Source organism: Pipistrellus hanaki (assembly GCF_964339955.1).
Source record: "Pipistrellus hanaki genome assembly, chromosome: 4".
In the NCBI taxonomy this organism is placed as follows: domain Eukaryota; kingdom Metazoa; phylum Chordata; class Mammalia; order Chiroptera; family Vespertilionidae; genus Pipistrellus; species Pipistrellus hanaki.
The window spans coordinates 91138167-91272523 of NC_140506.1; the positions used below are offsets into that span (position 1 = coordinate 91138167).

General features: G+C 57.3%; 4 protein-coding genes across 10 annotated transcripts; 2 read left to right on the top strand and 2 right to left on the bottom strand.

Annotated features, from left to right (window-relative positions):
- Positions 1–6538: 6538 nt before the first annotated feature.
- Positions 6539–53821, top strand: PKD1 (polycystin 1, transient receptor potential channel interacting). Its single transcript, XM_084882226.1, has 46 exons — positions 6539–6955; positions 21184–21255; positions 21374–21445; positions 22184–22353; positions 22596–23267; positions 23388–23571; positions 24340–24560; positions 24838–24953; positions 25583–25709; positions 25920–26161; positions 26727–27479; positions 28287–28418; positions 28574–28749; positions 29004–29137; positions 29656–33272; positions 33481–33630; positions 34577–34720; positions 34819–35098; positions 35180–35393; positions 35472–35643; positions 35995–36147; positions 36746–36890; positions 37061–37681; positions 37822–37978; positions 38235–38487; positions 38562–38757; positions 40184–40354; positions 40432–40575; positions 41356–41566; positions 41666–41792; positions 43195–43311; positions 43402–43451; positions 43901–44085; positions 44188–44281; positions 48100–48218; positions 48427–48629; positions 48702–48896; positions 49283–49422; positions 49810–49922; positions 50177–50324; positions 50433–50558; positions 50789–50963; positions 51323–51613; positions 51692–51826; positions 51907–52209; positions 52304–53821. The coding sequence occupies exons 1-46, from the start codon at positions 6750–6752 to the stop codon at positions 52769–52771; spliced, it is 12894 nt and encodes a 4297-aa protein (XP_084738352.1). The 5' UTR covers positions 6539–6749; the 3' UTR covers positions 52772–53821.
- Positions 53822–53827: 6 nt separating this feature from the next.
- TSC2 (TSC complex subunit 2) lies at positions 53828–91675 on the bottom strand. 6 transcript variants are annotated; one of them, XM_084882249.1, is made up of 41 exons: positions 91566–91675; positions 90868–91031; positions 88109–88195; positions 85140–85250; positions 84110–84254; positions 82948–83065; positions 82253–82301; positions 81767–81892; positions 81347–81420; positions 80107–80233; positions 79219–79362; positions 78259–78396; positions 77600–77703; positions 76770–76851; positions 75565–75720; positions 75017–75133; positions 73693–73815; positions 72715–72821; positions 72365–72515; positions 71019–71141; positions 70430–70564; positions 68458–68647; positions 67499–67592; positions 67251–67353; positions 66846–66940; positions 65531–65659; positions 64036–64200; positions 63659–63811; positions 63432–63544; positions 62715–62927; positions 61342–61545; positions 59435–59559; positions 58140–58633; positions 57842–57917; positions 57496–57582; positions 56345–56531; positions 55895–56034; positions 54646–54724; positions 54482–54573; positions 54300–54398; positions 53828–54164 (listed from the first exon to the last, which is right to left on the bottom strand). In XM_084882249.1, exons 2-41 carry the CDS (start codon positions 91003–91005, stop codon positions 54000–54002), a joined length of 5358 nt encoding a protein of 1785 aa, XP_084738375.1. In that variant the 5' UTR covers positions 91006–91031; positions 91566–91675; the 3' UTR covers positions 53828–53999. The 6 variants fall into 6 exon arrangements, with proteins under 6 accessions (XP_084738375.1, XP_084738376.1, XP_084738374.1 ...); XM_084882250.1 differs by having other exon boundaries at positions 64036–64197; positions 91474–91653; XM_084882248.1 differs by having other exon boundaries at positions 91474–91653.
- Positions 91676–91775: 100 nt separating this feature from the next.
- On the top strand, positions 91776–98022 carry NTHL1 (nth like DNA glycosylase 1). The gene is made up of 6 exons (XM_084882461.1): positions 91776–91920; positions 93056–93285; positions 94151–94321; positions 95265–95424; positions 97604–97709; positions 97818–98022. Exons 1-6 carry the CDS (start codon positions 91782–91784, stop codon positions 97939–97941), a joined length of 930 nt encoding a protein of 309 aa, XP_084738587.1. The 5' UTR covers positions 91776–91781; the 3' UTR covers positions 97942–98022.
- A 1431-nt stretch (positions 98023–99453) lies between these two features.
- Positions 99454–111485, bottom strand: NHERF2 (NHERF family PDZ scaffold protein 2). Of its 2 annotated transcripts, none has more exons than XM_084882458.1 (6): positions 111094–111485; positions 108289–108489; positions 103033–103212; positions 102190–102343; positions 101524–101567; positions 99454–100052 (listed from the first exon to the last, which is right to left on the bottom strand). In XM_084882458.1, the coding sequence occupies exons 1-6, from the start codon at positions 111304–111306 to the stop codon at positions 99927–99929; spliced, it is 918 nt and encodes a 305-aa protein (XP_084738584.1). In that variant the 5' UTR covers positions 111307–111485; the 3' UTR covers positions 99454–99926. The 2 variants fall into 2 exon arrangements, with proteins under 2 accessions (XP_084738584.1, XP_084738583.1); XM_084882457.1 differs by having other exon boundaries at positions 99454–100085; positions 111094–111483.
- Between the last annotated feature and the right edge of the window lie 22872 nt (positions 111486–134357).

Below are 134357 nucleotides of genomic sequence, written 5' to 3' on the forward strand. Positions count from 1 at the left end.
ATCATTTCCCTTGACCTTGAAAACATACTGTTACATAAAATAGAACTTGTTAATTGTGCTGTTCAAATAATCTATTCAGTGATTTTTCAACCAGTGTGCAGGAAGAACTTTTTTTTTTAATATACTTTATTGATTTTTTTACAGAAAGGAAGGGAGAGAGATAGAGAGCTGGAAACGTTGATGAGAGAAACATCGACCAGCTGCCTCTCGCACACCCCCCACCGGGGATGTGCCTGCAACCAATGTACATGCCCCTGACCGGAATCGAACCTGGGACCTTTCAGTCCGCAGACCGACGCTCTACCACTGAGCCAAACCGACTTCGGCAGGAAGAACTTTTAAAACATGCAATACATGACTATTTAGTCAGGGCCACTGACCTCTTTTCCCTGTCAAATAAAAAATGACAACAGCCAATACAATAGATGTCCGGTGAAAGTGAATCAAAATTATACTTTTTTTTTGTCAAATAAGCAAAAAAATAACATATTTTTTGGTGTGCTGCAGAATTTTGGTGAGTAACTTATTTGTGCCATGAGATGAACATCTCATGGACATCTAAAAGGTTAAAAATTGCTGCTCTATGTCTGCACTGACTTTAAAAATTGCTTCAGTCCTAGCTAGTTGGACTCAGTGTATAGAGCACATGTGTCAAACACAAGGCCCGCGGGCCAAATCCAGCCCGCCAGGCCTTGCAATGTGGCCCGCACCGCGCTGTCATCACTGCACTCCACTGTCAGTTTATGACATTGTCAGTTTATGACTGTTCAGTAAACCATTCGGCCCGCGATTTAGGCTGGATTTTAGATTTTGGCCCCTTCTCTGATTGAGTTCGACACCCCTAGTATAGAGTATGGGACCGAAGGATCCGGGGCTTGATTCTGGTCAAGGGCGCATGCTTGGGTTGCAGGCTCCATCCCCAGTAGGGGGTGTGCAAGAGGCAGCTGACTAATGATTCTCTCTCATTATTGATGTTTCTGTCTCTTGCCCTCTCCCTTCCTCTTTGAAATCAATTTTTAAAAATGTGTTGTTTTAAAAGAAAAAAATTACTTCAGCCATGGCCCAGTAGCTCAGTTGGTTAGATCCTTGTCACCAAGGTTGTGGGTTTAATCCCCAGGTGGAGAACATATAAGAATCAACCAATGAATGCATAAATAAATGGAACAACAAATCGATGTATCTCTCTCTCCCCTCTCCCCTTCTCTCTAAAATAAAAACATTTAATTGCTTTATTTTTTATTATTATTATTATTTTTATATTTAAATGATTTTTGTACAGAGTGGAAGGGAGAGAGATAGAGAGTTCGAAACATCAATGAGAGAGAGTCATCGATCAGCTGCCTCTTGCACACCCCCCACTGGGGATATGCCCACAACCAAGGTACATGCCCTTGACCGGAATTGAACCCGGGGCCCTTCAGTCCCCAAGCTGACGCTCTATCCATTGAGCCAAACCGGTCCCAGCTAATTGCTTTATTTTTTAAAATATATTTTATTAATTTTTTACAGAGAAGAAGGTAGAGGGATAGAGAGTTAGAAACATCAATGAGAGAGAGAGACATCGATCAGCTGCCTCCTGCACACCCCTCACTGGGGATGTACCCGCAACCAAGGTACATGCCCTTGACCAGAATCGAACCTGGGACCTTTCAGTCCACAGGCTGATGCTCTATCCACTGAGCCAAACAGGTTTTGGCTAATTGCTTTATTTTTAAAAAAATATTTTTTATTTATTTCAGAGAGGAAGAGAGAGGAGCTAGAAACATCAGTGATGAGAAAGAATTATTGATTGGCTGCCTCCTGCACACCCCACCGAGGCATGTGCCCTAACCAGGAATCAAACCATGACCTCCTGGTTCATATGTTGATGCTCAACCACTGAGCCATGCTGGCCGGGCAAAAAGTTGCTTTACTTTGACACTTCAAAGGAAAGTATAATAAAGTCTCCCATAATGATTTGGTGAATTTCTAATAATTTAGCTTTGCATATTGATATTCTATTTTTGAGAATATAGTGGTTCATTATATATTTTACACAAGATATACCTTTAATTATTGTAAAATGGATTATTTTCCCATTTGTTATCTTTTGGTTTAGGTTCTATTTTTTTTTAATCCTCACCTGAGGATATTCTTTTTAAAAATATATATATTTTATTTTATTTTTAAAATATATTTTATTGATTTTTTACAGAGAGGAAGGGAGAGAAATAGAGAGCTAGAAACGTCAATGAGAGAGGAACATCGACGAGCTGCCTCTTGCACACCCCCTACCGGGGATGTGCCCGCAGCCAACGTACATGCCCCTGACTGGAATCGAACCTGGAACTGTTCAGTCCGCAGACCGATTTTCTACCACTGAGCCAAACCGGTTTCGGCTAAAAATATATATATATATTTTATTAATTTTTATAGAGAGGAAGGGAGAGGGATAGAGAGTTAGAAGCATCAATCAGCCACCTCCTGCAAAACCCCCACTGGGGATGTGCCTGCAACCAAGGTAGATGCCCTTGACTGGGATCAAACCTGGGGCCCTTCAATCCGCAGGCTGAAGCTCTATCCACTGAGCCAAACCAGTTAGGGTGAGAGAGACACATTTACTGTTTGCCTCCTGCATGCCCCTGAACGGGGGCAGGAAGCAAACACAAAACCTAGGCACATGCCCTTGACTGGGAGTGGAACCTGAGACCTTTGAGTGCCCAGGGTAATGTTCTAACCACTTAGCACACCGGCCAGGGCAGGTTCAATTTTTAAAAATATATATTTATTGATTTTTTTTTAAGAGAGGAAGAGAGATAGAAACATTGATGATAGAGAAACATCTGCTCAACTGCCATGGATTAAACTCATAATCTGGACATGGACCCTGTCTGGGAATTGAACCATGACCTCCTGTTTCATGGGCCAGCACTCAATCACTGAGCCACACCAACCCGGCTCAAATTTTTTAAAAAAATTAATATTGCCACATTCTCCTTATTTATGTCTTTACTTTCCTATCTTTTTATTCTCAGCCTCCTGGGTTATTTATCTTAGCTTGTTCCTGTAAACAGCATTTAGTGTGCTTTCTTATGTGAGAATTTTTGTTCTTGAATAGGGAGTTTAACTCATTTACATTTTCATCCATGTGCTTGGTCTTATTTTTGTGTGTTTTGATTAAAATACACTGTTTCATTTTTAGAAATTATTGATTTTAGAGATGGAGGAATGGAGGAAGAAAGAGAAAAAGAGAGAGGAACAACCATTTGTTGTCCCACTTGTTTTTGCATTCATAAGTTGATTCTTGTATGTGCCCTGGTTGAACCTGCAGTCTTGGTAGATTGGGATGACATAACCGACTGCGCTACCCTACCAGGGTTTATTGTTTCATTTTTGTTTTTTTCATTTTTTATTTTATTCATTTTAGAGAGTGAGGAAGGGAGATAGATAGATAGATGTGAGAGAGATACATTGATTGGTTCCCTCTTGGTTTGCTGGGGCCAGGGATCGAACACGCCCTAACAGGGAATTGAACCTGAGATCTTCGTGTGCGCAGGGATAATGCTCCAACCAACTTAGCCATACCGGCCAGGGCTCATTGTCTCTTTTTTATCCTTCCCTGGACCAATCACAGGTTTGGTTTTTTGTTTGTTTGTTTGTTTGTTTCTCCCTTTCCCGGTAGTTTCCCCCTTTAATTTATGCTACTAGTAATAGCTATCATTAACTGCTAATAAAAACCTTAAAATCAATATGTGATCATGAATTAAGCATTTCTCCAATGGCCCCCTCTCAGAATCAAAGATCTTTGGTAAATTTTATTTTCTCTGTTTTATCACAAAGTTGGTTGAACTAATCTGGAGTTTGGATTTGAAATTATTAGTTTCTTTTTTAAACATATCTATTTCCACTCTGGCCAGTGTGGCTCAGTTGGTTGGGCATCAGGCTTTGCACTAAAAGGCTGCTGCTTTGATTCCTGGTCAGGGCACATGCCGTGGTTCCGGGCCCAAACTCTGCGGGGGCGTGCAAATGGCAGCCTATCCATGTTCTGCTTCCAGTGTTTCTCTTTCTCCCTCTGCCTTCTTCTCTCTCTAAAAATCAATAAACTATTAAAGAAAAAATATGTATTTTATTTTTTAAAATATACATTTTTTATATTTTATTGCTGTTTTACAGAGAGGAAGGGAGAGGAATAGAGTTAGAAACATCGATGATGGAGGGTTGAGGACAAATATGTGATACCTTAATAAAGAAATAAAAAAAAGAAAAGAAAGAAACATCGATGAGAAACATCGATTACGGTAGCTGCCTCCTGTACACACCTCCCACCAGGGGTGTGCCTGCAACCAAGGTACATGCCCTTGAAGGAATCAAACCTGGGACCTTTCATTCTCAGGCCGATGCTCTATCCATTGAGCCAAACCTGTTACGGCTGTTTTATTGATTTTTTTACAGAGAGGAAGGGAGAGGGGATAGAGAGTTAGAAACATCAATGAGAAACATTGATCAGCTGCCTCCAGCACACTCCCTATTGGGTATGTGCCCACAACCAACGTACATGCCCTTGACCAGAATCGAACCTGGGACCCTTGAGTCTGAAGGCTGATGCTCTATCCACTGAGCCAAACTGGTTAGGGCAAAATATATATTTTCTATTTCAGAAGTAATTCCAAACAATTGCATTTATTCCCAACCACATTCAACCAATCACTTAGACTCGATTAATCTCTTCCCCTCATTTTTCACTATTGTTTTTCGTGGGGGTATCATCCCTCATCTTGAGTTCTTTGTCATCTGTTTGGATTTAACAGTTTGGGTTTGGAATATAACCCCCGTTTTGGCATTCACCTGCTGTGTGACATGGCAGATTTCTTAACCTCTCTGTGCTTTTAGTTCCATCATTTAATGAAGAGAATAATAAAAGCATCCACATCCTGGAGTCCTGAAGACTCAATGGAATGAGGCAAAGAATGAATGGATGGGGAGATGACGGATGTGGGATTCCTCCCTCCTATCTCTCGGGGGAAACTATCACTAATCGTCCCACTCGCTGTGCCCAATGATGGAACAATTTTTAATTAAATATTTTTATTATTTAATTTTTATTGACTTTTAATGAGGTAGAGGGAAAAAGAGAAACATCTAGGTGAGAAAAAAAACATCAATGGGCTGCCTCCTGCACACCCTCTACCAGGCATTGAGCCCACAACTCGGGCACGTGTCCTGACTGGGAAAGGAACCAGCAACCTTTTGGTGCAGAGGAGGACACCCAACCATTTGAGCCACACTCACAGGGCTGGAACAAGTTTATTATGTCTTCATTATTTAAAAAAATTGATATATAATCCACATACCATCAAACCCACCCTTTTTAAAAATATATATATTTTATTGATTTTTTACAGAGAGGAAGAGAGAGGGATAGAGAGCTAGAAACATCAATGAGAAAGAATCATCGACCAGCTGCCTCCTGCACACCCCCTACCAGGGTTGTGCCCGCAACCAAGGTACATGCCCTAGACGGAATCGAACCTGGGACCTTTCAGTCCGCAGGCCGACGCTCTATCCACTGAACCAAACCGGTTTCGGCCAAACCCACCCTTTTAAGAGCACAATTCAGCGACTTTAAAAGTATATTTACAAGACTGTGCAACCATCATCACCAATTCCATAGTATCGTCATCCCCAAAAGAAACCCCATATCCATTAGCAGTCACTCTCCATCTACCACACCCCCTGGAGCCATGGATCTACTTCTGTCTTTATAGATTTATCTAGTTTGGACATTTCCTGTAAATGGAATCATAATAATAGGTGTCCTCTGTGTGGGACTTGTGGAGTGTTTTCAGGGTGCATGCACGTTGTTAGGCGTGTATTGTTCCCACCGCGGGAGTTAGTTTGTAATTAGATCTCTCACACACAGAGGAACAGATGCCTCCTGTGCAGAGCCGAGTTCGGGGGACTTCGTGGGCAGGCGGCGGCCGGAGAGGGGGACGCGGCGCCCCGAGCAGAGCGCAGTGCTCTGTCTGCCGGCAGGCGGGCGGCGGAGATGCTGACGGCCACGGTCCCAGGCGAGGCCGCTTTGGGCGGGCGTCACCTTCGTGGCTGCGGGGACTCGCGGTCCTGCCTCGGCGGCGCCCTGGCGGGGCTCCGGGAGGGGACGCCGTGTATATTTATTGAGCGTCTACAGTGCGCCAGGTTTTGGGGTACCGCGCAAATCGAAACGGACAGAGGCGCTGAGAGTGGATGAGCAGGCACAGCAGGCGCCCGAGATCTCCCTCCGGAGGTTGTTATTGCTGTTGTTATTGTTATTGTTATTGTTATTGCTGGTGCTTTCCGTGTTGTGACCGTGGAGACTGCGCCGGGCTGAGAGGCACGGACGCGACCGGGAACAGAGGTGAGCGCGCACTATGGAGAGCGCGGAGGGGCGTGGCCTCAGGACGCCCTGCCCCTCGTGCCTCACCCGCGGGCGGCGGCCGCACTGCCAGAGCGAGGGGCGGGGCCTCCAGACGGTGACGTAGGGGACGGAGCCTGTGGACGCCCCGCCCCCGCGCGGGGAGGAGGAGGAGCCGGCGGCGGGCCGCATTGCAGCGCGAACGCGCGAGCGGGTGGCGGTGGACGTTGCGCGTGGCGGGAGCGGGCGTCACGCAGGCAGACAAGCCACGGTCGCCCCTGGATCCCGCCCCGCCATGCTGTCCGCAGGCCCCGCCTGAGTCACGGCCGCCGGCGCCGGGCGGGCTCGGGGTCGGGGCCATGCGCGCGCTGCCCTGACGATGCCGCCCGCCCGCCTAGCGCTCGCCCTGGGCCTGGGCCTGTGGCTTGGGGCGCTGGCGGGGGACCCCGGGCGCGGCTGCGGGCCTTGCGCGCCCCCTTGCCTCTGCGGCCCGGCGCCCGGCGCCGCTTGCCGCGTCAACTGCTCCGGCCGCGGACTGCGGACGCTCGGGCCCGCGCTGCGCATCCCCGCGGATGCCACCGCGCTGTGAGTAACCCGCCGCCCTCCTTGCGGACCGGACAGTTGCCATGGCGCCGGGCGGGCGCGAGGACATGGTTGGGAGGTGGGGGGCCGAGCGGGGAGCGGGACGGGGGGAGGCCGCCGCGCGCCTGCACCCCTTTGGGAGAGGCTGGCCGGGCAGGCCGCCGGCCTGGCGGGCCTCGCAGGGCGTGGGCGCGTCCCCGGCCTCTGGAAGGGGAAACGGAGCGCGGGCCAGGCCTTTCCCAGGGCGAGGCTCCAGCGCAGTGAGGTCGGCCCAACTAAATAAGGAAAACCTGGGACCGCGGCCGGCTGTCAGCCCGCCTGGCGTGAGCCAGAGGGAAACAGAATCATCTCTGTTTCTGTGAAAGCAGAGACATCCCACCCGGTGGAGCTCTGCAAACGCGGGGGGGGGGGGGGGGGGGGGCTGTGGCAAGCGTGCGGGGGCGGGGTGGGGCGGTCTCTGAATGGAGACTTGCAAACACTGAAGCCCTAATTAAGGACTAATAGGATTCGGCCTGCCGGGCGTGGATACCCAGCACCTTAGAGCCCCAAAGGAAGCTAGGAAGGTGGAGAGCTCTGTGTGGGATGGCAGAAGGATCCCCAGTAGTGGTGTCTGGACAGGGATTTGATGGTTGTGTGAGAATTGGCCTGAAACCTAAGGATGGGCAGGAAGGTGGGTCTAGGGCAGGGGTGGGGAAACTTTTTCTTTTTTTTTTTTCTGCCAAGGGCCATTTGGATATTTATAACATCATTCCATCATTCGTGGGGACCATACAAAAATTATCAACCTAAAAATTAGCTTAGCTATATTTGGTGGAACATTTAATTAACTCACCCCTAGTGCCTTGGCAGGGCCAGACCAAATGATTTCACTCTCCGAGGGCTGGATGTTCCCTTCCCCTGGTCTAGAGGAAGGGAGGAGGGAACCATGGATGCAAAGACCTGGAGGCTGGACTTGGTTGTGTGCAGCTGCAGGGAAAGTGTGAGGGGATGGGGGCACCAGGGGCCGGGGTCCTGAAGGGCCTCAGGTGCCCCGTCTTAGGGCTCTGATGTTATTCTGGGAACAGCGGGTGGGTGGGGTTTAAAAACACCAAAGAGTCCTCAGGTTTGCATTTTGGAAGTAGTAATGGGTCGCCTTTATGGAGAGCTTGCCTTGAGTGAGGTGCTGTGTGCCAAGCTCTGGTTGTGGTTGTCATGCTTAACCCTAACCCTCTGAGGTGAGGGTAGAGTGAAGGTCCCCATTTTACGATGAGAAGACGGTGGTGCATCTTGTCCAAGCACAGACACCAAGTAGTAGCCAGTACGTGGCAGAGCTGGGTTTGACTAAGGTGCTCAGCATCCAGAGCTGGAATAAAAGGTTGCAGGGCACCAAGGCTTGCAGACAGTTTTCCCTGGGGTGGGGGAGGCTCAGGGCCTGCTGATCCATGTCCCTGTGGTCCCGTTTGGGTTTCTTGGGCGCTTCCAGGCACCGAAGGCCGGACCTTCTCTCCTCGGACGAAGATTGTTGAATCTGGGGTGGGCGCTGGCATTCCGTTTTGTAAAATTGTTCCCTGGGTGACTGCAGTCACCTTCAATTAGGGGGCCTGATGGTCAGCGTTTGGATGTTGGGGGGCAGGGAGTAGGGGTGTGTGCTGCTCCTGAGCAATCCAGATGTTCTTGGGGCTTTGCCAGGTGGACGTGGGGGTGGGGGAAGGGCAGGTTCTCCAGGGCCAGCCAGGAGCTGTGGGGGCTGCTCTGGGCCTGTTGTCTTGCTTCATGCCCACGAAAGCATTTGCCTTCTCTGCTGTCTCTATGGAGAGGAGCTCCCGCCTGCCACCAGTGCTCACATCGTTGCATCAGACCCACCCTATCCCTTGTTTCTCGATGTTGTGGGTGAGATTACTTTAATCCCTGGTGGGCTGGGAGTTGCTAGGGATCTGGCCCGGCTCCTGCTGGCTAGTCCCAGCTGGCTTCTGGGAAGTATCCAGGGAATAAACAACGCTGGTGGGTCCAAGGCCAGCAGCAGGGCCCTTGCTCAGGAGGCTCTAGGAGACAGTGATGGGGCCCAGGCCTGTTGCCTTGCATGTGTCCCCTTAGGCTCTGCTCCTGGGCGCTGGCGGCCTGGCCCCACCTGACCTGGCAGAATTCCAGGCTTGTTGACCCCTTTGAGTGTATGTGTGACAGGACCCTTGGAGGCAGGTGGATGGGGAAGAGAGGAGACTTCATGCTCTTTACACCCTCAAGCTGCTTCTGGGAGATTTCCAGAAGGCTGAGGGCTAGGACTCAAGGGAAACTGGACCCTTGGGTGCAGATGGTGAGGCCCCGCTGGCTCCCCATCTGCACTCTGGGCTGTCCGTTCTGCCTGTCCAACCTGCAAATCCCCTCCTCAGGGAGAGGGAGATGGATGAGCCTTCTCTTCTCCATGGGAGGTAGGGCCGAACTTGGAGAAGCCAGGAAGCCTCTGGGCGAGCCAGGGTGTGGATGTGCTGGGACCCGGCAGCCCCCTCCGGGAGGTTAGGCTTGGTGCCTCTGTGCCAGTGCCTTGCAGCCACCCCTCTATTTGAGACTCCTTGGCAGGACCTGGGTGAGAGTGTGACCCATGTGGGCTCCCGAAGCTCCAGCTTTTCTTGGGTTAACCAAGCAGCCTGAAAACGGTGACGTCACTCTCTCCTGTAAAGCCTTATCGTGGAGAATTTGAACGTATATAGAGGCAGGCAGAATAGCCTGGTGAACTCAGCGACCCACTGCTCTGGGCCTGATCTGCCCCTCCACACCCCCACTCATTTTTTAAACAAATTCCAGCATCCTATTCTTTGATCTATAAGCATTTTGGAGTGTATGGCAACACCATGATTATATCTGCGACACGTGTCCATTGTGTTCAAATTTTTGGTTGTTTCAGGGTTTTTTTTTGTTTTTTTTTTATGTATATATTACTGATTTCAGAGAGGAAGGGAAAGGGAAAGAGAGAGAGATCGATGATGAAAGAGAATCATCAATCAGCTGCCTTCTGCACACCCCACTACTGGGGATTAAGCCTGCAACCTGGGCACTTCCCCTTGACCAGAATTGAACCCAGGACCTTTCAGTCCACAGGCTGACACTCTATCCACTGAGCCAAACTGGCTAGGACAGCGGTCGTCAACCGGTGGTCTGTGAGGCCCGAAAGGTTGGCGACCGCTGGGCTAGGGTGTCTCAGTTTTTTATAGTAGCTTGAGTTAGGATCCAAATAAGGCCCACACAGTGCAATTAGTTGGTGTCTTTTCTTTTTTTTTTTTTTTTTTTTTAAAAAAAAAGATAAGTCTTTTTTTATTCCAATTTAAAATTTTTTTTATTTTTAATTGATTTTAGAGAGGGAGTGATACATCGATATACCCATCAGTTATCCCCGCTATGAGCCCAGTGTGTGCTCTGACTGGGGATCAAACCTGAGACCTTCCCGTCTATGGATGACACTCTCCAGCCGACAGCCTCACCAGCCAGGGCCGTCGGTGTCTTTTAGCTCTGTTGGTGGATAGGTTCCCTTTCATCTGTTTCTCCTCGTGCACTTCATTGAAGAAACGGGCTTGACAGTCCCTGGGGTTGGATTGTGCCTCTGCGTCAGCTCTATGGCATCATCCAACATACCCCACTGCCCTCTGTGTCCTATAGGTTGATAGTTGGGTCCAGAGCTGCATTATGTGGCGAGTTATATGTCAAGTTCTCTGGAGCCAGGTGGCTACTGTGTTGGAAAGGTCAGCACAAAGGATGTTCGTTGCCACAGAAAGTTCTAGATGTGACAGCTGCTGCTCCAGGTGTGGTCAGTCAGTTAGTTTCAGGTGTGGGTGGTTTTGGCTGACCATGTCTCAGCTATTGTGGCTGCTAATGTTGGCCAGGGGCCCTTCCTGGGTTTTGTGTACTGTCTTGTGCATGTTTTGTGTCTGGGTCTAGGCTAGGGACAGGGACTCAGTGGGTTTGCTGATTGAAATTTTGGGGACCTTAGGATCATCTGTTGGCTGGGAGCACTCAGGGCCTCACCCTTCCCTGCCTGTACCCCTAAATGACAGGAGAGTGTGGGGGAGGCTCAGCCCCTGTTGTCTGCACAGGATGTGTGTGAGGTAAGGTGAGCAACTCCTGGACTTGATCTGGCCTGATGTGTGTGTGTAACATGTCAGACTTCAGGTGCCACATGCGGTGCTGTCTTAAGGGCAGGCTCAGTAACAGAGGGTTCCTTCCATGAGCCCTGGGCATGACTTCTGTGTGCCAGCCCTGTGCTAGGGGTCTTCAGGACCCACCTTTTTGAGGCTCAGTGATGAGGGAGCCATTGTTAAATCATGGACAGATAATGGGGGGGGGCAGTTTGGAGGGTCTGCCTACACGGTCCCCCAGTGTAAGTGACATTGAAGTCTTCACAGAACTCATGTAGGGGCTGGTGAGAGTACCAGCCTGGCAGAGTCTCAGACGGAGGGTGGGATGTGGGGCCTTTATTGAGAGAGCAGGTGGGGGCGGCATTAAAGGATCTAGGAGGAAAGTGGCACGGTCGGCATCTTCTAGAAGGAACACTGGCTGCTGTGTGGGGACAGATGTACTAGGAGGACCTGTGTCCTGCACACTCCGCTGGTCTTACCCTCACATTTCCTGAGCTGCACATGATAGTTGGCACTTGGGAATTCAGACTATAAATGTGTGTGTAATGTTAGTTTCCTGATGAGACATAGAATGCAGATTTGCCAAAACTGGGGACAGGAGGGCACACACCTCCTACACATGGTTCCCTGAATGGCGATCGGGTTGGAGAAAACGTTCATGTCATCTATTTGATGAGGGACTTGTAGCCAGAATATATAAAAAAACCCTTGTAATTCAATGCAAAAAAAGACAAATGACCTGATTGAAACATCCACGGAGATCTCTAACACCAAAAAGACAGACAGTAACAAATATTATGAGGATGTGGAGAAATTGGAAACTTCTTCCACTGCTGGTGGGGATGTAGAATGGGGAAGTCCTTTGGAGAGTAAACATTGAGGTACCACAGGTCCTAGCAGTTTTACTTCCAGGTATCTATTCACAGGGAATGAAACGTACGTCCACACAAAAGCTTGTATGGGAATCGAACCTGAGACCTTCCAGTCTACAGACGAGACCTTCCAGTGTGGCTCAGTTGGGTGGGCGTCGTTCCATGCACCAGTGGTTGCTGTTCAATTCCCTGTCAGGGCACATGACCTGATAGGAGTGTGTAGGAGGCATGGATCAATGTTATGCTCTCACACATGGATGTTTGTCTCTTCTCCCTTCCTCTCTTTCTACAAATCAATAAACTATTCTTTGAAAAAACAAAAAATACGTATATACAAATGTTCATAGCAACATTATCCTTAGTAGCCAAAGGTGGAAACAACCCAACTATCCCATCAGATGAATGAACAGAATGTAGTCTGTTCATACAGTGGAATATTACTCAGCCTTAAAAAGGAATGGAATACTGACACATGCTACAATCATAGAGGAATCTTGAAACCTTGATGCTCAGTGAAAGAAGCCAGGCACAAAAGGTCACATACCGAATAATTCCACTGATATGAAATGTCCAGGGTGGCCAAATCCTTGGAGGCAGAAAGCAGACTAATGTTGTCTACAGCTGGGGTGGGGGATGAGGGTGGGGGGATGATGGTCTCGGAGTGTGGTGATGAAAATGTTCTAGAAGTAGATAGTGGTGATGGTTGCACAGCCTTGAGAATATGCCAATCCACTGAATTTATACTTTAGAAGGGTTAACTTTATAGTATGTGAATTATGTCGAAATTAAAAGAAAAATCTCTGAAGAAAAAACCCACCACTGCCTGGTCCTACCCCTCTAAAGTTGCCAAGTTCTGTATTAGACCCTTTCTGACCTTTTTATCATGGTGTCTTACAGTGCTGTGGGGTGGAACCACTCTTAGTCCCATGTTATAGACCTGGACACTGGTCTCCTGGAGGTTGAATCACTTCCTGGGGTCACGTGACTGGTGTGTTGTGGCAGAGGTGATTTCAAACAAAGCCGTATGTTCCGGGGCATATCCCCACAACTGCGTGCAAAGGCCTGGGTACAGCACCAGCCACCTGGCTTATAAATCACAGAGAGGTAGCAGTGGGGGTGTCCTGAGTGGGACCAAGTGGGCTCTGGACTCAGGCCCTCGCTGCTTGCTTGGCCCTGTCCTTCCCATCAACTCCTCCTCAGACCTCCCTCTGCTGTCCCTGTTCTAGTCCTTTCCACCGACTTCCTATTTGGTTTTAGGAGGGCAGCATGAGAGCCCAGGAGTAGGGAATTCAGGCCCTGGGTCAAACCTGGTTCGTATCCCCGCTCCTATACTTCCGGTGTGACCTTCGCCAAGTCATTCAGTCTCTCTGAGTTTGTTTTCTCTCCTGGGAAATGGGTACCATGAGTGGATACATCTCACGGGCTTGTGGGGCCTCAGAAGTAAAAGTGTATGGCACGACCACAGGAGTCAGTTGCTGGTGGTCCCAGTGATGGAACTGTTGCCAGAGTGGCCTCTTCCATCCGTTCCTCTCCATGTTCGCAGAGCCCATTACTGTGTCCTAAGCACTGGCCACCAGGAGATGGGTCCCTAGGAACTTCCCTGCTGCAAAGCAGGCAGAACTCAAAAGCCTGAGTGGAAGTGCCCCTGAGCTGGTGCATATGTGTCCATGACTTTGTTTCTCAGACCAGAAGCCTCAGCTGACAGGAGAAACACAGATGAGGCTGAACAGGCAGACTCCTATACACTCAGCACTCGGGCTGGGAGACCACATCCAGGAGCTGGTCTGACCCTGGAAGTGCCTTCAGCGCAGAGCCAACAGCTGGGGGGTCCGTCATGCCTAGGCCCCGCACATTCCTCTTGTGTGTTTATCTCGTTCGAAGCCTTTGCTTTTGATGCATTTAGTGGGGATATGTAAAACAGTGACGTTATGAGGCATGGATAGAGTGCTTGAACTCTCTGAGCACCTTGTTCTTGGTGTGGAACCCCACATGCATGGAAGCTGCTCAGTGTTCCCCGGCACGTCGGCTCTGCTGCCACCTCAGCTGTCCATGCTCACCCTGTGCTTTCTCTGGGGGAGCTAGCTTGTTACGCAGCTGCTTTAAGGGAAGGTGCGCCTGGCTGTCCCCCAATCCCAGACTCAGTTTCCTTTTTCCAGTTCTCTGTAGGCTTGGCCTGCAGTCCATGCCTCCACCTCCCTTCCCCAAGGCCAGGGCATCTCCTGGTGGACTTCCTATTAGGACCTCTCTGTCCTCTCTTCAAAAGCCATGCCTGGGGGCCTCCATCATGTGACAGCTGGCTGGGCTAGTTGGTACTGCCAGATGTGGTCCTGTCCTCAGCCCCGCTCAGCTGCCCCTGTGCCGGTGGGGTAGGGAGTGTGGGGAGAGACCCTGGCTGGGTTTGGTTTCCAGTGAGGAAGCCATTTTGGATGGAGATGCACATTTTCCTTTCTGGAACATTGTGTGGTGGCAGTGCCGCAGCGAGAGCCCAGCGGGCCCAGCCTGCCGAGCGCTCTGGAATGAAAACATCCCGTTTCCCCTGCCACTGTCTGGGGTGGTGCGGTGTCTGGGCTCCGGCACACCGGGGCCTGGCCTGCCTGCCGGGCGTCTGCGCCTCCAGCTGGCCAAGGCGGCAGCGGCGCTGCCAAGTGAAAGGCAGCTGGAAAATGCAGCTCATGTCCTTTTTCCCCGGAACACCTCGTTCTTTATGGTTTGGCAGCCATCGCCGTCAAGGGGCCCAGTGATGCCCAGCTGCTGATGTCAGGGAGGAGGCTGCTCTTTCTCTTCCTGAGGAGCCTGTGGGCCCGGGCCTGAAAGAAGGGTAGTGCCCCCAAATTTAGCAGCCCCCATGCCTGGAGGCACGGCTCCCCCTCCTGCATCCTGGGGCCACTCTGGAAAGGGCTTTGTACCAAGGCAGAGCAGAGCCAGTGGAGATGGGGAATGGGCCGGGCTCAGGGCCAGGCTCAGGTCGGGGCTAGGCTAACGGCCCTGGAGGCTCAGGCCCCCGCTGCTCTGTGGCCCTGGCTTCGGGCTGCATCTGCCATTGGCTGTGCCCAGCAGCTGAGCGGGTGGTGGGATTGCCGGCCTGGCTGGACTGATGCTTCTGCCCTGTGCTGGCCCCCGGGCCAGGCTGGGAGAGCCCCGCTGCCTTCTTCAGATTCTGAGGAAATGATGGTGGGTGAGGATGGTGGCTGCCCTGAGCCTCAGCATTCTCATCTGGAAAGGGCTGGTGTGGCCCTGCTCTGGCTGGCTGTGATAGGCGAGCATTAGGGGGACATGCCTGGGGGCACCCACGTGCTGGTTCTTCTCCTCTCCTAACTTGGAAGGGGGATCCCAACTCCCCATGGGGCTGCAGGTGGAAGGTGAGCTGGGCCCCTCCTTTGGGCAGGCCTCCCTCTTTCCCAGCCCCTGGCCCTGACAGTGGCTGATCTCCAAATGCACCTCCTCAGGGCTGGGCCGCGTGGAGGACACCCCACAGCTTCATCTGCCTGTGGTCCCAGGGGGAGTCTAGCCAGTCGGTGTTACTGTTCCAGACCCCCAGGGCTCATCCTGGTGACAGCTTAGTAACAGGACGGCAGAGCTCCTTGAGGGGGCCCCCCAGAACACCCTGTGAAATGGGCACGGCCTGCTGTTCCACGCCCTGGGCTGAGAGCTGTGGCCGGCTCTCACTCTGGTCTTTCCCTCTAGTTTTTAAAGCTGAGATGCCCCCACCCGCCTTGCTGATTGCCCGGGCCCTGGTTTAGAGCCAGGTGGGGGTTTGGGCACAGAGCCCATGTGGGTCTGCCCCTTCCTGCCCCTTCTCCGTGGCAGGCCTGCCTCCTGCCCACCTCCCCAGCTCATCCTCTCTGCATGTTTTTCTTCAAATCGGCTCTCTCTTAAACTTGAATTCATTAAAAGTCATCGTTTCCGGCCCTGGACGCCAGCCTCACTCTCCACAAATAGAAGGGAATGAAAACAAAATGAGGTTATTAGACTCAGACTGCGCAGGACTGGGCTCCTGACTGCCTGTACCCAGTGCTACAGGACACATTAGTGAGCGACAAGGTGGCAGGTGGGAGGCTCAGCCTGGCCTGAGGGCTGAGGTGGGGGCAGGGGTCCCCTGAGGGCCAGGACCAGTACTGTGGCCTTTCTCTCCCCGGCCTTAGCTGGCTTCCAGGGGCTGTGTGTGCGTTCCCCTGTGGGCGGAGCCTGTGGCACCTCCAGGGAGAGGACAGGCTGGCCCAGCAAGATCCTCTGACACTGTATTTCCAGGAGCTCCGAGGGTTCGGGCTGGAGGGAGCCTTGGGCCCGGGAGGGGGAGTAGGGTGCCTTTTCTGCTCCTGCTGTGCTGTCCTGTCCTGCGGAGGGAGGAGGCAGCTGCTGGCTGGGGAGGAGCAGGTTACATAACATGTGCAGGCGGCCTTCTGGAGCCCATTCCCCTCAGCCCTGTATCCAGCACAGCGGCCAGCACTGGGGTGGGGGTGCTGGGCTGGGGCCTGGCACTCACCCCCGCCACTGACCACATGTGTCTGGAATGTGCAGATGTTTCCTTGGGGGCTCTGACTGGCCCCCAGACCTCGCCCGGCATCTGGACCGGGGAGTTCTAGACTGGAGAGCAATCCCCTGGTGGCTGAGGAGAAAACAGGCAGCTCCGGGCTGCGGGGCAGCGCCCAGACCTCTGGGCTGCAGGGCAGCTTCCCAGCTTGCTGGGCGCTATTTCCTCAGCTCCAGGAGGGACTGCCCTTGGAGCCACCCAGGGACACTCCAGCCCTACTTCACAGCAACCTCTCTCCATGGCCTTCACTTCTCCACCCACTTACCTTTACACTCAGAGTCCCTCTCCATCTCTTTCTGCTCTGCTCCTGGGACCCCTCCCCTTCCTTCTCCTCCCCTCCCCTCTCTCCTCCCCCCCACCCACAGCCACCCCTCCACACTGCAAGGCTTGGGGTGAGCAGGGCACAGCCCTGTGTGGGCAGGGCAGGGAAGCTGCCTTTGCCCATTGGATTGGGAGGGCCCTCAGCCCCTCTGCGGGGCACCGCCAGCTTGGTGGTGGAAGCAGGGGTCCCCCCTCCCCTCACCCCACCCTCTCTCTTGCTCGGAGCAGGAAAGATCAGAGCCAGGGGCACAGGGATGTGCTATGGGTGCTCAGACCCTGAAGACAAGGATGTAGGCTCAGAGGAAGCTAGTGGTCTTCCCCTTGAGAAGGTCTGATTTAGAAGGCAGGGGGAGCTGGGACCAGCTCCGTGCTGGGACAGACTGGGCCCCCCAGGGACCGCTGGGGCCCTGTTGGGGGATGAGAAGGAGGGCCAAGATGCAAGGTACACCAGGGATCTTCCCTTCTTCTCCATCACACGTGCCTGTCTCGGAGAGGAGAGGGGACAGCAGAAGGAATGGGCTGGGAGTGAGAGTCCCCATCTCTGTGGGGTTCGTGTTCAGTGCGCAGGAAGTGGGGGCCCCGCCCAGCCCTGTGCCTGGGGAGGTGACACATGTCCTGTGCTGTTGTGGGTGTGTGCCTGTTCCCAGGTCACCCCCTTCTCCCCAAGCTGGCCTGATCTCTCCAGCCTTGGCATCCCTGGAGGCTGCTGGCTTGGGGTTTGCAGGGACCTGGGATGGTCCAGCGAGCGCAGAGGGTGGGCCTGCTTGGCCTAGCGTCTCTCAGGGTCTGGCTCTCCTCCCACGGGTCTGGCTCTGCCGTCTCTGCCCACTGTGTGGGCTCCTGTAGGCAGCTCCGTGGCCTGCTGCGTCCTGTGTTTCCCCCGCTTTCTCAGGACCGTGGGGCGCTGAGTGTGGGACAGGGAGTCAGATTGCGATGACATCACCTGGGGGTGCAGAGGAAGCTGAGGGGCTGGAGAGGGGATGGGGCTGGCCCGACGCCTTGGCGTCCCCCCAGAACAGTGATGGCAAAAGCAGATGGAGATGTGGAAAGCGGCTGTTCGGGGCCTCGGGCTGTGGGGCTGGGTGAGGACTCTACCCATGTCCCCTTCCAGCGATTCTCCTTTTAGTGGCCCTCCCCAGGACCCCTCCAGCCACCTCTGCTCCAGTGTTTTCTCTGCTCCCACCCTTCCCAGCGTCCACTGAGCACAGAAATGGGTAGTGCTGCCCTCTGTGCCCCCTGGAAGAAAGTACATGCCCCTCTATGTCGCCCAGACCCACTTTTAAAATACATATATTTTTATTGACTTCAGAGAGGAAGGGAGAAGAAGAGAGATAGAAACATTAATGATGAGAGAGCATCATTGATCGGCTGCCTCCTGCACGGCCCCTACTGGGGATCAAGCCCACAACCAGGGCATGTGCCCTTGACCGGAATGAACCGGGTCCCTTCAGTCTTCAGGCTGACATTCTACCCACTGAGCCGAACTGGGGAGAGCCAGACCCACTTTTGTGCATGTGCCTCTGCTTACCTGATGGCAGCTGCCAGGCTGAAAGGAAAAGGCCTCCTCCACCCCATGTCCGAGGGCAGAGGGAAGCCGGGATCAGATGGGAGAGCAGAGGTGACCCTGCCGGAGGCCCCATCCCATGTCCCCTAGCCCACAGAGGCTTCTGCCCCTGGAGTTCTTGGAACCCACACTCTGGGCCTGGGTCCCTGTCCACAGACCTGCATGTGTGAGCACACACTCCCCTTCCAGATGGAGGATCTCAGGTCTTCGTGAGAGCGGTGGGCACCGAGCTCAGAGGCAGGGGAGGGTCTGACCCTGAGCCACAGTGCCACTGCGTGGAGCGGAGGAGGCCTGAGTCCTGAACCCCTGGCTGGAGTGGCTTCTGACTACCCTTGCCCACCCTCTCGCCATCTGCTCCCCCATGAAGCCCCCTCACCTGGCCCTGCCACCCCCCATTTCAGGCCCCCTCAGGCAGCCAGTCCACTCTGCACTGAGGCTTCCACATCCTGTTTCTCCTACTTCAAGAGCAGAACGAGAGTGGAAAATCGAGGGTGCCTGCCTGCACCTGTGTTTCTCGCCTTTGTGTGCTGAGGAGGCACCGAGCCACACCGCTGATGGGCTTGGGGCTCTCAGACTAAATCTCCCTGTGTCCCGTGTCACAGGGGAGGGGCAGAGAGCGTTGGGCCTCTCGTGTGTGGCTGCACTGGTTCCCGGAGCAGTCGGGCTCTCAGGGTGCTGGGTGAGTGACTGCATGAGCTGGCACCTGCACGGCTAGTCGACCTTCTTGCTGGAGGAGAGCCTTGCCAAGTTAGGTGTTCTGGCATCCTGCCTGGTCGGGCCACTTGGCCAGAGCAGTGGTGGGGCCGCTGTGGGTCCTCCTGGCGGAAGCCCCGCTCGGTCTGGTCCCCCAGGAGCTCTGGCCCACAGTGCCTCCCCCGCCCTGAGGACCCAGTCCAGTTTTGCAGAGGCTTTACGGCCGGGAGGACCTGCCTGCTTTTCTGCCAGCCTGGCCCATGTGACCGTGTTTGGCGTTCCTCTCACAGCCCCTCTTGCTCTCCGGAGGACCGTGTCCTTGCTCACTTGCTGCCTGTACCCTCTGACTGAGGCTGCGCTGGCCTGCTGCCCACCCCCGCAGGCTGAGGCCATGTCAGTGGGGCTCTTCAGGTCCATGTGCTGCCTGCTCATCCAGACCCTGGATGGCTACTGCACTTTGCAGAGACACAGACAGGCACCCAACGTTAGCTGACTGCATCTATAGTTCAAATCCCCTCACCCCCTTAGTGGAAGCCACAGGGGGATTGGGCCAAGCTCCCTACATTGACCACTCAAAGGCCAGTAGTGCCCCCCAGACCTCCTAGGTAGCCCCCTGGCTATGTTGGGGGCCAGGATAGTGGGAGTAACCTGGCTGAGACCCAGCCTTCAGAGCCTGTCCTTGGTAGGTGGCCAGCATTCAAACATTGGTTGCCATGAGGTTCCGTGTGGCCAGCAGGTCTCCAGGGAGGAGCAGTGGTCAGAGGCTGGGCGGGGGTCACTCCTGAGCCTGGTTCCAGAGGGGGTCCTGGTTGTGGGGAGCTGAGCAGGTAGGCTGTGCCAGGCATCCTAGTCTGCCAAGTCCTGGGACCTTGTCTTCCCCTCACCCCCATGACCTTGGGGCCTGTGTGTGTGGAGGCCCAGAGGCCTGGGCTGGTACTCGCCTCCAGGAGGACCTTGTTTTACACCAGCCTGTTCTTACTGAGCTCCTGTGGTGCTCAGAGCAGGTTGGAGAAAGCAGAGTCTGAGGGTGACTGATAGGAGCTGGGCTTCAGGACACTCTCCCACCCCAGGCTGCATGAGAGCTTGGGTAGGAGGGCCCGTGGTGGCGGGGCCAGGGCCAGGGATGGGGGTAGGATCGGGGAGGCTGTGTGTTGTAGGAGCTGGGTTGGCAGGCCTGGAGGAGGCATTGATGGACCCCAGTCTCTGCGTGGCTGTGTGGTCACTGATGGAAGACGGCGTTGGTGAGAGGTGTTCTGAGACATCAGAGGGCAGAGGCTTATGGGTAGGAGGTCCTTTTAGAGACCATGGTCTGGGGTACACAGACCTGTGGGAGCCTGGGGAGAGGATGAGGAGGATAGGGTGGTTAGGTGACTGGGGGTGTCTAAATGGTCCATGAGTTCCCGTCCCAGGAGATAAAGGGGCAGAGCGACTGTGATCTCCCCCTCTGGGCTGGGAGGGAAAGTGGGATCATTGGCTAAGTCCTTGTGTCAGTCTCGTCTTTCTTTGCACAGATTCTTGTGGGGTCACAGTCTGTTTCAGGAGATTCCCTTGCTCTCATCTGTCAGTTCATCCATTCCTACATAGGTAGCATAGTTTAACATAGGGTCAACTCATGTTTCACCTTTTCCTGGTGGTTCTTGCCCAATTATGCTTGTCATTGAATCTGTTATCTTGACTGTGTGGGTTCATGTTATCGAAGTCATGTTAACCTGAGGTTTAATAGGGGCTGTTACTGTCACGTGGTGCTAGGTCATCCACTAGGGCCCTATCCCTCTTCATCTGGACTTCGTGCCCCACTGTGTCTCAGGGACATTCAGAGGCCTCCCCAGGGGCAGCAGCTGGCTCCTGTGTGGAGGGGCGTGGAGTCTGCCCTCCATGGTGTGGGATGGCCTTGCTGGGCCAACGGGAAGGGGACTGGCAGGTCTTTGGATCTGCAGGGGAGGGGGCAGGGCCTGGATGGAGCTTGAGGGGCCCCAGGCCTCTCCTGCCTTGGTTTCTCCAGCGGAGAGTTCATTCCAATTCTCCATTCTGGCCCTCGGGATAGGGCGCTTGGGAGTGGGGTACCGGGGAGCTTCCAGGATGGCCTCGGGGTGGCCTTGTGTCCTGCCCTGGATCCAGTGCTGACCTCTGGCCGCTTTGTTTCCTAGAGATGTCTCCCACAACCTGCTCCGGGCGCTGGATGTTGAGCTCCTGGCGAATCTCTCCGCGCTGACAGAGTTGTGAGTGTCCGCTTTGGCTCAGCTGTGGAGGTCCCCGGGGGGGCAGGTGGTGGCAACTTGTCACCACTGTGGTTATGGGGCATCCCTCAGAACTTGCCGAATCCCCCCTTTCTTTCAGGGACATAAGCAACAACAAGATTTCTACATTAGAAGAAGGAACGTTTGCTAATTTATTTAATTTAAGTGAAATGTAAGTTGCATTTTAATATATATATTTCTATTGATTACAGAGAGGAAAGGAGAGAGGGAGGGAGAGATAGAAGCACCAGTGATGAGAGAGAATCATTGATTGGCTGCCTCCTGCATGCTCCCCCACTGGGGATCGAGCTTGTAACACAGGCATGTGCTCTTACTGGGAATTGAACTGTGACCTCCTGGTTCATAGGTTGATGCTCAACCCACTGAGCAACACCAGCTGGGCTAAGTTGCATTGTTTTTATTTTCTATTTATTTTTTTGTTAGTTTTCACCCAAGAGTATTTTTCCATTGATTTTTTTAGAGAGAGTGGAAGTGGGGAGGGGGGAAGGGGAAAAAGAGAAAGAAACATTGATTGATTGCCTCCTGCATGAGCCTGGATCAAGCCTGCAATCCAGGTACATGCCCTTGACCGAAATTGAACCTGGGTCCCTTCAGTCCGAAGGCCAACACTCTATCCACTGAGCCAAACCGGCTAGGTCTAAGTTGTATTGTTTTTGATGGGTGTCAGTGGCTTGGCCCATGGCCCCCCAACAACAGCCCTGCCCTCATGACCTGGCCTTCATACTTGCTTCCTAGTTTGAGACCAGACTCTGAGAGGCCGTTTGTTCACTGGTTGGGGGTTGGGGGCTGACCTCCCTGAGATAAGGACAGCCTAGACTCTCCCTCAAGGCCAGGCTGGTCCCTATACCTGCCCCACCACACTGAGTGCCTGGCCCTGCTCCTCCCACAGAAACCTGAGTGGGAACCCGTTGGAGTGTGACTGTGGCCTAGCTTGGCTGCCGCGCTGGGTAGAGGAGCAGCAGGTTCATGTGGTGCAGCCAGAGGCAGCCACTTGTGCGGGGCCTGGCCCCCTGGCTGGCCTACCCCTCCTTCGAGCCCCCTTGTCTGACAGTGGCTGTGGTGAGTGTGGGCAGGGCCAGCTTCGTTTCTGTGGTACAGCCCTTCCAAGTAGGTCTCCGCAGTGCTCGGTCTCCAGCCTGGATGGTAGATGGGGACCCGGGGAGCAGGGCTGAGACAGACTAACCCGGTCAGGAAGGCCCTCGGGCGCAGGGTGTGGGCAGGAAGTGGGAAGACCAGCATGGGGTGGGCGGGGTGATCTGGGATTTGGAGTGGGGGCTGAGGCAGCCATCTGCCCCTTGCAGGTGAGAAGTATGTTGCCTGCCTCCCCAACAACAGCTCGGGTGCCGTTGTGCTGGCGGCCTTCTTGGTTGCTCAGGAGGGTCCACTGGTGCCCGAGGCCTGCAGTGCCTTCTGCTTCTCCGCCGGCCAGGACCTTGCGGCCCTCTCAGAGCAGGGCCACTGCCTGTGCGGGGCTGCCCATCCCCCCAACACCTCCTCCGCCTGCCTGCCCTTCTGCTCCAGCTCCCCACAGCCCCCTGCCCCTGCCTGCGGGGGCCCCACCATCCTCCAGAATGTCTTCCCCGCCTCCCCAGGGGCTGCCTTGGTGGGGCCCCAAGGACCCCTGGCCTCTGGCCAGCCAGCAGCCTTCCACGTCACTGCCTTGCTGCCCGTCAGCTCCACACACTGGGACTTTGGTGACGGCTCCCCTGAGGTGGACGTTGCTGGTCCGGCCAGCGTTCACCACTATGTGCTGCCTGGGCGCTATCACGTGACAGCAGTGCTGGCCCTAGGGGCTGGCTCAGCCCAACTGAGGACAGAGGTGCAGGTGGAGGCGGCTCCCGCTGCCCTAGAGCTCGTGTGTCCGGCCTCGGTGCACACTGATGAGACCCTTGAGCTCAGCATCCGAAATCGTGGGGCCTCAGGCCTTGAAGCTACCTACAGCATCATGGCCCTGGGCGAGGAGCCAGTCCAAGGTGGGTGCCGCCCTGGGCCCGGCTCACCACTCCTGTTTCTCACCCCAGGGTCAGGGGTGGGGGGCGGAGGCCCAGGTGGGCACTCATTAATGCCCCATCTCTCTCCCTGCCGGTCCTCAGTGGTGCATCCGCTCTGTCCATCTGACACTGAGATCTTCCCTGGTAACGGACACTGCTATCGCCTGGTAGCAGAGAAGGCAGCCTGGCTGCAGGCACAGGAGCAGTGCCAGGCCTGGGCTGGGGCCGCCCTGGCCATGGTGGACAGTCCCGCCGTCCAGCACTTCCTGGTTTCCCGGGTCACCAGGTACCTGAACCCAGCCCTGAGGCTAGGAAGTTGAGGTGGCGAGGCTGAACACTGGTGGGGACAGAGCCTGAGACAGTCAGGAGGACAGGTGGGAGTGGCTGGAGAGGCTCAGTACCAGCCAAGGCTGGCACTGGGGCCAGATCCCCACCTCCTGGGTTCCCTGAGGGAAGAGCCTAGTTAGACAGTGAAATCACATCCTGGACATTCTGTGTACAGAAGGGGAAATCAGTTGAGGGCCAGAGTGGTCAGAACCATGCCCAAGATCATTGGTTAATATGCTTAGCTCCAGTCCCTGGCTCTGACCACAGCTCCTCATTTCTCTCTCTGTCTATCCCTGTCCCTCTGCTTGTTGTGTGCCTGTCCCTATCCCTCTGCCTGTTTCTGTGTCCATCCCTAGCTATGTGTCTATAATTCTTTCCTCCAAGAGAGTCTTCCTACCTTGACAGAGCTATGGAGAATATCCTTTGGAAACTGATATGTGGGTGTTATGGTCCCCAAATGCCGTACCCTGAGCTTCCCCACAGGACGTAGTGCTGGTCTGGTTGAGGCAAACTCCTTTGGCTGGGCCCTTAGCCCCATGGTGAGGGCGGCTGGATGGGAATTACTAAGGGCCTCGCTTTCCAGGTCTGAGCCTCGGTTTCCCCATCTGGATAGTAGGGCAGGCCCACCTGAGGGGCTGCTGTGAGAAGCCTGCTCCTAGAGGGGATGAAAGGAGTGGCACTTGTCTTGGGAATCCCCCTGAGTCCCCGCCCTCCCCATCCTCTGCAGGGGCCTGGACGTGTGGATCGGCTTCTCGGCTGTGGAGAGCGCTGAGGCAGGCCCCCTGTCTCGGGGCGAAGCCTTCAGCCTGGAGAGCTGCCAGAACTGGCTGCCTGGGGAGCCCCATCCCGCTACTGCAGAGCGCTGTGTGCGGCTTGGGCCCGCTGGGCAGTGCAACACAGACCTGTGCTCGGCACCGCACAGCTACGTCTGTGAGCTGCGGCCTGGAGGTGTGCTGGGCTGCTAGGGGGTTGGGGAGTGCCTTCTGCCCTGGGCCAGGACAATGTCCCCCCCGCCCCCCAGCTCCTTTCTTAGCCAGTCAGTGTTCAGTAGGTGTTTGCTGAGCACCTGCTGTCGTCCTGGGCTGGGTGTGCACTGGAGGAAACAAAGATAGAGGAAGCTGGGTCGGGGAGGGGTTCTGCTGCCAGGTGGCTCAGTCCTGCCCTGGCCCCTTTCACTCTCCTCTTTGGCCTGGACCAGTACTTCATTGCACACTTGCCACCCTAGGCCCCGTGTGGGATGCGGAGAACTTCCTCCTGGGAGCGCCCAGCGGAGACCTGCAGGGACCTCTGAGCCCCCTGGCACAGCAAGAGGCCCTCTCTGCCCCCCGGGAGCCCATCGAGGTAGGCCAGCCAAGATCCTGCTCCCGGACACAGATCACCCTCATTGTGTCTCTTTAAAAAACAAGCTGCTTTTTTTTTTTTTTTTTAAATATACTTTATTGATTTTTTACAGAGAGGAAGAGAGAACGATAAGAAACATCGATGAGAGAGAGTCATCGATCAGCTGCCTCTTGCACACCCGCCACAGGGGATGTGCCCACAACCAATGTACATGCCCTTGACCGGAATTGAACCTGGGACCTTTCAGTCCGCAGACCAATGCTCTATCCACTGAGCCAAACCGGTTTCGGCCAAGCTGCTTTTTTAAGGGTCCTTTTTAATTTCCTATGTGCCCAGTATAGATGGTTTAGAACCGAGGTCGCCAACCCTTCGGACCTCGTGGACCATCAGTTGGCGACTGCTGGTTTAGAAAACCCGCTGTTGAGCAGGGAGAAGCCCCTGGCCTGGTGTCCAGGAGAGTTCTGAGCTCCTGTGCCTTTTCTCTCTGTGTCTGTGGATTAAAAACCCACCACGGTGGGGTCCTGCTCTCACAGGTGCTTATGAGGCCCACTTTTCCTCCCGAGCGACGCATGTGGGGCCCTCAGAAAGCCCGTGTCGTGGCTCCTCCTCATCCCTTTCCACTTCACCAGGTGATGGTGTTCCCTGGCCTGGGCCCGAGCCGTGAAGCCTTCCTCACCGCTGCCGAGTTTGGAACCCAAGAGCTCGGCCGGCCTGCCCAGCTGAGGCTGCAGGTGTACCGGCCCATGGGAGGAGCAGGTGGGACCCTGTCCGGGTGGTGGGAGTTGGGGGGCTTGGGTAGCCTCTGTGCGTTGTCACGTCTGCTGATCTCTTGACCACTGGACTGGTCTCCAGCCTCAAGGTGGACAGAATGGTGTCCACAGGGACCTCTCGTGCTGGGCTCCCAAGGACAGATTGGGTAGGGCTTGCCCGTAAAGCAGGACCTGTGATACCTTCTTTTCCTCACAGGGGGCCCAGCAAACAGCAGCGAGCCTGAGGGAAGGTCCCCGGAGAACAGGACTGAGCTGGCTCCTGACTGTACACCAGAAGGTGTCTGGTGCCCCAGAGCCAACATCTGCCTGCCACTGGACACCCCCTGCTACCCTCAGGCCAACGGGTCCACGGCAGAGCCCGGGCTCCCAGGGGCCTCCTACACACTGTGGAGGGAGTTCCTCTTCTCCGTGCCTGCGGGGCCCCCTGCCCAGTACTCGGTGTGTGTCCCCGGCCTGGGTGCCATCTGCCTCCCCTCAGCCACCTGGGTCTGGTCTCCCCATGAAACATAGACAATATGCAGATTGTTCCAGAGTCCATGGGCCCCCTGCCCACCCCCGTACCCACCCCCGGCGTGTCAGAGCCCTTGTTCATCTCCCAGCACAAGGGGCTCCCGCCCAGGACCGTTACCCTCTGTGCCCTCTAAGGAGACTCCAAACCTCTTGGCTTGGCCTTTTCCTCCCCTTCTTCAAGTCTCGGCTGCAGTGTCTCTCAGAGGTCTCTCCCCGTCTGGGAAGCCCCACTCTGCCTGCACTCTCTATCTTGCCTTGTGCATGTTCTGTTTGTCTGAGGCCGTCCCTCTGTCCCCACCACGAGTGCCTGGGGCCCCGTGAAGCCTGGGAGAGTGTGAGTGACTGATGGGTGTCGGGATCCATGGGGAGGAGTGACTCCAGGTTACCTGTGAAGGCCCTACCTCCCTGTTGGAGCCCTGGCCCAGTGTTCTCCGCAGGCCCTGACCATGGCCCGCTGTGAGGCCCTGACACAGCCCACCTCCCTCTCCTGTAGGTTGCCTTCCGTGGCCAGGATGGCCCCCTGCTCCCTGGTGACCTCATAGGCTTCCAGCATGATGCCGGCCCGGGCGCCCTCCTGCGCTGTACCCCAGCACTCAGCCAGCCTGGCCCCAAGGTTCCTTACTTGTCTACCAATGCCTCGGCCTGGCTAGGCTGCCTGCCTACCCAGCTAGAGGCCAGCCAGGCCGGCCAGGCCTGTGCCCTGCGGCTGCTCACTGCCACGGAACGGCTCACCCCCCTGCTGGGCCTCACGCCTAACCCGGGGCTGAGGCGGCCGGGGCGCTATGAGGTCCGGGCCTCAGTGGGCAACAGCGTGTCTAGGTGGAACCTATCCTGCAGCTTCGACGTGCTCTCCTCAGTGGCCGGGCTCCGGGTGGTCCACCCCGCCCCCTATGACGGCCTCCTCTACGTGTCCACCAATGGCTCGGCCTTGGTGCTCCAGGTGGACTCCGGCGCCAATGCCACCGCCACGGTGCGCTGGCCCGGGGGCAACATCAGTGCGCCCTTCGAGGCCACCTGCCCTGACTCAGTGGCCGCCCTGGTGCCAAGCTGTGCGCAGGCCAACAACACCCTGTTCTCAGTGTTGGCACTGCCGGGACTCAGTGAGGGCGAGCATGCAGTGGAGGTTGTGGTGGAGAACAGCGCCAGCCGTGCCAACCTCAGCCTGCGGGTGAAGGTGGAGGAGCCCATCTGCGGCCTCCGAGCCGTGCCCAGCCCCGAGGCCCGCGTGTTGCAGGGCGTCCTGGTGGTGAGTGTTGCCAGCAGGTCTGTACGACCGCCCTGAGCTAAGGTGCCCGGGCAGAGTGGCCTCCCCCCGATGATGAAAAAGCTGGCTAATGGGCAGGTCCTGTCAGGTGGCCGTTATTCCTAAATTACTGAGAAGTCACTTCTCTGTGCTGCTGCAACAGGGGCTCTCAAAACGTTTTTTCCACCCTCACGTTTCAAGAAACAAATTGTGAAACTCTTCACACCCTTCTGACCTCATTAACCCTGGGTGTGTTTTCAGGCCCCAAGCACTTTCTGAGGAGGGTCTGATGCCACCTGGCCACGTCAGGGCCTCTCTGGGAAGGGGCTGTCCCTGGGCCTGGGGTGCCACCTGAACAAGGCAGCCACCAGCTCTTCCCTCTGCACAGAGCTTGGGAAGGGCGGTTTCTGACAGTCTTGCCCTGTATAGTTGTCCCCCAGCCTGCCCAGTCACACCTGTTCTGTCAGGTGACGCAGGTAAACAGGCATGAGACGCATTGAGACTCACGTGCCTTCCCAAAGGGCACTGTGCTGTTCAACCAGGGGGCTGGACCAGGAGCTCTGGAAGGCTGTGCAGGTTCAGGGATGGCAGGTGGGGAACTGAGGTGCAGAGAGGTCAAGGAGTGACTAAACCCAAGCTCAGCCCCAGACCATGTGGCTCCTTAGTCGAGGGTGAGCCCTGAGCCCTCCTCCCCCACTGTGTCTTCAGGTCCTGCCCCAGGAAGCCCCACAGGGAGGAGTGTCTGGGACGGTAGACGTGGGCTGGGGGCAGAGTTGGTCACCGTGGGCTGACGCTGTGCCCTTTCCTCAGAGGTACAGCCCGGTGGTGGAGGCCGGCTCGGACGTGGTCTTCCGCTGGACCATCGATGACAAGCAGTCGCTGACTTTTCACAACGTGGTCTTCAACGTCATCTACCAGAGCGCTGCGGTCTTCAAGCTCTCGGTGCGTGAAGGCGCGGGAAAGGCTGCGGGTGGGCGGACGACTAGTGCTCGCCCTTGCCTCTGTTTCTGCTCCGCGCTGCTCCTGACCACCCTGGGGGAGCCGGGGGTGAGTGCAGAGTTCTGCTGGCTCCCTGAACACCACCACCGTCTCCACAGCTCACAGCTACCAACCACGTGAGCAATGTCACTGTGAACTACAACGTCACCGTGGAGCGGATGCATAAGATGCGGGGCCTGCGGGTGTTGGCGGTGCCCCCTGTGCTGACCCCCAATGCCACGTTGCTGCTGTCGGCTGAGGTGCTCGTGGACTCGGCCGTGGAGGTGGCCTTTCTGTGAGTGCACTGGGCCCAGCAGGTGGCAGGGGTGGCAAGTTCTCGCAGCACCCCTTCCCCAGTCCCCTCACCTGTCCGGAGGTGATGGGTACGTAGGATCTAGGAGGGGGCAGGGGCTGCAGCAGGGCTGGGTGGTACCCTGAACGAAGGTACAAGAACAGTGACTGTAGCCAGCAAGGATGCCCCCTATGGGAGCGGCCAGCCTGTCCCACTCATTGTCCCAGATGCTCACTGCCTGCCTGCTGCCCCGGCAGGTGGACCTTCGGGGATGGGGAGCAGGTGATCGGCCAGTTCAAGCCTCCATACGACGAGTCCTTCCAGGTCCCCGACCCCACTGTGGCCCAGGTGCTGGTGGAGCACAACACCACTCACACCTACACCGTCCCAGGTGAGGCGGGCCCACAGCCTTGCTGGCCCCCTTGGGCAAGCCCTGCTTCACTGGTTGCTTGGGGTGATGGCCCAGGGCCTTACTAGGGTGAAAAAGGGGTGCCTGGGGGTGAGGGGTGGACTAGGTCACTGAACCCTGAGAATTGAATTTGCTGAAAGGAAACTAGATCTTCCTATGTCCTTCCCTGAGCCTTCTTTGGTAGAGAAGGGGTAGAGGGTTACTGTTTAGTTACTTTCCAAATTCCAGATCCTCATACACAGAACGCAGAGTAAATAGCAGGGTTCCCACAGTTCTTGCTTTGCACTGGCTCACTCTCTTACCTCAGTGAAGTCTTCCTTAGAGAGTCTGTTCCTCATTCAAGCTCTGCTGTAGCGCTGTGTCTTGCTCTGTGTTGATGGCACCCTATTCACACCTTCTAAGAGGTTCCGGCGCACAGCAGCCCTCGGGGTTGGGGAGGGTGGTGCTAACAGGCGACAGAGTGGCCACAGCGCCATTCCCACTCCGGGCCTGTCCCCCAGGTGAGTACAATTTGACCCTGCTCGTGTCCAACGCCTTCGAGAACTTGACGCAGCTGGTGCCTGTGAGTGTGCGTGCCCTTCTGCCTGTCGTGGCCGTGGCTGTGGGCAGCCCTGTCCTGGTGGCTGGCCGGCCCATCACCTTCTCCCCTCACCCACTGCCCTCGCCTGGGAGCATCCTGTACACGTGGGACTTTGGGGATGGCTCCCCAGCCACGGCACATCACCAGCCAATGGTCAACCACACGTACACCTCGAGGGGCACGTACCACGTCTGCCTGGAGGCCAACAACACCGTGAGCAGCACGGCGGCGTGCACTGATGTCCGCGTCTTTGAGGAGCTCCGTGGCCTGAGCGTGAGCCTGAGCTCGGCCGTGGAGCAGGGCACGCCGGTGGTGGTCAGCGCCGCCCTGGAGTCGGGCGACAACGTCACGTGGACTTTTGACATGGGGGATGGCACGGTGCTCACGGGCCCGGAGGCCGCGGCGGAGCATGTGTACTTGCAGGCTCGGAACTACACAGTGGCCGTGGGCGTGTCCAGCCCAGCCGGCCACCTGGCCCAGAGCCTGCCCGTGCGGGTCTTTGTCCTGGAAGTGCTGTGGATCGACCCTGTGGCCTGCATACCGGTGCAGCCGCAGGCCCGGCTCATGGCCCACGTCACGGGGAACCCTGCCCACTATGTCTTCGACTGGACCTTTGGGGATGGCTCCTCCAACACGACCATCTGGGGGGACCCGACTGTGACGCACAACTTCACTCGGAGCGGCACGTTCCCCCTGGTGCTCATCCTGTCCAGCCGCGTGAACAAGGCGCACTACTTCACCAGCGTGTGCGTGGAGCCCGAGGTGGGCAACGTCACCCTGCTGCCCGAGCGGCAGTGTGTGCGGCTCGGGGACAAGGCCCCGCTGGTGGCCCACGCCTGGCCCCCGTTCGCCTACCGCTACACCTGGGACTTCGGCACTGAGGACGCGCCCTGCGCCGGGGCCCCCGAGGCCACGTTCACCTACTGGGATGCCGGCTCCTACCTGGTGACGGTCACCGTGTCCAACAACATCTCGGCTGCCAACGACTCTGCGCTCGTGGAGGTGCAGGAGCCCGTGGAGCTCACGGGCATCAGGGTCAACGGGTCCCGGGTGCTGGAGCTGCAGCAGCCTTACCTGTTCTCCACCGTGGGCCACGGGCGCCCCGCCACCTACCGGTGGGAGCTGGGGGACGGCGCCCGGCTGGAGGGCCCTTCGGTCACTCACAGCTACACCAGCACAGGCCACTTCACCATCAGGGTGGCCGGCTGGAACGAGGTGAGCCGCGGGGAGGCCCAGCTGAACGTCTCAGTGCAGCGGCGCGTGCAGGGGCTCAGTGTCAATGCCAGCCGCACGGTGGTGCCCCTGAACGGCAGCGTGAGCTTCAGCACCTCGCTGGAGGCGGGCAGTGACGTGCGCTACTCTTGGGTGCTCTGTGACCGCTGCACACCCATTCCCGGGGGCCCCACCATCTCCTACACCTTCCGCTCTGTGGGCACCTTCAGCATCATCGTCACCGCTGAGAACGAGGTGGGCGCTGCCCAAGACAGCATCTTCGTCTACGTCCTGCAGCGCATCGAAGGGCTGCAGGTGGCTGGCGGCGGCGGCGGCTGCTGCTTCCCCACCAACAGCACCCTTCAGCTACAGGCCGTGGTCAGGGACGGCACCAACATCTCCTACGGCTGGACTGCCCAGCGGGACGGCGGCACAGCCCTGGTGGGCAGCGGCAAAACCTTCTCGCTCACTGTGCTCGAGGCTGGCACCTACCACGTCCAGCTGCGGGCCACAAACATGCTGGGCAGCGCCTCGACCAACCGCACCGTGGAGTTTGTGGAGCCCGTAGGGTGGCTGGCTGTGGCTGCCTCCCCGAGCCCGGCCCCTGTCAACGTGAGTGTCACCTTCTGCGCCGAACTGGCTGGTGGCAGTGATGTCATTTACACCTGGTCCCTGGAGGAAGGACTGAGCTGGGAGACCCCAGAGCCATCCACGACCCACACCTTCCCCACTCCCGGCCTATACCTGGTCACCGTCACGGCCAAGAACCTGCTGGGCTCGGCCAACACCACCATTGAGCTGGCCGTGCAAGTGCCTGTGAGTGGCCTCAGCATCAGGGCCAGCGAGCCGGACGGAAGCTTTGTGACGACTGGCTCCACTGTGCCCTTCTGGGGGCAGTTGGCTTCTGGCACCAACGTCAGCTGGTGCTGGGCTGTGCCAGGCGGCAGCAGACACGGCCAGCACGTCACCGTGGTCTTCCCTGATGCCGGCACCTTCTCTGTGCAGCTCAACGCCTCCAACGCAGTCAGCTGGGTCTCCGCCACACACGGCCTCGTGGTGGAGGAGCCTGTTGTGGGGCTGGTGCTGTGGGCCAGCAGCAAGGTGGTGGAGCCGGGGCAGCCGGTCCACTTCCAGGTCCTGCTGGCCTCGGGCTCGGCCGTCAGCCTCCACTTGCAGGTTGCGGGGGCCGGCCCCGAGGCGCTCCCCGGGCCTCGCTTTTCCCGCAGCTTCCCCCGGGTCGGGGACTACACGGTGAGCGTCCAGGCCGAGAACCACGTGAGCCGGGCGCAGGCGCAGACCCGCGTCCTGGTCCTGGAGGCCGTGGGCGGGCTGCAGGTGCCCAACTGCTGCGAAGCGGGCATCGCCACCGGCACCGAGAGGAACTTCACGGCCCGGGTGCAGCGCGGCTCTCGCGTGGCCTACGCCTGGTACTTCTCCCTCCAGAAGGTCCAGGGGGACTCGCTGGTCATCCTGTCGGGCCGCGAGGTCACCTACACCCCCGTGGCCGCGGGGCTGCTGGAGATCCACGTGCGTGCCTTCAACGAGCTGGGCGGCGTCAACCAGACCCTCGTGGTCGAGGTCCAGGACGTCATCCAGCACGTGGCGCTGCGCAGCAGCCGCTGCTTCACCAACCGCTCGGCCCGGTTCGAGGCCGCCACGAGCCCCAGCCCCCGGCGCGTGGCCTACCGCTGGGACTTCGGGGACGGGGCCCCGGCGGAGGACACGGAGGATCCCTGGGCGGACCACTCCTACCTGCAGCCCGGGGACTACCACGTGGAGGTGAATGCCTCCAACCTGGTGAGCTTCTTCGTGGCGCAGGCCACGGTGACTGTCCACGTGCTGGCCTGCAGGGAGCCCAAGGTGGACGTGGCCCTGCCCCCTCAGGTGCTGATGCGGCGCTCCCAGCGCAACTACCTGGAGGCCCACATTGACCTGCGCGGCTGTGTCAGCTACCAGACGGAGTACCGCTGGGAGGTGTACCGCGCCGCCAGCTGCCAGCGGCCGGGGCGCACGGCCCGCGTGGCCCTGCCCGGCGTGGACGTGAGCCGGCCCCAGCTGGTGGTGCCCCGCCTGGTGCTGCCCGTGGGCCACTACTGCTTCGTGTTTGTGGTGTCGTTTGGGGACACGCCCCTGTCGCAGAGCATCCAGGCCAACGTGACAGTAGCCCCCGAGCGCCTGGTGCCCATTGTGGAGGGCGGCTCCTACCGAGTGTGGTCAGACGTGCAGGACCTCGTGCTGGATGGGAGCAAGTCCTACGACCCCAACCTGGAGGACGGCGACCAGACCCCGCTCAGCTTCCACTGGGCCTGCGTGGCCTCCACGCAGGTCAGGCTCTCGGCAGGCAGGGCAGAGGAAGGGCGCCTTCCGGTCCCCTCGGGTTTGCACCAGTGAGCCCAGCACGGGAGAGGGTTCATCTGCTGGCAGGGTCCTGGTGGGTTTGGTCCCAGCAGGGGGAGGGGGCCCCCTGCTGTCCTCCGGGTCAGGCTCTGCTTTGAGGGGGGCCAGGTCTCACCGCCCCTGTTCTTGGCCACAGAGCGAGACTGGCGGGTGTGTGCTGAACTTCGGGCCCCGCGGAAACGGCATTGTCACCATCCCTCGGGAGCGGCTGCAGGCTGGCGTGGAGTACACCTTCAGCCTGACGGTGTGGAAGGCTGGCCGGAAGGAGGAGGCCACCAACCAGACGGTGGGTGCCGCCTGCCCTTGGCCTGCATTGGGGGGGGGGGGGTGCCTCCTGCAGAGAGCACCGAACGCCCTTCCAAGGTTTTCTCTGTTTGAGTACTTCCAGAGGCTGGCTGTTCTCCTCTAAGTCACTACTTTTGATACAAACATCTAACAATACACTCTGCTTCAGCAGTATTTCCTCCCGAGCCTTAGAGGAGCCATACAGCTCCTGTGATTTGTGAAAAGTAAACTGTCCCAACAGCACAAAGGCAGCAGTGAGGAAACACACTCTCCGCAGAGTGGCTGTCCTGGTTTCCGAACAGGGAGGCCTGCTCTTCCTCCGAGGGCATTGCTCTGCTCCCTCCCCTGGACTGACCGGGCCGTCAGGACCCTGTGCAGTGACCCATGTCAGCCACTCCAGCTGCTGCGGGGCAGGGCCTGCTGATGGGAGCCGGTGTGCCAGGCTTTGCTGGTGCCTGGGTTAGGTTGTCTGTCCCCAATGCCAGGCCTCTCCCGATGGCCTGCCTGGGGTGTCTGGGCAGGTAGGAGCTCCGCGCAGGGACCAGCCCAGCTGGGCTGTGTGAGGTGGACCGGCCCCCAGGACAGCAGCCCCTCCGGAGGGGCTGTAGACTCAGCTGTCCCCCCCTTCCTGTGTGCGTTCCTATGGGGCACTTACCAGGCGCCACCTGTGGGACGGGCCCAGGATAGGCACTGGAGGCTGCAGTGTGGTCTCTGCCCCTTTGGATGATCCCTGCCCCCAAATGGAAGATCCAAAACCCGATGAATGCCCGGGGTGAGGGCCCAGCTCACTGTCCTTTGGGAGCTTGGACTTGCGGCCTAGAGGGAGCTTCCCCATCTGGGGCAACAGCACGTGCAGAGGAAGAGGCCTTCTGGGCCCACACCCACCGACCTGGGCAGCAGAGGCCTCGCCTCAGGGCTGGCCTCCTGTAACGCCGCCCCGTCTCCAGGTGCTGATCCGCAGTGGCCGGGTGCCCATCGTGTCCTTGGAGTGCGTGTCCTGCAAGGCGCAGGGCGTGTATGCCGTGAGCCGCAGCTCCTACGTGTACTTGGAGGGCCACTGTGACAACTGCAGCGAGGGCTCCAAGCGAGGGGTGAGCTGGGTAGAGTCGGGGCTTAGGTGGGGACGTGTCCCAGCCTCGAGGGCTCAGCAGCCCCCGTCCTGCCCCTGAGTGCCCATCTGCACCCACAGCTCTGGGCCGCTCGCACCTTCAGCAACAAGACGCTGGTGCTGGACGAGACGAGCACCTCCACGGGCAGCACGGGCATGCGGCTGGTGGTGCGGCGCGGCGTGCTGCGGGACGGCGAGGGCTACACGTTCACGCTCAGGGTGCTGGGCCGCTCCGGCGAGGAGGAGGGCTGCGCTTCCATCCGCCTCGCCGCCAACCGCCCTCCGCTGGGGGGCGCCTGCCGCCTCTTCCCGCCGGACGCCGTGCGCGCGCTCACCACCAAGGTGCACTTCGAGTGCACGGGTGAGTGCGCTGGGCGGAGGCGGGAGGCCACGTGGCGCCACGGGCCTGCGTGAGCGGCTGAGGTGACCCTTGTGCCCGCAGGCTGGCGGGATGCGGAGGATGCGGGCGCCCCCCTGGTGTACGCCCTGCAGCTGCGGCGCTGTCGCCAGGGCCACTGTGAGGAGTTCTGTGTGTACAAGGGCAGTCTCTCCACCTACGGGGCTGTCCTGCCACCCGGTTTTGCACCCCACTTTGAGGTGGGCCTGGCCGTGGTGGTGCAGGACCAGCTGGGTGCTGCCGTGGTCGCCCTCAACAGGTGAGCAGGGCCCCTGGGAGCAGGGCCTCGGGGATGGGAGCAGGGGCTGCTGCCTGTTCACCTATGACCTCTGCACAGGTCTCTGGCCATCACCCTGCCAGAGCCCCCAGGCGACGCCCTGGGTGGCCCCCCAGAGCTCACCCCGTGGCTGCACAGCCTCACGGAGAGTATGCTGCCCAAGCTGCTGAGACAGGCTGACCCCCAACATGTCATCGAGTACTCACTGGCCCTCATCACTGTGCTCAACGAGGTCAGTCCCGGGGCGCTGGGGGCTGGGGCGTTTGCCCTCAGCGGTTGGGTGCTGGCCCAGAGCAGTACTTCCGACTAGACCCTCGATTCTTGCCAAAGGCTTGTCCCTGGCTCCCGACAAAATCCCTAACCTCCTTGAAATGGCCTCTCCTCTCAGCAGACCCTCCTGGGACCCTCCCCAGTGTTAGACCCCCTGCCTTGCTTCTCCGTGCACCCCAGAACCTCAGGAGGGCCCTTGAAGAAACAGGGTTGAGTCACTGCCCACATTCTGCAGCACCGGAGATGTCTGCACTGTGCCCACAACATGGCTGCCTGTTGTCCACTGATGGCTGCCTTGTGCCCTTCCCCACAGCACGAGCAGACCCTGGCCGTGGAGGCGGAGCCAGACTTAAGGTGGCAGCTGCAGGCTGAGATACGCAAGAACATCACCGAGACCCTGGTCTCCCTGCGGGTCAACACCGTGGACGACATCCAGCAGATCGCAGCCGTGCTGGCCCAGTGCATGGTAGGATGGGACCCAGGCTCCTGGCAGCGCTGGGCCTCCCTGCCGAGAGTCCGGCTGGCCCTGTGCCCTTCCTGGGGGAGCCCAGCCTGAGCCGTAGGCGCCCCCAGGGTGACCCTGCAGGACGGCCCAGGGCAGAAGGAGGGCCCCGCTATGGAGAGGGCTGACAGGGTTTCTCCAGCCCCGAGGCTGCCGCCACCTCACCGAGGAGCGGGGAGCTGCTGGGCCGGGCCACGTCGCGATGGGGGTGGGGGCACTGTCCTGGGGTGCCAGGGCATTGCCCAGAGGCCTCGGCAGAGGAGCAGAGCGCCTTCTGGGAGTCTCCCTGTCTGCCATGTGGCATTTGTGGCGACTTGTGTGGCGGGGGGCCCGGAGGGCCATAGTACCTGGATTCGTTGCGGGGAGGGAGGAGCCCCAGAGGGGCTGTCAGCGTGGGGGGAGCTGTGTTTGGGGTGGTTGGAGGCACCCGATGGGAACAGGCAGGCTGTGGCCACGGAGGGCACCCCAGAATCACAGCGAATGGGATGGCGTTAAGCTGGGCCAGGAGCTTAAGGGAGCTACCAGACTGGAGTGAGGCTGGACACGGCCCGGGTTCCCTCAGGTGTCCAGCAGAGAGCCTGTGTGCCTCTCGTGCCAGAAGAAGACATTGCTCAAGCTGGAGGCCATGATGCGCGTCCTGCAGGCCGAGACCACTGCGGGCACGGGGACACCCACCGCCATTGCCGACAGCATCCTCAACATCACAGGTGTGGGCTGCGGCCGGGACCGTGGTACTCCCCAGCCCACCATCCGTCTGCCCTGCCGCTGCTCCACCTCTCTCCCCCAGCCTCTCTTCCTTGTCACAGTTCTCCCGCCAAGCTCTCCCCCAACCCTCCCACCGCTCCTGCCAACCTCGCCCCTGTCTCCCCATCCACAGGCGACCTCATCCACCTGTCCAACTCCAACGCGCGGGACCTGCAGCCCTCAGAGCCGGGGGCCGAGCTGCTGCCACTAGTGGTGGCATCCACGGCCTATCGCCTGTCGTCATCCCTCATGTGCATCCTCATGCGCTCCCGTGTGCTCAACGAGGAGCCCCTGACCCTGGCGGGCGAGGAGATCGTGGCCCAGGGCAAGCGCTCCGACCCCCTGAGCCTGCTGTGCCAGGGCAACGCCTCGGGCCCCGGCTGCCACTTCTCCATCCCCACTGCCTTCAGCGGGGCTCTGTCCAACCTCAGCGACGTGGTGCAGCTCATCTTCCTCGTTGACTCCAACCCCTTTCCCTTTGGCTACATCAGCAACTATACTGTCTCCACCAAGGTGGCGTCGATGGCCTTCCAGACGCAAGCCGGCGCCCAGATCCCCATCGGGCAGCTGGCCTCGGAGCGTGCCATCACCGTGAAGGTGCCCAACAGCCCTGACCAGGCTGCCCGGGTCCACCGCATCCCTGCTGGTTCCGCCACCGTCCCGCCCCGGGCCTCGGTCAGCGCTGTGGTCACCCCCAACCACACCAAACCTGAGGCCGGGCTGCACCTGCAGCTCACCTACACGGTGCTGAACGGTGGGTGCCGTGGGCCGGGCAGCGGGCTGAGGGGAGCCGGGGAGGAGCAGGAGCTGTTCCCAGCATGAGGCTCCCGCAGCCCTGCGGGAGGGCGGGTTCACAGGCGGGTGGTCGTCTGACCCTTTACATGCCGCCCCCAGAGCACTACCTGTCTGAGGAGCCCGAGCCCTACCTGGCCGTCTACCTGCACTCGGCGCCCTGGCCCAACGAGCACAACTGCTCAGCCAGCAGGAAGATCGGCCTGGAGGCGCTGGCGGGCGAGGACCACAGGCCCTACACCTTCTTCATCGCCCCGGGGTGAGGACGGAGTGGCCTCCAGGCTGGGCACCGGGTCTGACACACCAGACCAGGACTGGTGGGCATGGGTGGGCCAGTCTGAGGGCGAGCTGGACGTGATTAGGCTCCCGGTGGCAGCACGTGTGCAGCAGAGTGACTGGGCGTGGCCAGGCTGGCCTCGCACGGTGAGCGTGGCTGTGGCTGAGAAGACTGCCTGGCCCGAGCCGAGGGGCTGGCAGGCAGGTCGTGGCTGTGACATTCCCCCTGCTCCTAACAGGACCAGAGACCTGGGCGGGAGCTACTACCTGAACCTGACCAGCCACTTCCGCTGGTCCGCTCTGGAGGTGTCTGTGGGCCTGTACACGTCCCTGTGCCAGTACTTCAGTGAGAAGGAGATGATGTGGCGCACGGAGGGGCTCGTGCCCCTGGAGGAGACCTCGCCCAGCCAGGCTGTGTGCCTCACCCGCCACCTCACGGCCTTCGGAGCCAGCCTCTTCGTGCCGCCCAGCCACGTCCACTTCATCTTCCCTGTGAGTGCGGCCCGGCTCCATCCTGAGCCTGAGGCAGGCCGTGCTTCCTGGGCCTGACGGCTCTGTCTCCCCAGGAGCCGGCCTCGGCCACGAACTACGTCGTCCTGCTGACGTGCGCCGTGTGCCTGGTGACCTACGCGGTGATGGCCGTGATCCTGCGCAAGCTGGACCAGCTCGACGTCAGCCGGGTCCGCGCCATCCCTTTCTGCGGGAAGGGCGGCCGCTTCAAGTACGAGATCCTGGTCAAGACCGGCTGGGGCCGTGGCTCAGGTGAGGGGCCCCTCCCTTGGCTCCGGCCACTCTCCCTAACCGTGATCGTAGACAGCACAGGACAAGGGCTCATTGCCCAGACGCTGTGTGACTGTGGACAGGCTGTCACCTCCTGAGGATGAGAGCAGTCTGGGCAGCAGGTGCCGTCAGCCTGGGTGACCGTCTCTGTACGGCCATACGGGACCTCCCAGTGTGCGCAGGCCCTGGAAAGCCAGCTTAGTGAGCAGAAGGGGAAATTATTTTGTTATTTTTTTGTTAATCCTTATCTGAGGATATTTTTCCATTGACTTTTTTTTAGAGAGGGAGGTAGGGATGGGGAGAGAGAAACAAATCAATTGGTTGACTCCTGCTTGCACCCTGACTAGGGCTAGAGAATGAACCTGCAACCCAGGTCCATTCCCTTGACCAGAAATTGAACCCGTGACCCTATGGTCTGCAGGCTGATGCTCCAACCACTGAGCAACACCAGCCAGGGTGGAAAATGATTATTAAATGATAACAAATCATTGTAAAAATAAATAAAATAAAGATTATTTCCAAGATGGTAAAAGTCATTAGTTTAAACAGTATAGTGTAACTTGAAACATTTAGTTAGTACAGCTTACTTAAAACAGACACACTGGGAATTAAAGTGTTTTATTTCTTTGTGAAAAACTTACCAAGAATAGTTTGTGTTCTCTCATGTAACTCACCATGTGGAGTGAACATCTTACTGTGCCCTGGCGAATTGCCAGATTCCAGCATTTCTTGTTTGCCCTCTCCATATCATGAAATACCTTGGAGAGTTCTTTTAATATGAAACTCTCGCCCCCGTATTTGTTCTGTAACCTCGTTGTCTGTTTTGTCACGGCCACTGTCCTTACTTATGCGGGAAGTTTGTCACTGACTGCTTTCTGGAGTCTCTGGCAGGGTCTGCACTCCCATGGCTGCTGCCTCAGTGGTTCATTTACCTTTGGTTCAGAATCCATGTCCAGCATCATTACCGTTTTTCACGTATTCGCTGTGCTTTCCTCTTTGCCGGCCAGTGCCCCGCTCTGATGGCCATTCTTGTAAAGCCCGGGGGACGGGAGGCAGCACGCTGGGTGGTCTGTGGGAACTGAAGGATGCACCATGGCCGCTCAGCGGCTTTGGAAGAGGTGGGCGATTGGCTGCTGGTCAGGCTGTGCATCCTTATTTACACAGTGGACTGAGAGTGAGCAGCCACGTTTATGTTTCACACAGTTACAGTTAACGTACCGTCATAACTAATACATGAATCATGTCATTGGGGGCTGTGTTTAACAAGTTAGGTGACTGAGATTTGTGTTCATACGAGCTGAGCAGAGTGAGGACCGCCTGTACGTGAATGCAGACAGGAAGGAAAAGGCTGGTCCCATGGCTGGTGGGCAGCAAACCTAGAGCCATACGGCCTCCTTCCGTCCCCCAGGCACCACGGCACACGTGGGCATCATGCTGTACGGGGCGGACAGCCGGAGCGGCCACCGGCACCTGGACGGGGACAGAGCCTTTCACCGCAACAGTCTGGACATCTTCCAGATCGCCACCCCGCACAGCCTGGGCAGCGTGTGGAAGATCCGCGTGTGGCACGACAACAAAGGTCAGCGCGGCACCTGCCCCCCCTTTCCTTCCTGCCGGCACTCTGCGCCCTGACCGCTCCCGCCCGCCCCCCTGCAGGGCTCAGTCCCGCCTGGTTCCTGCAGCACGTCATCGTCCGGGACCTGCAGACCGCCCGCAGCACCTTCTTCCTGGTCAACGACTGGCTGTCCGTGGAGACGGAGGCCAACGGGGGGCTGGTGGAGAAGGAGGTGCTGGCAGCGAGTAAGGCCCGCTGCCCCTCCCACCCCGCACCCCGCACCCGGCACCCCGCACCCGGCACCCTGCACCCCGCACCCGGCACCCGGCACCCCGCACCCGGCACCCCGCACCCCGCACCCAGCACCCCGCACCCGGCACCCTGCACCCCGCACCCGGCACCCCGCACCCGGCACCTCGCACCCCGCACCCGGCACCCCGCACCCGGCACCCCGCACCCCGCACCCGGCACCCCGCACCCCGCACCCGGCACCCCGCACCCGGCACCCCGCACCCGGCACCCCGCACCCCGCACCCGGCACCCCGCATCCCGCACCCGGCACCCCGCACCCCGCACCCCGCACCCCGCACCCGGCACCCCGCACCCGGCACCCCGCACCCCGCACCCGGCACCCCGCACCCCGCACCCGGCACCCCGCACCCCGCACCCGGCACCCCGCACCCGGCACCCCGCACCCCGCACCCGGCACCCCGCACCCGGCACCCCGCACCCGGCACCCCGCACCCCGCACCCCGCACCCGGCACCCCGCACCCCGCACCCCGCACCCGGCACCCCGCACCCCGCACCCGGCACCCCGCACCCCGCACCCCGCACCCGGCACCCCGCACCCCGCACCCGGCACCCCGCACCCCGCACCCCGCACCCGGCACCCCGCATCCCGCACCCGGCACCCCGCACCCCGCACCCGGCACCCCGCACCCCGCACCCCGCACCCCGCACCGGAGGCCGGAGGAGCAGCCGCGCCGCTGGCCTCCCGGACCCACGGTGCCCTCTCTCTCTCCAGGTGACGCGGCCCTGCGGCGGTTCCGGCGCCTCCTGGTGGCGGAGCTCCAGCGGGGCTTTTTTGACAAGCACATCTGGCTCTCCATATGGGACCGGCCGCCGCGCAGCCGCTTCACTCGAGTCCAGCGGGCCACCTGCTGCGTTCTCCTCATCTGCCTGTTCCTGGGCGCCAATGCTGTGTGGTATGGGGTCGTGGGAGACGCTGCCTACAGGTGGGTGCCTGTGAGGGTTCGGGTGTACTCCCCATGCCCAGCCCCTCCTGTGCCCCTCCCGGCCTAACCTAGCCAGGTCTCTCCTCTCTTGTCACGTAGCTCGGGGCCCGTGTCCGGGCTGATTCCGCTGAGTGTTGACACGATCGCCGTTGGCCTGGTGTCCAGTGTGGTTGTCTACCCCATCTACCTGGTTATCCTGTTCCTCTTCCGGATGTCCCGGAGCAAGGTGGGCTGGGCCTCGGACTCTGGAGAGCAGAGCCTCGTTCCTGTGCAGAGGGCTGTGCTGTCCGGTATGGCAGCTAAAGAGGGACAGTCAGCAAGGCCTTTAGCTGAGAAAGGGAGAAATACAGCTGTTGAAACGATGAATGAACGAGGCAATGTCACTACCCACAGCACAGACATTAACAGGACTGGTAACTCAGAAGAAACAAGTTCCTAGAAAGACAAACTACCAAAACCGCCTCACGGAGAAACAGAAAACCTGAGCGCACATGTAGCAAGTATAGGGTTGAATTTAAAACCTCCGTGAAGGGAAGCCAGGTGGCCGCACTGGTGATTATTCCAAACAGTTACAGAAGCAGCAGTTCTTCCCAGACTCACAAACAGGAGGGCGAAAATAAATACATTAAAAAAAAAAAAAAATCCAGGAGGGCACACTTCCTAACTCACCCCACAGCCAGACGGGCACCACAAGACGAACCACCGACCCCTCTCCTTAGGAATATGCAGGCAGAAACCCTCAACAAAATAGCAAATCACATCCAGCAGCTCATAAGAGAGGACATGACCAAGAGGGATGTACCCCAGGAGTCCAGTACGTGATAGGAGCATGTGCAGCTGCTTACATTCAAACAGGATCAGCACCTCGGTCCTCAGCTGCTCCAGCTACAGTTGAAGTGCTCCCTAATGTCAAAGGCCAACACGGGCCAAATAAGGTTTAAGTTTATGTGGGCCACAAAAAAAACAAAAGCTTCAATTTTTATAGAAACGTAGGTTTATTTCGATAGAGACATGCTGAATACAAAGGGCTGAAATAAATGAGTCATCATTAACATAAAACAATAGAACATCTTAATAAAAATACTTTTTCTTAAACATTAACTTACCAGACACTGAACAACTACACAAATTAAGTGTAATGCAAATAAACCTATTTTTCTTGTTCTCTGATAGCGAAATATTTCCTGTTGAGCACACCAAACAAGTCAGTACAAGACTAATGACATGGCAATTGGCTGCTAAAATATTCGCTGCTAGTATTAGTGGAGAGAAATGGTGCGCCTGTGTGTAAGGGAAATGAATGCAACACAATCAGTCATTAGCGGATGTTGTAGTTTGTTATTAATTATGTATAACAGGATATTGTAAAGATTAAGTTATGAAATTGTTATTAAGACGTTTCTCATATACAGTTATACTGGCTGGGCCACAAAAATCTTCGAAGGTTGGTGGGCTGCGAGTTTGAGGTGCTTGGGCTGTGGTGACAGTGCAGGTATCGAATGTGTGCATCATTCTAGAACATTCTCTAGGAAAATCTAGTCCAGACTCCACATTCTCAGGAGGTTGCATGTCTCCCTGGAATAGGAGCTAGAGCTGCTCCTGCTGACCACCTACCTCTCTCCCTGCAGGTGGCTGGGGCCCCAAACCCTACACCCACAGGGCAGCAGGTCCTGGACATGGACAGCTACCTGGACTCCTCTGTGCTGGACAGCTCCTTCCTCGCCTTCCCTGGGCTCCGGGCCGAGGTGAGGGCTCCCAGGGCCCTGCCTGGTGGGGTGGGTCCCACTGCCTCCGGGCAGCTCAGAGTCAGAGGCTCTATCTGTACTTTTCACCAGGCCTTCGCTGGACAAATGAAAAGCGACTTATTTCTGGATGATTCCAAAAGGTGGGGGCCCCTAAAGAAAATGTGAACCTTGTTGAAGGTCAGCTGCGTGTGCCATGTCATGGTTACCTGGGCTGCATGTGTGGCGTGTCATGGTTACCTGGGCTGCGTGTGTGCCATGTCATGGTTTCCTGGGATGAGTGTGTGCCATGTCATGGTTACCCTGGCTATGTGTGTGCCATGTCATGGTTACCTGGGCTGCGTGTGTGCCATGTCATGGGTGCCTGGGCTGGGTGTGTGCCATGTCATGGTTACCTGGGCTGGGTGTGTGCCATGTCATGGGTGCCTGGGCTGTATGTGCTGTCGCGTGTTCTTGTCCAGTATTTGTTGGCCCTTTGTGTTGTTACACATGTTCCAGGGAGGTGTTTGCTCAGAAGCCCCATGTATCCGTGTGTGACTGGATGTGCAGACGTGTTTCCCTGGGCTCCCCCTGCTGACCCGTGTCTCCACAGCCTGGTGTGCTGGCCATCCAGCGAAGGCACGCTCAGTTGGCCAGACTTGCTGAGTGACCCATCCATCATGGGCAGCACCCTGCAGCGGCTGGCACGGGGTCGGATGGGCCACATTCTGGGGACTGAGGAGGACAGTCTCTCCCTGGTCAGCCCCTCCTCACCCGCCAAATACTTCTCCGCTTCAGGTGAGCAGGGAGGGGGCATCCGTAAGTTCTCCCCGAGAGGGTTCTGAGACTCAGGGTGGGAGGAGCCCAGGCCTCCCTGACGGCACATCCTGCTTTCTTTAGATGAAGACCTGATCCGGCAGATCCTGGCCGAAGGGGTCAGCAGCCTGGCCCCCACCCAGGACACTCAAGTAGAAACGGATCTACTGACTGGCCTGTGAGTGCCCAGCTCCTGGGGGTGGAGGCCAAGAAGCCCTGCTTCCTCCATGGGACTCAGTTGTCCAGCCCCGAGCCCCAGTGTGGAGCTGGGGTAACATTTGACCTCTGAGTCCCTCACTGGTTGGAAGGACTTCCTGGGGTCAGCCACAGCCCAGGAATGTTCCCGTTATATAGCAGCAGGAGGGACATTTGAGGAGCAGAAAGGGTGGCTGTGACGAAGAGTCATTGTCAGGTTTTTAAATATCCCATTTCTTTATTTTGAGACTACGTGTTTCCAATTTAGTAACAAGATTCATTAGGAACTCCCTTCTATTCTTTGTTGTTGTGAACCCTTACCCAAGGATTTTTTTTTCCATTGCTTTTTAGAGAGAGTGGAAGGAAAGATGGGAGGGAAGGAGTGAGGAAGGGAGAGAAACATTGATGTGAGAGAGACACATCGATTGGTTACCTCCAGCAAACGCTGCGACCAGGGTTGGGGATCAAACCTGCAAACCAGATACTCTCCCTTCACTGGGAATCAAACCTGGGATCCTTGGGTGTGCAGGCTGATGCTCTAACCCAGGGGTCTTCAAACTACAGCCCGCGGGCCACATGCGGCCCACAGAGGAGTCTGATCCGGCCCGCCAGGTTTTTTGGGCAGTGAGCGCAGCCGAGGTGTTACAGTAGGAATTAGTAGTTCATATAGTCCGGCCCTCCAGCTCTCTGAGGGACCGTGATCTGGCCCCCACTTTAAAAAGTTTGAGGACCCCTGCAACCACTGAGAAACACCGGCCAGGCACTTTCTGCTTCTTGTATTTAATATCTGTATTTCTATTCCTTTAACTCTTCTAATTTTCAAGCAACCAAAAATGACTGAGATGCATAAATTGTCCCAGACACAGGGGAAAAGGGAAAATTTTTCCAATCATTTTATGAAGACATAACCATGACATGATGGCATTTTTATGAAGAAATTGTCAGTTGATTAAACACTGTAACATAGGGAGATTCTGGGGTAGTAATTATAAGCTGACCACCCCAAATACCTGCAGCAGCACACCCCCTGTGGCTCCTTGTTCAGACACTGACTGTCTGCCTACAGCATCTCCTCAGGTAGTCAGTGTGCAGTGCAGACTAGCAGCATGCACAGAGCACTGGTTTCTCATCCCCAGCCAAAAATTGTATGTCCTTGACTCCTTTCTGCATCCTTCCTCACAGAAGTCTTTTCTCCACCTGCCCTTGCCCCTTCCATCCAAGCGTCATCTGCCTGGTCCATTCCTGGGCCACCTTAGCAGTCCTCCATCTGCACCAGAGAGTCTGCTTCCTGGGGCACGGTTAGCTATGGCTGCCCAATGGGTTAACTCAGATGACAGGCATCTTGGTGGGAGGCCTCAGCTTCGCCTGGACCACACTGTTGAGCTGCTCAAGTGTCCTTGCAACTGGTAGCGTGTCCCCAGAGTGGACGGTCCGTTCCCTTGATGGCTCAGCCTCGTTAGTCACACACTGTCACTCCACAAGATCCTCTTGGTTTCTCCATGGGAGGATCTTATTCCCAGGAGGGGAATGTCATCGGGGCAACTGGGAGGTGCCCGCCAGGGTGGGTGCACTCCCTCATGGCCCACCAGCCGCACCCAGTCAGGCCTTTCCTGCCACCTTCTCTCTGTTAACCACTTCCTTTCCGCTACAGCATCCCTCACTCTTCTGCCTCCATCTTTTGTATCTGCTGCCCCCTCTGCCTCGCCTGCTCCTCCCCAAGATAAGAGCTTTGTGGTCCACTTCCTTCAGGTCTTCACCCAAAGCTGCCTTCCTTCCTGCCTTAAGCAAAGGCAGTAAGGCGCAATAACATGGACCTGTGCACGTGTGCACACACCTACATGCATACACACACTTAGGCCTCAGTCCCCTCCCCTGCTTCCCATACATGAAGCAATGTTCATGCTTAATGTTTGCTCCCCCCACTGCTGTGGCTCATTATAAGTGCACGGACTTCCTTTCACTCGGTGCCAGAGCAGTGCCTGTGTTTGTAGGGGATTAACAACTGGGGTGCCTGAAGGAACCCTGAATGCTGTCCAATAGTGAACATAGTCTTTGCTGTCATGCTGCTTAGAGTTGAATGTAAAATTGTGTGTATTCTATGCTGGATCCACTATATGATTTGATACAATATGTTTATACCCACATGTAAAATATAAACATGAACAAATAGAAAAGGGACTAGAAATAATTATACCAATACTGCTCCTGTCATGATGGAAATGCTGTTCTCTCTCTCAAAATTCTAGTGTTTAATGAGCTGTGTAGGACTGGGGTGGGTAAATTTGCCACATGTTGGGGACACCACGGCTGGGCCCATGATGGTGGCTGGACTTGCTGCCTTTGTGGGTGTGTGTGTGTGTGTGTGTGCACATGTGCACGTGCCAAGATCATTATAGAACTGTACAAACAGCTTTCTGAGCGGCTGGAGTGGTGGCCTCGGAGCCTTCTCGTGTCCATCATTGAGAGGTGACTCAGCTGTCGGCATTCACCATCTTCATGGGCTTGTTTCCTTCCAAAGGTCTCGGTACTTGGTCTCCCAGAGCGGCCCAGTTGTTTGAGTTGTGTTTCCAAGTGTCTGGTTTGAGTTGTGTTTCCAAGTGTCTGATCTTGGCCGTTTTCTGGGTGAACTCTTAGAACCTTTCCTGATGATCTTGTGGCAGTTATAAAGCTGGTGCATCCTCTCCTCCAGCTGCTCTCAGGCCCAAAACCTTGGTCTCGAGGCTGTGCCTGAAGTTGGTCCTGAGTGCATGTCCTTCTGTCTGCTCTGGTGGATCTTTTCCATCAGCTGCCGGGCCCTCTCTTTCAGGGTCTTGATGCTCAAGCCCAGAGAGGAAAAGTGGGGCCCTGACTCCCCTTCCACCACCGCCAGCTGGCGATGGCACTGAGGCAGCAATAGGGCTGGAAACCCGCCTCCCGGCCGGCCCCACCGGCTTCCTCCTCACGGCCGCCTCCTCCTGCTGCTGCTCTGCTCTCCTCCAGTGGCTGCGGCTCCTGGTCCTCACTCTCTGTGGGGCATGTCGCTCCACCTTGTCTTCTGCTCTCTGTTTATTATCAGCCTACTTCCTACAAATAGCTGATGCTACTTTTATAATCAGAAAAGTCAATTTCAAGGAAAAGTTGGCACTGCCATCCTCTGTAATCTCCCCCTCCCCTAGACAGTGCTGCCTTTTATTCTCTCGGAGATGCATAAACTAGAAATATCTAGGGTGGCTCCATGGCAGGCAGGTTCTGAGATGTTGGGACCTGTTCTCTTCTGTTCTGTAATCTCCCTAAGGGGTGCACTGCCTTCCAGTACTGCCTGCCCGGTCCTGCTTCCCTCCCTCCCTCCCTCCTCCTCTCATTCCCTCTGCCCAGGGTGGCAGCTCTGGGAAGGGCAGTGGCACCATGAGAGACACGCAGTGTCTGGGTCCCACGGAGTGCTGGGCACTGTTGGAATTTGGAAAACATGTCCTTGTTCAAAGTCAGTCAGGTTACAGAGGCGCGTGAGCACAGGGCTCCTCTGGGCACGGGTGCGGCCGGGAGGCCGAGGAGGGAGGCCCGAGGTGGGGAGTGCGCCCTGGAAGTCTGGGGCGAAGTCCTGCCGGAGGCACGGCTCTGCAGTGGTGGCAGGACCGGAGGGGGCGCAGGGCACAGTCTGGGGCGAGGTGGGTGGAGTGAGCGGGAAGTGAGGGATGAGAGACAGGCTGCGGGACCTGGGGGTGGGGTGAGGAGCGAGGCCCAGAGAGGCTCAGGAACTGCCTCTCAGATGAGTGGACGGTGTGGGCTGCCAGGCGAGTGCCCGCTGCCCCCTCCTGCCCTCAGGTCCGGCGCTCCCGGGGAGAGGACGGAGGTGCTGCTGCTGCGGAGACTGGGCGGGAGCGGCCTCCCCAGCCCAGGCCCGACGTGGGAGCGGCCCCAGTCAGCACGGCTCTCCAGGGCAGGTGCGCTGTGTCCCCGGACGCCCCCCCCTCCCTCCGGCCCCCTCACCCCTCTGTCTCTGCCTCCAGGGCAGGTGCGCTGTGTCCCCGGACGCCCCCCCCTCCCTCCGGCCCCCTCACCCCTCTGTCTCTGCCTCCAGGGCAGGTGCGCTGTGTCCCCGGACGCCCCCCCCTCCCTCCGGCCCCCTCACCCCTCTGTCTCTGCCTCCAGGGCTGGTGGAGGGCCTGCGGAAGCGACTGCTGCCGGCCTGGTGTGCGCCCCTGGCCCACGGGCTCAGCCTGCTGCTGGTAGCCGGCGCCGTGGGAGTCTCGGGGTGGGTCGGGGCCAGCTTCCCCCCTGGAGTGAGTGTCATGTGGCTCCTCTCGAGCAGCTCCAGCTTCCTGGCCTCCTTCCTCGGCTGGGAGCCTCTCAAGGTGAGTGGGATGCAGGGGCCAGGCTGCCAGCCTCTGGCACCCATGCGCTTGCTGATGCCGCCCCTGGCGCAGGTGCTGCTGGAAGCCCTGTACTTCTCGCTGGTGGCCAAGCGGCTGCACCCTGACGAGGACGACACCCTGGTGGAGAGCCCGGCGGTGACGCCTGTGAGCGAGCGTGTGCCCCGCGTGCGGCCCCCGCACGGCTTTGCGCTCTTCCTGGCAAAGGAGGAGGCCCGGAAAGTCAAGAGGCTCCACAGAATGCTGCGGGTGAGTCAGGCTGCAGCCAGTGCCTGCCCGCCGCTCTCCTCGGCTAGTGCGGCCTCTTCTCAAACCTCACCCTACCCCTTCCTCTCCAAAGGCCCAGTGCTCTGCAGTCCTCCTCCCATCCCCCAACTCCTGATGCCCCTGGCCCTTGCTCTGCCCCTTGTACCCACCTCCATGCCGCCTCCTGCCTATTACGGCAGGGCCCTCCGTGTGGCTTCCTCGGCCTTCCGCGAATCACGTCTGCCCCCAAGTGGGGCACTGCTGGGGCGTCTGTGCTGCCCTTTCTCAGTGCTAGGCGCCCTGGCCACGGGCAGTTTGCTGTCCGGATCTTGCCCTGATACGGTAGCTGGGCTGGGAATGGCTGACACTAGGCCGTCCTTGTTCCCCAGAGCCTGCTGGTGTACATGCTTTTCCTGCTGGTGACACTGCTGGCCAACTACGGGGACGCCTCCTGCCACAGCCACGCCTACCGCCTGCAAAGTGCCATCAGGCAGGAGCTAGACAGCCAGGCCTTCCTGGCCATCACCCGGTACGGACGCCCGGGTGCATGTACACATCTGTGTGCTGGGCCAGGGTGGTGCTGATGCCAACCAGGTTCACCTTGATCCTGCCTTGGTCCAGCTCAGCCCCCAAGGGACATTGGGAAGGTCTCGACACATTTTTGGTTACCAGGACTGGAGTGGGTGCTGCTGGCAATGGCAGTGACCAGAGATGCTGCTAAACATGCTGCGGCACCCAGGACAGCCCATAGAGTTACCTGTCCCCAGAGCACAGTGGGCCGTGCCTCACCCCCTCTGGCGCACTGACAGCCTCCTGGGCTGGGCCGGGGTTGCAGTAGTGGTGCTCCCTGGCCCTCTGACCCCTGGCAGTGCGGGGAGCTGAGGGGTGGAGCGTGTGACTGTCTCTGTGCGGACAGGTCTGATGAGTTCTGGCCGTGGATGTCCCATGTGCTGCTCCCCTTCGTCCATGGGAACCAGTCCAGCCCCGAGCTGGGGCCCCCGCGGCTGCGGCAGGTGCGGCTGAAGGAAGGTGAGCGGGGGGAGGGGGCCCTCTGGCACTTGTCCTGCTCTTTTCCGAAGAGAAGGCTTTGGCAGGGTTTTGATTCAGCTCCCTAGCTGAGTGACCTTCACCCTCTCCCTGGCTCATTTTCCCCATCGGCCAGTCAGTGAGGCAGGACCGCTGTCCTCAGGATTCTGGGAGGGTTTGGGGGAGATCATGTGGAGCTGGTGAGCGGTAAGCTGTCCTGCTTCGGCCATGCTCAGTCCCCAGCCCTCTGATTTCAGCGCTCTGCCCAGACCGGCCAGGCTCAGGGGCGCACGCGTGCTCGGCAGCTTCTGGAGACTTCAGCACCAGCGACTACGGCATTGGCTGGGGGAGTGCTGCCCACAACGGCTCTGCGATGTGGGCCTACTCTGCGCCAGACGTGCTGGGGTGAGCACAGGAGGGGCCAGGGTGTTCTCCAGAGGAGCCTCCTCCCTGCCAGCAGGGCTCCCAGGCTGCTGCAGGGCTGGGCTGGCTGACACTGCCCCTCACTTGCAGCGTCTGGTACTGGGGCTACTGCTCCGTGTACGACAGCGGGGGCTACGTGCAGGAGCTGGGGCTGAGCCTGGAGGAGAGCCGAGAGCAGCTGGGCTTTCTGCAGCTGCACAACTGGATCGACAACAGGTAGGCACTCGGGAGACAGGCTGCCTCGCTCTGCCGGTCCCCTGAGCCTCGGTGGCCCCCTCACCAGAGATTGCAGTTCACTCCCACTCTCCGGCTTTGCTGCTCCAGATCAGTCACTACTTCCTCCCCAGTCCACACAACGCGCCCCCTCCCCCCCATCAGCGGCTCCTGCCCTCTCACCCCCCTCATCCTGTCCCTCATCCTCTTCCTCATCCCTGCCGTCTGAGAAGGAGTCGCGCGGTGTTCGTGGAGCTCACACGCTACAGCCCGGCCGTGGGGCTACACGCCGCCGTCACACTGTGCCTCGAGTTCCCCATGGCTGGACACGCGGTGGCCTCCCTCAGCGTCCGTCCATTCGCTCTGCGGCGCCTGAGCGCGGGTCTCTCGCTGCCTCTGCTCACCACGGTAAGCCCCGCCCCTGGTCCCGCCCCACACAGCACAGCCCGCCCACACCCTCACCCGGCCCCGCCCACACCCTCATCCAGCCCCGCCCCCAGCGCACCCTGGCCCCGCCCCACACAGCCCAAGCCCGCCCACACCCTCACCCGGCCCCGCCCACACCCTCACCCGGCCCCGCCCCCAGCGCACCCTGGCCCCGCCCCACACAGCCCAAGCCCGCCCACACCCTCACCCGGCCCCGCCCCGCATAGCCCGAGCCCACCCACACCCCTCACCAGCCCCGCCCACACCCTCACCAGGCCCCGCCCCCAGCGCACCATGGCCCCGCCCACTGGGGTCCTGACCCGCCGGCCCCGCCCCCGCAGGTGAGCCTGCTGCTGTTCGCGCTGCACTTCTCGGTGGCGGAGGCGCGGGCCTGGCGCCGGGAGGGCCGGGGGCGCCTGGCGCGGCCCAGGGCGTGGGCGCGGTGGCTGCTGGTGGCGCTGACGGCCGCCGCCGCCCTCCTGCGCCTGGCCCAGTTGGGCGCTGCCGACCGCCAGTGGACGCGCTTTGTGCGCCGCCGCCCGCGCCGCTTCACCAGCTTTGAGCTGGTGGCGCAGCTGAGCGCTGCGGCCCGCGGTCTGGCCGCCTCGCTGCTTTTCCTGCTCTTGGTCAAGGTGAGGGCTGGCCCCGCGGGCACGGGGCACGGGGCACGGGGCTGGGCAGGCTGGTCGGCTGACGCCCCTTGCCCACAGGCCACCCAGCAGTTGCGCTTCGTGCGTCAGTGGTCGGTTTTCGGCAAGACGCTGTGCCGGGCCCTGCCGGAGCTGCTGGGGGCAGCCTTAGGCCTGGTGACGCTCGCGGTGGCCTATGCGCAGCTGGCTATTCTGGTAGGTGATGGTGGGGCTGGGGGGAGGGGGAAGGGGCTTAGCCCGGGCTGCATCCCTCACTCATGCCACCTTTCCCGTAGCTGGTGTCCTCTTGTGTAGACTCACTTAAGAGTGCGGCCCAGGCCCTCTTGGTGATGTGCCCCAGAGCTGGTTGGCCGGCCCTGTGCCCCGAGTCCTGGCGCCTGTCCCCTCTGCTGTGCACGGGGCTCTGGGCCCTGCGGCTGTGGGGTGCCCTGAGGCTGGGGGCAGTCCTCCTCCGGTGGCGGTACCATACTCTCCGTGGGGAGCTCTACCGCCCAGCTTGGGAGCCACAGGACTACGAGATGGTGGAACTGTTACTGCGGAGACTGCGCCTCTGGATGGGCTTCAGCAAGGTCAAGGAGGTGGGTACGGCCCAGTGGGGGGGAGAGGGACGCGCCCTGGGCCCGGGTGACCCAGGGTGCAGCCGGACTGACCGAGCCCCTGTGCCGCCCCCAGTTCCGCCACAAAGTCCGCTTCGAAGGGATGGAGCCGCTGCCCTCCCGCTCGTCCAGGGGCTCCAAGTCGTCCCCAGATGTGCCCCCGCCTACCGGGGACTCCGACGGCTCCCGTCTCTCAACTTCTTCTAGCCAGCTGGAGGGGCTGGGCGCGGGCCTGGGCAGGCCGGGGCCACGGGTGGAACCCGAGCCCTCCCGCCTCCAAGCCGTGTTCGAGGCCCTGCTCGCCCAGTTCGACCGACTCAACCAGGCCACGGAGGACGTCTACCAGCTGGAGCGAAGGCTGCAGAGCCTGCACGGCCGAAGGACCAGCCGGTCCCCAGCCTCGCCTCCCGCGGGCGCCTCCGCGGGCCTGCAGTCCGCCTTGCCCAGCCGCCTGGCCCGGGCCAGTCGAGGCATCGGCCTGACTACAAGCCCCAGCAGGGCTTCCTTACGGGCCAAGAACAAGGTCCACCCCACCAGCACTTAGTCCCAAGGGGTCTGAGCTCATGCCTTTCCCCCGGGGTGGCCTGTGGCTTCACTCCGGCCCTCGGGCCCAGGAGATCATGCTCAGTATTACTTTCTGCCACCCTCAAGGTCCAGGGCCAGGCAGAAGAGCTGCATGCAGCTCCCCCAGAGAGCGGCAGCACTTCTCTCTGGGCTTCAGCACTTTAAAGAGGCCACGTGGCCAGTCAGGACCCAGGGTCCCCTCTCCAGGCCTCTGTGGGAGGACACAGCAGTATTGGACCGAGCGCCCGGCCTCTGAGATACTAATTTATTTCCCACGTCCTCAGGTACAGCGGGCTGTGCCCGGCCCACCTCCTGGGCAGACATTTCCCCCTTGCTAAGGATCCAGGCTGCGGGGAGGGAACCGCACCCCTTATCCTCCCCCTAAGTTATTACCTCTCCTGTCCCCTGCTGAGTGCACTTACTTCCAGCTGCCATCTATGTCTATTGTCAGTAATTTATATGGGGTTAAAAATGTATATATTTTTGTACGTCGCTGTTTTTCACTAGGGCCAAGGGGCCTGGTGGCTGCAATGGCCTGGTGCCCACTGTTGCCTGCATTGAGGGGGAGCTGGGCCGCAGAGCTGGCCTCCTTCCCTTAGACACCTGCCACATGGCCAGAGCCAAGAAAGGGACAGCTGCTGCTGGTTTCTGAGTCTGGCCTTGGGCAGGTGCTGGGACTTGTCTGGGGCAGGGCTACTCCCCAGGCAGTTCTATCACCATCACCACGGCGGCCTTTTCCCCTGCCCGAGGCCAGGCAGTGAGAGGCAGGGCCCAGGCCTGCTGGGTCGGGTCTGAACGATTCGGGAATAGCACTACTGTGGGGGAAAGACCCCTCCCTGGGGCTGGCTCCCGGGGCTGGGGAGGGGAGTGTGTGAACACGCGTGAGGCTTTCCTGAAGGGGGGAGGCCTTGAAAACAACCTGATGGGCCCCCCTACCTCTGTGGGCGTGGCCAAAGCTTCAGCCTTGATCCTGCCCCTCTTCTCCTACCCCCAACAGACAAAGTCAAATAAATGAGTTGGCTGACTGCTACCTGTGTCTGTGTCCGAGCATTGAGGGCCAGTGGGCACAAGACCACTTTATTCATTTGCACAAATAAATACTGCCTGTAGGGGGCAGGGAGGGTCTAGCAGGGCAGCTGCAAGGAGCCCTGGGCATGTCCTCAGCATCTTGGTGAGCACCACCACCGGGCCCTGCCCCAGCTGCAGCCTCACACGAACTCTGTGAAGTCATCCACGGAGGAGATGAGGCGCTTCCGCTGGCCTGTCTCGTAGGTGGGCATGGGCTCGGCAGGGGCCTGCGCCGGGGCTTTGGCGTGGCCCTGGGGGTGCATCAGGGGCAGGCTGGGGTTCGAGTAGTGGGCTTCCTCACGGATCTGAAAGGAGAGGAAGCCTTGGCGTCAAGCCCAGAGGGCAGCACCCGTTTTCTCCCAGGTGGCTATTGGCACCCACCCTGGCCAGCCACCACCGCCTCTGGGGGAGCCTCTGCAACAGGTGCCCACCCTGCCTACCCGGTGGCGGAGCCTCTTGATGTGGCGGAGCCTGGCGATCCACTTGGAGGGGTAGATGTCAGTGGGGTTGGAGCGGCTGTGGTGCACCTGCGAGGCCATCTGGGCAGGGTGGGCAGACGGGTGAGTCCTCTGGGTGGTACCTACAGCCCATCTCACCTGCCCAAGAGGCCGCCTCTACTCACGTTTGCATGCAGGGCCATCTGGCGGGCCACGAAGGGCAGGTTGCGGTCAGACACGATCTTGGCCACGCTGGTGTCCACAAGGCCCTCCATGTCTGGGGGGAACACAGCGCTCACGTGGGGCTCAGGACCCTGAGGCCCCCCCCCCGCCAGGCCCCGGGCCTCACCTTTCCTGCACTGCAGCGACACCAGGTTGCACTCATAGTCCAGGGGGGTGATGATCACGTGGACAAAGTTGAACTGGCCCTGCTCAGACAAAAGCAGGGTTACCCCGCACCAAAGGCCACTTTCTGCCACTTCCTCACGAAGGGCAGCAGCGCATCAGTGCTGGCGGCTCGCTAACGCCATATTGTTTTGCACACTCCCTCCTGTCCAGCCTGCAGACTGGGGCTGACACATGTCCTCCTGGCTGCCTTACATTCTAAAACCCAACTTCTCCACACCAGGATTCCAGCACATGAATTTGCTGAAGTGTAAGTTCACAGTCATAATCATAAATAGTAACAGAGCTCCCCCCCCCCCCCCCACACACACACACACACAACACACTGCCTACGGCACCTGCTGCCACTCGCTGAAAACGGCCTCATTGTCAACGGAAAGCAGCACATGTAGCTCTGCGGGCTCCCAGCCCCTGGCTCAGATGCCCTCCACACACTGGCAGCTCCCACGAGCCTCCCCAGTGGCATGCCCAAGCACCGCACACCCACCCGCAGTGGCCAGAGCGCCTCACCTCAAGGAGCAGCCAACCAGCCTCTCTACAGGCACTCTGCCTCCATCAGGTTTTCTGCCCGGAGCCTGTGTCCATAACCTCCAAAGCTTCCCGGTGCACTGAGGATACGTCTGCACCCCTCCGAGCACCAGCACCTCAGACACTTGGGCTGCGCTGGGCTCCCCACCCTGCTTGGCCTTGCAACTGTCTTCCATGTCCCCACTCTGACAGGCTGCCAGGTCTGAGCCCACCTCCTCCCCTTAGGACCTGGAGCCCAAGCACATGAAAAGGGGAGGGAATCCAGGGCCTATCCCCACCCCCACCACTCTGCAATGACAGGAGGAGGTAGCAATGGAGCAGGGCTCACCGCATGAGCACACTAAGCACTTACTACATGCCATGCACCCTGCTAAGCACATGTGCATTGTTATCCTCCCAAAACCACAGCCATGTGCTATGTGCTCGAAGAAGGAACTGACAGGGTTGTCATCCTCATTACAGAGAAGCACACAGGCTCAGAGGGGGGACCTGGCCACCCCGGCTGGCAGTGGGGGACACTAAAGCTCCTGCTTGTCACCACACTGGTCTCAGGGGCGCTCACTGCTTCCATTCAACATGTGCCAGCGGACACTTCCCCAGAGATGCCTCCAGCTCGGGTGCCCGGGGTCCAGGTTCGTGCCCGCCGCCCGAAAGCCCTTGCTCACTTTGATGGTCCCCAGCTTGAAGTCCTCGCCAGAGTCGTTGTAGACAATGGACACAAAGTCGTTGCCCAGGTGGCGCTTCTTGTCACAGCGGTGCTTGTCCACGTCCTTGGTGGGCATCAGGGTGGCAATGTGGAAGACAGCTGTGAGGAAGAGGGGAAAGCTGCAAGGGCCCGGCCCCGTCCAGGCAGGGTGCCGGCCAGGGGGCAGAAGGGCCTCTATGCCTCTCGCAGAAGCAGAGGCTCTGGGCCTGCAGGAGCCATGTCTCTGGTGCCTGGCCAGCAGCACTTGGCTCTTCTCCCTGAGGCAGAGCTGCTGGAAGCAGAGCTGCAGCCCAGTGCTGCCTCAGTGCTCAGGCTGATGACCGCGGGCCCTTGGACACGTCCACTGCTCCCCTGAGGACAGGCCAATAGGAATGAGGTTGGGGAGGACACGCCACGGGAAGGCTCACACCTTGCATGATGTCATCATGCCAGCAGTAGGTGAACTGGCCGTCCTCGCCACACACGTCCAGGCCACCCAGGTACACCTTATCCGGCTGGCAGTCCTTGAGCTCGATGAGCTTGCCCAGGCCTGTCAGGAACTCCGTGTACCTATAGGAGCCATGCTCGTTGGACAGGATGGCGAGTTCACTGTTGCTCTGTAGAGAGAGAGAAGCATGGTGGCACCTCATCCGTATACTGCCGCCCCCTGAGCACAGCTCCCAAGGGCCCTGGGGGTTGCTGGGAGCCAGGGGGTGGTTGGTGGGGGGTGAATGGTGTCGCTTGGCAAAGACCCCCACTTCTGTCACCAACCTGGACGCAGTGCAAGGTACATTCATTCCAACAGCTGCCCAGGCGGCATCCCTGACTTTCCCTTTCTCTCATAATTAGCCTGCCAGCAATTTGTCAGCTCAATTGTCAAAACACACCCAGAACCCTAGCATTCCTCAGCACCCTCTGACCTTCTCCTCAGACCTGCCCCGCTCTCACTTGGACTGTCACTATCCCACTTCTCCGCTCAGCAGCCAGAGCGATGCTTTTGAGGTTTGGGCATAGTCATAGCAAACCCTTGACTCAAAACCATCCAAGACCTTCCCACCTCTAGGAACAGAAATGCAGCCTTACAGCGACCCACGAAGCTCTCGCCGATCGGCCCCTCCCCGTCACTTCCCCAGCTCTTCCTCCACCCCTGCCCAGAGCTCACTCAGGGCCAACCTCGGTGACACGGGGAGTGCCTCTCCCCAGGGCTGTTTCTACAATGGATGCTCTCACACACGCCTGCACACATACCAGCTCCCTCACATCTCCGCTCAGTGCACCGCCCTTGGATCACTGATAGCACCCTGTTCACACTCAGGCTCCTGGGACCTGCCCTTCCCCTCCAGTCCTCAGCACTCTCTGGTGTACATGTGCTTACACACTGACCCATCTTTCTCACTCGTGTGTCCTCACATCAGAATAGTACCTGGCATGGAGCTCAATAACCACTTATTACTCTAGCAACTTACGCGGTAACAGCTGCGGAGGACAAAGGCCCATCCTCCCAACCCCCGCCCCGAATAGGAAGGCCGCCCAGCTCTGCCCTGGCCCTGAGGCCAGGCCCTGCCATCCCAGCAGCCTCACCTGGCCTTCTCCCACGTACAGGACGGCAATCTTGTGCGTGTCGTATGACGGGATCTGGTCGAGGAGCTGCACTGACCGCTCGAAAGACTACAGCCACAGAGTCCGGTCTGAGCCCAGGGCAGGGGCTTGTCCCCTGCCACCAGCCCTGCCTGGCCAGGCTCAGCCAGATGCCTGCCCAAGGGAGGGCTCTCCCCGCCCAGGCAGAGCCCCACAGGCTGCCACGGGGAGCTGAGGTGCAGCCCTCTGCAGGCCTGGGTGAAGGCCACCACTACCCAGAGCTGGGCGCCCCACTGTGCCTGATCCCAGGCCCCAGGGAACCCCTGAAGGGGAGGAAAGGCATGCCCACCTCGTTGGGCAAAAGGATTGGCTTGTTGGACTCGTCACCAAAGAAAGGAGAATGGTAGAGCTGCAGGAACACAAAGCTGCAGAGGGAAAGATGAGGGCTGAGCGTGGCACTGCAGGTCCCAGATCAAGGTCCTGGCGGTGCGATCACGCCCACTGCCCAGGACTGCCCGCTCCTGTGACTGAACAGCCCAGGAGGAGGATACGCAGGCCTATTCCCCAGCCTTTTCACCCCGGGCGATGAGATGCCACGTGGCCAGAGGCTGTCCTGTCCGGAGCTCCGGCCCAAAGGGTGAGCTCACCTGGGGTTGATACCTGGCACCTTCTCGGCGTTGGAGGCTCCTGCTCTGCTTTTGAAGGAGTCCTTCTCCACCCGCTTGCCCCTGCGTGACGGGGCCGAGTCAGAGATGGTGTAGCCTCGGGGCCGCAGGCCACTGGGGGAGCGGGGACAGCTGGAAGGCGCGGGGCCCTCGGCGTGGGAGGGGCCCCGGCTGGCTTCGCCTGGGGCTGACCAGGCAGTGCCTTCCCCGTCTAGGATCCCTGACTGTGACCGGGCCTTGGCCTCCGGGCTCAGCCGGCCAACATCGGCCTTGTCCCCGGGGTCCCCGAGGATGTCCTGCAGGGTCTGCAGTTCCGGGGAGGAGCTGGACTTGCTCAGGGGCTGCGAGGGCTGGAAAGAGAGGTCCACAGAGGGCCGGGCGGCCTCGGAGGAGACGGCCCGCTCAATGGGGATGCCCCCAGCAGGCAGCTCCTCTGTGCGGAAGGACTTCTCCTCCTGGCTGGAGGTTGAAGATGACTGGAAAAAAAATTCCCAAGAAAACACCGTCACCGAGCCCCCCTGGGCTGTGGGCTTTCCCCGGAGCCAATGAGGCCCCACATGTCCTCCTGCCCAGGGCCACAGAGCCACCAGCACCACCTGATGATCCCACCTCCCCCAGGACAGCCCCTTCCTGTGCAACACGCTGGGCAAAGGAGCCAAACCCCACAACCAGAGGCTGCACCGGTGAGGAGCACCCGAGATGGAGCTCTTAGAAATCCCGCTCTGAGCTGAGGGACTGGGAGGAAAGCAGCCATTCCCCAGAGGAGAAAGTGGGTTAAAAGACTTGCCCAAACCCTGGCTGGTTTGTCTCAGTGGATAGAGTGTCAGCCTAGGGACTGAGGGTCCCGGATTCTATTCCGCTCAAAGGTAGTACATGCCTGGGTTACGGGCTTGATTCCCAGTGGGGAGTGTGCAGGAGGCAGCCGGTCAATGATTCTCATCATTGATGTTTTTCTCTCTCCCTGTCCCTTTCTCTCTGAAATGAACAAAAACATATTTTTTTAAAAAGTTGGGGGGAAATAGACTTCCCCAAGTTCAGAACCACTAAGCTTGAGAACGGAGAGTCCCTGCATCCGCTTGCCTGAGACCCTGCCCCGTTGCCGTGGCCCTACCCCTGCCTCAGCCCGCCCTTCCCCCTCAGCCCCTGCCTCAGTCTCCCCGCCTCCCACACCCAGCGGCTCAGGCTGAGACCTGAAAGCAAGCGCGGCTCTGAAGGCCCCAATGGAGACTCCTCACAGGCGCCTCAGGCCAGCGGCTCTGGTGCCCAGCGATACTCACCCTGCTGTAAGCCTCAGTGTGCCGACAGCGCCTGTCTGTGCCCAGTGTAGCCTCAAAGTCCTCCAGTTCTGGGGGCAGCAAACTAGCCTCGTCTGGAGCTCCCTCCTCTAGGACCACGGCAGAGTCTGGAAGACACACATGGCTGATGGGGGCTGGTCCAGCCAAAGGAGCTCATGTGGCCTCAAAGGCACCAGCCTTTTCCCCATGACAGGGCACAGGGGCCCCCAGCAGAAGCTGACCCAAGGCCCTCCTTGCCTGGGCTCTACGCCACCCCTCCCACCAAGCGGGCTGGAGTGGGTGTGATCCCTGACACGGGGTGACTCCTACACGGGCTCCAGGGGGTCAGGATGAGGGGTCACCTGGCTTCTCTAATCCCCACCCACCCAGCCAGGTATCCAGAGAAGCCACTGCTGCTCCTCCAGCAAGGCAGGGAGGCGAGGGCAGGAGCACCTGGTCCCCGGGGGGGGAGGAACACCAGGATGAGGCCCCGCTCAGGAGGAGGGGCTGGACCAGCCCCAGGAACTGGAGAGAGAGGCTTGAGCTCCTCCCTGCCTGGACCGGAGGACAGAGACCCGGGAGAAGCAGAGGCTTGCCTTCCAATCCAAGCCAAACTCGAAGCCAGGTGTGCTCGGAAGGCAGATGCCCCAAAGCAGTGTTTCCTGTGCCAGTATCAGGGCCGGGGCAGCTCGGCCCAAGGCCACCTGCAAACAGCCCTGTACATGCGCAGGTGATCAGCTACCTGCCAGAGCCCCTCTGCACACCGCCCTTTCCTAACTGGATCCAGGCAGACCAGAGTGCTGCCAGGTCACACCCTCCCTGCCAGGGCCTGGGGCATCAGCAAGCCCATGACTACAGTGAAGGCACACAGCCCAATCTGAGAGTCCACAAAGCCACTCCGATCACCAGAAGCCAGGGCAAGGTCAGCTTGGCTGAGCCGCCAGGGCCAGGCTCACCCCCCAAAAGCTGTCCCCTGCCAGCATCTGTGGCTCAGCTCCCCGATGTCACCTCATCAAGCCTAAGGGGGCTGGAAGGGCCCATCAGCCTGGGAATAAAGCTCAGCCACAAAGGCTGGGCAGAGGGCAGGCCCTGGTCCTGGAGGGTGAGGAGGCGGACACCATCACGTAGGGAGAGCGGAGGAGGGGCAGTGAGAACAGCATCCACGAGGCAGAGCAGGGCTCTGCAGCAAGCACTAAGGAGACGCACGAATGCCCGCCCAGGAAATGCTCCTGCGCAACTTTCCTTGGCAACTGGACTGGTACAGGGATGAGAAAGGCCACTGCAAGGGAAGCCAGCAGAGGAGACTGCGCGGCTGAGCAGAAAGCACAGGCCCACCAGGCCCGCACAGAGCCAGAGCCTGGAGAAAGGGGAGGGCCAGCGGCTCCGGGCAGGCAGTGCGCATGCGTCTCAGCTCTCTAAGCTGCTGGGGCGGGTTTGGGGGAGGGGAGGGCACCCCTCCTCCTCAGGAACAGGGCTCAGCCTCTGAGCCCTAGCTGTGGCCGAGGGCGGCCTAGAAGGTCGGCCCCAGGCCAGTCAGGCAGGGGCATTAGAGCTCACGGGCAGGCTCAGGCTATGTGCTTGGCGCATCCAAATCCACACCCCGACAGAAGTGGGGCCACCCCCAAAGCCTCGCACACTGAGCACCCCGAGGAGGAGCCCTGCCCACATCCCTCCTGTGAGCTGGACCAGCTGAGGGGCCAGCAGGCTGCCACACCGCCGGGCCCAGTCTCTGGCGAGAGTCCCTCCTCAGGAGTGAGTCCCGTTCCCCAACACCAGGGTCGCAGCACAGGCATCCTGCCACAGGCTGCTCCTGGCCATGCCCGAGGCTGGCAGCACCAAGGAAGGTTTGCGCCCCGTTGGGAACCACCCGCCGTCAGATGGCGGCACCGGGCGGGACAGGCAGTGCTCACCTGTGTTAGAGCGTGGGGGCGGGGAAGGCCTGGCGGAGCTGGCGGCCGGCACGGACAGGGACTTGTACAGGGCCGTGTCGCGGCGCTCCTTGAAGCGCTCGGCGGCCATGAGGGCGTTGGACAGCTCCTGCAGGGGCATGTTGTTGATGTCCGAGGAGAAGGGGCTGAGAGGGTTCTCCAGGCTCATCAGCCAGCTGGTGTTCCCTGAGGGAGGCAGCACCCTCAGGCTGCAGGTCCGTGCAGCCAGCCCGTCCCCTCCCGGGGCGGCCCTGGCGCACTGTCCTCAGGGCATGCGCTGGGCCCTTCGGGGCTCTTGGTGCTCAAAACGGAGAGTGAAGGGCCCAGGATCCCCAGGCCGCAAGGTCAGAGGAACACCTACGTGTGGTCACCCTTCCCAGTGACAAGCCTCTGCCCAGGTCAGCTCTTGCACCCAGACCAGGCTCAGGAGGCTTTTCAAAGCAGCAGCCTCTGCCGGTGGCTGGGCGGGGCCTCGTTTCAGAGGCTCTGGGCTCTGTCCTCCTCACACAAGGCTCTGGTCCTGGAGGGTGATGACTCGACCTTCCTTCCTGAGCCTCCTCACGTCACAGTATCCCACCTGACCCAACCCACGCCCTCCCACCCACCTGGCCCTCTCTCACCTGGTCTCCCGCCTCCCGACTGCCCTCTCCAACGGGACCCGGGGGTCTGGGCTAAAAACACCAGTGAGGAGCCTCTCCGAGCCCCCGTCTCAGGGCCTGTGGCCCAGCTTCCCACCCCTCTCCCCGCTTGGTCACCATCAGCCCAGACCATGACCGAGGTGCCTCCTGAACCCTGCGCCTTGGCTTGTAAGTCCCCCTTTGACCTGAAACACCTGTTACAGTCTGATTATCTCCCTGAAAATCATGTTGAGTCTTAGCCCCCAGGATCTCAGAATGTGCCTCTATTCAGAGATGAGGTCTTTAAATGGGTAAGGTAAAATGAGGCCGTATTGGTGGGCCCTATCCAGTCTGACTGGTGTCCTCCTAAGAGGCGATATGGGCACAGACACATAGGAGAACATCAGGGTGGGGACACGGGAGATGACCATCAGTAAACAAACCAAGGCCTCAGGAGGAACCAGCCCTGCCGGCATCTTGATCTCAGACTTCCAGCCTCCAGGACTGAGGCCATACCTTCATTACGTAAGCCCCGTCTACGGCGCTTTGTTATGGAACCTGAGCCGACTGCTATGTCCCACGTAGCCACCTGCATCCCCCACTGTTCACCTCTGCAGACCGGTCCAAACGCCCTGTGGCCCAGCCTGCTGCTGCTCGCTCCCGTTTCCCGCTCACGGGTAACTGTCCCCGCTCCGTGGTAAGAGACCCAGCTGGCCGCGCACAGGCCGCCCTCAGCACCTGTGGGCCTCCGGACCAGGATCTCTGCCCAGCCCTGGGTCAGCAGGGGCACGTAGGCCGCCAGGTTGGTCTTCTTCTGCACCGGGAGCTGGGCGCTGGGCGAGGCCTTCTCAGGCTTGCTGGCGGGCGCAGTCTGCGGGCCCGGGAAAGCAGGGCTGCCTGGGAAGTGGGAGGCTGGAGGGTCCAGGGCACCAATGCGAAGGCCGTGGCCCCCTGCAGGGGTTGAGGGCAGAATGGCTGGTGACCACCTCTTGCCCAGTGCAAAGCCACCAAACCACCTGGCTACTCCACCCAAGGCCCATCTGGCCAAGAAGCCCCACGTCAGTGCCCAGCACAGCGCAGCCTCCCTGGGCATGGCCCTCCCTGGGCATGGCCCTCTGGAATCGGCTTTAGTGGACCCAAGACCACAGGAAGGGCCCAGCACTTGTCCCACAATCGGACCGTGGCTTATTCCACTGCATCTGAGAAGAGCCCAGCGGTGAGCTGAGCTACGGGCCAGGCTGCTAAGGGCTCACAGGAACACTGGCCGCGAGAACAGAACCCTCAGCAGCAAGGGGGCCTGTGTACAGCCGTGTACAAGGTACACACCCTCTCCCACCAGATGCGGGCCCAGGAGACAGCACCTCCCTTATTCAGGAACTGGGTCCCTGGCTCTCAGGGGCCTTGCTGAGCTCAGGGATCTAGAGACGTGTCTGAGGGAGTGGGGCGGAGGCTCACCGGACATGGAGCGAACCCGGTCCCGGGCCCCGAGGCACACCTGCTGCCCAGTCTGGGACTCCAGTTTGGCCGGTGCCTCCTTTGTCTGTCTCATGTGCATGCTGAGGTCAGAGCTGGAGACAGAGGCCCATAGAGTGTGACCAGGGTGCCCCATGGGCCCCAGACCAGCACAGCCCTGTCCCATGCAGGCCTGGGCACTGGCAAGGTTGAGCAGGCAGGGGGCTCACCTCAGCTCTGGACTGCCCTCCAGTTCTCCCGCGTCCAGGCCCAGAAGCGACCGGGTTCCAGTCCCCACACTCGTTGTCACGGTGATGAGCTTATTCCCGACCAGCCAGGTTTTGGTCCTACCTCCAGCCAGGAGGAACTCTCCCACGGGGGACCTGGAAGCACAGGAGCAGAGGCCCTGCTACTGCGCACACCGGCGGAGGCTCTGGATGGGCATCCTCAGGCATACAGAGCAGCCCTGCCTGGGCCAACCCAAAGGAAGGAGCCCCACAGGCCACACCTGCTGCCACTACTTTGACCAAGAACAGTCACTTGGTCAAAGCAGTGGCAGAAAGGCTGGCCCTATGCCCACCTGCCCCACCCTGGAGCCCGGGCCCACCTCTTAGGGACTGCTGTGAAGTTGGAGAACACGTATCTGGCCATCATGTCCAGGCATGTTTCTGTGAGCTCCAAGTGGAGATTTTTCAAGTTGTCATCGGCCTGGGCCATCGAGTTCTCATCTGCAGACCCCAAGCTGGCGCTCGTGAGGGATGTCTGGATCCTGCTGGAGGGAGGGACCATGGCAAGGTCAGGGCACTGGGCAGGCCAAATTATCTACCACTGGGGACCAGAGATGGAGGCATGCATGTGCTGAGAGGGCCAAGCTCAGAAAGACCCCGCCAGCGCACATGGCCACTTGAGCCACAGCTTGGCTAACAGAGTGGACATGGTACCCCAGAGAGGAAGTGCAGGAGCTCATGGGAGACCCAGGCCCACTCCTGGGAGCAGAGGCTTAGGAGGCAGGAGAGACGGATGTCCCCTCACCAAAGCACAGGAGAGTTAGGCGATGGCTTGGTGGCAGAAGTTTAGTCATGCAGAGACAGCGAGACCACGGGACGCACGCACAAAGATTGCATTCTGCCCACAGGGCCTCCCATCGAGGACAGGAAGGGTCTGGGCTTCAGTGTGGCTCTTCGCCCTCACACTCAGGTCGCCCTGTGCTCCACATGGAGGGGAGCTTGAGCAGGTATAATTCTGATACAAATTCCACATCACCTTTGCCATGTTTTGTGCATGGAGAAGAGCTAAGAGGGAGCCTCACTGACCACTGCCCCTCCCCGAGCCAAACCCCGTTCAGGGGAGGCCAGCTGAGGCTGGAGCCCAAGCCGGGCATCAGGGAGGAGGTGGGTCTCCGAGCAGCAGGACACAGGTCTGAAGGGGCTCCCAAGTGAAGAGGCAGGTATCCCCTGCTTAGTGCAGCCTGGCCTGGTCAGCACAAACAGTGACCCCGAGAGCCAACACCTGCACCCCAACACAGCCGGGAGGAGACCGAGACTTCATCCCTCCGAGTCCAGGCCTCCCCTGCCCCTCCCAGGTTGGCCCCTACCCCTATTGCCCTACAAACACACCCCTTCCCTTCCAGCTACCCCAGAAAGCAGACCTTTTCTAGAAGAAAGCTCAAGAAGAACGTTCCCTAGAGAGGATATGAAAAGCCAAACCCTGGAGAATGTGTTCCCACTGCTTTAACTTGCAAAGGCTCCTGACCAGTGGGGACAGGCCTGCAGGAGGCTGCCAGTGGACGCTTGCTTCTGGCTCCCAGAGGCCCGAGGAAGCCGTGTAGCCAGCCCGTGCTTGTTCGAGGCTTGGGGACAGAATGCAACCTTCCCACCCCTCACTGCCAGGCTCCCTGGACAACGGCTGGGCTCCGCAGGGCAGGCCACTGTGGCCAGAGGTGCCACTTGGGCTCTCCCCCGGCTCCAGCCAGGGAGGGCATGGGTAGGCAATGAAGTCATGCAAGCAGCCCCATGCACCGCCACCCAGGTGCTCCCGCCTGGCAGCGCCACTTCACGGGCCAAGCTCCAGGTCTGAGCCCCCCGCCCAACAAAGCCCACTACCTGCGGACCACATGTTCAGACACACTGATGCTGCGGCACCGGAAGGCATCGGCTGCAGAGCTCTCCTTGAATTCTTTGACGGGTGGAGAGTTATTCAAGCCTTGTTTGGGGGGTCTGGCTATCCTCAAACTACCAGGTGAGGAAGGAAGGCCCAAGCCCCGGGGAGCCCAGCTCCCGGGAGGGGAGAGCAAGCCATTGGAGGGATGAGGAGGAAAGGTCACAGGCCACAGGGTCAGCATGGAGAGCCCGTGGGGGAGATGAACAAAAAACCATGCCAGAAGCCAGTTAGCAGGGGGAAGAAACAGAAAACAAAAACGCATGAAAATACATCTTGTAAACATGACAGAAAAAGGTTTCACTCGTGATACCAAAACAAAGAGCACCAGTGCAAACTAAAGGGTGTGGATCTCACCGCACGGCAGGTTCCAGGCTGAGGACCAGGGGTCCCCTGAGGAGGTCAGCGCCTCCCATAGGAAGAGCTGAGGCCCCGGGGGTAACTGTTCAGAGCGGCCAGTTCTTAACGAGCGGCCCCGGCCACCAGGGGCTTGAGAGAACAGCTGTGACTTTAGGTCCCACTGACCTGGTCATTCTGGAAAATGCCGTATTCCCACTGAGGGAGAGCCAAAAGCTTAGGCAGGAGGTGGGGGCAGAAAGGGGTAGCCGTTCAAATGAAATGCAAACGAGAACACAAGGCCTAGCACAGATCTTTGTCAGGTTTGGCAGAAGCGGCTGCGATGGTAGAGAAGAACATGTCCCCTAGTTGGCCAAGGGCTGGGAAGTGAGTTTGGAGAAAGGGGACCCGGCCCGAGGCGGGGCTGACCACAGGGCCCTGGTCCCCAGGGGAGGGTGCTGGGGCCCTGAGGCTCCTCCCCACCCAGGCCAGGTGTTTGGCTTCTCAGGAGTCACAGATGCCCTAATGCAACCCTGGGCTCGTTCAGTAGTCAGACCCAAACACAGATGTCCTACTTACTGCTGGCACCCCAATCCCCAGCTCAGCACCTCTTGCACGGGCCACCCAGGCAGGCCAGGATGCCGCAGACCACACGGCCGCGTAGTGAGGAGCTCTGGGCTCTCCAGCTGAATGTGGAGCACTAGTGGCCTTCACAGGCCCTGCCCTGCCTCACACCCCAGGGCACCGTGGTGCCCAGCACAGCCTGCACAGGGGCCTAGCCTCAGCCACATTTCCATCCATTAGCCTGGGGGCAGCCGGGTGGCCCCAGGCCCTGCATGCACCATGCTGGTTACAGGTCACAGCTCAGCTCTGCCCTGCCCTGCCCCCCCCGGACACCAGGCACACCCATGGCAGGCTCCACACCTCTTGGGCCTCTCGTTGAGGCTGGTGCTCCGTGCTCTGAAGCTGTCCTTCTCGGGGGTATCATCAAAAGACCGGAGGACGTTGGAGCGCAGGCCCTGTCAGTGGAGCAGATCTGAGCTGGAACTGGGAGAACTGGCCCTTGAGGCACCCACGTGATTCTTCCCTGTGCACCTATCAGCCCCACCCAGGTATGCTGCCAACCGGGGATAAGCTGCAGGTCTAGGACAGCGGTGGCAGCTCCTGCCCCCATGCCCACAAGTGTGTCCCAGCGGGCCAGGCTCAGCAGAGCAAGTCCTGAGCATCGTAAGCACAGTACCAAACAATGCCCTGCCCCATCGCCATCTGTCACCCTGCTCCACCATGGACAGCAACAGCAGAGCCGGTCCCAGCCTAGCACTGGCTTACCTTAGTGATGAAAGGAACAAAGTCTTTCCGGAAGGGCAGGCGGCACCTAATGAACCACATGGCTATGACATGATGGGCCAGGCACACAATGTACTGGTTGAACCTGCAAGAGGAAAGTGCAGGAGCTCCATCCTGGCACTTAGAGAAATGCCCAGCACTGGGAGCACAGACCATTGTAGGCACTGAGGTCAGCGTGGCTCTCTGCTCCAAGAGGCCTGGCCTCCCCGGGCACGCACACCAGCACTTACTTGGAAGGGTTGGTATATGGCAGGGAGATGGCAAACACGCTCGCGTACTGCTCTGCTGCAAAGTTCCTGTAGAGATGAGGCAGCCTGGCCAGAGCTGCGAAGCAAGGAGACAGCCAGTGAGAGCGCCCAGGCAGCAGCGGGCACTAATGTTACCAGTCCTCGGCTGTTTCTGAAAGCCAGTGCTGCCATTCTGACCCAAGAGGGCTGCAAAGGAGTAAAGGTCACAGCCCACCAAATAGGACCTTCCACTGACGCTTGGCCCTGGCCCTCTATACCCATGGCTGGCAAACTATGGTCCCGAGACCAAATCTGGCCAGTGTCCTGCATTTGTATGACCCATGAGCTAAGGGTCATTTTTACATTTTTAAAAGGATTGTAAACAAAATGAATGTACAACAGAGGCCATATGTGGCCCTTTGCAGAAGTACTGGCCCCGTTTGGCTTCTGTTGTCCACACACCTGAGGGCTTACTTAGGCCAAACGCACACTAGGATACTGAGAATGAAGGAGTGAGCGAGGCGCCCCTGAGTTCCTGGAAGTCACAGTCTGAGAGGCGAGTCAGCAAAGCCCCTCCAAGCTGTGGTGTGTGCTTTGAGGGGGAAAAGAGGAGCCTGTGAGAGCCAAGCTGATTGCAGGAGCCAATGTCAGGTAACAGGAAGCTTCTGTGCAATTTAAACTGACACTGAGGGGGGGAGAGGAGCCAGCCACTCAAAGACCAGGAAGGAGGAAAGCATTCAAAGCATAAGTGCAAAGGCCCTGAGGCAGCGAGGGTGGCATGTCCCAGGAGGACGGTGCACCTACATGCAGCCATAGAAAGGTTACGAGATGAGGTCAGAGAAGTCAGCTCAGGGCATTTCAGGCAGGGCAGGGCAGGGCACAGCCCCAAACTCAAGGGTCCACCCTATACTCACACATGCATGCACATGCGTACACACTCACACACATGGAGGTACACTTACTTGACAGGAACTCAAGCAGTGGAATAGCCATACTGGCCGTGGCCGAGATGTGTGTGAGCTTCACCACCAGGATGGGCAGAGCTTTGATCATGATGTCGGGCATCTCCACGCTGCAGATGGTCAGGGCCACCACACAGTGGCTGGCGCAGCGGTAGATGAGGCCTTGCTCCAGGCAGTACACCATCTCCCGCTGCGGGCAGCACAGATGCCTCAGCCCCAGCCCCAGGCAGGCCAGCCCTGTGTCCCCTCCTGTCTCACAGCTGTTCTGGTGAACCAGGCGGTGTCTACCCTCACCCGCTCTACAATGTTCTACACAGAACATCAAGGCTGATGAAGATTAAGTGCCTGTCCCAGGTCTCTGAGCATCAAGTGGCAGAGCCACCAGCAGCTGACCTCCCCAAGCTGATTGGATCTGAGGGCTCCTCCCATCAGATGCTTCCTGACACTTTCCCACCAGCCAACACCTGGAGCCAGGACACGCTGGGCCCATCATCCCCTTGGCTCTGGGACCCCCAAATGGTTGGCCTACATCACCAAGGGGAGGGTCTGCCTGACACAATAAGGCCGCGAGGCCCACACGAGCCTGGAGGTGTCCTCCAGGAAGACAGTAAGGCTGGGCCCGGAGACTAGTGCCAAGTGCAGGGTTGGCCACAGCCTCACCACAAACCACCTGGTGGCTCGAGGCCCCATGGATGATTTTGATTCCCTGCAGCTGCCTCAGAAATGTTTTGGGCCTCAAAGTTCTCAGGGAACCTTCAGCCCAGCATGGCCAGCTGCCCCTTTGGGGATATGAGGGAATGGGATGGGAAGTGTGAATTCCCAAGAGTGCTGTAGTGATCAGGAACTCAGAAAGCCCAGAATCTGAGTATAAGCCTCTCTCCTGGCTGGCCATGACTTTGAGCATGCTACCTGACCTCTCTAAGGCAAGGTTTTGACAAAGAAAGGTGTCAGGAATTTATTGTATCATTATTATTATTTTTTTAATCCTCACCCAAGGATATGTTTTTATTTATTTTAGAGGGAGGGAGAGGAAGAGAGTGAGAGAGGGAAAAATAAACATCAATTTGAGAGAGAAACATCAATTGGTTGCCTCCTGTATGCACCATGAACAACCAGGGATAAAACCCACAACCTGGGTACGTGCCCTGAAGGGAATGAAACCCACAACCTTTTGGTGTATGGGATGGTCTCCAACCAAGCTATCCTGGCCAGGGCAGGTGTCGTGAGTTTAAATGAGATAATAGTAAATGTAAGGGCTCAATGTGGGCCTCACTTACAGCAGCAAAGAATAAATAAACCAGGCATTGCTATTCATGTTTGCTGTACCTGATGACAGATGTGGAGGCAGACGGAAGTCAGGGGGCCCTCAGCCCAGCCACACTTCCTCTCAAAACAGGGCCAGCTCTGCCAAGAGGCTTGGCCACCTGTCCTAAAGCCGTAGCAAGGACAAGCCAGGCAATATTCCTCAAAAAGACGCTTCCGCCTGGCCGGCACAGCTCAGTGGTTGAGCGTCGACCTGTGAATCAGAGGGTCACGGTTCGATTCCCAGTCAGGGCATATGCCCAGTTTGCAGGGTGTGCAGGAGGCAGCCAATCAATGATTCTCTCTCATCATTAGTTTCTCTCTCTCTCCACCTCTCCCTTCCTCTCTGAAATCAATAAAAACATATTCTAAAAAAATAAATAAATAAAAAGATGCTCTGGGTGTGTGTTGGGCGGGGCAGGGGGACAATCAGGTGCTGCATTAAGCCCACACTCCCCAGAGGAATGCTCAGGAAAGCCGGGGAATTCAGCTACCCGCAGTGCCAGGGTGGGCCACAGCAGGGGACCCAGTGGGCACTCAGGGAAGCAAAGCCAGGCCCCTTGTCCTGGCCTAGCAGCCACAGGAAGTTAGGAGCCCCTTTGCCTGAAGCAAACACCCTGAGGATCAGACAGGCAGCACAAAGTTGGACTGTCACCCTCCCATCCGGTACCTGTCTGGCTTTGTCCAGGTAGCTGTGGTAAGAGATCAGTGCCGTCAGCACAGGAACCACAGCCAGATGCAGGTCGGTTCTGGAGAACCCTTCTGGGGTGCCTCGAAGTCGTTCCAGGGTCTTGGGACCTGAAAGCTAACACACAAGGCCGGATGTGAAGCCCTGCCTGGTGGCTAAGTCAGCTGCCGGGGGGCCAGAAGTCCTGGGAATACAGGCCCCGTGGGAGGAGGGTCAAGAGCCCCGGGGCCTTCCTCTCCTGTTTCTGGCCGAAGGCCTGCCTCCTCAGGGAGAGACAGGAAATGTGATGTCCCTGTCACAGGAGCCCCAGGGAGGCAGAGCCGTCACACGCAGTAGCTCCAGTTGTAGCTCCCATTTCTGCCCCATAAGCTGGGGAAGGATGGGTCCTGGGAACATGGTCTGCGCTCTAGACAGAGACCACATCTCTGAAGGAAATGCTTTGATCATGATGTTGGTTTCACCATGCCGCCCAGGGCCTTAAAGCCTTTTGGAGCGAGAGGAACTATGCCGCAGCACCACCACCAGCGGCACAGGAACCCGTCAGTGAGTGACACAGGAAGCAGCATGTTACCATGGAGCACAGAGCAGAAGACAGCTGGTCCACGCTGCACGGAGAGGTGAAAATGAGGACCTTGTACCGCAGCGACTCCGGCAGCTTGCTGAGCACAAGCTTCAGCACCTTCCAGTCAGTCTCCTGCCGGAAGAGGGGTCAGTCAGGGGGAGGTCTGCACCCTGGAGAGGGGCGATGGAGTTTCCAGTTTGAATTGCTGGTTGGAGCTGAATAGCTGGTGGGGGTGGGGTTTGTGGATCTTCCACTTCTGGGCAGGGCAACAGCTGCCCTTTGCCAGGCTGAGTGAAAGCCCAGTGCAGAGCCAGCACTGCCTTTCTCTTTTTAGCTGGATCTGGAACTTCCACACACCTGGCTCCATCCTTCCCATCCATCCAACAGAGACCACGGGACTGCCTGCCTACTGCCCAGAACATAAGGGGCCTCTCGGATGCCCACTCAGCATGACAGACACGGCACAGCAGGAAAAAGCTATTACACCAGCTCCAAGGGGGCAGCAGCAAGCATCCCTCTACAATCCACGAGCCCGGGGAACTGTTGCAGGGCTGAAGTCAACCCAGGGCCAGAACAATGAGAGGACACAGTCATGGCACCACCAGACCCATTGGGTGGCCCTCCCAACCTCCATAGAGGTGACCACTGCCCATGAGCGGCACCAACTGCCACAAATCCTGAAGCCTTCCTCAGACCCCATCTGTGACACAGAGGCCTTGACAGTGACGGGAAATTGCGGACGGTCCCCTTTAGTGCCATCCTCAGGCACCCAGGGAACGTGCCCTGCCCTCCGCTGTAGCCCTCAGGAACTCCCCCAGCCCATTACAGGCTGTCCTGCCCCACCTGCCCTGGCACACTGCTGGCCACTCTTTTTCACTGGCCCATCAGGAAACGGGCCTAAACTCTCCTGCCTCCCCATCTCCACCCAGCTGCATCTCTGCTAACAAACCTGCACCGCCCCTACTTCAGAGCTTGCTCACTCCTGCCCCTGCCTTTCAGAACGGACCTTACTCCCCTCCAGGTGCCCACCCGGATGTGACTGCGTCCCTTGCGGTCCCACAGGCCATCTGCGCTCCTGAGGCCAGCCCTGCCCAGTGATTCCAGCTGTCTGTCTAGACACCTTAGTCTTGCACCAAAGCCATCTCCTGGAGGCAGGAGCGTTCCACACCCGCTCTGCACACAGCAGGTGCTCACACCCAGTTACAGAACTGCTGCGGAACCTCAGGGTAGAACCTGAAAACCAGCAACCAACTTTCCAAGGTCACTGGTCCAGAGAACGGAACTGTACGGCACTCTGGCAGCACCGGTCATTGCTCAGTCTGCCATTAGGGAGCTCAAGGGACCAGGCAACGCACCTGCTTCAAGCACTGCAGGAGGACACGAAAGACCAGGGAGTAGGGCAGAGAGCCAAGCCGCACGGCGGGCCCTGCAGATGCTGGGCCAGACAGCCCGGTGGGAGGTGATAGGGGGCCACTGGCCTTCTTCTCAGAGCCTCTCTCTGTCTCCCTGTGGAAGCAAACGGGAAGAGCACTGAGGCTGAAGCCCCCGATCCATGGGGTAAAAGACCCACTGGGCCCTTCAGACACACGACAATCCTTGGGGTGAAGAGCACTAGCTCCACCAACCTGCCCCGCAACCTTAACGCCATGGAACTGGGGAAGCAGGTGTGAGAGTGGCAGAGGGGAGGGGGTCAGCCCACACGTACATGTAGTCACAGAGGCAGTAGGGGCTGAACCGCACGACGCCATCCTTGGTGGGCAGGCCCAGGCGATGCAGTGAGTCGGCCCGCAGCAGCAGCAGGAAGTCGAAGGCCTGAGGGAACGGAAAGCGCCATCCACAGAGCAGGACCGTATGGACCATCCCCCAGACCCACAGAGCAGGACCGTATGGACCATCCCCCAGACCCACTTGTTTCTCAGGAAAGGCTGCTTCCACTAACAACAAACACACCCCAACCTCTCCACGCACACAGTGGCCGGTGGTGGGTGCAGCATTCAAAGCCCTCTCCCTGAGCCCAAGGCTCTGTGACATCCCACAGCGGATGGCAGTGCTGGGACTCACACCACAGGTCCCACCCCTAGGACGAAGGAAAGGAATGCCTCTCATGCTGGCTGGGTAACACTGCTTCAGGCCTGAGAGCAAACTTCTGCTCAGGACACTCACTTCCTCCAGTGACAGTGGAGGAAGGTCCCTTAACTGGGCTCCCTGAATGACAGAGGGCTGCCCCCTCAGGGAGATGCTCTGGGGAGGGCTGGGCTTCTGTCTGTGACCTCGGCTCAGCCTGGTGCCAGCATGCACAGTGGGAGCTCAAGGCAGTTTGTCCTGCCAAGCCCCTGACCCCACACAGCCACACCCTTTGCTGTAGGTTGCTGACAGACTCTGAAGCACCAGGAATGGAACATATGCCACCCTGTAAACTGCTGTGATACCCTTTCTCTGTCCCCATCCCAGGCTGCTGTGTGACTGGACTGACATGCCACAACAGCGCTCTGGCTGCAGGCAAAGAGAAGGGCAGCAGGTGCCACAGCTAGTACTAACAGTTTGCTGGAGAACCCCCCCCCCCCACACACACACACACTTGCCACCAAGCCTCCTGTTGGAGGTCACTATACCACCACGACTGAAGCAGCTGCTGGGCCCCCCGGGGAGTCGACCTCAGGCCAGCCCGGCAGGCCCATCATACCTGCAGCCGGATGCTGCTGGCAATGGGCAGGGTGTAGCTGTGCTTATAGTGGAGCTGGATGTGACTGACGAGCATCTCGTACACACGCATAGCGTGGCTGGCAGGCAAGGTGTACAGCTTGGTCTGCAGAGAAAGAATGCTGGTCACCAGGAGGGCAGGAGGCCACAATGCAGCCAGGAGGAGAGAAACCAGAACAAGCTTTAGAGGCAACTGGGTAGCATCTACCATTTAAAATGGATGAACAATTCAGAGTCTCTAGGACTTTGCCCCTCAGACATCCCCACACGCAGGCATGCAGTAATAGCAGAAAATCAGAGCCAGCCTCATCCCTGTCATCCACAGGGAATCAGTTACTAAACCAGCAGAGCGCCACACGGCCGTGTGAGAGGACACCCTGCGGACACACACAGCGTAGGATAAACCAGGGCAGGACAAGCACACAGGATGCTCTGTGAGGGGTATAGGGCAGTGGTGGGCAAACTCATTAGTCCACAGAGCCAAATATCCACAGTACAATGACTGAAATTTCTTCTGAGAGCCGAAAACCGACTTCTGCGCATGGGCCACAGTTTCAATCGCACTGTCTGTGCGTGCCCGCACGTGGTACTTTGTGGAAGAGCCGCACTCAAGGGGCCAAAGAGCCGCATGTGGCTCTGGAGCCATGGTTTACTGACCACTGGTATAGGGTACCTTTTTTTTTTTTTAATTGAGTCCAGAGAGGAAGCGAAGGATAGATAGAAACATCAACAATAAGAATCACTGATCGGCTGGCTGCCTTCTGCACACCTCCTACTGGGGAATCAAGCCCACCACCCAGGTATGTGCCCTGACCAGGAATTGAACTGGTGATTTCTTGGTTCATAGGTCAACATTCAATCACTGAGCCACATCAGTCGGGTACAGGAGTCTTTTGATGTGATAAAGGTGTTCTAAAGTGTCTGTATTGATGGCTACACAACTCTGTGAATACACTTAAAACCACTGTACACTTTAAACAGATTAATTGTATGGTATGTAAATTATATCTCAATAAAGCTTTAATAAAATAAAAAACCTTGGGGACAAGTGGGTGGCAGCCTTTCCCTCCTCTACTGCTGGGAGAGCTGAGGACATTGTTGGGCAATGACTCAGGATGGCTCTGCATAGTATGGCCCTGACCAGGCTGAGCCCACCCTCTCCATGCGGTGACAAGTCAGAATCACACCCAGGCTGCCCTCTTTGACGCCATGGAGCCCAGTTCTCCCAGGAGATGTGTCCCCTAAAGATCAGCACTCCAACAGGCACAGCTGGTCACCACACCCCCTCCCGAAGAGCGGAGGCCCACCTGAAGGATGACCAGGAGCCCCAGGACAGCAGTCTTCACGTCCTCCAAGGAGGCAGAGTATGCCGCCATGTCTCTTTCCTCCAGCTCTGGGGGCGGAGAGAGGGAGCGGGCAATCACCTTTGGAGAGAAGATCTGTATTTCAATCCCGGTTCCAGGCTCCCAGAAGCACCCATTAAATTCCGGACTTTCCCCCAGCATGTACTTTCTCTTATTTCTCAAAAGGAGAGACGCGCTCTATGCACCTGAGGAATCATTTAGACACTGTGGTGCATTTCACAATGAAAAGAAAAGGATGCAGGCTGTGTAGGCAGACAGCCCGACCTGGGCTACCACCAAGCCGCTCCCCAGGCCCCGGGCAGCAGGACATTGCTGAGCACAGCAGATCTGCAGTCAGCGCCCATCCCTGCTGGGAGAGAAGCCCTGCCCCTGAGAGACCCAGCCAGGCCTTCTGCAGAGGATGGGGACAGAGTCCAGAGCACGCAGGGCCTTGCCCCAAACAGGAGGGGTCCCCCTGGCAGCCCAGGGACCAGAGCCCCAGCAGCTCTCACTTTCTCAATGATGTCCAGCAGGCTGTTGAAGTGGTGGGTGTGGCAGCCTTCGGCCAGGTCCACCAGCAACTGGGTGGCCAACTTCCGGACCTGATGGTCTCTGTCCTCGGGGATGTGGGAGAGCTGTGAGATGACCACCGTGTTGATGAGCTCCTCCTACAGCAAGCACAGTGGAGTGAGGGGCGCTGCCTGCGACAGAGGCTGGGAAGAGCTAAGGCACCACTCCAAATGGGAAAATGCATGGCCGGGATGGGTCAGCGCTGCGGGAGTCCCTTCCAGGGTGCTCTGCCTGGCCCCTCAGTTCGGGAAAATGGCAATGGCTACAGGATGGCCCAGCATAGGCACAGGCCCTCAGGCTCAGACATGATGCAACAGTGAATGTCCGCACTTGCTCTTTGTCACTGACCATCACAATGAACATAATCTTACATGGAAGGCCCTCTGTGTGTGCGTCAGGGGTATGAAGGCTTGTCCCTAACATCACAGATCGACCTTAATAGGACGGCATGACGAGAGCTTTTGGGAAGGCAGGGCAAGACTGGCCCTGATGTGAGGGACCCGAGAACCAGTGTGGCTTCCTAGAAGAGCGCACTGAGCTGGACTATGAAGGGACTCAGGGAGAGGGAAGGCTGAGAGGGCAGGAGGAGCACCGGGAACGCCCAGTGGCTGAAAAGCAAGGGGAACACACTGAGCCTGAGGTGCATCTGCTGGAGGAGAGCATGGCGGGCAGCTCTGGACACAAACCCAGGGAAAGATGGGCTGGAGGGAGAAACTGGCAGTAGAGAGATAGGCAGGGCCTCACTACCCCAGCAGCTAGTGGTCGGGCTGGGGTCCACAGGGTGAGTGTGATTACAAAGACAAAAAAAAAGAAAACATCCCCATGCAAGACTCTGCAAAAAAACCTCTTAACAGGACAGGAACTGTGCCCTCCTGCCTGCTCAGCCACACCTCTGAGCCCAGCTCAGGCCTGGCAGAGGATACCATGGAATATATGGATGGATGGATGGATGGATGGATAAACAAACAAGGGAGAAACAGACAAAGCCTAATGAGAAAACCTACCACAAAGGAGTGTGCCAGATCCCAAGTCCCGGGCAGATCCCGCAGGCTCTCAGTGCCCGTGAGGGCCATACAGGGCCTCTAGGGTCAGACTCACCCTCACCCCTGATGCCCCAGGGTGCCCCCGCCAGCCATGGGACACACACCTCATAGAACTGCCTGTTGATGAGCAGCACAAAGGACAGGACATCCAGCACCTTGATACGCACGGCACTGCGAGATTCATTCCTAGGGGCAGAGGCACACCTTCTGGGGCCTGGTGGGAGCACCACTGCCAGCCTCACCCCTGCACCCGGCAAGCTATGCCCAGCTAACCCTGCATCCCAAACTCCGAGAGCTCCCCTGGGAGCCCAGACCCCAGGCACCGCAGGAAACTAAGCCTCCCCTGCTGCCCCCCCCCCCCCCCCGCCCCGCCACAGCCTGGGTGGCAAGGCACTGACTCTTTCTCTCTGTGTGGGGCCCAGCTTGCCCACACCCAAAGAATGGGGGAACGAGACACAGAGCTCAGCCCTCAGAGGCATCTTTCTATACAACCACTCCGCAGCAAGCAGCAGAGGCCTATTATGCCCTACAGGAAAACAACATCTTTTTTGATTCTTGAAAGAATGATTACTTTCAAGAATCAAAAAAGATATCCTTGGATGTGAGGGCGATCTGGCTGCGACATCTGTCACCCCATTGATCGCCAGGGTTGATTCGGCTGATCTGGCTGGCCAGGCGGGTGTCCCCCTCCTCCCTCACCGATCCATGTGCGTCCCTCCCGAAGCTGCGCGCTCGGTCGAAGAGGACGACTTTCCCCCAAGAGGAGAGGACCGGTCTTCGGTCAAGGGTATCCGAGTAGCTGCGCTCCCCTGCTAGAACCTCCAAACAAGCTCTCAAAAAAGATAGCCTTCACTCTTCATGGCCTAGACCCCAGCCCAAGGCATAGACACAGGGGCAGGTTCCAGGGCCCAAGAGCTGTCCAGAGTCTCCCTACCTGAAGAATTTCTCCATCAGTAACTGCAGGTTGTGAATCCAGCCAACCTTTGCCGGGTAGATTGACTGAGCCCTGTAGGTTATTAAGTTTAAGAGGGAGGACTCCTGTAAAAGAAGAAGAACCTGTTGTGAGTGAGCCGCTTTGCTGCCTCTCCCTCCAGAGACGTTGTAATGAGCACACCCTGTGCTAATGGCCTCGCAGAACAGTTTGCGCAGTGAGACCAGCCACTTCAAGGCCCGGGTGGGGGCTACCAAGACAAAGCTTTACTGGCAGCAGCGAAAACTCATTTAAAAGCACATGTAAAGCCTTGGCATCAAGCTGAGCATTTCTGGCACAAGGACTGCTGCCGCCCGGAGAGCAGACATGCTAAGCAACAAGTCCCCGCGGCGCTGGCCAGCACCTTCCCCCGCACAGGTGGGAGGAAGCTGACAGTCAGGCTGGCACTGTGCTCTGAGCCTCACATTGTTTTCCGACACCTTCACAGACGTCCCTGCTGGAGTACAAACCTCCGGGAGCAGGAGCCTTTATTTCAAACACAGTCTCAGACCCACGCGGCCAGGGTTCCCACAGCGGAGCGGAGCCGCCCACCCGCCAAGCCTGGAGGAGCCGCCCTCCTGCCTGAGCAGCAAAGGCCCCAGGTTTCCGAGAGGTGGTCTTACAGGTCTTTGGTCTGCGCATCTCTCAATGAGCTCGAAGTATCTCTCCTGGGAGCCATGGAACTCGTTCTGGTCACATAGCTCTTCCACTGTGGTCAGCAGGTCGTGGACAATGGCCCTGAGCTCTGGGCTCTCCAGGCTCTGCAACACAAATGTGCAATTACACAGGAGTGATGTCTGGCTTCCCTCAAGGACTCAAGACCACTTGCATCCAGATCCCCTATGCCCTTCCATGGACACGGGGAATGCCCCCCACGGTGCTGGGACCCAGGAGGCAGCCGGGCTGTTCCTGCTCATTCACCACCCCAGGAAGTCCTGGCTGTGTCCACACAGGGACCAGCTCCCAGTACTTCACACCGCCCCAGGCTCAAACACCTTCTGAAGACCCCAGGGAATGGTCTCCAGCCTGCCCCTCTGGGATGAGGAATGAGAGTCCAGTCCTTCCTCCCCTTGGCTGGCCACCTAAACACTGGTCCACGCTGGTCCCCAGAAAACCCAGCTCTGAGCCCTTACTAGACACTTTGTGATCTCTGCAGCCCCCACACCAGTATGTCCCCCTTCCTGCTGTGGTCACACTGTCCTCCAATGTCACACCAAGGTTATGGCTGGCTTTCCAGATGCGGAGAGAACTGTCTTCAGGGTCCACTTCCGGGCCACAAAGGTGATCTGATCTTGATCAATGCCAGCACTGCCCCCTTGAACACCTGCTGCATATTCCTGCTCCCAATGACAGGGCACACTTGGAAAACCCAACTGTCTTTAAGGGATGGCGAGCTGACACCACTAAAAACCAGCAGGGAATGCACCAGGCAGGCGCAGAGGGAAGGCCTTATGAGAGCTATCATTCAGCTGCGATGAACCAGCCACCCCACCGGCCCAGGCCCTGGTCCCCAGGGAAGGGCCCCTGGGCCTGCCGGTCCATGGCCTTGGTCCTCCCTGTGCCCAGTCTCTCGCTGGCCTGACCTGCAGCTGCTGGAGCAGGCGTTCGATAATGTTCAGCAGAATGTCCCACGCCACAGCCTGGAGCTCCCTCTTGTACTTCTTGATGAGTCTCGTTATGGAGAGGACGATCTCATAGGACACCACCTCGTTCGGACAGGTCATGGCCTGGAACACAAGGCCCGGGGAGCAGGCAATGGTTAGCCACAGGAAGCCCCCATCATGCCATCCATGAAACACACGCTTATCTCACAGGCCACCCAAGTATCATAGGAATCCAGAAGTGTTTTCTACACTGGCTCCAAAAGGCCTGACTGGCTAAATTTCAGGGCTTGACTTACTGGCCTAGAGGAGCCTACAAGCTGCCCTGATGCAAGCTATGCCCAAAGCCCCACACCCACTGCCCCATGAGGGATGGGCAGGGCAGATTCTTTGTTGAACCTGCACACCACACAGCTCGTCGGAGCTGCTCTCCCTGTGGGAAGACACAGTTGGTACGATGGCCCTGCTCCCCGGGTGCTGTGATAGCTACGTGAGAAACATACACAGGAAGCACTCCAATTACAGCCAGGCACCATGGAAACAAGCCCATCACTGGCCTCCACTCTAGGGCGAGTGATATCACCAAATAAAATCCTCACCAGTTAGTGTCCCATCCCTGGCAGAGCCTTGGGCAGTCCTAATGATAATTTTCAAGATACAAAATCTTAAGATACAAGCTTTGTTTGAGGAAGGGACATTCAAACAGCCCTTAAACTTCATTTCTAGTTGCAAAGCAAGTAAGTGACTGGAAATATCCCCCCAGTCCCTGCCACAGAACCCGGCCAATGGTCTGTTCTGGCCAGGCAGAAAACCCGAATGAGGTGAGTTCTCTGGCTCTCACCAGCTCCTGCAGCACAAAAAACGGGTTACCTCATAAAATGATGGCAACACAGATGTCGGGGAGTTCTTGAGAGAATGGAGTCGGTGGGCTCCCCAGAGAGCCATGCCAACGAAGAATACAGCTCCTCTCAGCAGCGGGGCATCTTCCATGTAGGCTCTGAAAATGTTCCCCAGAAAGACCAATGTGAGCAGAGCCTGGGGCCAGTGTCGGCCTGCTGCAGGGCCCAAGAGTAGGCTCAGGGTGGCCCAGGCTCCTTGTGGCCTCCCCAGAGGTCCTGCACTTATGGGGCAGAAGCAAAGCTGGTGAGAAGTGCTGGTCAGGGAACACAGAGGCCAGGGTCAGCAGCAACCATCCGATTCATGCACACAGTGCTCACCACGGAGCCAGGCCAGATGCCAGGGCATGGAGGTGAAAGGAGACACAGACATGAACCAAAGAGCCACGTAAGGAAAGGCCAAGTTGCTACCTCAAATCACAGCTAAGAAGGAAAACCACGGGATAGGAAAACAAAACCTGCTTGGGGCGCTCCGGGAATCAACAATGGCGCCAAGATGTCAAGGAGCACGTAACCAAGGTGAAAGGTATTCCACAAGAGCCAAGGACAAGTGCAGAGGCCATGGCAAGATGGAGGGAATGAGAGGCTGTGGCTGGGCAGGGCCTGAGCACCCAGGCCTTGCTGCAGGGAGGACTTTGGTTTTGATCTGAGAGCCCTGAGCGCCACCGTAGCTTCAGGCAAAGGATGACAGAGATCTGTGCTGGAAAAAGAACATGTGGCTGCCGTGTGGAGGAATGGACTTCAAAAGGCCAACAGTGGGCAGAGGAGTCCATCGAGGAGATGAGAGCTGAGGGGGAAGGGCGGAGCCCTTGGTGGACAGATGTAAGCCTCCTCTAAGGGACAGAAGCAATAGGATTGATAATGGTTTGGCTGTGAGAGGTGAGGGCGAGGGCCTCAAAACAGGATCGAAGGTGAGGCAGCCAAATATGGGAGGGAGATTTCGAGTTCAGTTTTGAATGTTATGATTTTGCCAGCAGAAGTTGAAGAGGAGAACAGATCAGGAGCTTTAAGATGTACACCCTGGTTTTAGCGCAAGCTTCTGGAGCAGTCACCCCAAAGGAACAGGAAACCTTCCCGTTCGCTCTTGCCCGGTGACAGGCCCGGTCAGCATGTCACCGGGCAGGAGCCAACACAGACAACCTCCTCACGAAGGCTCTGCAGCAGCCGATCCAGCCGCTTCACCCTCACCTTCTGCAGGCCCTCACCACACTCACCTGTCCTCCATGATGCGGCACATGTTATAGATGGCACTGTGGCCCAGGTGGGTGCCCAGAAGGTTACGCATCAGCTGGGAAACAAAACACACCAGACACCATTGGCAGACACGAGTCCCAGGACCCCAAACCCCAGCCAGCCCTGCACAGTCACTGCTCCAACACCCTTCATGTCCAGCCATTTTCAACCACCTCTTCCCAAACACAGAGGCCACAGAGTTCCCCAAATGCCACCAAAACCCTGACTCAGCTCAGCCACCTTGGGGAAATGTCACTGGACTCCCCTTAACAGGCCATTGTGTGGCCATTCCAAGAATCAGATGGCCATTCATTAAAGACAAGGTGGCCCTTGTCCTGCCCATCTGCCTGGCTTATAACTTCATCTAGGGAAGGACTCTAGACAACAGTTCAGACCCCCACCTTCCAGCAAGGCTCACAGAGCTCCTTGACATTGATGGTGCGACAGAGAGTGACGATGAAGAGGGGGAGGCTCTCGGCTGGCAGGCAGTTGTAGCAGACCACGGCGTCCAGCACCTGCAGAGACACCTGGTGGGGTGGAGAGGGGTCACACAGCCCTGCCTCAACTCCTGCACAAAGGGAGGTAACATCCCAGCCTCCTTCCCACCCTCCTTTGGTCAGTGACTATTGCCCTTCCCACTGCCAAAGCAGCCTTCCTCAAAAGCACAAGAGCAAGTGAGTGTCTGGGGGGTACTTCTACATCTCAAACACTGAACTATGACCCCACAACGGCGGTCACCCAATCACCTTTACTTACAGGAGAGTGTGAGGCTCAGAGAAGCCGAGCAGCTTGCCTGGAGCCACATGGTCAGTGAGGGGACTTAATCCCAGAGCCCACCCAGACTATCCGGAGGGTGAAACAAACTGTCTGAGAGGGCAGCTACTGACCTTTATGTCGTTGAAGGACACAGTCTGCACACACAGCAGGCAGATCATGCTGTTGGAGGAAGCGCAAAGTCAACTGAAAGGCTATTTCCCAGAGGCTGCGTGGCCCCAATTTACTTTCTTTTTTTATTTTTTTTAATATATTTTATTGATTTTGTACAGAGAGGAAGGGAGAGAGATAGAGAGTTAGAAACATCGATGAGAAAGAGTCCTTGATCAGCTGCCTCTTGCACACCCCCTACTGGGGATATGCCTGCAACTAAGGTACATGCCCTTGACCGGAATCGAACCCGGGACCTTTCAGTCCCCAAGCCGACGCTCTAGCCATTGAGCCAAACTGGTTTCAGCCCAATTTACTTTCTGATACTCCACAGAGTCAGTTACATGGGGGGTTCCTCCTCCCTAGGGCCCCACTCACCCACAGACAGGCAGGTGTTGCCCCCGCCCTCATGGGTTTCACAGAGTGTTTAGAAAAAATGACAACAAGTAAATAAAACCAGAATATATTACATCCATTAAGAATAAAATACTAGGTCAAGCCTCAAAATATCAATTTAAGTAGCAGGTGGCTACGGCCACTTCTAACTTCTTCACTTATTTGGTGGTTTCAACAGCTCTATTCACCCTACAGAGCTGAACTAAAGACCCAAGACAGTGAGACTAGGATCAGAGTAATGTTATTAGAATTCTTTTCTTACTGGACCATTGATGCAATATATTCATCGAGGTAACAGCTGTTGAATTTGACCAAGTTCACAAGCACCTGAAGGAATTCTGAGGACAGGCCGATATCCATCCACTGCAGGACAAACTCAGCTGCGGAGAAGAGGAAGAGAGCAATGTACTTCCCCCCACCTCCTGCCCAGGAAAACATCCCATCCCGCTCACTGCTGGGAACCCCATCATCAGTCCCCATGCAATGACAGGCAGGCCACGCATGCACCAAGTCTAGGGAGGCGCAGCTGGAGCCTGAGAGGTCAGCATGTCACAGACTCTGGAATTCAACCCCAGCACGCACTGAGGGAGATCTGGGCTGAGAATCGGTAGCAGTCTGGAAGTGCTTGTGCATCTGAGGCTCAGAGACCTGGCCCCAATGCTAGGGGTGCCGGCGTCAGCAGGACACATGTTTAGGAGTAGATTCCTGGCCCCCCAGCCCCAGAAAGAATCTCTCAAAGGAGACACGAGCAATGCTTGGTGTTAGCCAAGTAAACTTAGACAGCAAACCTGACCATGACCCCGACAGCACCCGTCCTGGGGGCAAACTAACAGCTGAGGCCCATTTCTGACCAATACAACAGCAAGGAATTTAGTCCGATTTACTTCTTCCCCCTCCTTTCCCTCCTCCCCTGACCGGTAACATGAAATCTCAAGACTCACAGAAACCTCACACCATCAGAACAACAAGCAGAAAAGCCAGCAAAGGGGAGAGCTGGAGGTCAGACCCAGGGCACGAAGAGGGCAAGGAGGCAGACCCGGTGAGGCGGCCCTGGCCCCTCAGAAACCTCAGGGCACTCTGGGTATGACACAGTCTAATGCCCAGTTCAGCATCCTGCACTTCCTACAGCGGAGTGCAGACCACCTCCTGCCTGCCTGAGAGGCACAGTAAGACACATTCCCCAGGAGCTCTGAGCCAGCGGGTCTGGAGAGAAGCCCAGGACTCTGCATTTTTAACAAGCTCCCCCAGGAGATTCGGTGGCTAACCCAGGCTGTACGTGAGTAAGCAGAGCTGTGTGACGCAGCGCTGACTGTAGGCCATCCCCGCACACTGCAGCGCTCCCTCAAGGCCCCGGCGGCTTCCACATCCCAGATTAAATTTGATCACCAAGGCCAGAGAAACCTCACACCCAGCGTGGCACCCACCCAGTTCTTCTTCCAAGTAGGTAATGTGTCTCCCATCATCCGTCAGGGCCTTGAACACTTCCAGTCTTTCTTGGAGGTCTTCATTGGAGGGATAATCCTTGATGATCTTGAAGAAGAGGGCCCTGAGAACACCCAAGCGATCCCCCTGAAACAAAATCGCAAGGTCAGCAGTCCTGCTTGCATCCCCTGGTCACCTGGGCTTCTCGGCAGCTGGAAGAAGTCCAGGAAGTCCAGTAGGCTCCAACACTCCCAACTCTGGGCCCTTTTCCCTTCCCACAGGAACTGGCTATGAGGGACAAACCGGGAACATCAGAGCGGCTCGGAGAAGGGAACCAGACGTACTGGTCATCTGATCAGCATGTGTGAAGCACCCACTATGTATTTAGCTGTGGGCACACAGTAGGAACAGTGCAGTTCCATACCCCACCTCTACCACACTCACAGCCCAGGGTGGACACATCTGTGCTCACAGCACAATGACAACGATCTAACTGCACTGACGGTGAGGGGCCTCCGGGGCAGGTGGATGTGAAGGAGGAAACAGAGGAGGGGAGGAGCCTTCAGGCAGCAATGGCAGAAGGCGGCCTGAGTGGTCCAGGAACAGCAGAGACCAGTGAGGCCAAAGCACAGTGAGTCTGGGTGGCCCAGGGAGAGGGAACGAGGTCAGCAAGAGCAACAGTAAAGCGGCTCACTCGTGCCAGGCACCGTCCTCACCTTTGTGCATAAACTGCCTCATTTATCCCTAACCTTCCAGAGGAGGCAGGAGCCACAAGCATCCTCTTCATAGGTGAGGACATGGAGGCTCAGGGAGCCCCAGAGACTTGCCCAGGGCCTCACTGATACAAGAGGCAAGGCCAGGATGCCACTACGGCCGTCTAGCTACAGAGACCTTGGGAACTACAGGCCCTGGGCCTGGTGACTTTGTCAAAGACAGGAATCCAAGTGGGACCAGCAGGAGCAGTCAGTGGGTGGCCCACTATCACCCCGCACCCATCCTAGCTCCACCTGAGCACAGACCCAGTACCCTTACCTGTCCCTGCACGATGGCTGTCAGCAGAGCCAGCACTGCGTGGCGGGCCTCTGGGGGCCGTTCCGGCTGCAGCAGGTCTGCAACCGCCTTCCAGAGTGCTTCCACTGCATGCTGCCACCAGCAGAGAGGGGAGAGATTAGGGTGTGCTGGACCCCTCAATGAGAGCAAAGAGCAGAGCAGAGCACCAGGGTCTTTTGACTTAGATCTTGCATCATTCAAGCCCACATCTTGTATGCCTGTCACAGCCATAGTGACCATGAGCCTGACAAGGGGAAGCTGCAAGCCACTTCAAAACCCTCACCAGTCCCCAGGTTAGGGGAGGGAGAGAAGGGCAGGCAGGACAGAGAAACCGCCCCGGCTGCCTCCAGAGATCACAGGGAGTCCGCCTTAAAGCTCGCTCGGACTCTGGTGGGAAAAGCCAGTAGAAGAGGCTTAGAACAAGAAGCACCACAGTGCTCCCTGGGCCTGTAGCCTGAAATAGAAATCCACCCCCTGGCTTCCTCTGTGTAAACACACCAGCCCAGCTGTGGGCCACTCCGTGCCAGTTCCCTTCCCCACCTCTGCTGCCTTGCTTGACCTGTCAAGAACTCTGTGCAAGCCTGGCCAGTGTGGCTCAGTGGTTGAGCACTGACCTATGAACCAGGAGGTCACAGTGTGATTCCCAGTCAGGCCACATGCCCCGGTTGCAGACTCGACCCCGAGTAGGGGGTGTGCAGGAGGTAGCCAATCAATGATTCTCTCTCAATCAATGATGTTTCTAATCTCTCTTCCCTTTTCCCTTCCTCTCTGAAATCAATAAAATAAAAAAAGTTTAAAAAAACAAAACTCTGCACAAGTTTCTGGAATTTGCCTCTAAATCCACCTAGCCCATGGGAGACCTGACTCCTGTTCCCTACAGCTACCTAGTAGCTCTCATCACCTTCCCTTCTCTACATTAACCATCCAAGACTCTCTCCAACCAGGGTTTTCAGACGCCTCACCCTTTCCTGAGCTCACTCCTTTTAGGAGAGGGACTAAAATGACTTTTAGATCTTGTCTAACATTCTGACCAGCTCAGCATGGAAACAATGATCATGATTGTCAGAAGAAAACAAAAATGAGACACATTTTTACGACCTTGCACCTGCACCCCCAATAACTCTCAGGGTCATTGGAGATAGCAGCCAAAGAAACAGCAATTAAAACCTTCCTAGGACAATGAGGGATGAGATGCAGAGGACCTTGAAAATGTAGTCTCTGGATGGAACCTGAATATTGGTGAAGACTTAAAGAAGACACGAAAAAGAGGAGAGAGGCCAAATACTATGTTGCTGATGGTCCCACTACCCAACTCATTGCCTTTCTCCCGGAGGACTTCTGCTGAATTTTCTTGATATTTCTGGTATGTAGACAAGGCTAACTTGGATTTTCCCCATTCATATATTTATTTGATCCTTTTGATGGGAACTTGGGAGACGGGAAACCAACAATGATGTCTTGCTGGGAGAGAAATCACCCTTTGCAGAAGACAGATTTGCTATTTCCACTTCCTCAATCACACAAAATCTTAGCATGTGCTATTACACTTGTGTGACTTTATTCTAGCCTTGAGCTTTTTCAAATCCCCTGCCACATTTGACACACTGATCATCTACTCTTTATTTGTTTCCTTATTTATTTAGCAAATGTTTTATAGTGTCTTATGAGATATTTTCCTTAGAAAGAACATTCATATCCCTTGTCAAAAAAAAATGTATGGCCGAAACCGGTTTGGCTCAGTGGTAGAGCGTCGGTCTGCGGACTGAAAGGTCCCAGGTTCGATTCCGATCAAGGGCATGTACCTTGGTTGAGGGCACATCCCCAGTAGGGGGTGTGCAAGAGGCAACTGGTTGATGTTTCTCTCTCATCGACATTTCTAGCTCTCTATCTCTCTCCCTTCCTCTCTGTAAAAAATCAATAAAATATATATATTTTTAAAATGTATGATGATGGTTGAGAATTTTTGGTTTGAAGGGCTAAAGGACCATAAACTTGATAGATTGTGAGACCTACGTGACCAATGAGATGTCCGGAAATTGGGATACTCTGGACAATTAACATTGTCATGTGCACCATGTTAAAACTTGAAAGAAAAAAAAAAAATTCAAAGTGATGAACAGCAAGAACCTACAACCAAGATTACTCTACCCAGCAAAGCTATTATTCAGAATTGAAGGTCAGATAAAGAGCTTCACAGACAAGAAAAAGCTAAAGGAGTTCATCACCACCAAACCAGGATTACATGAAATGCTGAAGGGTACTCTTTAAGAAGAGGAAGAAGAAGAAGGTAAAGGTAAAAAATATGAACAAAAAGACATCAAATACATACCTACCCCTACCAACAAGTGAATCTAAAAACCAAGTGAATAAAAAACCTGAAGAACAGAATGGACTGATGAATATAATAGAATCAGGGACATAGAAAGGGAGTGGACTGACAATCTCAGAGGGAAAGGAGTCTGAGGGGTGCAGGAAGAGACTGGACAAAAATCTTACGCCTATGGATGAAGACAGTGGCAGGGGGTAAGAGCATGTGGTGGGGTAGGAAATCAGGTGGAGGGGAGCTATGGGGAGGGGGGGAAGAGGAACACCTGTAATAATCTGAACAATAAAGACTTATTATTTAAAAAAAAAAAAAAAAAAAAAAAAAAAAAGAGGACAAGTAAGGCCCTAACCAGTTAGGCTCAGCCTGTGGACTCAGGATAGAGGGTCCCAGATTTGATTTCAGTCAATAAAATATATATATTTTAAATGATGCCTATTTAAAAAAAAAAAAAAGAGGACAAGAACATTTCTAGCAACTACTACAACCCCTTTCTCATATCTGCTGAGAAAGACTTAAGCCCTTTGCTCTCCATCTCCAGAGGATTGGTCCCTCAGGGTTGTGCTCAGGGCATTTCCAGAAGCTTCCCAGTCATTAACATGAAGTAACCCAACTGAGACAGACCTACCTCTTCAAATTTTTTCGTTCTTGCGAATTCACAGACCTGCCCTATCGTCCGAATGCGATTGTTGAGGCCACATTCAACACTCAGTTCCTGGAAAAAGTAAAAGACGGAAAAGGGGCCGTGTCAGGCAACTGCTCTCCTCACGGCCAAGCACAGACACCCTAAGAACTGTCCCGTGTTTCCCACTCTGGAGACTTGCAGCAGACCTTCTGAAATTAGGCATTACTCCATTCAGTGGAGTGAAAACAGTCTTTTTTTTTTCCATCACTGCATCTTTTTATTGTGATAAATTCACATCATATAAAACTCACCACTTTAAACCATAAATTAAGGCTCTGGCCGAAACCGGTTTGGCTCAGTAGATAGAGCATTGGCCTGCAGACTGAGAGGTCCCGGGTTTGATTCCGGTCAAGGGCATGTACCTTGGTTGCGGGCACATCCCCAGTGGAGGGTGTGCAGGAGGCAGCTGATCGATGATTCTCTCTCATCGATATTTCTAACTCTCTATCCCTCTCTCTCTTCCTCTCTGTGAAAAATCAATAAAATATATATATTTTTTAATAAATTAAGGCTCTGGTGGGGTAGCTCAGTTGGTTAGAGCTTCAGCCGATATGCCAAGGTTGCAGGTTTGATCCCTGGTCAGGAAACATACAAGAATTAACCATGCCGAAACCGGTTTGGCTCAGTGGATAGAGCGTTGGTCTGCGGACTGAAAGGTCCCAGGTTCGATTCCTGTCAAGGGCATGTACATTGGTTGCGGGCACATCCCCGATGGGGGGTGTGCAGGAGGCAGCTGGTCGATGTATCTCTCTCATCGATGTTTCTAGCTCTCTATCCCTCTCCCTTCCTCTCTGTGAAAAATCAATAAAAAATATATTTAAAAAAAAAAAAAGAATTAACCAATGAATGCATAAGTGGAACAACAAATCAATGTTTCTCCCCCACCCTTTATTAATAAAAAAATTAAATCATACAATTTATGTTTTAGCATTCATATCGGCAATGCTTGTAACCACCTCCACTAATTATAGAACATTTTCATTACTTCAAAAAGAAACCTCATACCCCTTAGCAGTCACTCTCCATTCCTTTCCCCACCCAGGCCCTGACAAAGGCTAATAATCTACTTTCTGTCTCTATGGGCTTGCCTATTCTTGATATTTCATATACATGGAATTACACATTATATGAACCTTTGTGATTGGTTTCTTTCATTTAGCATGCTTTCAAGGTTCACCCATGTTGTAATTAACATGTATGAGCACTTTGTTCCTTTTTTGTCATGCAATACTCCTTTGTATGCCTGAATCACATTTTGTTTATACAGTTGGCCCTTGAACAATACTGGGCTTGAACTTGAGCGTTCACTTACACATGGATTTTTAAAAACCTGGGTTTACGGTTTGGCTCAATGGATTGAGCGTCGGCTTGGGGACTGAAAGGTCCCGGGTTCGATTCCGGTCAAGGGCATGTACCTTGGTTGCGGGCATATCCCCAGTATGGGGTGTGCAAGAGGCGGCTGATTGATGACTCTCTCTCATCGATGTTTCTAACTCTCTATCTCTCTCCCTTCCTTTCTGTACAAAATCAATAAAAATGTATTTTTTTAAAAAACACACCTGGGTTTAAGGAGGCTTGACTTGTGGTGGTAAACATGCAATATACAGATGATGCATTATAGAAATGTACACCTGAAACCTATATAATTTTATTGACCAATGTCACCCCAATAAATTCAATTTAAAAAAAAACACACACACACAAAACTTGCATTTAAGTAGACATGTGCAGTTCAAATCTGTGTTATTCAAGGGGTAACTCCCCATGTATGAATATGCGTTCTAGTTCCTGAATGGGATACTTTAAAAGTGCAAAAGCTGCCTTGTCTGTGTGGCTCAGTGATTGAGCATCAACCTATGAACTAGGAGGTCACATGGTTCGATTCCTGGTCAGGGCACATGCCCAGGTTGCTGGCTCGACCCTCAGTGGGGATGTGCAGGAGGCAGCTGATCAATGATTCTCTCTCATCATTGACGTTTTTATCTCTCTCTCCCTCTCCCTTCTCTCTAAAACCAATAAAAAAAATTTTTAAATAAATAAAAGTGCAAAAGCTAAGTGCTGGCTGGGTAGCTCAGATGATTAGAGCATCATCCAGATATGCCAAGGTTGTGGGTTTGATCCCCAGTCAGGGCACATATAAGAAGCAACCAATGGAAAAAAAAAAAAAGAATCAACCAATGAATGCATATATAAGTGGAACAACAAATTGATGTTTCTCTCTCCCCCCTACATATACACTTCCTCTTACTCTAAAATCAATAAATGTTTTTCAAAAATAAAAATAATAACAAAAGTACAAAGACAACATTTATCTATAGACAAAGTATGGTGTCAGGAACATAGGGAGATTCAAATAAAGACGAAAAATAAAGACTTCTCACAGGAACTCACAAATTACTAGTTGACACATGGTCATAACCCTAATCACCTGTAGAGACCATGGCACTCATATCCCATATCATAAAACAGGTTTTCTTGAATTGACATTGGAATACTAATTCAGGTGCTGAACCAAGTCATCAAGATTCTGACTTCCTAAATCTCCAGGAAAAAAAGCCATGGAAGCCTCCCTGGTACTGGGGACAGCAGCCCCATACTGCCTGTCACCAGCAACTCATCTCCCTCAGAACCTGCGGACAGACCAAACCCGGCCTTCCTTGCACCTCCCAGGCCAGCAGGGAAGACACAGGCAGCGCACTCACTCTCAGGATCTCCGCTGTGATGACAAACTCCGTTTGCTTGCCCTCTGCAGACCTGGGATTTGGTCTCGAAGTCCCCAGTCCCAACAGAATCTTGAACTTCTCCTTCAAGCCTGAATCTTTGCTGGTTGGTTTGGCCATGGTGGGTAGGAAAGCAACATGGGACTCTGTGCGGGGGAGCAACAGGCAGGGATCTCACAAACAACTCCACACACCTGCCCCTGAGGACCTACAGCCACCCGGAGCCCTGGCTTTCTGGTGGGCACCTTCCCTCCCACAGCCCCCGAGGAGAACTCAACCACAGCCAGTGCCCAGGCCAGAAATAAACGTGGAAACGCCAGGCCGCCCGCCCCTTGGTGCATGGGCTGAGGAAGGGGAACTGGGAGTGAAGGGTGGGCACCGCGGGTCCTAGGAAGCCCTGACATTAGCCCTCTCTCCCCTCCGTGTAAAGGACTCTCGGAGGGACGCGGGAAGCAGGAACCCCCTTTCACCGGCCATGACTTAAAACCATAGAGAGCTTGGAGCTCCAGGGTCAGGCTAAGGGGGGCGCGGCCTAGACCCGGACTCGGGCCCTGGCCACCGCGGGGACCGCCCCCGCCGCCTCATCACCGAGTAGGCCCGGCGCGGCCGCCTCCCCTCGGGGCCGGGCCACCCCGCGGTCTGGGCGGGCATCAATGGTCGGGGAACCTCGAGGCACTCACTCCGAGCCGCGCCCGCGCGCGCGGGGCCGGGCGGTCCCGGCGCGGAGAAGGTAGCACACACCCCTGCCCCGACCTGCCGCCGGAAACGCACACTGACGCAGCGGTCGGCGTCAGAGGCCGCCGCACGGCTTGCTGGGAGTCGTAGTTCCAGTCTTCCCTTGGCCAAAAGAATGGGTGAGGCACCAGTCACATGACAGCGCCGCGGGGGCCGCCGGGATGTGTAGTCCGCAGGAGTTCAACATGAACACCGCAGGCACGAGGATGGTGACCCGCAGCTGGAGCCGGGGACCTGGGGTCGGGCCGAGGGGGAATGGGGAAGAGGCCGCGCCGCTCCCAAGGGGAAAGTCGGCTGCAGGTAGCGCCACGACGCGGCCAGGGAAAGGGAGGAGGGGAGAGGGAGGAAACTGTAAGGGACCGAGGGCTGGAGTCCCGAGCCGCCCTGGAGGGCTCCGAGCTGCGCGCGGGAGGGGGGGGGAGTGGGGGGGGGGAGTTCGGGGGCAGGGTGGGATCCGGACATCGAACGCCGCAGACCCGGCGGCAGCAAGCAAGTTCCTCGGCCCTACATGCTGCTGGGTTCCCACCTAGCACCCTTTTCCCAGGAGTCAAGGGCTGGGTTCCAGAAGCTCACACTACTCCGACCCTCATCCTAAACTAGGACGTTCTCTGGATGTCAGCAGCCTGTCCTGGAATGGTCCACTTGGGCCAAAGCTCTCTGTGGGACAGATTGGCCCTATTGTCATAGCTGCTTACCTCTCAGAGAAGTCAGGTGCCCAAGACATCCTTAGCCAGAAGTTCTCTCTCCTTGCTAGAGAGTGATGTCTGCAGGATTGGCCAGAAGGCAGGGGGAGGACAAGTCCAGCCAGATAGGCAGGAGCTTTGATGCCAGACAGAGTTTATGTTCATTATGAGCACAAGGAAAAACCAATGAGAATTTTAACACAGGAAGTGACACAATCCAATTTTGATCTTACAAAGTTCTATCTGACAGTGTGGAGACTAGATTAAGGGGCATCATGGTAGAGGCTGTTAAACCAGAGTTCTCATCTGCTAACTTGGACTTGGTCAGGGTGGGCAGTGGCACAAAGAAGGCTGACCTGTCCCGGTGTGTGCTACAGAAGACAGCATACCCCCTCCCCATAGTAGATGATGGATAATGGATGCTTGTCAAAAGAATGATGAGATGATGTGCCGAAACCGGTTTGGCTCAGTGTATAGAGCATTGGCAGACTGAAAGGTCCCAGGTTCGATTCCAGTCAAGGGCATGTACCTTGGTTGCAGGCACATCCCCAGTGGGGAGCGTGCAGGAGGCAGCTGATAGATATTTCTCTCTTATTGATGTTTCTAACTCTATCCCTCTCTCTTCCTCTCTGTAAAAATTCAATAAAATATATATATTTTTAAAAAAGAATGAATGATGAGAGATGAGAGAGCAGTTAGGGCAACACCTTATCCTTACCTACGTCCCCCACTGAAGCGACATCTTTTTGCAGAAGGAAGGAAAAGCCACCACCCCGTGAAGCGTCAGCGGAAGGCACAACGCCTGAAGGTGGCGTATGAAGCCTCAGATGGTGAGAAAGGAGAGGGCATCAAGGTGCCAAGCTGGGAGCCTCAGGACTGGCAGCAGCAGCTGGCAAACATCCGCACCATGAGGAGTGAGAAGGACGCACCTGTGGACCAGCTGGGGGCTGAGCACTGCTACGACCCCAGTGTTCCCCCGGAGGTAGGGAGGCCGCGTCTGCCTGGTGACCCTCTTCTGAACAAGACGCTTGGTTCCTTCCAGGCCTGACACCTGGCAGCTCTTAGCTGACACCACCCTGAGAGGATGCACACCTGGCACCCAGGGCACTCACTGGGCAGCATTACCTGCTTCATTGTGGCCAGTCCACAGCTCAGGGGGCCCTGTGGCATGAGGCCTTGTGCTCTGCCTTCTGCCTGCACTGTATTCAGTAAATTTGCTGATAAAGAGTTTTTTGCACTTCTTTTTTAAAATTTTTATTTTATTTTATTGATTTTTTTACAGAGGAGAGAGGGATAGAGTTAGAAACATTGATGCGAGAGAAACTTCGATCAGCTGCCTCTTGCACACCCCCTACTGGGGATGTGCCCACAACCAAGGTACATGCCCTTGACCAGAATTGAACCCGGGACCTTTCGGTCCGCAGGCTGACGCTCTCACCGGTTTTGGCATTTCTTTAGCCCAGAGCCTGGTCCTTTGATCAAGGTGAATCTAACCCCAGTTCTTTCACTGGGTGACTTGGGCCTCAGTTCGCTTGTCTGCAGAAATGGTTAGTAGCATCATTCACATAGAGATAACAGTAACAGCCAGTGGTTGCTGCACTGACTCTGTGCCAGGTACACGTCTGAGTGTAGTGAACATTCATTTATGCTTCACAGTGATGCTGAGAGGCAGGTGCTATTACTGTCCCCGTGATATAGATGAAAAGCAGGCCCAGACCAGACCCCACACACCTCCCCGCATTGGCCAAGGTGGGGAGGAAGCTGGCGTCCGGTCTGTTCCCACGTGGGTAAAGGACGTGGCTAGAGCCGGGATCGACCATCTTTCTGGTCCCTGTCACTGTGAGCAGGTGCGGAGGTACCAGGTGCTGCTGTCCCTGATGCTCTCCAGCCAGACCAAAGACCAGGTGACGGCGGGTGCCATGCAGCGGCTGCGGGCCCGCGGCCTGACGGTGGATAACATCCTGAAGACAGACGACAGCACCCTGGGCACACTCATCTACCCCGTGGGCTTCTGGAGGGTGAGCCCAGCCTGGGGCAACCGGGGCTAGGGTTGCCACTGGCCTGGAAAAGACACTGGGGCGCTGAGGGCGGCTGGAGGGCGGCTGGGGGTGGCAGGAGGCTGGGTTGGACATTTCTGGCCACAGGGGCCTGGATATGAGTTCTCACTGGAGTCCCCCGTCCCTCTGAGCAGCCTGCGGGGGGCCAGGCAGCGGGGCCTCAAGTCCAGGCCTCGGAACTCCTTGGCCTTTCCTGTTTGCAGCCCACCCTTTCCTTCCTCCACCTCCCCACCCAGCTGCCCAGCCCTTGCCTTTCTCACTGAGGCCGCCCGTCCAGCGTTCCCTTTGTTTACTCCGAGCTTCCCTGGAGTGTGTCACACCCTCCCCTCGAGAGGCCGCAGCCCAGGGTGGCCGGGAGGCAGCTCTATTGAAGGGGGCCAGGCGGGTGTGGCACTTCCCTAGGCACTGGTGCGGCTGCAGTGTGTCAGATGGGTTTTAAATAGCCCTGTCTGCTCAGGCACAGGATGGGAGCCGCCCCGCTGGCCTGTTGGCAGGCAGGGAACCCCAGACTCCAGCCTTCCTTCCTGAAGGTCCAGGTGCTGCTGAACCCAGCTTCTGGCATGGCCGGGCCTGCTTAGCCTGCCTGACCTCTGGGGGTAATGATGGGGCGGGGGGAGCCCAAGCTGGACCCCAAAGATATGCCATTGGCCCAAACAGGTGGAAGGCAGGCATGCATTGGGCCTCCCTCAGGCTGCCTGTTTCCTTGGTTCATTCCTACCTCCTAGGGCAGTGGTCGGCAAACTCATTAGCCAACAGAGCGGCAAACTGCGGCTCGCTGTCCTAGGAGGACGGGTACACACTCTGAGTGTGTCCTGCGAAGCTTTGGGCACCTTGGGGTCTTGTCCTCCCAGGCTGGACTCCACTCCCACCGCCAGCACTTGACCCGCTCCCCCCCATTTTTCAGAGCAAGGTGAAGTACATCAAGCAGACCAGTGCCATCCTGCAGCAGAAGTATGGTGGGGACATCCCAGCCTCTGTGGCAGAGCTGGTGGCCCTGCCAGGCGTGGGGCCCAAAATGGCGCACTTGGCCATGGCCGTGGCCTGGGGAACTGTGTCAGGCATTGGTGAGTGGCATGTGCCCATGAGGAGGGTGGGGCCAGCTCTGAGCTCGCTGACTGCTGTCAGGGTTCCCCACACCCTCTGACCGGTAACCCCAGTTCAGGTCTCCTCACCCACCACTCGGCCCAAAGGGTCAGAAAGATATTGCCAGCACCGAGCTAGGCCTGTCCCGCCTGAGATGAGCACGAATCCATCTGCTGAGCACCTACTCTGGGCTGGGCTCCGGGGGTGGACTCGGTGTCTGTGGATGCGATACTCATCCAAGAGCTGAAGGGTAAGGCGGAGCCAGGAGGAGAAGCAATGTTCCAGGCAGAACAGCATCTGCTAAACCATGAGGTGGGAGAGGACCAGAGCAGGAGGCTCTGGAATGAGTGTGGGCTATTAGGGTGATGCTGTGAAGACAGGGGAACCCAGGGAGAGGAGGGGTGGGCTAGGCCAGTGGTCGGCAAACTCAGTCAACAGAGACAATTATCAACAGTACAACAATTAAATTTCAAACTTAAACTTCTAACGCCACTTCAAAATAGACTCGCCCAGGCCGTGGTATCTTGTGGAAGAGCCACACTCAAGGGGCCAAAGAGCTGCATGTGGCTTGCGAGCCACAGTTTGCCGGCCACAGGGCTAAGAGGATGGGGAGGAGAACTGGGAGTGGGGGAGCTTCTTCCTGGAATCCCTTTCCTGGGCCCGGGCCTAGCAGCCCGGCATCGGAGGACCTCTGGGTGGAGACAGGATCTGGGTCAGGGTGCAGCGGCTGCTTCCTGAGGTCTTTGCCCAGAGAGTTGGGGCTTCTGAGGCCCCAGCAGCAGGCCCGGCCCGCCCAAGGCTTGACCCGTAACCTCTCCGTACGCCCCAACCACAGTGCCTCTCTGAGCCTCCAGAAGGCGGGGCTGGGAATCCCCTCAGCTTCCACAGCCTGTGAAGCCTGCCCCCTGGGTGGGGGCCCTCTTCCAGCATTGCCCATGAGTAGACAGGCAGCGAGGGATGGCAGACCCGGAGAGCCAGAGCTGGGCCAAGGAGGGGGCCGGGCAGAGCCTCCCCTAGGCTCCTGAAGATGCCAGCTTCTCAGCAAATCCTGAGCTTATCTGGGCAGCCGTCCTCAGCTGCTCTTTCCCGGGAATGGTCTAGCACACATGTGTCAAACACAAGGCCCGCGGGCCAAATCCAGCCCGCCAGGCCTTGCAATGTGGCCCGCACCGCGCTGTCATCACTGCACTCCGCTGTCAGTTTATGACATTGTCAGTTTATGACTGTTCAGTAAACCATTCGGCCCGCGATTTAGGCTGGATTTTAGATTTCGGCCCCTTCTCTGATTGAGTTCGACACCCCTAGTCTAGCAGGGCCCCCTGCCGCCTCCCTCACTGGCCTGTCAGAATGTCATCCTTTCTGGTCACCCAGGGGGAAACCCTGGGGAGAGCAGGCTCTGCCTCCCTGGGGCTTCCCCAGGAGAAGCTGCCTCATGAGAAAGCTGATCCCAGCTCTGCCTCCCCACCTGGGTGGCCTTGGGCAAGGCGCCTGGCCCCTCTGAGCTTTGGCCACAAAGCAGGGCACACAGTTGCCCTCCTGGACCAGCCCACAGGCTCCCACAGAGTGGTGTGGCCCTCTGTTGGGCCTTGGGAGCACAGTCACCTCCATGTTATGGAAGGGGAAACTGAGGCAGGAGGATCCAAGGGAGGAACCCTCTCCCTGGGCTTGTTAGCAGCAGGAGAGAAAGCTGATGCAGGGACCGGCTTTCTCCTTGACATTTTGGAGGAGAGGGATGGCAGATAGCTGGGCAAGGGGGCCTGGGTGACTGGGTGCCCAGGCTGGGCCCTGGGGTGGCTGTACAGGGGAGCAGGGGCTGCAGCTAGCCTGGCCGGGCTGCCCCCTCTGTTCCTTACAAGTGCTGGCTCTGCAGGCAGTAGCCTCCTGCTGGCACCACAGCCAGTGGCTGGGCCAAGAGGCACTGCTCCCTGCACCCCACATGAGGGCCCACGCCCTCCGGTTCCTGGCTGCAGCCCCTGCCCAGCAGCAGTGGTGGCCTGGTGACCCACCCTCACGTCTGGCCAGTGCTGTGCAGTTAGGGGCCCTCAGAGCTCTGGGTGGGAAGCCAGGGCCACTCACCAACCTGGGCTCATGGGTGGGACCACGGGCAAGAACGGGGTGTGTGGACCTGCCCCACACTCACCCCACCCTGTCTCTAAGCAGCAGTGGACACACACGTGCACAGAATCGCCAACCGACTCCGGTGGACCAGGAAGGTGACCAAGTCCCCGGAGCAGACCCGTGCAGCCCTGGAGGGCTGGCTGCCCAGGTGCTGCCGCAGGGAGGGGGGGCTCCCCTTCGGCTTCCCTCCTTCTCTCTCTCTCTCTCTCTCTCTCTCTCTCTCTCTCTCTCTGCATTAACCCTCTCCCCCCCACAGGGACCTGTGGCATGAGGTTAACGGACTGTTGGTGGGCTTTGGCCAGCAGATCTGCCTGCCTGTGCGCCCTCGATGCCAGACCTGCCTCAACCAGACCCTGTGCCCATCCGCACAGGGCCTCTGAAGCCCTGAGCCCAGCTGCACGGGACTCTGAAGGCCACGTCTATTCTGGAGCTGTTCATAATAAAGTTTGGGGTTTTGCAACAGTTGGGATCTGTCTGCCTCCTGCCCCAGGGAGGCCAGCATGTGGACGTGACAGCCTGGGCTGTGTACGTGGGGGGTGGGCGCAGGAGCTCCGGCTGGAGAGATGGATCATGGGAGCCAGCCGGGGCCAGCTGTTGAGAAGCTGCTGGTGACGCTGGAGGCCTGGGCTTCCTCCCTCAGCTGCTGGCGGAGGGCCCAGAAACACCCCTCTCCTGAACTTGTGCACCCTGAGAGCCTGCCGCTGCTGGAGGCCCTGTCCCCAGTGTTCACCGAGCCACCTGGCCTCTAAGAACCCCGGGAAGCCAGGCTGGGTGCCACGGGGCACGAGGCCTGACCTTTACCTGCTGGGGGCTATATGAAGGCAGGGGTGCCAGGGGCCCAGGAAGCGTCACAGAGGAGGTGCTAGCAAGGCAGCTGGGCCTCACCAGGAAGAGGAGGTGAGCAAGGGCCTCGGGTGAGAGGAGGGCAGGGCTCCAAGGGAAGGGATCCCAAGTCCGGTGAGGGCAGGGGGAGAGGGAAGCAAGAGCTGAGAAGAGCTGGGACTTGGCTTCGAGGTGGATGGATTCAGAGAGAGGAGGTTTAAGAATGAGACCTGTTGCTCAGTGGTTAGAGTGGCGGGCCGCAGACCAATGGGCTGTGGGTTTGATTCCCAGTCAAGGCCATGTACCTCAGTTGCCCGTTCCCCAGCCCAGTAGGGGCCTGTGCAGGAGGCAACCAATCAATGTGTCTCTCTCCCCCTCCTCCCTCCCTTCTACTCTAGAAGTCAGTGGGGGGGGAAATATCCTCGGGTAAGGATTAAAAACAAAGAACGAGACCTGTTTCCAGCAGCTGAGACTCGGGGCTGGGGCTGCTGGGCTGCTACCTTCCTGCGTGGCCCGCCACCCCCGCCACCCCCGCCCCCTGAGGAAGCACAGAGGCAGCCAGGGTGTGAGGAAGGCGAGTTTATTCCGAGGGCGCGGGTGCGCTATGGCTTGCAGGGCAGACGGGGATGTCGGCGGGTTTCAGGGCAGAGTCTGTGGGGTCTGCGGGGGGAGGGCGCCAGGCAGGGGCCAAGCCCAGAGCCTGGAGTCACCCCTGGGGTGGGCTCTCCCCCGGCCACACTCCCCGAGCCTGGGGGCCGCGGCAGAGGAGCAAGGGGCCTGTCCGGAGCCTGCCCCCTTCCGGGGCAGGAGGCCTCCATCCTCAGGCCCCTCCGAGAGCCCAGACCTGCCTCCCAGCCCCCGGTGTGGTGGGGACCTGGGGGACCTGGCCTGGTGAACCCCCACACCAGAGAAGGCAAAGACGAGGCTGGGGGAAGCTTCTGTCGCCACATCTGCCCCCCAGCCTCACCTGAAGCCCCTCGAGCAGCCTGCCCACTACCGCTGCCCCAGGCAGCTCCAGGGCTCCCACCGGCACGGCTGCTGCCAAGAAGGAAGGGGTGGGGAGGAAATGGTTTGTAGAGAAAGGTTTGTTTTATTGCAATTATTTAGAGAACATGTCCTGGCGGGGGCGGGGCTCTGGTATTAAGTGAAAACATGTGTGGAGCTGGAGCTCTTTTTGGAAAAAAAAAAAAAAAAAAAAAAAAAGCAAAACCACAAATTCCTTTAAGTCAGCAGGCCCGGGCAGAGCCGCAGAGGCCCGGCCCCGGGTCACGCTGCTCCTCCCTCTCAGCGTCTCTCACACCGGGGCTCCCTCTCCCCAGTCTGGCTGCCGTGCTCCCCAGCACCCACGAGGACGGCAGGGGGGTCAGGACAGGGGCGCACTGGGCTGCGGGTTGGTTCCTGGGCGGCGGCGGGACCACCATGGCTTCTGGGGGTGGAACGCACCTCCTCCGGTCCACTGAGGCGCGGGAGCTCTGGTCCGAGGAGGGAGCCCGCGGCCCGCGCAGGGAGAAGGCCCCGGTCCGGCGCACAGGCGGCGAGGGGCTCAGAAATTGCTGAAGATCTCACGCTTCTGGTTCCAGTCCATCTGCGGGGCCCGCTTGTTGATCCTGGTGGCTTTCGCCTTCTCCTTGGCCTCAGCCGCCGTGGGGCTCAGGTGGAGGCCGCTCTCCTGGAAAGGGTCGTGCTTCCAGCCGCTGCGGCCCTGGGGGCGGGGCGGGCAGGCAGCCAGGGTGAGCCCCGGGCCCAAGCCCCCACACTGATAACCTTTCCGGGGAGCTCACGCCAGAGGCCGCCTGGCGGGGCTGAGGCAGCAGCCCAGGAGGGCTTCCTGGAGGCAGTGGCCCACTGCCTCGGTGGAAAGCTCCATACGTACCCACCCCGAAGGCCTCTCTGGCCCCCCCAGAGTGTGAGCACGGCAGAGGAAGTGGATGGACATTTGCTACCTCACTGTCCTTGTCTAAGCCAGGCAGATCACTTCGGGATGAACACGCTGAGCCACCATTGAGCTGGGGAACCAAGGGCAAGGTGTGGTAGCTTCAGAGGCCCTGCCCTGTCCTGTCACTAGTGCTCACACACCCACACACACTCACACACAGACACACACACACACAAATACACACACCCACACACACACACACACACTCACACAGACATGCACACACGCACCCACACACACTCACACACAGACACACACACACAAATACACACACCCACACGCACTCACACACAGACACACGCACACACACACACACAGACGCACACACGCACCCACACACACTCACACACACACACACACACACACACACAAATACACACACCCACACACACTCACACACAGACACAGACACACACACACACACTCACACACAGACACACACACATACACACAAATACACACACCCACACACGCACACACACTCACACAGACACGCACACACGCACACACGCACCCACACACACTCACACACAGACACACAGACACACACACACACACAAATACACACACCCACACACACTCACACACAGACACAGACACACACACACACACACTCACACACACACACACACATACACACAAATACACACACCCACACACGCACACACACTCACACAGACACGCACACACGCACACACGCACCCACACACTCACACACAGACACACACACACACACAGAGCTGCATTTATTCCTCCATTCGGCAGTGGGCACCGAGCCTCTGCTGTGCTCCAGGCTTAGTGTAGGTAGGACACTGGGCACTAAAGGGTGAACAGCAGGCGGCCCGGCCTGGCCAGTGCACAATGGGGAGGAGCTGTTTGATGCATGAATCACCCCATGCACGGCACCTGGGCGAAGCCAGGGACGCTCCCTGAGGAGAGACGGACACTCCAGGTAGCCAGGCCGCGCTGGGCAGAGGGAACAGCCAGGGCAGTAGCCCCGGGGCCGAGTGCCGTGTGGGGCTGGGGTGTGGCCGGCCCAGGACAGGATCCACAGAGGGCGTTACAGCCGGGAGTGTCCGGCCAGATTGGGCATCACAACCTCACATACACAAGGACAAATGGGGGGAGCTCTGTCAGGCTTGGGGACCCCTAGAGGGTCCACTCCAGTGTCCTGGACCCACCAGTCCACCCACCATCCTCTCACCTGGGCAGGGCTGGTCCCATTGGTGACAGGGGATGGCAGTGGACCTGTGGGGGGACAGTGTGTCAAGGGCTGCCCAGCCCCCGCGCTCCCCCTCCCACCCGGGACCCCCGGGGCGGCACCCACCTTCCACGTGCTCCTCAGTGGGCGTCACCGCAGCCCCCGGTCCCCCTCCCACCCGGGACCCCGGGGCGGCTCCCACCTTCCACGTGCTCCTCAGTGGGCGTCACCGCAGCCCCCGCGCTCCCCCTCCCACCCGGGACCCCGGGGTGGCACCCACCTTCCACGTGCTCCTCAGTGGGCGTCACCGCAGCCCTCGCGCTCCCCCTCCCACCCGGGACCCCGGGGTGGCACCCACCTTCCACGTGCTCCTCAGTGGGCGTCACCGCAGCCCTCGCGCTCCCCCTCCCACCCGGGACCCCGGGGTGGCACCCACCTTCCACGTGCTCCTCAGTGGGCGTCACCGCAGCCCTCGCGCTCCCCCTCCCACCCGGGACCCCGGGGTGGCACCCACCTTCCACGTGCTCCTCAGTGGGCGTCACCGCAGCCCTCGCGCTCCCCCTCCCACCCGGGACCCCGGGGTGGCACCCACCTTCCACGTGCTCCTCAGTGGGCGTCACCGCAGCCCCCGATCCCCCTCCCACCCGGGACCCCCGGGGCGGCACCCACCTTCCACGTGCTCCTCGGTGGGCGTCACCCGCAGCCTCTTGAAGTGCTCGTCTGTTTCCGGGTCCACCACCAGCAGCCGGGCCTCATCCTCTCGCGCCTTGATGCTGGCAACCACCTCGGCGTGGCGCAGTCCCTCCACGTTCTGCCCGTTCACCTGCCGCCGGCAGCACAGGGCAGCCTGAGGGCGGGCCCCCACCAGCCCCCCAGCCGCCTGGCCAGGTGTGGCATCAAATATTCATCGACGTTGTCACCAGCCACGGCAGCAGGAGGAATGCCAGCTCAAGTTCCCAGAAAGTCCCCTCCTCCCAGGGAGGACCTGGGGCCCGCACACACACAGGGGACACGGGCACAGACATGCACACACATGGGGGACACGGGCACAGACATGCACACACATGGGGGACACGGGCACAGACATGCACACACACGGGGGATATGGGCACAGACATGCACACACATGGGGGACATGGGCACAGACGTGCACACACACAGGGGACATGGGCACAGACATGCACACACATGTGGGACACGGGCACAGACATGCACACGGGGACACGGGCACAGACATGCACACACACGAGGGACACGGGCACAGACGTGCACACACACAGGGGACACGGGCACAGACATGCACTCGCATGAGGGACACCAGCACAGACATGCACACGCGGGACACGGGCACAGACATGCACACGCATGGGGGACACCAGCACAGACACGCACACGGGGACACGAACACAGACATGCACACACATGGGGGACACGGGCACAGACACGCACACGGGGGACACGGGCACAGACAAACATAGGCACCAGCCCCCCCAAAGCCTTGGGGATGTGTACCTCAATAAGTCGATCCTGGGCACGGAGGCCGGAGTGGGCGGCCGGCGAGCCCACGTCCACCGAGCGAATGTACTGTCCTGGCCGGGACTTGTCGCTGTGCAGGTTGAAGCCATAGCCCTGAGGGCCCTTTCGAAGGTGGCAGAGCCTCGGGCGGAGCTCCCTCGGGGGCCCATTGACCTCCTGCAGGGACACGGGACAACCTTCAGCTCCGGTCTCCCTCCCCGGAGGCCACTGACACCCCCAAAGCCTCTGCCCCCCTGCCCCCCGTGTGCAGCACAGCAGTGTGCTGGGCTGGGCATCAGGCCCTGCCCAGTGGCAGAGACAAACACCGCACGCCCACACCCGGTGGGGGGTGGCACGAGGCTGCCTGTGACTGAGCTCCAGCTGCAAAGTCTCAGTTCCCAAACCCCAAAATGACTCCTGACAGGGCCAGGGGCCTTAGGGACGATGGGAGAGTGAAGAGGCCAGGACAGCACTGAGCTCAGGCCAGGGTCCTAGGAGAGGCCAGGAGAGACCCGCTGCCACTCAGCTCAGTGCTCCAGTTCTCCAAACAAACACATGTTCGCAAACATGGTACACAGACACACCAGGCCGTCCTCACGGGCCCTGCCTGCAGCCCCCTCCCCCACTGCCCCTGCGAGTGCAGGGCTCGCAGAGTCCTCAGCTCTCGGCAGTTTTGTTTTCTCTCCCACAGGCTGGTGGCAGTGCGACTGTGTTTGCTTTCACATTCCAGAGCAAGCTGGAGCCACCCTCACCTCCCTCCTCGCCCAGAGACGAGGATGACCGGCTGGGCTGCAGCGGCAGGAGCCCAGGGACAGGCCCGAGGCGGGGGCCTGCCCTGCACCCGCCCTGCTGAGGCACAGGGGCCTGTGGTGCCTGAGGGTCCCCCACCGACATCCCAGGGCCCTGCCTCGCTTTACCTCTGGCATCCTGCAGGAGGGCTGTGGCCAGGGAGCCTTGCCGGCAGGGGCCAGGCCCCAGCACCCCCACCCCGCCGGGGCCCGGGGCCGTCAGGGACCACAGTGCCGAGTGGCCAGCGGCGACCGGTGCTCAATTAAACATGGCGGTGGCCGGAGTGAGCGGGCAGGCAGCGGCTCAGGTTTCCCCGGATGCTCGGGCTCCAGGGCGCGTGCCGGTGAAAGGGTGCTCACCAGGCCCCTCCCTTAAGGGTGCAGGGGGGACCCTGGGTCAGGCTGGGGGGTGACCTTCAGGGAAGGTCTCCAGGCCTTGGGTACCTCCTCCCTTACAGCCCCACCCACCCCCTGGGCCATTCCAGCCTCGGGGCCTGCAACCTGACTCCAAACCCCAAATCTGACCGTGAATGCTCTGGCTTGCCAGTTGGTGGCCACCCAGCTGTGGGAGCAAAAGTGTCTTTCCTCCAGGCACTTCCTGCCTGTCAGGAGCACCTCTTCCTGTCCAGCCTGTGCCCTTCCTCCAAGACCCCTTCCCTGACCCCCAGAGACTGCCTAGAGCCCCCTGGGGACCCCCACGGCAGGCCAGGGACAGCGCTGCTGCTCCTCAGCGCCCGGGGGCCTCAGCTGGGCAACAGGGTCTGAACTGGAGGGTGAGAGACTCACAGACACACCTGGAGGTGCAAGTGTGCAGCTCTGAGGAGGGCCCACGCCTCCCCAGAGGCACCTCTAAGTCCAGGCCGCTGAGCACGGGCCCCCCAGGCTGGCTGGGACAGAGTAGGGCCGGGCCAGGGCCAAGCATGGAGCCTGGACCGGGGACATGACCGTGCCTGGAGTGTGGGCACGGGCCCAGGTGGCAGGGGCACATCCCATGGTCAAAGAGACCAGACACCCAAACATATGTTCGCCAACACGCTATACAGACACATAAGGCCGCCCACACCTGTGGCCTCTACCTACACCCCCCACATGAACCTTCAGGGCTGGATCTGTCAAGGCCCCGAAAAGAGAAAATATTGGGGGGGGGGGCATCCCGGGCCAGAGGCCAGGCTGAAGTCACATCTGGGTTCAACACCATACTGGCCATCCCTCCTCAGTCCAGCACAGCTGCCTCTCACACTCAGCCAGGAGTTTTCTCCGAATGTCTAGCTCTAACCTCTCTCCTAATGAGAGACCAGGGCCCACGGAGCCCCAAACCTGGCACTGGACGCACACCCCGAGGGGCTGCAGGGCCACGGCCCGGCAGGGGGCCCGCGGGAGAGCAGCCACAGTGGGTCCGGAGGGGGCGCAGGCGGCCGCGCATTGCTCGCATTCCTCACTCCCAGGCCTGGCTCAGAGCACTTCCTGCCCTCTCCCAGCCAGGCCCTCAGGCTCCCACGGCTCCCACGGCTCCCAGCAGGGCCGCCCCAGAACTGGACAAGCCCTGGCCTCCCAGCTGTGCCTGTAACCAGACAAAGAGGCTGGCCTGGGGGTACCCCAGGAGCCAGGCTGTGCGCCCCCCCCCCCAGATGGTGACTCACCAGCACTGGCTGAGAAAAGCCCCATTGTTCAGGGTCCAGCGTGCTCACACCAGGGTCCCCTCTCCTAACACTGGGGGACACAGGCCAAACGGGCTGCTGGGGTCCTCACTGCCCCCCCGGCCCCCACCACCCCTAACCTGCACAAGCCCCTGGGCTGGGCTCGCTGGAGGGGCTCCTGAGACCTGGGCGGGCGGCGGGGAGTTCCAGGAGTGGGCCATGGAGGCGGGATGGAAGTGGCCGGCAGTGAGCATCCAGCCGGCGTGGCCTGAGCTCTCTGGCTGGCCCGGGCTGCCACCCCGTTTATCTACCTCCCACTGCGGCCCAGGCTCCCCAGGGACAGGTGGGGACAGGGGGCTGAGTCACTCTGGGGAACAGGGTGGTGGCGGAGCCCCCCTCCCTGATTCAGGCTCCAGCCAGCCCCCCCCCCCCCCCCCACTGACTAGGTTTCCGTCCCGTCCCGAGAAGGGAAGGAAGTTGCTGGAAGGCCCTGCCCAGCTCCCAGGACTCACGGCTGGGGAGACAGGGAGGTAAGAGAGGAGCCTGACCCAGCATAGGAGACAGTTCTGCTGCAGCTCCCGGGGCAGAGGCAGGAGCGAGGAGCCCTCTGGTAGGACACGGTCCCATGCCGAGCAGCCACCACTCACTCACACTCAGCCCCCAAGGGCCTCCAAAACCAGAGGGTGGAGCCAGACTTCCTGTGTCGGGGTCGACCAGTGCCCCCACCTGGCACCACTGGTTGCTGGTTGCCCTGGCCTTTGGGGGGCTGTCCCTCTCATCACTATCGGGATTGGCTGCAAGGAAGATGCAGCCACCCCAGCCGCGTATGGCCTGGGACTAAGTCACCACTGACAAGGCCCCGACAGCCCCTGACAGCCCCCATTCGTGTCCTCCCCGGCTCCGGCTCTCCTCCCCGCCCCAGGACGGAGGTAACAGGCTGACAGGGTATCCGTGGCCCTCCAGGGCCCTGCCTCCAGCTCAGCCCTCACCTCCCAGGGCACGAGGGGTGGGTGGGCCCTTCATCCTGCACCAAAGCAAAGCCACACTTCCCCTCACCCCCTGAGAGCAGAGCCCACAGCCCCACCCACACCCCTCAGGCCCAGCGCCTCCTTCTGACGACCGGAGTTCAGCCAACAAAAATGGGGTCTCTATCCTCCGGCCAGCCTGACCCACAGAGGAACCTGCCAGTCAGCCCACTCTGCTCCTCTAAAAATACACCCGGAGGAAGCCCCCTCCCAGGCTTCCTGCGGCCCCGGCGCCTGAAATAGCAGCGGGGAAGGCTCCACCCAGGGACTAGGTGGGCCACCCCATCCTGGAGATAAGGCTGAGGGAGAACTTTTTCCACAGGAAGGTGAACTCAGCCATTTGTGTCCGAGTCAATGGACAAACGTCTGGAAGGAGGGGCACTTCCTGGGGGTGGCGTGCGAGATGCCCAAGGGGGAGGAAGGCTTCCACCCGCGGGCCTGGAGGGCCCAGCCAGCATGCCATCCCAGGCCCCTGCTGCAATCACACGCCTGACCCTAACACCCCCTCGTCCAGCGTCTGCTGGCCCCAGGTCAAAATGCAAACTGCAGGGCCTGGCACCATATGCCTGAGACAGCCCTCCCCTCCAGCCGGCCCAGGGGGTCTCTGTCCCGGAGCACACATGCCCCTTTGGAACAAAAAGGCCCCGGGCACAGGGTCAGGCAGGCGCTGGGGTCCCCTGCACACCCAGAAACTTCAGCTCTCACACCCCCACGGGGCTTAGGCCAGTGGTCTTCAAAGTGGGATCTGGGGAACCCCTGGCCTTGAATCTCCTAAAGGGATTGATTTTTTCTTAAAAAATAAAAACAAGCCGGGACCGGGTTGGCTCAGTGGATAGAGCATCAGCCTGGGGCCTGAAAGGTCCCGGGTTCGATTCCGGTCAAGGGCATGTACCTTGGTTGCGGGCGTATCCCCAGTGGGGGGTGTGCAAGAGGCAGCTGATCAATGATTCTCTCTCATCAATGTTTCTAACTCTCTATCCCTCTCTCTTCCTCTCTGTGAAAAATCAATAAAACATATTTTAAAAAAATAAAATAAATAAAAACGGGAGAGAGGACATGAGAGACACTCACATGGGGTTTCCAGGAGGGAGGACTAGCAGCCCCAGGCTCTTCCTCCCAGTGTCCGGATGCTTCCCAGACAGGGTCACCGCGCCCCGCTCCCCCCACCCTCACTCCCCACACCTCAGGCCCAGAAACCTAGAAGGAGGTGAATTCTTTCCCAGCTCTTCCCGCCTAAGGACAGGGAGAGGGCAGGGAGAAGAGAGGGGTGCCCAGCCTCTAACCATCAGATGAGGACTCAGCTTAGAGAGGAGACTGCTCTGGTGCCCCAACCACACGCCGTCCGCAGAGGAGGGCCAGCCCCACCCCCAAGGCCGTCACAGAACAACCAGGTGCCCGGAGACAGACACAGGGACAGAGCCGGACAGAGAAACACCAGATGCAGGCACAGAGCTGGGCTCATAGTCCCAGGGCATCTGAGCAGCCCCCGCCACTGGTTGGGTTCTTTAGCCCCTCGACTGGGGAGGGGGCCTTGTCAGAGTGGCCCCGACCTAGACCAGGTGGCTCTGAGCATCCTGGAAGAGGGCTGGGGGGCGAACGGCCAGGCTGCCCGCATCCTACCCAACTAACACAGACAGAGGATAGCCAAGAGGGCCGTCACCAGGGGCAAAGAAGGGCCCTCAGAGGCAGAAGAGACCGAGACAGTGCCTTCCGGAGGGAACCGGAAACAGAGACTGCCCTTGAGAGGCCCAGATGGTTCTGGGAGAAGCCAAGGTGGTCCCTGAGGGCAGAGTCTTACCGTACCTTCTGGCCATCCTTGGAGCCAAGGCTGCCTGCGCGTGTCCAGCCCGGCTTGGGCTCCCAGGGGTCATGGGCGGGCGGAAGCCCGCGCTGGGCCATCTCCTCGGTGCAGGTCAGCTGCCGCCGGCGCAGCTCCTCATCCGTCTCCTTGTCCACCACCAGCAGCCGGGTCTGCCCTTCCACGGCCTTGATCCTCTGGACCACCTGGGACAGGCAGGTGGCGGTGGGTCAGCAGCCAGCTCTCCAGGCGGCACATGGACAGTGGCACCACCCAAGGCTGGCCCAGGCTGACCCACTAGGGGTGGGTGGGAGGCTGGATCCAGAGGCCTGCCGGCTCCACCCCCCACCCCCGGCCTCAGCAGCTCCCTCCCTCCCTCCCGGGGCTCGGACAGGAGGGCCCAGGCGACAAGGGCCTCAGTGTGGTCCCAGGCCGTGCCTCAGCCCAGGGTCCCTCCAGGAGGGGTGGGAAGCTGGGTGAGGCAACTGTGCAGGCGTGCATCTATCTGTGTCGGTCTGTCCTCCGTCTGGGTTTCAGAGAGAGGCATCTCCCTGGGTGTCAGTCTGGGCGTGTGGGTGCCCATTTCTGTTTTTCTCAGCGGTGGAGCACGGAGGTCTAAATCCCAGCTTCTAGCCCTCTCTTTGCTCCAGACCACGAGCACAGATCCATTCCCGCTGGACCTGCAGGCAAGGCCCCGCTCAGGCACCACACAGGATGCTGTGAGCAGGATTCAGACTCAGCAGGCAGAGGTGTGGAGGGGCAGGTCCAACCGGGGGCACGTGTGATATGTGGCCCATCTGTGTGTCTGTGCGGGTGCCTATGTGTCCAGAGCATGCGGTGTCCATGGGGCACGCAGGCCAGTGTAAGCCTTGCAGGGAGAGGGAGCACTGCGCACTGGAGTAAGGAGGGCAACACCCCCATCCCCACCCCAAGGCCTGGGGAGGGCAGACGGGGCTCCCACCAGCTGCCTGGCAGAAGTTGTCAGCAGAGAGGAGGGGCTGAACCAGACCCGTGTTTCCCTCCCCTCCTCTCTCCCCATGAGCACCCTGCTGCTGCCCAGCCGTGGTACCAAAGAAGTCACTCGACATCTCCAGGCATCAGTTTTCTCATCTGTAGGTTGGGAGCTATAACTGCATGTCCTCCCTCCCGGAAGGAGGATCCCATGGGGTCCTGTGTGTGGAGTTCTAAAATGCTTTAAATTTTCTTAAAATTCATTTTCAGAGAGAGGGAAAAGGAGAGAAAGAGACATCAATTGGTTGCCTCCCGCACGCACCCCACCGGGAATCAAGCCTACAACCTGGGCACATGCCCTGAGCAGGAACAGAACCGGCGACCTTTCAGTGCAAGGGATGACGTTCAACCAACTGAGCCACACCAGCCAGGACTGAAGTACTTATTTTTTATTTTATTTGAGAGAGAGGAGAGAGATTTTTTTTTTTTATCTCTGCTACCCAGCCAGGGCTTGTGAAGTTGTTAGACCAGCAGCACCCAGAAGCCTGGGACAAGCCGGGGCAAGGGTGGCAGTTGACTGTTCAACAGTGATCAGGTGCCACCTTTGCCAGCCTCTCCCTGAGGTCTGTTAAGCCAAGCCCTCTAGCCCTGACCCCCACCTTCCTTCAGCAAACAGCCTTATCAGGTTGACATTCTGGGCGGAAGACAGGACAGCAGACAGATGGATAGACAAGGGCCCGGGAGCTCAGCTCCCGTCCCAGCCAAGGACCAATATGTTCATCTCTAGCCCCCAGGGCCGGGCACCCAAACGGATCATGGATGCCGAGGTGCAGGGGCGACACGGAGGTGAGTGGGAGCGGCTGTACACGAGCCAGGTGGGTCCCTGGCCGTGGGAGATGGCCACCCTCGGGAGTCAGAGCCTGCAGAGAGGGACCCTGCCCCCCTCCGGCCTGCATCTCCAGCTGCAGGAGGCGGGGGCCGCGGCCGGTGACACCTGCAGGGCCAGACAGCCTACAAGGAGAGGAATGTGCTGTCACCAGCAGTGATTCCCGCTGGGATCCAGGCACCATCGGCCCAACACACCCACGAGTGCCCTGGCTGCCAACACACACTGACGACTCCACACGGCCAAGCGGGTCAGCCTGCAGGCCCGGCCACACACACACACACACACACACATACACAGTGCAGCTCACACACATCCAGGCGTGCAGACCAGCTCACACACATGTCCAACACACATCGCAGCTCACATACACATGTCCAAGCAAACAGACCTGTACACACACACACACACACACACACACACACACACACCTAGGTGCGGACCTGTCGTATATCCACATGCACACAGTCCAGCCCGTACACACGCACTGATGCGGGCACACACAGGTGTGCCCCCTTACTGTGACACTTCCTGGGTCCACGTACTCGTAGATAGTTGTCTGCCCACATGGGGGATCCTCTGAGAAACCTTCACCCTCACACTCACACTCGGATGAGTGTACAAGCTTGTTGTACACAAGTTGCCCGTCCCCTATGGTCCACCCAGGCCAGCACAAGCCCAAAGATCCAGACCGCAGTGCGGGGCCCTCCCTGCCAGGATTCCCCCTCCGAGGTGCAGGACTGCTGAGCTTAGGGGGTGGGGGCCTGGGAAGGAGGCCGGCGGCCGCTGCCTCCGTGGCCCCGTCCCCCCCTTCCTCCGGGGGAGATGTGGGGGCAGCAGGCCCCGGGGAGACCCCCTCCCGGCCGGGCGCAGGGAGCGGAGGCCTGGGCGCGCGCCGGTGGCCCCGGGTACCTCCAGGGTCGCGCTGCCGGGGAGGGGCCCCGGCGGGCCGGGCCGGGGCGCGGGCACCCACCTGGTGGTGCGTTTCGCCCTCCACGTTGACGCCGTTGACCTCGACCAGGCGGTCCCCGGCGCGCAGCTCGGCCGCCTCGGCCGGGGAGCCGGGCTCCACGCGCCGGATGAACTGCCCGCGCCGGCCCTTCTCGCCGTGCAGGTGGAAGCCGTAGCCCTGCTCGCCCCGCACCAGGCGGCACAGGCGCGGCCGCAGCGGCTCCGGGGTGGCCATGGCGCTGCTCTCCGCCGCGGGCCGGGGCTGGCCTGGGCGCTCCCAGCCCGGGCGGCAGGCCGGGGGCGCGGGCGGCTCGGAGGCGACGGCGGCCGGCGGCGCTGGGGACCCGGCGTTGGCTTCTGCGCCTCCCGATCGGCTCCCTCTCGTCGCCTCGGGCTAGGGCCGGAGCTCGGGCTGCGACACCGCCCCCGCACCGCCCCTTCCCCGCCCCCTCCGCCCCCGCCCTGGGCCCAAGCCATCCTGGCCTCGCCCCTATCTCGGCGCCCTGCCAGGCCTGAGGAGCCCAGGGGAAGGCTGGCTGCAGGAACGGGGGTTCAGAATCCCGGGGAACCCCGCTGCCTCGCTCCCACTGCGGACAGCCTCCTTGGCGCCAGCGCCTTTGCCTTCTGTTCCAGGCGCATTTATTGAGCACCTACTGCATGCAGGGCACTGCACCAAGATAGGGAGGTGGGAGAGGGATGGAGAAGGCTCCTAGGGCCCAAGGAGCCCCACACAGGAGACAAAGGGTAACAACAAGGGTCACAGCTCTGCCCACCCTCCTTGAGAAGCACCCCGAGCACTGCTGTCTGTGGATCTGGGCCCTCCCGTGCCCACAGCTGCCCTGGCCCAGCGCAGTCCCAGGATGGTCCCAGGCAAGAGGAGAGGTTTGGAAGTGCCATGACGGCAGCCCCTCCCTCCCGATCTACTGAGGCCAGTACCTGAGTGACTGCCTGGCCCTCCCCAGGAGTGTGTGCCCTGATCTGTGCCGGGTGTGTGTCGACTCGGACGCATTCCCAGCACCCTCTCCCTGTGCCAGGGCCTCTGCCCATTGGTGGCGGAAGGGTGGGGTGAGGAAGTACCCATGGCTGGCTGCGATGAGAAGGTCTGGGTCTCTGCTACCCCCTCCCCATCCTGGCCTGGGATATAAGGTGCTGAGGACTTTGGAGTCTGAGCCCTGGCCGGTGGTCAGCACTCACAGGCGCTGTGTTCATTCGCAGGGACCAGTGAAGCTCCCCCACTCTGTCCCCGTCCTCCCCGCCTCCATCCTCACTCTCCCCAGCCTCTGCCTCCTCCCAGAAGGAGTGCCCCCTTCTGCCAATCAAACATCAATCGTCACAGTGGAGAATCGGTGCCTCTGAGTGCGTGTTACCTGGCGTCTCCCTACAAGGCTCAGGCCGTTTTACAGGCCAGGACTGAGGTCTGAGAAGGAAGCGTCTCAGGCCGGGTTCCCCAGCTCCTCCTGAGCCGAGGGTTCAGAGATTCCAAGTCCACACTCTTCACAGCTTCAGATACTGGAAGACAACTGGCTCCCCCTCCTCCAGGGACCCCTCCCCAGCACATACCTGGTCCCCAGGAGTCAGGCACAGCCGGCCCGCACAGCTCCCCATTGGGGCAGGAGCAGGCTCCGCGCAGGGCCAGTCCTGCTGCTTCTCCAGGGCCCTCAGCCCGGGCTCCCGCTCCCACCCAAGCTCGGCCGGCCTCTGGGCAGCCTCCTGGGCCAAAGCCCCTTGGGTGTCCACACCCCAGCTGCTGCCCATAAAAGCCACTTAGGCCAAACCTTCATGGCTACTCCCCTCCCCCACCGGCTCTGAGCTCCCGGCTGATGCAGCCACAGGCTCCCATCCGGCTGGCTCCCACCTCCGTTTGTCTGTTTGCCTGCTCAGAGGTTTCTGTCTGGCCGCTGACTGGCTTCCCTGTACTCAACCTAGTGCTGCTGCATCAGGAGGCGGTGAGGATCGGGGTGGGCAGTGAAGTATACCGTATACCACCCCAAGGGGTTACCCCAGACCAATGGGGACCATCCAAGACCTGACAGTCTGTAGCTTTGGGGCCACGCCAGAGCTGAAGGAGGGGGCCCAGAGGGAGACCACCAGACAGGGTCCCCTGGGTCAGAAGGCTCAGAGACCCCCTCCTCACTCCCTGGGACAGAAGCTCCTGATCAGCCTTGGGCCTTCTTTTACCTCCCACAGCAAAGGACTCGGCCTGCAAGGGAAGGCGGATGGGAACAGCCCCGCTGGAGGGAGGGGGGACAGGGCATGTGGTCACAGCCAGGGGCCAGGCACAGACGCTGGATCCAAGAGTAACAAAGGAGGCCCCAAAGCCGGAAAACGCAAGGGAGGGTAACAAGAGCAAGGAAGGGGGTGGGTAACAAAGGAAGTGGGTAACAACAGCAAATAAAGGCGCAGGGAGGGTCTGTGCAGGTAAAAACTCCAAAGGGGGGACAGGAATGAGGGAGAGGGAGCAGGGTCGGAGTGGAGGGCCTCAAGTAAAACAGCAGCTCTCCTGGGCAAACTCTTCCCCAAGTTTCCTGCAGCCTGAGCCTCAGGCGCTGTGCTGAAGGCAAGGAGAGACGCAGAACAGGCAAAGGCAGAGGCCCAGGAGCGTGGCCGGAAGGTGCCCAGCAGCTGTGCGCTGTTTGGGGTCTCTGGGGAAGGAAGAGGGGAGGGGGACGGAGAGGCGGGCAGCAGGCGGAAGGAAGTCAGGTTGGAGGTGGTCTGGGCGGTCCCCTCCCCCACGTCCTCCCCCTCTCCTGCCCCCTAGTACGGGGACTTTGCGATGGAGGGCCAGGAGACCTTGCGGTCCGCCCTGGGCAAGGAGGGGGCTTTCCTCCGAGCTGGGAGTCCAGCTCCCTGCTGCAGCACCGCGGCGATGGGCGGAGCCTGGGCCGGGGCGGTGACTCCCATGGGGTGTGGCAGTGGGGAGAGGCCTGGTCACAGGCAGAGGATGGGTTCGTGCCTCAGGGGGGAGGAGGTGCGGGGGGGGAGGGGGGGAGAGGCAGGAATGGCCGGGAGTGTCTTACGCCTGTGCAATGGCCCAGAGCTTCCTCGCCGGCGCCGCCTCCCTCCCTAATGGCAGTGATGGCCCCGCGGGATAACTGGGACCTCAGGCTTAGGGCTCCCCCGCAGACCACGCCTGGCCTCTCTTCCGAGCCCAAAACTGAGCAGCGGGACCAAGAGTGACGGGAAGAAATTGGGACGAGACCGACGGAGAGAGAGAAGGGGAGAACCTGGAGTGCCAAGGAGGGCGGTGGTGCGGGAAGCCCACCGAGGACGCCGGGCCGCCGTGCCCGCCCACCCCGCAGGGTCCTGCCGGGGACTCACCCCAGGCGCCCCGCCGCTGGAGGCGCGCAGCGGGCTGGAGCCCAGAGCGCAGCCGCGCAGCGCCACCTGCCGGCCGTGCGTGGGACTGCGTGGCCCGAAGGGCGGCCCCAGGCTCCGCCCCTCTGACGCCCACAGGGTCCAGCTCTGTGAAGCGGGGATTGGAGCGAGGGCAGCGCGCTAGGGCTGCTTGCAATACAGGGACTGAGAGTTGCCATGGGAGTGGTAGGCAGAGAAGCGAAGACTCTGCAGAGCCCCGAATGGGCTCTTCTCCCTCACCTTACCTAGCACCAACCTCTCTGGGCTAGGATACCTCAGGCAACAGGAAATCCGGCCTTTCACCAAGTGCTCCGGCACTTGTGACCAAATATTTGCTGACCACTAGATGCCAAGCACGCTGAGCACTGGGGAAACATCTCTGAGACCCATGGCAACGGGGATTTGTGTGCACGGCAAGGGAGGCGAGGCCCAGGGCTGGGGAAGCCCCAGGGAAGGGCATTGAACCAGCCTGGAGCCGGGGAGTCCTTCAGGGTGGCCCACGGGGCTGTGTCTGGAACCTGCCCAGTGTCTGCAGGCTGTGTGGGGAGGGGAGGGAGCATTGAGAGTGGGGGACTGGTCCAGCCCTGTGGCCCAGACCCAGAGATGGGTTTCACCCCACCAATGGTGGGGAGCCGTTTTAATGTGTACTGGGTGTGACGAGGTCAGTAAGCCCATGGTTTGAAAGAGCAAGTTCAAGGAGGAACAGGGGCAGGAGTGGGCTCAGAGAGGGGACCTGAGAGGCCTGGATCCACTGCTTCTGCCAGTGTGGATCCTGAGGCAAAAACAAACAAACAAACAAACAAACCAAAACACCAACTGAGTGGAATCAGTGGAGTTAAAATGGGCGCCCACATTAGGGGACCACGTGCAGAGGATGCATCCAGGAGATGAGGAGGAATGGCCAGTGAGGAGAGAGGAGGGCTTCCAGAGCCAAAGCGGCAGTGTGGGGGCTGGTCCACACGGGCATCCCGGGGCCAGACCGTCACCGGACCGCCGCTCCTCCAGTCTTCGCTGGGTGTCCCCGAGGGGAGACCCCGCAGAAGGGCCCCCGAGGGCAAACAGCTGGGAGCACAGTGCCCAGGGAGGTGCTGTGAGGGCCAGGGCAGTCGTGGGAGTCCGAACCCACACTGAGGAGGAGTTGAAGAGAAAGGGGGGGGAGGGGAGCTGGAAGGGGACCAGGTAGGAGGTCTTTGCTAGCCAAGGTGGCACGGCACATGGCCGGCCGAGGGGGCTGGAGCCAATAACGGAGCGGAGGGGAATCGGAGGCGGAGGGTCCTTGAGGAGGCAAGGCGACTCAGTGGTGGGGCTCCTTCTCCCTCGGGGGAGAGCAAGGCTGTTAAAAGGGCAGGGTTCCCACTTTCTCTCCAGAAGCCTTCTGCTGAGAGGAGGGAGGGGTTCCTAGGAAATCCAGGTTTGGAAGGAAAGGTTGGGTGGGCTGCCAGGTCTTGAGACTCCACCTCTTTGGGAAAGATAATCTCCCCAACCTGGCCAGGGGGCATAGAGAGGGAAGCTGAGGGCGGGTGAGGTGTGGGGGGGCGCCCCATCTCAGTGGGTGAGGTATGAGCTCCTGCTTTCCTCACACCTTAGTGAGTGAAGGCAGGAACCCAGGGTCTGACTTACCCCCCCAGGGCAGACCCCTCCCTTCCTGACCCCAGGGCCTGGCCTGATGACACCCCCACCACCTCTGAAACAGGAGGGGCAACACTGGCAGAGAAGGGAGAAGGGAACCCAGGCCCAGGTTGTGTTTCTGTCTCTCTCCCTTCCATCCTTCTTGGACATACAGATCCAGGCATGGGGGTGGGGGTGGGGGGTGGGGCGGGAATGGGGGGGTATCAGATGGGGGCAGCGAGAAAGCTCCTGACATTTTCCAGGGCGTGGGCATGGCTCTTTGCACCCCAAAGCTAGATGGCAAAGTACACATAGCAGAGGAAAAGGGTCACATGCGAGGCGCAGGAACCAGGCAAGTTTGTGTTTTTTTAAAATATTTTATTGATTTTTTTACAGAGAGGAAGGGAGAGGGATAGAGAATTAGAAACATTGATGAGGGGGGTGGGGGATTGGAATGGGGGGGGGTTGAGGACAAATATGTGGTACCTTAATCAATAAAGAAATTTTAAAAAACTAGAAACATCGATGAGAGAGAAACATTGATCAGCTGCCTCCTACACACTCCCCATTGGGGATGTGCCCGCAACCAAGGTACGTGCCCTTGACCGGAATCGAACCTGGGACCTTTCAGTCCACAGGCCAACGCTCTATCCACTGAGCCAAACCGGCCAGGGAGAGGCAAGTTTTACTGGTCAAACAGCACGGCTAGGCCAGAGCTTCTCGCTCTGCAGACCAAAGCTACCTGCCTGAGCCAGGCTCCAGGGCGCCGGGGCCAGGGCTGAGTTCAGGGCCGCCCTGGAGCAGACAAGGCCCTCCCGCGGAGGCAGGGCGCTGCTGGGACCGAGGCTGGGCGGAGACTCTAGAAAGAACACAGCAGCGCCATGGGGAGAGGGCCGCGGGTCTTCTACCCACCCCACCCCACCCCACCCCACCCTGCTCCGAGAAGGCCTTCCTCCGCTGGTAGTGAGGGACGCAAAGGTCGGAAGGTGTCATTGAGCTCAAACCTCCGGAGCCCGCTGCCGCCCCGGCCTCTCCCCTTCGCTGGTGCCTGGCTGCCCCCTGAGGCCCAGGAACCGGCCTCCCGCCGCCGCAGCTCCAGGGCGCCTTCTGAGTCTCAGGGATCTGAGTGGCGCCTCCCATGGTTCCTGGGCCCCAGCGGGGGCAGGACTGCTTGGCGGCGCACTGGAGCGGAGGGTGTCTGCGGCAGAGGCAGTGCGCCCGCGGGCTGGAGAGCCAGGCCAGGGGGCCGCGGGGGCGCAGCGCCCGCCCCCCGCCCCCAGCAGACCCGCGGCCGGCCCCCCGGGGCCAGCTTTAGAGCCAGCGTCTGCTGCCCCCTACAGGCAGGGAGCTGGCTCAGCTGGATCGGGGTGTGAGGAGGAATTGGGGTATCTGGGAGCCTAAGCGCGGAAAGCTCCGGGCTGAGAGTGGATCTTTGGTGGGACTGAGCCTATAACTGCTCCCTGGCCCCACCCCTGCTCACCCCGCGGCTGTGAGTAGGAATGGGGGAGATGCAGGGAGAAAAGGAGCCCAGGTTGCTGTGTCTGGGTGTGGGTTTCTGGAGCAGCCTAGCTGAGTAGGCCTTTGTTTTATTTATTTATCTATTTATTAAAATATACTCTTATTGATTTCAGAGAGAAAGGGAGAGGGAGAGATAGAAACATCATTGAGAATCACCGATTGGCTGCTTTCTGCACGCCCCCTACTGGGGATCGAGCCCGCAACCCAGGCTTGTGCCCTTGACCAGAATCAAACCCCGGACCCTTCAGTCCGCCAGCGGACACTATCCACTGAGCCGGACCAGCCAGGGCTGAGTAGGCCTTTAGATAGAACTTATGTTGGTGCTCCCCTAAGGGGCCCCTCTTCCCGCCAAAGAGTAAATGCCAGGGCACAGGGATGGGGGACAGGGGCAAAGAAATAATTTTTGCAAAAAGCAAAATATTGATTTCAGAGAGGTAGAGACACAGAAACATCCGTGATGAGAATCATCGATTGGCTGCCTCCTGCACGCCCCACACTGGGGATCCAGCCCACGCAACCCGGGCATGTGCCCTGACTGGGAACCTAACTGTTCATAACCACTGAACCACACCGGCCAGGCCCAGAGCTTGTTTTAATGGGGCACCGGCAGAACAGGGAGGCTGGCAGAGCCCAGGGTGGGTAAAGTAGAGCTGATGGGTGGGGGGCCTCTGCACCGTTTAGACTCCTGTGTGTATCCTCTCCCCAGGGACTGTCTCTTATTTTTAGGTAACACAGCTCTGAAATCTGTTCTCACACTCCCCTCTCACTCCGGGCCTCTCCCCACAAACCCGTGTCCCAGCTGCCGCAGAACAGATGCTTGAAACCACAAGTGTGGCCACGACAAGCCCTCCCTAAGTGGCCAGTGGTTCCCCAAGCCTTCCAGAACGGTCAGACCCTCCTCAGACCCAGCCCTGGCCTGGGCAGCATCAGGGCCTGGCAGCCTCCAGCCTCCTCTGTAGTCACGATCCCCGAAGACCATTTCTTGGGCCCTGGCTGGGTAGGTCAGTGTCATCCCTATATGCCAAGTGTGCGGGGGGCATGCGGGAGAGGAAGCCGGGCTGGATTGGGGGAATAAAGGGCAGAACAGCTTGGTGAACCCTGGGGGCTCCCGATTCGGAGTGCAGAGGAGGGGCTCTGCGGCCTGTCCAGCCTGGAGCCCGGGGCCTCAGTGACAAAGCCCCTGCCGGGGGCCTGGGGCCGAACCTCCCGATAGGAGGGGAGGCTCCCACGAGCTCATGAGAGCTCACCTCTCCTTCATCCACAGACCCTCCTAGACAGCGACTGATCGTGGCCTCAGACTGCACACCCCTTCCCCCAGCACCAGCCCCCCCCCCCCCCTCTGGCCGGGACCACGTCTGCTTCGCACGCATGGCCCCAACCCCAGGCACAGAGCCTGGTTCCCAAATGAATTCCATCCTAATGACACAGTGAATGAGCACATCTCTCCGTTCTGTCATTTTTAAAAAAAGAATAGTTTATTCATTTCAGAGGAAGGGAAACATCTATGTGAAAACCCAGCACCCACTGGCTGCCTCCTACATGTCCCCTCCCCTGGCGCACACACACACACACACACACACACTCACACACTCACACACACGATGCCCAACTGAGCCAGCGGAGCCAGAGCTCCATTTTGTCATTTTTAAAATTATATATCACACATCAAATTCTAATATCAGGGGAAAAATAAAATGTCCCCACGCCACCCTTTCACATGCCAGTTCTTTCCAGGGGCAACTGCTTCCAACTCCTGAAGCTGTTTCTTCTAGTACTTACTTCATTTTATTTTATTTTTAAACAGCACTAATTTTTATTTTATTTTATTGATTTTTTACAGAGAGTAAGGGAGAGGGATAGAAAGTTAGAAACATCGATGAGAGAAACACCGATCAGCTGTCTCCTGTACACCCCCCATCGGGGATGTGCCCACAACCAAGGTACATGCCCTTGATGGGAATCGAACCCGGGACCCTTCAGTCTGCAGGCCGATGCTCCATCCACTGAGCCAAACCGGTTTTGGCACTTACTTCATTTTAAAACCAAAGACTTACCTGCTATTAAGATTGGTGGTTTTTTTAAAGATGGTATAACACTTTTAAGTGCATGCATCTCTTATAAAATGTTTTTATTGATTTTTAGGCGGGGGAGGGAGAGAGATAGACTGATAGAAACATCGATGAGAGGAACATCATCCATTGACTGCCTCCTGGGGACTGAGCCCACAACCCAGGCATGTGCCTTGACCTGGAGTTGAACCAGTGACCTCTTGGTTCCTGGGTCGAGCCACAGTGTCTGGGCAAAGTGTGCACATCTTAACATGTTACATATGTGTGCACCTATTTGTACACAGCCCAGATCAAGATCAATTTCGGCTCTCAGGAGTGCTCCCTTTGCCCACTCCCAGTCAGAAGCCCCACCTATCGCTTTAGCACTATTGACTTTGGTGGGGTTGCACCGAGCACTGTGGGATATTGAGCAGCATCCTTGGCCTTTACTCATTTGTGTAGGTAGACTAACCCCTCCCTCAAAGATGACTTACACCCTAAGGTGTGGATAGTCACTTTACATGGTAAGGGGGAATTAAAGCTGCAGATGAAGATATTAATTAGCTGGCCTTCATTTGATGGCCAGTGAAATCACAAGGGCACTTCCGTTTGGAAGGAGGCAGTCAGAGTGGTGACAAGGGAAACAGAGGCTGGAGGGCTGCACCTTGCAGATGGAGGGGCCACACAGGGCACGGAATGCAGAAACCTCAGAAGCTGGAAAAGGCAAGGACCTGGATTCTCCCCTAAAGTCTTTGGAGGAATCCTGGCAGCCTGCCCTGGTCGGGTCGCTCAGCTGGTTAGTGTTGTCCTGATACTCCAAGATTATGGGTTCAACCAAGAACCAACCTTTTCTGGCTCGGGTGCAACCTCTTCCATCATCGCAAAGCGGGCTCATCGACACCAGCTGCCTCCACCATGCAGCTGAGATTCGACCCCACAAAGTCATATACCCGAGGTGCACCATGGGGGAGTGGGCGCTACATCTGCCCTGGACCCCAGGATCGGCCCTTGGGCCTGTCTCCAAAAAAGGTTGGTGATGCCTGGCCAGCGTGGCTCAGTGGCTGAGTGTTGGCCTATGAACCAGGAGCTTGCAGTTCGATTCTGGGTCAAGGCACATGCCCAGGTTTTGGGCTCAATCTCCAGCATGGGGCGTGCAGGAGGCAATTGATCAATGATTCTCTCTCTCTCTCTCTCTCTCTCTCTCTCTCTCTCTCTCTCTCTCTCTCTCTTAATATATTATATTGACTTTTTACAGAGAGGAAGGGAGAGGGATAGAGAGTTAGAAACATCGATCAGCTGCCTCTTGCACACTCCCTAGTGGGGATGTGCCCGCAACCAAGGTACATGCCCTTGACAGGAATTGAACCTGGGACTTTTCAGTCCGCAGGCCAATGCTCTATCCACTGAGCCAAACCGGTTTCGGCTCAATGATTATCTCTTATCGTTGATGTTTCTATCTCTCTCTCCCTCTCCCTTCCTCTCGGAAATCAATTAAAAAAAAAAAAAAAAGGTTGGTGATGACATTGCCAAAGTAACTGGTGATTGGAAGGGTCTAAGGATTACAGTGAAACTGACCATTCAGAACAGACAGGCCCAGTTTGAAATAGCGCCTCTGCCTTTGCCTTGATCATCAAAGCCCTCCCTCAAAGAATCTCTAAGAGACAGAAAGAAGCAAAAAACAAAACATTAAGCAGAGTGGAAATATCCCTTTTGCTGACATTGTCATCACTGATCTTTAGCTAGAGAACTCTCTGGAACCATTCCAGAGATCCTGGGGACTGCCCAGCCTTCTAGCTGCAATGCAGATGGCCGCCACCCTCATGACATAGCAGATGGTATCAACAGTGGTGCAGCAGAATGTCCGGCTAGTTAAGAACTACAAAGGAAAATGTTTCCATTAAAGATTATTAGATAACAACAAAAAATCCACAAAAATAAACAGTACATAAGGCAACAGGTCGATGTTTCTTTCTTCCTCTGTCTCTGAAGTCAGTAAAAACATATACCTGGGCAAGGGTTAAAAAAATAAAAATCAATGTGAGAGAAACACTGACTGACATGCACCCCGGCCAGGACTCAACTCCACAACATTTTAGTGTATAGGATGACGGTTACCGAGCCACCCGGCCAGGGCCTGTTATTTCTTTTATATACTCACTAGCGGCCCGGTGCACGAATTTGTGCACAGGTAATTCGTGCACAGGTGGGGTCCCTTCACCCTGGCCAGCGATTAGGGCCAATCAGGGGGCTGGCAGGCTGGGGGGAGGAGTAGGGGGGGGGGAGAAGAAGGGGAAAGGAAGTGGAGAGGGGCAGGGAGGTTGGCCAGCTGCAGGAGGTTGGCTGTGGGAGCACACTGACCACCAGGGGGCAGTTCCTGAATTGAGCATATGCCCCCTGGTGGTCAGTGCGCAACATAGCAGCCAGTTGACCGGTTCGGTTGCTTAGGCTTTTATATATATGGATTTTGCTATTTCCCCCCAAATGCTATAAGAGATATGTCAAATTCCTTGCAATAAATTTTCCTAATTCTCAAGCACAAAAGTTCACCCATCATCTGTTCAGTATTGACTCTGGAGACCTTCCTCTGGGAGCTGGTGGGCTCCTGACCCAATCTGGACATCCACTTTCTTTTTTTTAACTTTTATTTTTTAAAATATATTTCTCCATTGATTTCAGAGAGGGAGGAGAGAGAAATAGAAACACCAATGGTGAGAGAGAATCACCGATCGGCTGCCTCCTGCATGCCCCCCACTGGGGATCGAGCCCGCAACCCAGTCATGTGTCCTTGGCCGAAATCGAACCTGGGACCTTTCAGTCCACAAGCCAATACTCCATCCATTGAGCCAAGCCAGCCAGGGCTGGACATCCACTTTCTAAGCCTCTGCACAGGAACTTCACAAATGGGGACATAGGAGACAATTTGTTCTTTTTATGTTAATGACATTTTGTGCTGGATGCAAGGGTTTTTTCTGAGCACAAATCTGTATGAAAATCATATTCCCTCAGAAATTCGAGGAACTTCTAGCTTTCAGCATTCCAGGATTGTAAGTTATTCTCTATCCTTTTTATAGGTTGGAATTGGAGCCCCAACATAGGAGGATCCCTCACCAGTAAGCAATTCTCAGAGGCTAGCAGGGTATACAATAACTCAGCTAAATTCTGACACTACTTGAAGACAGAGATGACTCCACAGGTAGGGCTCAGTCCTATAAGACCGCTCCCACCCTCAACATACCTCAGAGATTAGCCAGCTGCCAAGCCCAGGGATCTCTTTTTTTCTTAAAATATATTTTATTGACTTTTAGAGAAGGGAGAGGGAGAAAGAGTTAGAAATATCAATGAGAGACAAACACCGATTAGCTGCCTCCTGCACACCTTTTACTGGGGATGTGCCCACAACCAAGGTACATGCCCTTGACCAGAATCGAACCTGGGACGCTCCAGTCTGCAGGCGGACGCTCTATCCACTGAGCCACACCGGTTAGGGCAAGCCCAGGTATTCTAACCAGAGCTGGCTATACTACTAGTAAATCAGATTCCCCACATCCCACTCTTTGGGCTTGGTTCATTTGCTAGAGGCTCACAGAACTCAGAGAAACATGTACCTTTCTAGATTACAGGTTTATTATCAAAGAATATGACTCAGGGGCAGACAGAAGAGCCACAGAAGGCAAGGCACCAGGAAAGGGCAGGCAGCCCCTCGGCCCCTCTCTCCCCACATTTCCACGTGCTCAGCGACCTGGAGCTCTCACAGAATGACCAGCAAACTGCTCCTCTGGGTTTTTATGAAGGCTTCATTGGAGTTATGATTAAGTCATTAGGAATTAATAATTGATTCAATCTCTACCCGCTCCTGATGTATGGGGATGGGACACAAAGTCCAACACTCTAATCACATGGTTGGCTCCACTGGCAGGCAGCCCCCATCCTTACGTGCTTCCAAAAGTCACCTCATTAACCCAACAGGATACACTTGGGAAATTCCTAAGGTTTAGGGAGTAGTGAAGCCAGAAACTACGGATGAAGACTGAACATCTTATAAATCACATATCACAGTCCAACCTCTGGTCTTTGAACTTGGATCCCTCACAGCAAATTACTTAAGTCAAAAGATACTGGTCTAGCCAAAACCGGTTTGGCTCAGTGGACAGAGCGTCGTCTGTGGACTGAAGGGTCTCAGGTTCGACTCTGGTTAAGGCCATGTACATTGGTTGTGGGCACATCCCCGGTGGGGAGAGGGTGCAGGAGGCAGCTGGTCAGTGTTTCTCTCTCATCAATGTTTCTAACTCTCTATCCTTCTCCCTTCCTCTCTGTAAAAAATCAATAAAATATATTAAAAAAAAAAAAAAAAAAAGATACTGGTCCAACCCTGACAGGTGTGGTTCGGTGGTTAGAGCATTGGCCCACTCACTGAAGAGTCTCAGTCAAGGGCACCTACCTGGGTTTAGGTTTGATCCCTGGCCCCAGTTGGGGTGCATGCAGGAGGCAACCAATCAGTATGTCTCTCACATCAATGTTTTTTTCTCTCTCCCCCCACCGCTCTAAAAATCAATGGAAAAAAATATCCCCAGGTGAGGATTAACAACAAAAAGATACTGGTCCAGCCCTAACCGGTTTGGCTCGGTGAACAGAGCGTCGGCCTGCGGACTGAAAGGTCCCAGGTTCGATTCCGGTCAAGGGCATGTACCTTGGTTGCGAGCACATCCCCAGCGGGGGGTGTGCAAGAGGCAGCTGACCAATGTTTCTAACTCTCTATCCCTCTCCCTTCCTCTCTGTAAAAAATCAATAAAATAAATATATATTTTAAAAATAAAATAATAAAACGTTGGATTTACATTGTTGTATAACCCAATTATTCATCCCTTTGTTCTCTGCTATTATTGCTCCTTCTCTCCATTTGTTGTTTCTATTACCCAGACTTTTCCATCCTTTGAAGATAGCAGGCAGCCACACTAGCTTAGCCAGTGACTCCCCCGAGGCACTCTCACCCAGACAGGCCGAGGTCACCCGTGCAGAACTCCTGGGCTGCCAGAACCGCTATGCAACACATCAGCACCCACTCAGCCCCAGCGCTGCCTGATGGGGTGGAGGCACAACCTAACCCATCAGGCCCTTAGGAATTCTGACATAAAGGGTTTACCAGTAGTTACAGTTTCTTGCTTAATAATCCTCCCTGCTTCCAGCACCCGCAGTTGTACCCCTGGTCCTGGGACCACTGCCAGGTAGGGGAAACAAGCGGCAGTAATGTGGTCAGGAACCTTAGTCACGCCAGCACCCCCATCCCTTCCCCAGAACATTCAGCCCCCCTCAGATTGTGAGCACACACTGCAGAAGGCACATAAGCCAGCCCCTCATGTCTTTCTTCCTGCCGTTTCCGATAACCAATGTTTGAACTGCCCACTTAAATTCTCTGTCAAACTCATACTCTGCCAATTGTGGGACATTACTGGCTGTAAAGTGTGTTCCTTGGTTCCAAGAAATGTAACCTGGTGGTACAAACAAGGACAGTACTTTCCGTTCCCATTTTTGAACAGTATTTTGTGCATTTGTATCTGCCATTGGGTAAGCAAAACCCAGTCTGGAGTTAAATGTCTACTCCTGTAAGGACCCGTTATAGCCCCAAAGTGCTACTGGCATCGGTCCAAGGTACCCCACATCCCCTGGGAACTCTCTCCCAGGGCCACTTGCAGCCTGTCTCTTGTTGACAAAGTTCTTGTGCCTTGCAAGGTGCAAGAGAACTATGTCTAGATTTGATCCATCTCTGTATTGCTGCAGCCTCCGCCCGCCCCCCTATCATGGGCCCAGGTACTACACCGGAGCACACCAAAGGGTCCACTTGGCGCCAATCACCTTCTGAACTTGGAAGATAGGCATCAACTTGTCCTATTGTAATGTACCCATCAAGGTCCCACAGGGACTTCGGCATTCCTTCAATAAGCCACACGTCCATTGCCCTAACACCTGACTATCAGCCACTGCCCATGACTGAGTGAAAACCCAAAGGAAGGAGCTTTTTTTATATATATATTTTATTGATTTTTCACAGAAAGGAAGAGAGAGGGATAGAGAGTTAGAAACATCGATGAGAGAGAATCATCGATCAGCTGCCTCTTGCACACCCCCTACTGGGGATGTGCCCGCAACCAAGGTACATGCCCTTGTCCAGAATCGAACCTGGGACCTTTCAATCCGCAGGCCGACGCTCTATCCACTGAGCCAAACCGGTCCCAGCAGGAAGGAGCTTTTACTGCTGTTCGATTCTTCTGTCACTCCTGGAAAAACAGTAAGAGATTCAGCCCATTGAACTGACCCGTTGTTACCTTCTCCGATCCGCGCCGTGGCCTTCCAAACAGGATGCTGTCTGTTTACCTTGGAACTGGAGCCCACAGACCAGGCAGCTCCTTGTTGGTCAGCCGGGAGCTATTTACAGGGCACCGTGCGGTGACAGCAGGAGGAGAGCTCCGCACATCCCTGTCAGTCCTCGGGAAAAGACGCTCCTCCTCCCCTCTCCTTGCTATCGCCGGCAGCATGGTCTTGTATACGTCACTTCCACTGTGTTACCTTACTCTTCTGGGCCCTGCAATGCCGATGAGAGCATTTTTCTGTCATCATCCCAGTCATGGTGGGAATTTCAGATCACAGTATGTCCTTCAGGCATGAGTAGCTTCCGCTTACGTCTGATAGCAAGGTAGGGAGTGCTCCACAGATGAAGATTCTCCTGTCCAATGTCCCCGTAGTCATCAATAGGCAGTGATCACGAAGTGCTGCCAAGCCCCAGCCCACACTCCACACGGGCTACCGCACAGCGGCGGGTCCAGCGTCCCTCCCACCCTGTGTGGGCTCGGGTTCCCCGTCAGCATGCCCATTAATACAAGCCTGTTTTACAAGACGAGGCAGGGAAATGTTCCCGTTACATACAATGTCCATCCCGTAACACAATCAGGGGAGGGACGCAGCTTCACGGAAAGCCTGCTCAACTGAACTGATCTGCTTTTACCTTCTTTGATCACAGTGGCCAGTTCTCCTACTAACTTTTATCTGAATTCCATCAATTCTCACATTTCTAACTGGAGGCCCTATTGGGACTTACCAACTGGTCTTGGTTTTACATTAGTAGGTAGGGGAAGTGTGCCCCAGTAGGACATAATATCCACTCCCATGAAACATTAAAGGAGAAACAACTTTAATATATTTAATATGTATATTTTATTTCAGAGAGGGCGAGAGAGAAACATCAGTGATGAGAGAGAATCACTGATCGGCTGCCTCAATGGGGATCGAGCCCACAACCTGGGCGTATGCCCTGATTGGGGAATTGAACCATGACCTCCTTGTTCATAGGTTGATGTACAACTTCTTTACATAAAGACTATTTAAATATTTCAACTTTCATAATCTACCAGTCATTAGATTTTCATGTTCTCTCAATCTCATGTAGTCAGATTATTCACCAACAGGCTTTGGTGCCACAGTTCATGGGACCATCCCAACCATTTTACCCACTTTTGTGTAAAAGGCTTTAAGTCCCAGAGTGAGGGTCAAGGCAAGGGACCTGGGCCCTTTGGCCAATCCTTGACTTGCTTAACTGGCCTAACCACTGTCCTGGGCCAGTTGTTTGCACAGCCTCTTAGCCTTCCAGGTTCTGCAGAGCCTTCCTTCCTGGGTGGAAGCTACAGGTGTGCTGGGACACCTAGCCACTCGAGTTACATCATCTACTCAAGGCTGGCTGGCAGGGCAGGCTCTGGCAAAGCTGGGAGGTGCCCTCTGAGTAAGCCCAGAGTTCCCCGACTGCCCATACCCCACATCCCTCCCAGACCCAGTCCATCTCTGCCCACCCACCACAGACTGACAGCACCCCCAAGTGGCTTTTTCTGATAGGGCACAAAGTAGGTGCCCACAGAGTACTCATGAGTCACAGAGCCCACTTGGCTCCTTTGACATCAACGACTACTTTAAAAAATAGAAAAGGAAAAAGAAGAATCCTATCCCACTACAGTGTCGTTTCAGTCTCACTTCCAGGAAGGGAAAGTCAGAGTCCCTGGCAGATGTCACCAGCCCAAGCTTTCCATGAACAAACCAGGCAAATTTCACAACGCTGAAAGCAAACAGATCTCAAAGGGCAGCGAACCATGGGAGCCACGGCCAGCAGCTGGCATAGCGGGGAAGGAGGGAGAGCTCCCTGGCGCCCTCTGACCCTTCCAGGGCTTCCCAATCAGGACAGACTCAGAAACTCCCCCACTCATGCCCAAACCAGTTTGGCTCAGTGGTAGAGCGTCAATCTGCAGACTGAAGGGTCCCAGGTTTGATTCCGGTCAAGGGTGTGTACATTGGCTGCGGGCACATCACTGGTGTGGGGTGTGCAGGAGGCAGCTGGTCGATGATTCTCTCTCATTGATGTTTCTAGCTCTCTATCCCTCTCCCTTCCTCTCTGTAAAAAAATCAATAAAATATAGTAAAAAAACAAAAACATAAAAACCTCCCCCATTCACTAGAGAGCTGAATGAGTCCCCCAGTGGGAACTGGCAAGAACTTCACGGAGTTCTCCATCCACCCAAGCACCCTGAGGAGACTTCAATGGGCCTGTCTTCCCCTCTGGTGGGCACCAACAGAGGAAAAACGCCAGTCTCAGTACAGCGCTGGGGTGGGGGTGGTGGCAGGAATCCAGCTAGCCAGGTTTGCTTCTAAAACAGACTGCTCTTGCCTCTGGAGGTGCCCATTTGCCCTGTGCCCCCACTAGAACTTTAGCCGAAGAGGCAGTAGCCTGTCGAGAAGAGAAAGCTGCGCTTTGGTGAGGAAACACACGGACCATGACTAAAACAGGAGAGACTGGAAGCTGAATGTGCCAAACCTGGACCGGTCCAGGAGGCAATTTCAGATGTCCAGGAGCAGTGTGAACAGGCCTTCCGGGTCCTACTGTGGACGGTGGGAAAAGGCAGATGCTTTCCACGGCCTTATTGATATTTCCCCACCAACACTGATTCATAAATGCTACCACTTAGTCAACGGGCCAATGGTTTAATGCAGGGGAGTGGGAATTTTAGAGTCTCCAGGAGAACCGAATCCAAACGAGAGCTTTCTCCTTTTTTTTTTCTTTTTAAAAAAATATATTTTATTGATTTTTTTTACAAGGAGTAAGAGAGAGGGATAGAGTTAGAAACATCGATGAGAAAGAAACATCAATCAGTTGCCTCTTGCACACCCCCTACTGGGGATGTGCCCGCAACCAAGGTACATGCCCTTGACTGGAATCGAACCTGGGACCTTTCAGTCTGCAGGCCGACGCTCTATCCACTGAGCCAAACCGGTTTCGGCATCCCTTTATCACACCAACAATTATTGGATTTCCAATTTTGTTTTTCTTTTGCTAGAGCCAAGTGTTGGGCGTCTCCAGCCAGTTTTCCTACGTTTCAGCTGTGGAAACAGCCCTTGGGACCATGACAGAAGTTTGACTAGTGCTGGCTCCCTTCAGGGCAACCTCCCTCGTGAAGTGTCGGGAGGGGATTGCCTTTAGCTTACAGAGGATCCAGTTTAGAGTGCCCTGGGCTCTTAAGAGGTAAAGCAGCAGGCTCAAGTACAACATCCCATGATTCCCAAACACAGGGCCACTTCTAGTTTTATTTGCACTGGAATCCAGCCTGCTGTGAAGTAGCCTGGGTTAAAATGTTGCCTTCCTGATTTTAAAAGAGGTTTGGCTTACCCAGTACAGGACTTACAAGTTTCGTTCTTTAAATATAAGCTGTCTGTAACCCATGAGAAATCAGCATCACCCAGAGGAGCCTGGAGGAGATCCTCACCGGACTCAGGAGGTGATCCATCAGTGCCCGCGGTGGCACTAGAGGGAAGCGCGGCTGGATTCAAGTTCCTACGGGTAAGTTACGTAAGGTGACTCAGTGAAAGATGCTGAGTGCGATGAGAATCCAGAACAGCCTCTACAGCGTGGGGAACAAAGGTGGTTAAAGGGGATCCCACACTTTCCTCGGTGGTCTTAACCAGAAGGGCAGTAATGGTTCTAAGAGGGGTGCTGTCCCTTAACCACAGGGGCCAATGGCTGACCAGTGTCCCAGGTGCCTATGGAAACTCCATGTGTCCGGATGAGTGCTGCAAGAGCGTTTCGTTCCTTAACACGCACAAAAAGTGAAAAGGGAACCTGATAATCTGGGTGCCCAAGAGCTGGTGGGTTCATTAAACTCTCCTTTAAAGATGTAAAGGCCATGTTGTCTTGTGCTTCCCATAAAATTGGGTCAGGATGTCATTCTTTTTTTTCTTTTTCTTTTTAAAAAATATTTTATTGATTTTTTACAGAGAGGAAGGGAGAGAGAGAGAGTGTTAGAAACATCAATCAGCTGCCTCCTGCACACCTCCTACTGGGCAAGTGCCCACAGCCCAGGTACATGCCCTTGACCAGAATCGAACCTGGTTAGGGCAGGTCTGTCATTCTTTGGTAAAACATACAGAAGTTTTGTCCGAAGAGATTTGGGATCCAGGTTCAACTATAGCTGAGTGGCCCCAGAAAACCTTGCAACTGATGCTTAGTTTTGGGCCTTGGGAAATCTAGGACATCATGAAGCCTGTCTGGACTCAGGGCAGTCCTTGTTCTGATATCAGATGTCCCAAAATCTGAGTTTGGACAAATTGTAATTTTTACTTAAGAGATGTTGTGTCCCTCTAAGGCCAAAAGTTCTAACAGGTGTATGCTGTCTTCCTGCGAGGCCTGGGAAGAAGAACAAAGTAAATCATCCACTTCCTGCAATAAGGTAGAATCTTCAGGGAAAGTTATGTCATCCAAGGCAGCCTTCAGGATTTGTGAGAAATAGAGGGCTTTCAGTAAAACCGGAGGCATTACTGCCCAGGTAAATTGTTTTCCTTTCCAAGTGAAAGCAGAAAGGTATTGGCTAGCTTCATCAAGGGAATTTTTAAAATGTCTGCATAAATAAATTGCCATCAAGAATTGACGTCCACCCTAATTGGTTTGGCTCAGTGGGAGTGTCGGCCTGCAGACTGAGAGGTCCCAGGTTCGATTCCGGTCAAGGGCATATACCTTATTGCGGGCACATCCCCAGTAGGAGGTGTGCAGGAGGCAGCTGATAAATGTTTCTAACTCTCTCTCTCTCTCACTTTCTCTCTGTAAAAAATCAATAAAAAATATATATATTTTTTAAAAGAATTGATGTCCACCCTAGCCAGTTTGGTTAACTGGTTAGAGCCGTGGTCAGCAAACTGCAGCTCTTGAGCCACATGCGGCTCTTCCACAAAATACCACGGCCTGGACGGGTCTATTTTGAAGAAGTGGCGTTAGAAGTTTAAGTTTAAAAAATTTGACTCTCAAAAGAAATTTCAATCGTTGTACTGTTGATAGTTGGCTCTGCTGACTAATGAGTTTGCTGACACTGGGTTAGAGTGTCGGACTGAGGACTGAAGGGTGCTGGGGTTGCAAGCTCAGTCACCAGTGAGGAGTGTGCAGGAAGCAGCTGATCAATGATTCTCTCACCACTGATGTTTCTATCTCTCACCCTGAAATCAATAAAAATATATTAAAAAGAAAAAAGATGTTTCTATCTCTCTATCCCTCTTTCTTCCTCTCCCTAAAAAAAAAAAAAAAAAAAAAAAAAAAAAAAAAATTTAAATAAGCAATAGGACGCTGAGGGATAACAATGTTATTTGCCCCTTAGAGGTCGTGAACAAAACACCAGCCTTGCTGAAACCGGTTTGGCTCAGTGGTAGAGCGTCGGTCTGCAGAATGAAAGGTCCCAGGTTCGATTCCGGTCAAGGGCATGTACATTGGTTGCGGGCACATTCCCCGGTGGGGGTGTGCAGAAGGCAACTGGTCGATGTTTCTCTCTCATCAATGTTTCTAACTCTCTATCCCTCTCCCTTCCTCTCTATAAAAATCAATAAAATATATTTTAAAAAAACCAACCAAACAAAAAAAAAACACCAGTCTTGGATTTTTACAGGTAAAATGGGAGTGTTGATGGGATTAGTACAAGGAAAAATGAGGCATAAGTGCTTTTTTAAAAAAATGTATTTTTATTAAATTCAGAGAGGAACTTTGGGGATTGAGCCCACAACCTGAGCATGTGCCCTGACCAGGAATTGAACCGTGACCTCCTAATTCATAGGTCGATGCTCAACCACTGAGCCACGCCTGCTGGGCAGAGGCCCTGAGTTTCATAATCTACCAGAGGACCAGTGCACAAAATGTGTGCCCGGATAGGGTCCCTAGGCCTGGCCGGAGATCAGGGCAGGTAGGGGCTTTCTGGCTGCCGGCCAGGGCCTTCCTTTGTTCTGCACCACCCAATGGCTGTCAGCACACATCATAGCGAGCAACAGAACTCCCAGTCTCCCGGTCAAACTCCCGAGGGAACACTTTGCATATTAGCCACACACACACACACACACACACACACACGCACACACACACACCGTGTTTCCCCAAAAATAAGACATCCTCTGAAAATAAGACCTAGTGCATGGAAAGATAAGACATCCCCTGAAAATAAGACCTAGCGCAACTTTGGGAGAAAAAATTAATATAAGACACTGTCTTATTTTCGGGGAAACAGGGTGTGTATGTTTGTATACACACACACACACACACTACAGGCCCGATATATGAAATTTGTGCAAGGGACTTGGCCTTCACAGCCCCGGCTTCATCCGGAAGGTCACCAGGCTGTCCAGTCTAATTAGCATATTATGCTTCTATCATAAATAGATTATAAATAGATAATGGGCTTTATGCCTTTAGGGCTTCAATACTTAAGGGGTATTAATTTAGGAAGGGGGTTTGAGCAATCTATTTGAATCTTAATAGGTATGGATTCTGCCAATATCAATTGAAAATTTTACCCATAAAGAGGAGGGCAGCTAGTCCAACAGGGACAAGTCATTAGGGTTCCTAGATTCAGGTACAGTATGGTCAGAACAAATAAAAGATGCTGAAGAGTCAATTAATTCATTTGATTAACTATTTTGACAGCTACTGTCAAATTCTAGAATTATTTTCCCCTTTCAGGAGAAAGAAATTCTGGCAGGACACTTCCCTAGGCTAATAAATGAACAGAGACCTGGCCAGGTATCCCGGTTGGTTGGAGCATTGTCCTGATGCACTAGCGGTTTCAGTCCTGGGGAAGGGCACATGATCAAACAATGAATGTATAAATGAGAACAATAAGTTGATGTTTATCTCTTGGGGGGAGGTAGGGAGGAAATCCAAAGAAAAAACTACTTTAAAACACACAGAGGTACAAAGAAGGATTATTAGTTTGATTCCTAATCAGGCACATGCCAGGTTTGTGGCTCAATCCCCAGAGTGTGTGTGTGTGCGTGTGCGTGTGCGTGTGCGTGTGCGTGTGCGTGTGTGTGTGTGCAGGGAGCAATGTTTCCCTCTTGCATAAAAGTTTCTCTGTCTCTCTAAAAATCAATTTTAAAAATCTTTAAAATAAAAAAGCGTGTGTATCTCTTAAAAGGCATAAACAAAAGGAATAGATTCAGAAACCTATTGAAGTTCAAAATCCCACAATTAGAACTGTTTTATGACTCTGAAGCAGCTTTATAGCAGTGGGTTGGGCTTAGGACAACGATTCATGGCCAGTCTGGAGAGAAGTTTCTCCAGCTGATGGCCAGGGAGGACTGGGAAAAGACCTAGCAGTTCTCAGAGCCACATTACTGGTGATAGGAGGACTCGGGGAAGGCTGGAGGCACCTGAAGCGCCAAAATTTGCAACAATCTCTTTACAATGTCCCGGTCTGCTGGCACAGAAGAATCTAGCAGGCTTTTGTTTTAGTGCAGGGGCCTTCCTTTGCCGAAGCCGAGAATAAAAATTCTTAGCGGTCTTGCTCTGGCTGGTGTGGCTCAATTGGTTGTACGTCATCCCCTGCACCCAAAAGGTTTCAGATTTGACTCCGGGTCAGGGCACACGCCTGGGTTTCGGGCCAATCTCACCCAATGCTGAGATTGGTCCTCATCGAGTAGCAAATGAACTAGCTGATTATAAACTGGAAACCCAGGCTGGTAGGTTTGAGTAACTGTCAAACTCTTCACCAGATGTTTGAGGGTCCTCAGTTGCTTTAGGAAATTCTCTCACTAATGCCCATAATTCAGCTTTAGTCCAAGGAACATATGAAGCTTGAGGTCTATTAGGATCCTCAGAGGGCTGAACTTGAAATTCAGAGAAGAAAGGCACCAGAGGAACCCACCAGCTCTTGGACACCCCAATCCAGAGAAGAAAAGCAAAGAAGCTGATAGTGGAAGGCCAGGTGGCTTCCGAGGAGGAGATGGAGAAGAGCCTGAGGCAAAGGAGCTGGGGTGGGGATGGGGGTGGAGGGGGAAAGGACAAGAAAATACTGGAGGTGAGGAAGCCATGTTCTCTCTCTTTGTTGTTGTTGTTTTAAAATATATTTTATTGATTTTTACACAGAGAGGAATTGAGAGGGATAGAGAGCTAGAAAAGTCGATGAGAGAGAAACATCGACCAGCTGCCTCTTGCACCCCCCAATGGGGATGTGCCCGCAACCAACGTACGTGCCCCCAACCGGAATCGAACCCGGGACCTTTCAATCCGCAGGCCGACGCTCTATCCACTGAGCCAAACCGGTCTCGGCCATGTTCTCTCTCTTTGGAAGGTCAGTATCCTCGGTTAATTCTCAAACTTTATTGCACAATGAGGCAATTTCAAATTCTTGGTAACATTTGAAGTTTCAAAACAACATTTCATTTACCTTTGCCAATGTTAGCGCTTGGATTGTCCAAACTTTTT

Bases quoted from the DNA above. Each gene is read 5' to 3' on its own strand.
- PKD1 (XM_084882226.1), top strand. From the start codon at position 6,750: ATGCCGCCCGCCCGCCTAGCGCTCGCCCTGGGCCTGGGCCTGTGGCTT. The intron at 23,268-23,387 runs GTGGGTGCCGCC...GCCGGTCCTCAG, and splicing joins GGGCGAGGAGCCAGTCCAAG to TGGTGCATCCGCTCTGTCCA. The intron at 35,394-35,471 runs GTGAGCAGGGCC...ACCTCTGCACAG, and splicing joins GCCGTGGTCGCCCTCAACAG to GTCTCTGGCCATCACCCTGC.
- TSC2 (XM_084882249.1), bottom strand. From the start codon at position 91,005: ATGGCCAAACCAACCAGCAAAGATTCAGGCTTGAAGGAGAAGTTCAAG. The intron at 81,421-81,766 runs GTGGGGGTCTGA...TTTGTTTCCCAG, and splicing joins TCTGTGAGCCTTGCTGGAAG to CTGATGCGTAACCTTCTGGG. The intron at 54,399-54,481 runs GTGAGTAGAGGC...CACCCTGCCCAG, and splicing joins AGATGGCCCTGCATGCAAAC to ATGGCCTCGCAGGTGCACCA.
- NTHL1 (XM_084882461.1), top strand. From the start codon at position 91,782: ATGTGTAGTCCGCAGGAGTTCAACATGAACACCGCAGGCACGAGGATG. The intron at 91,921-93,055 runs GTAGCGCCACGA...ATCTTTTTGCAG, and splicing joins AAGGGGAAAGTCGGCTGCAG to AAGGAAGGAAAAGCCACCAC. The intron at 95,425-97,603 runs GTGAGTGGCATG...GTCTCTAAGCAG, and splicing joins GGGAACTGTGTCAGGCATTG to CAGTGGACACACACGTGCAC.
- NHERF2 (XM_084882457.1), bottom strand. From the start codon at position 111,306: ATGGCCACCCCGGAGCCGCTGCGGCCGCGCCTGTGCCGCCTGGTGCGG. The intron at 103,213-108,288 runs GTACGGTAAGAC...GTGTCCCTGCAG, and splicing joins GCTCCAAGGATGGCCAGAAG to GAGGTCAATGGGCCCCCGAG. The intron at 101,568-102,189 runs GTGGGTGCCGCC...GTCCCCCCACAG, and splicing joins CACCGAGGAGCACGTGGAAG to GTCCACTGCCATCCCCTGTC.